Source organism: Phyllostomus discolor, chromosome 13 (genome assembly GCF_004126475.2).
Source record: "Phyllostomus discolor isolate MPI-MPIP mPhyDis1 chromosome 13, mPhyDis1.pri.v3, whole genome shotgun sequence".
Taxonomy (NCBI): Eukaryota; Metazoa; Chordata; class Mammalia; order Chiroptera; family Phyllostomidae; genus Phyllostomus; species Phyllostomus discolor.
In genome coordinates, this window is record NC_040915.2 from 16,070,789 (window position 1) to 16,214,967 (window position 144,179).

The window sequence follows — 144,179 nt, forward strand, 5'->3', positions numbered from 1 at the left end:
ATCTTTTTGGTAAAAGGTCAACGTAACTTTGATGGTTTAATGAGGCATTTAACGTGTGGCCCACGCTGAGCCCTCTCCGGGATTGTCATCAGAGCGCTTTGTTCCCTGGACCCTGACACCGAGTTGTGAACATGGGGAAATATGTTGAGCTTTATTTCTTTACATTTTGGGGGGGAAATGTTGCAACGGTCTGGAATTCTACCACATTTGTTTTTCTCCCCACTGAAAAGAGTGAAGTTCAAAGTAATTATTGATCACATACTATTTCTAGGCTTGTGCTTAACCCTAAAGAAAATGTCCAATTGCGGGAGACTTTCTGAAAAATAGTTTCCTGCATCTTGGAAGTCAGCCGTGTTGTGTTCCAAATCTGTATCTCCATCAATATGATACCCAAATCATTGAATTATTGTCAGTTGACTTTTCTTTTCTAAATAGCCTAACTTGATATCTTCGAGTAAACTAGCAAGATAAAAACAAACCTACACTTACACTTGCTTTAGAGAGCTCGTTCCTCCTGAGATGTTTTAGGAAGTGGCAGTTACTGGAGAGCAGAAATATTCTTCAGAAATACAAGGTTATACCTCGTATTTAAGTTTTGCAGAATGACTGCAGCCTATATTTCTCACAGTCTGTCTTGCCCCAGCATCTCACACATTCCCTTCCTCTTCTTTTTACCCTTGGAGTCTGAGCTCTACCTTCATTTTTTCATCTCGTAGCTTCCTTACCGTCCCCTATTGTAATCATCTCAACCTTTACGACACTGTGTTGTAATCTTCTGTTTCATCAGCTGTTGTACACCATGTCTTCCCTCTCTCTGGCCCCATTTCTACCAAGGTCAATGGCACATAGTTCTAAGCAGGCACTTGGCAGTGAATTCTTTGGTTGATTGATGGATGGATCAGGGGTTGGGTCATCAGCAGGTAGAGACATTTTTACAGAGCCTCTTACGTAGGTCTTAGGTAAGAGAGAGAATTACTCTGATCCCTGAAGAATGATCTGTCTTTGCTTAGGCAGTGTTATTATCATTTTTTAAAATGTACCCTCAGAGGGGAATTAAATAGCCCTCACCAATACCCCTACCCCAGTCATCTCCATATTGACTGATGTTCAGAGACTGAAGTTCAGGGAGACAAAGCAGTGTTTTCTGGATCACACAGCTACTGAGTGGCAGACTTAGAATGTGCCCTCAGGTTTTCTGACTCCAACCCGGGAGCCTTCCATAACAACACACTGCTTCCAATAATCAGAGGAACCAAAGTCTTGGGTATAAATGAGCATGATTTAAATCACCAGAAGTAAAACAGGAGTTTTCCACTAAGCAAAAGAAACAAGAGAGGTATGATTATGATTGTATTAGAAGGCTCAAGATACGGTGACTGCAAACACTATGGGTTAATTTAGCTGGTAACAATTCTAGTCTATCCAGAGAAGGGTGTCTTGGTTTAGGGGGAAAGTCTTTTTCATCCTAGGACAGAATTATAGACTTTTTTTTCTCACAACCTCATCACCACTTTTTTGGCAATGGTAAGAAAATAGGACCTTCCAGAAGAGTAATGGTATAACTATTTCTCTAACTGAGTCCTTACTGTATGTCTGGTGCTGGCTGCTTCATAGCCAGTACCTCCGTCTGTCTTCCCAATAAGTCTATGAAGTAAATATCCCCATTTCAGAGTGAGAGAAGCTGAGGGCAAGTTCATTGGCCTCAGGCTGCAAAGACAGGGAAGACCACCTCCAGGGTTTGTTTGAATCATCTCCACCTGGCCCTGAGGTGCATCCTTAAGCCACTACCTTCATTGCCTCCATCTTGAAGTTAGCAGCTAAACACAAATGCAACAAATAAGTGACACTTTTAACTAGCTGGTATATTTAAACCAGTGTTTATTGATTCTTCTGTAATGCCTCTTTCTCAGGCTCACCAGAGAAAAGCTTTAGAAAACGGAGTGTGGGTTGTGTGGAGAGTACACCGGACTTTGTTTTGTGTCCTGTGGCAAGTGGGAACATGTCTTAGCCTTTCCCACATATTCCCTCCTGCAGAGCTGACTGCTGTTCCAGGAGAAGCCGTCTTTCAAGGAGAGAACACATGACAGGAAATCAATCTCCAAAACACAGTCCATTGGCTGAGGGGTCAGACACGGAGCAATGTACCATTCACCCTTTGGTGTCCTGCAATTAATTATTGCCCACCTCTCAATGGTTTCTCTGGGAAATCTGATGAGTTTTAAATGATAGAGTTTAAATGAGTTTAAATCTGATGATAAACTGATGAGTGTTAGTCCCTGATCTCAATAGAAGCATCCATTGTTCTCTCTCTCCACCTACTCAATCAGAATTTCCTAAGCACATACTAGGCACTGGACGCTGTACTGGATACTTAAAAGAAGAAAAACAAACAAAATACCCCTAGATTCTGCCTTTGTGAAGCTTACAGTCCAGTGAGGGTGTCCATTATGAACCAAAGGGTCACAGTGATAGACACATATTAACAAATTGTGACACAGAACTCTGAAAAAGGGGGCCCAAGCGGTATGACATTGTGTAGAGACACACACGGGCCTAGACTGGGGTAAGGAGACTTCACTGAGGAAGTCAAGCTTGAGCTGAGATCTGAATGTGGTGGAGGTGAGGTAACTCCACGCAGAGAGGGTGGCTTGGACAACAGCCACATGGCAGGAGGCAGCACGGCTCACCTGAGCAACACACAGGAGGAGATAAGAGGGGGTGGGGCTACATGGGACCCTAGTCACTGTCCCCAAAGACCTGGATTCTCACAGAAGTCTAGGAGGGATGACATGTCCTTATTCTGAGGACATGTAGGGCCTCATGTCTCAGATGATGGTTATCTCTAGCTTTTAGGGAGGGGACCCTGGAGAAGCTCTCTTTCCATTTGATTTAGTTCTGTCTGTAGTTTTGGATCTTTGGGAGCCTAAAGGCAGGGATTTTTTAACCCACATTCATGAAAGAACTTGGGATTCCATAAATGGGATCAGATAATCATCATAATCATTATCATCATCATCATCACCAAAACAAACAAACAAACACTAATGCTTACTGGTACTTTATTTGGTTCTGAGTAGATACTATGCTGAGCATTTTCTATGTATTACCCTTTTTGAATCTGCTTGACAACTTGTAGTATAGGAGCCCTCAAAGCAATCTGAGCTTAGGATTCAGAAAACTAGAACTGTGGTCAGTGGAAACAGACACAAGCATTTACATTATGGGGATCTAAGAAGGGCTTTTAAATGTCTGACCAGTTACTGCAGGAATGCTAAGCAGTGGCTGGCTCTTAATTATGCATGTGGAAAGGGCTTTCTGAATCCGTTAGGAACATCCACCCACAGACCTTTCTGCTTTTGATGTAGGGGCAGATTCTATCCTCCTCACTGTGAGTGTGGCTGCACATCAGGGATAATCATAACGCTCAGCCTTTGTACAGAACAGGTTGTTTCCAAGTGGCTTTGCATTCAATGGCAAGGTCACCTCTCTTGGGCAACATGATTTGCCGCCTCCCTACTATTAGTCAGGCCTCTTGATCAAAGATAGAAACCCAGCTCAAACTGGCAGTGGGAGAAAGGGCATTGATTGGTTTACATAACTGGAAAGTTCAGGTTAGTCAGGCCCCAGGCTCAGCCTGTTCCCAGATCACTCCTCAGTCTCATCCCTCTCTCCCCTCCTCTCTCTGTGCTCCAGCTGGGCTGAACCTCTCCTAGGTCCTTCAGCGAGACTTAGTTGCACCTGCCTTCCAACCACTAAAGATACTGCTTCTACGCCTCTCTGTTGACTGATTCCTACTCATTTCTGCCCCCGTTACTAACAATAAAATTATTGGGTACCTAGCAGACTAGCTAGTCTCTAAAATGACCCCCTCCCAATGGGGTACCCCTCCTGATAGTCGTGCCCTTGTGTGGCCTTCTCCCTCGCTGCGTCTGGGCTGCCCTGAGCCTGGCTTTAACCACTAGGTAGAATAAAGCAATGGCAGCTCCATTCCAGGGTCCCACCCAGGCCTTATAAAGGGACGCACACTTCCCACTTTTGCACTTTTTGGGATATCTCAGCTGTCATGTACAGTCCACTTACTCCGCTGGAGAACCACTTAGAGAGACCATATGCAGTAAGACAGCCCCTGGAGCTGCATGGACAGAGACACCCAGTGGCCCCAGTCACACTTGCTGGGCCCCAGCCTTCAGCATCCCCACCAAGGTGCCAGCCTTCTGAGGGGGCTGCCTTGGACACTCCTGTCGGTGTGAGCCCCTAGCTGACTGCAGCCCAAGCCAATGGCACATGGAGCAGAACAATCCTGAGTGGAGTTTAGACCCATAGAATTATGATAAATAATAAATTGTGGTCATTTAGGCTGTTAACATTTGGAGTGGAGCATTACATAGCCATGATAACCAAAGCTCTGAGTATCTGCCAGGTCCTGTGCTAGTTCTCCTGGGTTTCATAGCCATAAATACAGCAAGCAAGGTCCACAGCCTCCCACATCTACTCAGCTTCTCAGGCTGGTCCTTCTCGGGAATACTTCCTGACTTTGCTTACTGAAGAGCTTCTGCTCAAATAAACTCTAATAACCCTCTTTTTACTCCTCCGTCGTAGCCCTTTGCAGACTCAGAAGTAACTTAATTATTTTGCATCTGTTTGCCCTGGTAAAATGATGTAAACCCTATGAGGGCAGAGTTCATGCATGTCCAGCTCACCACTGTGTCCTCTGCACTGTGTGCACCACCGGGGACTTGATAAATGCCCAATGGCATTTGTTAAGTGGCTAACTGACAGCAGCCTCCCTGTAGAGTCTGCTTTTCATGTTGGAGATGGTGCCAGGATGCTGACTCCTTCCCTTCTCACAGGACAGTTGAGAGAAGGCATGCCATTTTTTAATGGATGTAGAATGCTCAAGTCCTAGTAGAGCAGCCCTAACCTAAAAACTACATTCCCTTTATTTTCATTTGGAAATTGTACGCACAGGAGTTGCCTGGTTTTTGTTTGTGGTATTCATCATCTACTTCCCTAATTAACCTACTAGTGTTACCAAACTAAAGGGTTCACCACTTAGGGTTCTCTTCAAAAATGAGACATGGTTGTCAAAAGGTAGTTTTACTTGCAGCAAGTAAAGATGAACAAAATATTCATACCCAAAGCTCTGCCTCCCCAAAGAGCGGCTTAGCCATTGCTTATATATACCATTTGGTCAATTACATTTTGATTTCTCCTTTGCAGTTGGCTACACTTACCAGGCTGGGTTTCTATGAAGTTTATCTCATTCATAGCTCCTCTGCAAAATACTATGCTACATTTCAACAAATAGCAAGAATAGCATTTAGTAAGAATGGCCCAGACCTTGAGACCCTGGTCCTATATAACACTAGCACCTTTTTCTTCTCACCCCATACATTCAGAGGTCTAGCTGTTATGGAAGACAAAAGAGAAGAGAGTTTGGGGTTTTGTTTTTGTTTTGCTTTTGTAGGTTTTAGAGAAATAAGAAGGTAGAATGTTTGAATTAAGAGGAACACAGATCACGGTCCTTGGAGTGAGCTAGTCTGGAGCAACACAAGGACTAGAGCCCTCACTTTCCATTGCAGGAACTGAGCCCCTCTCTGGTCAGCAAACTCCGCCAGGGGTGAAAGCACACCCTTTTGGCTGGTTCTGAATCAGCCATTCCTGTCTCGAGTCTCTCTCTGGATTGGAGACCTAATGCAACATTGCTGAAGTAGTTCCATCAGTATGCTGGAGAAACAGCCTTATCAGCCAGGCACATTTACAATTAGTTTGGCCTTTTTTTATCTGAAAAGTGGAGACAGTATTTTCTATCTCATGAATTTCTTATAAGAATAAGAAAGAATATTTATCCATCCTTCAACAAATGTATGAATCGCCTACTATATAATGGATATTGTTGCAGTCACGAAATCTCTACTCTTGAGGAATTATACATTTGTGTGTGTGTAGATGGGCACACACATGTACAGAAGACAGTAAATGAGTAAACTAATTGAGGCCTCTGCAAGGAACAGATGGCCCTGTCAAACAGGCAATTGATTGAAAGTTTAATGAGGGGGCCAATGATAAAGGCGCTATAGGATTAAGAGAAACCAACAAGGTATGGTGAAGCACCCAGGGTCTAGCAACAGCAGAGAGCTGCTACCCCTCTAGGCCTCCAGGGTTAGGGGAAGGAGCAGTCACAAGATCTGAGAGAGAAAGAGAGAGAGAGAGAGAGAGAGAGAGAGAGAGAGAGAGAGAGAGAGAGAGAGAGAGAGAGATAGCTATGGGAGAGCACAATCCTGAAGGAGCTGTGACCGTGGGAGAAGAAACAGAGGCAGTGCCTAAAACAGCATGGCAGGAAGTGGGGCAGCGAGTGAACACTCCAGCCTTGGCCGTCTCCCATGGTCCATCTCCTGCCAGTGCCCACCACTGGCTGAATTTAACTGGAATCTAGAAGGCCAGGGACAAGAACGTCCATGTGATGCACTCCATACTGGTAAGCTCATGGCACAGAGAAGGTGCAGAAAGGTAGAGAGTGAATCTGGAAGGCAGAAAGATTACCCAGCCTTGCAAGTTAATACATAATGTCTCAGATAGCAAGAAGTACTATGGTGAGAAACAGACCAGGGTCAGAGGGATGGGGGAATAGAGAAGACAGGGCATTGCTCTTCTGTCTTGTACGGGACAGGCAGGGATGAGCTTCCTGAGGAGGTGGTATTTGATCAGAGGATGTTCACAGGAAGTAGGGGATAGAGCTGTATGTTGAAGAAGAGGAGGATCTTTTCAGGCTGAGGGAATAGCAGGTGCAAAGACCTTGAGATGGGGTCCTGCTCAACATACTCAAGGAATTATAAGGTGGCTGGTATGGCTGGACTCGAGTAAGGGAAGAGTGGGAGAAAATTGAAGACCAGATCATGTGATTTTGATGGGAAACCATTGGAAGGATATGAGCAGAGAAATAAATGATCTGGCTTACATTTAAATGGAAAGCGTATTGATCTATTCTGGGAATGGATTGGAGAGGAGCAAGGATGGGTACAAGAAGGCCATTTAGAACTTCAATGCAATAATCTAGGGGAGAGATGATGGTAGCTTGGATCAGAGAGTTGAGGGAACTGACAAATGAGTGGGTTCTCAGATATTCTAAAGATAAATAAGACATTATTTTCTGGTGAATTTGACAAGGATTATGAGAAAAAGGGAAGAGTTAGAACGACTTCAAGGCTTTGGCATAAGCAGCTAGAATGAGGAAGCTGCCATTCACTGAAATAAAAAATACAAGGGAAGGAACAGATTTGGGGTACACAAAACACTCAGTAAATGATCCGTGCGGCCCATCTGCTGGAACCTCAACAACAATTCAGGTGATAGATTCCTAGCACAGGTAAGGCATGACCCAAACACCTTCAGTCTTCCAAGCTGGAAACTCTTTTCTAGCTTTTAAAAATAAGATAATTTAATTAATTCTCATGTATCTCAAGCATATCTCAGCCTGATTTTCTGTCCTCCAAATTTATCATGCTATCCTCATTGGGCAATCTACCCCAATCTTCACACTTAGTTTTACATACTTTACTTGGATCTTTACTTTTGACCTATAGAGATTCTACTCAGCTTCAAAAGTCCAGCTCAGCACTGCCCAGTGTGGCTCAGTCGGTTGGGTGTCATATCACAAAGTGAAAGGTTGTGGGTTCGGTTTCTTGTCGGGGCACATGCCTGGGTTGCAGGTTTGGTCCCTGGTTGGGGCGTGCACCAGAGGCAACCGATCAGTGTTTCTCTCTCACACTAATGTTCCTCTTCCTCTCTTCCTCCCTCCCTTCTCCTCTCTGTAAAAGTAAATAAATAAAATCTTTAAAAACAAACTAATTCAAAATACAAGTCCAGCTCAGTTCCCATCTAATCCATGGGGATTCTTCTGTATCATTTTATCGTACAGATTTAAAAAGAGCTCATAAATCATAAATGTTTATCATATTCACTATCCAATGGCAAAGAGTCCTCTTTCCTGGGGTAAGACTAGGGATTTCCTTTAGAGGGCAGATGTCAGATAACTGACAGAGCAAAACACAAAACTGTGAAATCCAAAGCAGAGACAGATAGAGGAGGTGGAAACAATTAAGAAAGTGTACACAGGAGTAAAAAAAATTGTTTTTGCAAGGGAGAGGATAGGATGAGGTAAAGAGAAAGACTGAAATAGCCATCATGTTTGTGAGCGCAAGTGAGACTAAGGGGATAGGAAGATTCTTAAAAGTGTTGATGTTTAAGAATGTGCTTCATCCTTTGTTTTTTCAATTGAAAAAACTGAGTAGGGGTTGAATCACTTTCATTTATTTTTTTCTGCGGGTTAGCTATCTCTGTAAATAAAATTCTGTGATTAAACAAACTATGTGGAGTCTTGGTTTTAATATTAGTAGGTGATCAGGGTGAGGCTCAGTAAGGAAGTGACATTACAGCAAAAATTTAAAGAAAGCAAGTGAGGAGCCATCCAGTGAGCATCTAGGGGCAGAGCATCCTGGTTGGAGGTAAAGGCCTGCACAAAGACCCGGAGGGGTGAGTATGCCTATGTGTTCGGAACAAAGCAAGGAGGGCAGAGACCAGCAGAATGGCTCAGCATGTGCAAAGAATATAGATCTAGATGAAACAGAAAGCAATGCGGCCAGATCATGGAGGATGCCGTACAGACATCATTGTAACAATGCTAGCTTTTAATCTGAATGTGAAGCTATCATGAGTTTGAGGAAAGGTATGACATGTCTGACTTACAATTCTTAGAGCATCGTTCTGGTGAACTGAGAGCAGACCATGGTGGTGGAGACAAGGCTGAAACAGGAAGGTCAGTTAAGAGGCTATCGCAGTAACCCATTAATCCAGCTGATCATTGCTCAGACCTTAGTGGTTGCAGTTGAAATAATGAAAATTAGTCAGCTTCTGGATGAATGTTCAAGATAAATCCAATAGGATTTATGACAAATAGTTTTGGGAGTCCAGAAAAAATAGTGAAATCAATGGCAACTCCAAGTTTGTGGTCCCAGTAAGTGGAAGAATGTAGTTATTCTTAACTAGGAGGGGGCGGTACCAGTGGGGTAGGTTTCTGTTGTGCTGTGATGAGGCTGGCTGCAGTGAGATCAGGAATTTGGTTATGATAGTAGTAACCATGTCAGATTCACGAAATCTGTTAGATCTCTTAACGAAGATCTATAATAGGCAATTGAACATACAAATCTGGGATTCAGGAGAGAGGCTCAGAAGCAGATGTAAGTTTTGGGGTTATTGGCATAGAGTTAGTATTTAAAGCCATGAGCTTACCAAGGGGTGAGTGTAGAATAAGGAGAAAGAAAAAAAAACAAAATTAAAAGCTGGGCTGTGACTAATCCAGTGGCAAGAGGTCCGATTGAAGAGGAAGAAGCAGCATGTTATACGTTTTCCTTCTATTCTCTCAGAGAATTTAGCAGAACACTCAATGCATAGTAGGCACACCTAACTATGTGCTACTTGATGAGAATTTGATACAGGAAAGTTGAGTTCTCCAACAGCAGACAGAATAGCTACAAACTTCAAATGACTGCTAAAAGGATGCCGTGTGTGTGTGTGTGTGTGTGTGTGTGTGTGTGTAGGAGGTAGTACAATACCACCAAGCAATTCTCAGACACTCCCTGGGTATCATACAATTCAACTCACCCCTGACAGCTTCCTAGAGAATAGCCATCAGACTCCACAGGTTAGGGGCTGAGTTCCATAAGACTGCTCCCCTGCTTCAGACAGCAGTTGTTGTACTTCTGACTGGCTACGAATCAGAGGCCCTCATGGCCCCCTCCTTGGGTTTGATTAATTGGCTAGAGAGGCTGTCAGAAGTCAGAGAAACACACACTTACTAGATTGCCAATTTATAATAAAAGCTTATGATTCGGGAACAGCTAGATGGAAGAGACACATAGGGCATAGTTTCGGGAAGAGTGTGCAGCTCCCATACCCTCTCCTGATGCACTACTGTCCCCAAATCTTCACATGTTCAACCTGACAACTCCTCAAACCCAGTCCTTTGGGCTTTTTTATGAAGGCTTCATTACATAGTCTTGACTGCTTAAATCACTGGCCATTGACGATTGGTTCAACCTCCAACCCTTCTCCCTTCTTCAGAGGCCAGGGTATAGGACTGAAAATTCCAACCCTCTAATCACCTGGTTGATTCTCTTGGCAACCAGCCCCCATCCTTAGGTGTGATCTAAAAAAATTGCCTCAGTCACATAACAAGAAACCTTTATGACTCTCATCACAGGAAATTTCGAGAGTTTTAGGAGCTCTGTGCCTGTGCAGGAGAGAAAGACTAAATATGTGAGACATATCACAACTGCTTCCCCCTTTGTTGACTCTCTCCCCTTTTGGCTCCACCTTAACAAAGAGAATGTTCATTCCGGAGGCAGATGCAGCTGACACTGATTTCATACTCCTCTTGACTACTATGTACTTCCTAATATAAAAAATATTATTTCTCCACCCTGGTTGGTGTGGCTTAGTGGATTAAGTGCTGGTCTGCGAACCAAAGGGTTCCTGGTTCAATTCCCAGTCAGGGCACATGCCTGGGTTGCAGGCCAGGTTCCTGGTGGGGGCGGGGGGGGGGGCACGAGAGGCAACCACACATTGATGTTTCTCTCCCTCTCTTTCTCTCTTCCTTCCCCTCTCTCTAAAAAAATTAGTAAACAAAATCTTTAGAAATACATTTTAAAAACCTTTAAAATATTATTTCTCCCATTCTACCTCTAAGACTTGGGGGAAATTCACAGTAGTTCCATCTAACAAAAGATTTGGATAACCCATTCCACTTGATTCCCCCATTGGGGGGGGGCATAATGTGCAAAGGCTAAAATAATTCTAGCTACAATGGAATGAGTACTTTCCCTGTGCCTAATACTATACTAAGTGCTTTACATGCATTATCTCACTTAATCCTTTCCTCTACCAAATGAAGCAGGTGATATTCAAACAAGAACAGGTTTCAGAAATACCCAAGGAAAAATGACCTATCTAATATCAAAATCAACACTTAAGAATAAGCTGAGGTTATTTTACACCCATATGTTGTTAACTAGTGGGCAGGCAGATGCAATCAGGGCAGAAGAGTCAGTCAGGTGGGAAGACAGGTAAACTCTCCATGAAAAAGGTAAAAGCAAGCCTCACACTTTGCAGAATCTTCTCACTGTGACGTGGAATCTTTGGCAATTTTTATGAACCCAGGGAGAGCTGAAGACCTGAGAAGTTAGTATGGCCAACTGCCTTATCTCCTGCTTAACATAACATGTCCTTAATTTTCCATTTCCTTTTCCACAAATTGAGTTCACATCCTTTAAGTGTTTTTGTTGATATTTTTCCATCAATCACATCACCATCTTGTGACAAGCATACCATTTCAATTCCAATTCCTCTATGAGAAAACAGAAGTTCACAGTGTGCTAAAAACTTGCCTGGGATCACACAGGTAGTAAGTGGTAGAGCCAGATTTGACCCAGGTCTACGCGATTCCCGACACCAAGCTCTGAACTTCCACTTCATAGTCCTCTTCTGAAAAACGGGCTGTGAGCTGGGTGCATGACTGCAGATCTCTTGGGATTCTCCAGTTTCTGTCAGTCATTTACCAAATGGACAGAAGAGTTAGATGGAGCCACTTTCACCTTGAAGACCCAGTGAATTTTCTTTTTTTTTTTTTTAAGATTTTATTTATTTATTTTTAGAAAGGGAAGGGAGGGAGATAGACAGAGAGAGAGAAACATCAATGTGCGGTTGCTGGGGGTTATGGCCTGCAACCCAGGCATGTACCCTGGCTGGGAATCGAACCTGCGACACTTTGGTTTGCAGCCCACGCTCAATCCACTGAGCTATGCCAGCCAGGGCAAGACCCAGTGAATTTTCAATGTTCTTCTCTGCTCAAAGTGCTTGCCACGGATCTCCCACAAAGGTGAACATGAGTAAAGGACTCATGAGTAAGGGACTTCCATAGTTACTGCTGGGGAAACAAGACACAGGAGTTGCTTTGTCGGGGAGCTGGGATTTCACAAGCCTTTAAACTTGGATAAAGATTGAGGTCGAGTAAGAAGGGATTTCCTTCTTGCAGAAGGAAGAACATATGCAGAAAAAGGGAGAATATGTAGTGTAGTCAAAGAAAACAAATGGTCCTCTATTTATAGGTTACCCTCAAAGAAGCAGCCATCTGGGGAGCATGGTTAACCCCTTGTTCGAAGTGAAGGCATTGCTGCACATGATGAAAGTAGCAGGTTCGATTGGGGCCATGTACCACAGGACCTTGAATGTCAGGCTGAGGAGTATAGACTTTATCAGGCAGCTGATGGGCATCACTAAGGGGCAAGGCATCTGAGTGATGTGATCAGTATTTTCTTATAATGATAATGTGTAGAATGGATGTGGGTTGGGGGAGAGAGCGTGACTAGGAAGACCAACCAGGAGACTAATGCAGCAGATATGGGGTTATATGCTTTGGGGATAAAAATTTGCATAGTAGGTAGTTGAAAAATGACTGTTGAGGGGAGGGAGCACCTTTACGCCTATAATTTAAATGTCCCAAATTGAGTATGTACTAAGAGGAGTGAGTAATGTTCTATGAAGCAGATTATAATGGTATTTAATTTGAAAGCCATATCATCATTTACTTCTTTTCTCTAGGCCAGACATATGGTAGAATTCATTTAATTTTCCTCTACTTCAGAATCATGTTAAACACATCACTGGTCCTTTAGGTTGGCACTGAAATCTTACAATACAAGACTCAGTGCTTCACACCTTGAAAAGTAGTGTCAAACATCTCCATGCTCTTTACACTAATTGGAGTTTGCCTCCAACATGAATCAATATTCAGAATGCTCCGTGTACTGCTTGCACCACAAATTGAAATTAACGTGTTGCTGGAGATTTATTTACTAAGTGCTGAAGTTAAGTTTCTTTTATGTAAAATGGGGAAGAAAATTCACAGGATAGGAAGGCTTATAAACTGAAATTTAATCATTTAGTTCTCTTTATGTCAAATTACTTAAAAACATTGAGTGTGTTTTTCTCTGGAGGAAAAAAAAGTGTTGGGGGGGAGGGATAAATGAAGAAAATTACATTTATTTGAAAAGAAAGAGAAGAAAAATGTGAACAAGGACTAATGCTTTTAGAACCCTCAGGTTTATTATTTTCTATTATTGGTTCCGTATAGGCTAATTTAAAACAACTATCTTCCTGTGTATAGTACGAGGATGGTGCATTTGTAACATAGCAACGTATTCTTAGAAATAGACAGGCCTCCCACTATAGGGAGAGACCACATGCACCCTTACTTAAAATCGTTTTTCGGCTACTCTCATGAGAATGACTGCAAAGACTGACTGCCTCAGAAACAGAGCTCTGCATGTTTAGGTCATGGTAAATAAACCGTTTGAAGATTAAGTGAGTATATAAGGATGAAATAATATATGCAGCATTTATTGAGAGACCTTATATAAGAGAAAACTCAAATGTTTTCTGTCTTAAAATTTTTCTAAGCAGAATATTTTATTTTGCATTAAATGCCAGCATTCATAGTTATATTTACCTTATTGACAAATCAGATTAAACCATTGAACAGGCTCATATTGCTCCCAAGGGTGCTCAACTTAGGTCAACAATTTAGTGATTATTCTGCTTTCACTCAAAACACACCCAATTCCATACAGTTGTTAAGATAAACTCACATTTCAAGGCTTCTTTTTTAAACCTTAGGGACATATGAATCCACTATAATAACAGTCCTTTTCTGAATCTAACCCTATTAAAACATGTCTACATAGAGCATTATTAAATAGAGTTATTTGAGAGGCCCAAGCCAGAAGCCTGGGAGTCACCTCTCATTCCTGGGCACTAACTTGGTCACTAAGGCCTATGTATTTGACTTGTTTCTGCCCTTCCTCCTTTCTTGCAGAGAAAATTCCATCTTTGCCCCAGTCCTGAGCAACCACATGCTTCGGGAGACACTGAATGAATTTTAATGAGTCTAAGCAACCACAGCCTTTCCATTCCCCTCGCAAGTGATTGCTTCAGGAACAGGTGTGTGATGCGGTTCTGGCCAATTGAATGAGAAATGTGTGGAATTCAATAGTTCCTTCGGCCCACTCCTGCAGGAGTGATTATTCTAACATGTAGCAATCTAGGACATCTCCCTAAATTCCAAACTTTGCCTATAGTTCTTTGTGGCAGCATCTCAGCCTTGTGTGCTAATATTCCTCTGAATGCGCTGTGCTACATTTACAGAACGGCTCATGATTTCTTAAATGTGCCATGTTGCATACCCATAGCTCCTTTATGCCTGTTTTCCCCACCTTTGCAGAATGGCTTTCCCCATCATTCACTGGCAAACAATCATTCATCCTAATTAGACTTACTCATTGCTTCTTTCATGCTACATTATACACAGTGCACACACTACTGTGATTATCACAGTGCACTGTAAGAGCTTATTGATTTAGCTCTCTTTCCTACTTATATATGACCTCATGAGGAGCAGTATGAAGTTTACATTGCATCCCTAGCACCCAGCATAGACCTTAGCCAAATATTCCATATATGAATACGGAATGAAGGAAAGAAGTAGGGGAGGGTGGGAGGGTGACAGGGAGGGAGGGAGGGAGGAAAGGGAGGGAAGAAGGAAGGGATGGAGGAAGTAAGAAAAGAAGGAAAGAAGGAAGGAAAGAAGGGAGGATGGAAGGAAGGATGGAAGGTGCATATATGAAAGCTGCCATAAGCAAGAATGTTTTGAGCACCTGAATGCACTGTATGGGCTATTTCTCGTGATGGTGGAATGATAGCAGTGATAGTAAAAGTATCAACATCAATAGTTAACCCTTATGTGAGCATTGTACAGGCACAATGCTGAACATTTTATATGACTTATGTCACTTATATTTCATGACAATCCAGTGAAGAAGATACTTATGTTATCATCCTTCTACTACAGACAAAGAAACTGAGGCTTAAAGGCATTTCTGTTTCGAAGTAAATGCCAAGAGTGGAACCCAGGTCTGCCTCCGGAACCTTAACCAGCTATCTGTAAATATGTTATTGTCCTACTTGCTTTACACACATGTTGTTCATGCCAAAGAGAGGGAAAATCTGAGCCTCTGGTCTTTGGCTGGTGTTCTCTCAGTTACTGACTATATTCGTCAACCCCCCCCCCCCCCCCCCAGTTAGAACTGGGATTTCTGAAGGACCAGGTCCTATGACGTGGTTTTGTGCAATAAATATTTCCTCTGACCCTCAACATGCAATTCCCTTTCAAACCTCATAGCTCACCACAGTCAGCCAAGCTTATAACCCCATGAGTCTCTTACACTTACGCTATCTACCATGCAGGTAACTAACAATATGAGTGCAGGTGATTCTAAGACTGAACAAGTGGAATGACAGGCTGGGCTGGCTAACTACTACTCACTGCTAGAGCTTTCCTTAAAAAAGGAGGCCAGCAGTTCTGGAAGGCTTCTCCAGAAAGACATAGGAAGAATTTAGCCTCCTTAGAGAAGGTTGGACCATTACCCCTACACAAGAACATCTCCAATACCTCTGGCTTCTCATGGACCTTCTACTGGAACCTACCCCCATCCTGAGACACAGCTTAAAGTTCTGGTTGCCCCACGGTCAATGGCGATTCCTCCTCAGAGACTCTAGGACTATTCATTCATCAGTTCTGAGTTGAGTCGCTGTGGGCAAGCACGTGCAGGCACCGTGCAGATGCTGCACAGAGTTAATGCAGACACAGTCCCTGTCCTCAAGGGGCAGCAGACTAGAATGTGCTTGTGTTTATAAATGTGGAAGACGTGTCATTTAAAAGTTGCCAGTCATTAGACATGGAGACAACCCTGGAGCTCACTTTGCATTGGGGAGGCCACCATAAAGGGTACTTAAGTTAACCCAATGCAACTTCATGGTTGTAAAAAACAAAAACAAAACAAAACAAAAAACTATGAGGTCATTACTGACCTGAATGCAGATGCTATAAACTGAGATATGGACTCATCTGTTTACCAAGGTAAATTGGGTAATAGAAATGAATACTTACATACTTAAAGAAATTGTGAATTTCTCATAAATATAGATTTTGATTAGTCTGTTCCTGATCATTATTTACTCTCAGGAAATCTGAAAGCTAATTTAACTAGGAAGAAAAAAATGAGAGGGGCACTTATAACTTTATAGGAATTTAGAGGAAAAAAATAACTTCTACCTAGTAGAATTAATTATAGAATAAAATTCATTTGTGCAAGATGAGGTTTTTGACAGGTATAGAAAACCATGTGAGTAAAAACATGGCAATATTAAGGCCTGAATGTTTAGGTAATATTATAAGAGGTTTGGTTTGAAATGAATGTTTGGAGCCTGAAAACAGGTGAGAAAGGTTCTTCTAGGATATGAAGGGGACCAAAAAAAATCTACAAACAACCCCAGAACTATCTTCTGGGGGTGCAGGCCCCTTGCAGTACAGGTTTCACCACTAAACGAGTGTTCTAGGAACCCATCTGTACCAATGTACCAGCTGGCATTGTTGTGAGAGGCTGCGTTCGGCTTCAGTGAATTTTTTTGAAGACTCTTTCAATGCTTTTGCCCATTTCATGAAGATGATTTATGAGCGCACTTGCCCACACAGCACTGAGCATTCAGCAGTTTTTGACCAAAAATGGCATGACTCCCATGCCCCACCCTCCCTATTCATCTCATCCCACCCCAAACGACTTTTTTGGTTTCCTCTGATGAAAAAGGTCCTCAAAGGGAAACATTTTGCCAATGCAGAAGAGGTGAAACAAAAAAAAAAAACCCAGCAAAAGCACTAAAAGACATCACAATCGACGAGTTCAAAAACTGTTTTGAGCAGTGGGAAAAATGTCTTGGTAGGTGCACTGCATCAGATGGAGAGTACTTTGAAGGTAACTGAAGTTTAAACACCTAAAAATAAATACACAATTTTTATAAATAAATCCTGTCTCTGGAGTCCCCCTTTGTGTACTTTGGTCAGTGGTCATTCACCAGGCCTGGGAATGCTGCCCCCTCCACGAGTCGGCAGCGGAAGAGCGGACAAAGCAGGACCTGAAGTGGTCAAGTACTTGGGTTTACTTTAGCACCATCTGGCTCTTTTCTGGATCAGCATTCTGTATAACTTCCTCAAGGTTTATAATTTCATGATATTCTCAGACTCTTTTCACTGTTTATGAATTTCCTCCGAATGCCAGTTATTCAGTGCCTCTCTAATCTTAAAAATTCCCTCTTTATCCTCACTCTTCAAGCAGATACGAGTTGAAAACACTTTATTTCCCTCTCAATGGAAAATGTGAATGCACTGAGACTGAGAGGGTCTTGACAAGAAAGTAAAAGCTGAGCAGTATCTTTAAAAAATGCTACTTCATTCCTACCTATTAGCTGTTTTTAACTGGCCATTTTCTTTCTGTTGAAAACATCAGTGTTTCTCCCCTCGATGTGGATCTCTGCTGCTTTCACGCCACACAGCAATCCCTCCCTTCTCCCTAAAAATGCTTCAGTTGCTGTTGCAAAGTTAACTCGTCTTCATTGAATATCATTTTGGTGAAATAGTAAAGCTGAGGGCCTGCCACCAACAGAGGAGCCCCAAAGAGGTCCCTAGAGACTCTCTCCTTCCCTCCCTCCCTCTCTCTCCCTCTCCCTCCCTCTCCCTCTCTCCCTCTCTCCGTGTCTCTCTCTCTCTCTCCCTCTGTCCCTCCCAATCTCTCTCTCCCTCTCTCTCTCTCTCTCTCTCTCTCTCTCTCGTGGATTCTTTCCTACATTGCCCTGGCTCATAGTAGAGACAGAGAGGAGACCAGACTCCAGTCGGTTAGATGCACCCTCCCAAAACTGCCGGCCATGCCCTGCCCCCCAGGCAGACTGTTCGCTGTTCCTTTTTAGCAGACCATCCTGTGCTTCCTATGTCCTTCTCCTTTTCAAGTGTAAATCTCTAAATCCCTACCAATGATTGTTCTGTTTTCCTTTTTTTTTCTTAAACATACTTAAGACCTTTGCACTTGCTTTTCCCTCTATCTGAAATTCCTGTCCTTCAAATCTTTGAAAATGCATGTACTGCATAGAAAAATGTTCATTTTCCTAGGCAATTAGCTAGGATTATTCAAAAGAATTAAGTCACTGGGAGCACCAGAAGAACTACAAAGGTGCCATTCAAAATACTAAACCACAACATTATGTTTTCTAGAAACTGGGAATATCATATACCTAGTTATCTAGATATTATTTTCCTGGTCCAAACTCAATAAAACATTACTATTTATATAAAATGTAATGTGTTCAATACCCAAATTATTTTTCTTGTCATGTATTACTTCTTTTTAACCTAGTCAACTTTCCACCCAACTGAACAACATATATAGTACATCTTCTAGGCTTTTCTGTCCCCATGCCTCAGCTGCACTGTTTGGTTTATCCCAAATATCTTTACCTTCCTCTCCTTTCCCTCTCTTTTCTACATGTATATTTCTAGATTACAAACGACTTTTTTCCACAAATCTTTCATGACTGGCCACTCAACGACTCTTCTTACTGAGTTCCCTATGCACTTTATGTGAACTCTTCCTATACAGAACTTGCTATAAGGTAGAAAGTCCTATTTGTAAGTGTATGTCATGTACCCTACTAGAGTCTGAGCTTCTCACTAAGGGGGCAGAAAAGGGGGTCTTTGTTTTGCATCACTGAAATGCCTGACATTCAAATATTTAGTGAGTACCTCTTCTGTGCAATGCATTATTCAAGGTGTTTCAATTACAAAAGTGAATCATATAATGCTAGATATTGTGATAATCCACAATGTGAAACAAGGACGGCTTGGGGGTAGAGAATATCTAACATCTTTGTTTTTTTAAAAATGACCTAGAACTCACAGTCCAGCAGTAGGCAACTACAGATACAACAAATTAAACAAGAGAAATATTGAGAGAAAATAAATATTAAAGTTGGAGGAATCTTACATAATTCTGTTGAGGAGCATGAGGTTAGAGTAGGCTTCACAGAGGAAGCATAGTAGTTTCACACAATAATTCAGTATATACTAGTGGAGAAAGTTACATTCATGGACACATTTAACAAACTATCTCAGGTTTAGTTTTGTGTTGGTGGAGAAAATGATGCCTTGAATGATGTATAGTAAAGAGTATCTCTCCCAAAGTTTACATTTTTAATTTGAAGTTCACCACATGATTTCTACACTTTATTATTTCTGGCATAGAATTCTCTTGAAATCAAGTCTAATACGGGGTGGGGCAAGAGTAGGTTTACAGTTGTGAGTACACAAAACAAAGTTTTTATTCTTGTACTACTATTGATTAATTATTTTATTATTTTCAATATGAACAACTGTAAACCTGCTTTTGCCCTGTCCTGTATATTAGAAGTGGACCAAAGAAGGGAAGCCACTCTGGAGCTAAAATCTACCATGGAGGATTCATTTAGCAGTTCATCAGAAATTAGCTACATTTAAATATATATATATAAAACTCAGCTATCAGAAACTCTCAGAGCATTGGTGCTGGAAAGTGGAGCCATGAAGACTGACTCTTCAACTCCATTCTCCATGAAGGCCTCCTGCACCGGCCTTGCACCTGCAGGTACTTGGTGATGAAGAAGTCTACTTTCTTTTGAGAACTCAGCTGTCCACCAGGAAGCCAGTGGATCTGAGGCAGTAGCTCTTTAACCTGAAATGCCGAAGTCACTTCTTTCCTAAAGAGAGGTGGATCTACTCCTGCCGTGGTGAGGTTACCATGTTAATTTCCAACTGATCAAGAGTGACACCTGCTGGCTAAGGAAGAGAGAGACTTGTTTGTCTAAAGTGACTATAAGACTGAATTAACTTGAATTAACTAGGGGAAACACTGGGTAAAGCCATCAATCCTAAACACCAAAATGAGATGACTTCAAGACCAAGCTGATTATTATGTGGAAATTCTTAAGTTGATGACCACAATCAACCCGTGTTGGGATGTAGACCTGACGGTCATGCAGAACACGGCCCCAGACTTGTGTACTCCTTGGAGAGAAGGCCCTCCTTGCCAGGACTAAAAGTCCTGGACTTTTAGAGCACTCCTAAACTCCTGGACTAAAAGAGCACTTCCTAATCACTGTTTCTTCTTTTAGTCTCATTTTGCTACAACCCATCCTATGAAAGCAACTAGAGCAATCTATTACATCACACTCATGCTCCAGAGTGGGAATGTGAGTCATAAGGAGAACAGGAGCCACGTGGCCTCACTGCAGACCCACTCGGGACCCAGGGGCAGGACCCACGCTCACGACCAGTTGTACTCCAACAGGCAAAGATGCAGATGCCAAAGGTCTGACCTGACATGTTTCGCAGCATCGAGCCTGTGGGGTGGCGGGGCAGGTCTGTGGACTTGAACAAACTCTCAGACCTCCAGCCTCTTGCTCCCATTTTGCTCTCAACTTTACTTGCTGCTTTGAGTGCCTTCTGCCTGTCCCATCCGATCCTCAAGGCTATGCAGATTCCCTTCACCCCCACAGCTCTGCTCCTTGGTTACTCCTGAGGAAAGGAAGCCCATGCTCGGAAATTACTCTGACTCCCCCAGTTTCCATTCTATTTGGTACCTGCTCTTAGTCATCCTGGGAAAAGTGATATCACAGTTAAAACAAAGTAAAATGCAAAGTAAATCTGCATTTTCAATGAGAACACCTTGGCAGAGCATATACTTAACCCAAAGTAATGTATCTTTAATGCCCTAGTGAGCATTGTGCCAAAGAGCAAGAAGGAAATACTTGGGGTGGGCATGGGGTAAACCTTCTAGATGCTCTGGGAATTAATATGCATTAATAATAATAATAATAATAATACTATTCATAATATTTACTGGGTACTCACATGTATGAGACATAGAACCATACATTTAACTTCTCTTACCTTATAGAAGCATCTCAACAATCCTGATAGGTAGAATAGATTATGCCTAGTTTACAGATGAGTATACAAATGTTCAGAAAATATAAGAAACTTGACCAAAATCACACAGTAAATACATGGTGAGTCTGGGATCTCTGTCAGGGTCTTTCTAATTCAAAACCCGTCCACTTAATCGATCATGCTCTCTTGCCTATTGTGCCTAAGGTTGGCCCAGATCATCGGTGACACCTAATTGCTTAAACTAAGGGAGCAAAGGTATAGGCTCCACAGGTAACACTTCAAAGAAATAATACAGTAAAAAAGGGTCATGTAAACTGTGAAACACCTATACCTGCTCATTATTATTTTAAGAGGAAGAATGTGCATAAAGTTCTAGGTTTTCTATAATTCTATAGGCAGTGTGGAGTGAATGGCAGGTTCAGCATGGCTGGGAGCTGAGAACGAGTCACGTCAACAGGCACAGTGAGTTCTCTTTCTGCGGAAGCACGTTCACATGAATGCAGAGTAGCCGGGCTGAGCTACACCAGCCCTACAGGTAGTCAATGTCACTTATTGCACATGTGGTGTCATCAACATTGCCTTAGGTCCTTCATGAGGACAACACCATAGTCATTTTGTAAAAAAAAACCAAAAAAATCACTAGGCGAGATATTTACCGGCTGCACGTGTTAAAGTGATGTAAAAAGGAATTCAGGAAGAACCTCATTCCTATAGCGTCCCCCTTCGCCCTTTCTCGTCACTCTTACAGACAACCATTTCATCAATAGTCTTTGTTTACCCTTCCATTGTTACTTTATCCAAGTGTAAGCAAATATAAATACATATTCTTATTTTCCTACTTTTGTAGAGCAAACGGTACCATATATGCTGTTCCTCAACCTAATTTTTTTCACTTAAACTTACCCTAGCAACCTCTTCCTATCTATCTATCATCTGTCTACTGAACAGCGTGCGAAATTCTTTTGAATTTTAGCTTACCTGGGCAATAAACTGAAAATAACAAAAGACTGGCACCCATTTCTGAAGATGAGGAATGATAACATGAATATGAGAGGATTTTGAAGAAAGAAGAGATTATGGGTGAGACGGGCATCAATAAAACATCTTGGGAGGTCAAGACAAGAAGAAACACCATTGCTTTAAAGGGTAACTAAGCTGCCGCACAGCTTCCTTAATCCACAGGCAGGTGAATTTCTTATTAATGTCAATGTAATGGTTTTTACATTTTCTCAGCTCGCTGCCTCCAGTCTCCATTTAGATTCAAGCCAAGAAGCACAAACACTGTGTTAATTGGTACATTTTCCTGTAGAAACTAATTATAACTCCATGCTGTCAAAACAAAGCAAATTGTTAATGACACTTTACCTCATGAAATAGAAATAAAACTATTTTGCCACAAAGGAGGATGCTGGGATTGTGTCACAAAGCCATTTTAATCATAATTGTGGAAATAAAGAGAACTGCTGGAGGGGACCCATTCTGGGTCCATTACGCTCACCTGGAGCTCTGTGGTTGGGGAAGATGGGCGGTGGGGTGGCGGGGTGGGGGCATCTTTCCTGGGCTTGGGCTTCCACATCCCAGAAAAGAGTACTGAAATGGACATCTTCTGGAGCAGGCACTCAGGGTTCCTCTCTGTCTGTTTCACAGATGTACACACAGCCATTCTGTAAGCTATTGGAAAGCAGTCGTTCATTTGTTTAACAAATGTTCACTGAGGGTCTACCAGGTGCCAGGCACTGTTCTACGTGCTGGGCACACAGCAGGGATAACACAGAATGAAAACAAAGCAAAGCAAAGCAAGCAAACAAAACAAAGCAACAATAACAACAAAAACCCTGTTCCCATGCCATTCACATTCCATTGCACAAGATAGACAATAAATAAGGTAAATAAACAAAATTATAGATGTGTGTGTGTGTGTGTGTGTGTGTGTGTGTGTGTGTGTGTCAGATGACAGTAAGTTCCACAGAGAAAACAGAAAGTGGGAGAGTCGGATCAGGAGTGTGGAGTACAATTTAAAACAGAAGGTTGGACTGGGACTGGGTTTCTAGAAAAGGAGAAGAAAGCAGAACCAAAGCTGCCATTCCTCCAGGAAGGTTTGCAAGGCCATGCAGGCTGTTAAGATGATGAAATATGTCTGCACTGCTTGCTATAACCACTCACCCAGACAGTAGGTGCCCAAAGGATGAACTCATACGGCAGAGGGCCTCCAGGCCACAGCTCCAGCCCTGTGGCCAGTGTTCACTCTCACTGGCCCATACCTGAGGATGCCAGAGTACCATCTCTGGGCCAAAAGAACAATAAGTACAAATGCCTGATGCAGAGCACCTGGGTGTTTGAAATGTGGGAGCGGGAAGCCACATGGCTGGAGCAGAGTAAAGGAAGGGGAGGAGAAAGAGTGCAGTGTAGAGGAAATGGCAGATTCTGTAGAGCCTGAAGGCCATTGGAAGAGCTGTGGGGTTTGCTCTGAGATAGGAAGCCATTGGGGGTTTTGAACAGGGGAGGGGCATGGCCTTACTTAGGTTCTGGAAAGGATCGCCTGTCTGCTGTGTTGAGAATATGCTCAGAAAATGCAGGTGGAAACACAATCTAGTTAGGGAGGCTACTCAATATTTCTAGGCACAGCAAGACAGGCTGCCTTCATTTCTGGGGGCTGCCATAACAAGTTACTACACACCTGGTAGCTTACAGCAGGAGTTTAGTCTCTCACAGCTCTGGAGGCTACAACGCTGAAACCAAGGTGTCGTTAGGGCCATAATCCCTCTGAAGGCTCCAGAGAAGAATCCTTCTTTGCCTCTCTTCCAGCTTCTGGTGGCTTCATGTGCCCCATAGCTTGTGACAGCATCGATCCAAACTCTATGTCCATCTTCATGTGCCTGTCTTCCCCTAGTCTGTTCCTCTGTGCCTCCGTGGCCAAATCTCCCTCTCCTTTCTCTTATACAGACACCAGTCATGAGATTTGGGGCCCACTCTAATCCAGGACAGCCTCATCTTCACTTGATCTCTGCAAAGACCCTATCCAAATAAGGTCACATCCACAGGTACTGGGAATAGGATTTAAACATATCTTTTAGGTTCACACAACTCAACCCACTCTAGTAGCTTAGACCAGGGTGGCAGCTGTGGCTGGGTATGGAAAGATGCATCTGAATCTCAGCATATTTTGAAGGCACAGGTAATAAGATTCTCTAGAAGTTTGGAGATGTGGGACAGGAGAGAAAAAATAGCAGTCAAATTTAACTTCAAAATCTCTGTTTTGTGCCCTTGGAAGGATGAGGTTGCAATCTAGGGAGATGGGAAAGAGTGAAACCCATGTGTGGGAGAGAAGTTTCAGGGTTTAGAGCAGAAATCAGGGGCTTGGTTTTAAATGTGTTAAGTTGAGATACCAATTAGACATCAAACTAAAGGATGAATAGGCAGTTAGATTCTCTCTCCTAGTTGTTACATATTCCTTGTAACCTACCCACTATGAGGCATAGCAGATGTCTTAATAAATGTTGTATGTGTGTATGAATAAATAAATCAATGACTACAAATAGAAAAATCAGTTAAAACAATAATTATTTTCTACAACTTATGACGAAAATGGTTCTTATTAAGAACAGAAACTAGTATTTGTATACCCTTTCCAGTTTGCAAATTGCTTTTTGCCTGTCTTATTTAACTATTTCTTAAGTAAGTGACCTATAAATGCTATAACTATCTGTCTTGCAGAGAGCAAAATGAGGACTAGAGAGAGTGACCAAACTCACCCACAGAGGAAAGTGAATGGGACTTCAGCCTCAGCCTTCTGACTCCTAACCCTTTTCACTACACAGAATTCTCAGGGATGTATATTCTGATTGGGAGATTGGTGAATCTATTCTCACTGATATTCAGAAATTTCTTATGCTAGACTCAGCATAAAAAAATTACCTAATTTTGTAGCAAATGGTCTTTAGGTCACATTTTTAAAAAATCCTCACCCAAGGATATGTTTATTAATTTTAGAGAGAGAGGAAGAGAGAGAAACAGAGGAAAACATCAATGTGAGAGAGAAACATCAATTGGTTGTCTCCTATATACACTCTTACCAGGGGTTGAATCTGCAACCTAGGTATGTGCCAGGAATCGAATTCGAAGCTTTGAGGTGTACAGAACAATGTTCCAACCAACAGAGGCACTGGGCCAGGCCTTCAGATCATGCTTTTTAAAGGACCAATCTCTTTTCACTTGAAATAGATGACAGCGTTTAGAAGTAACTTTCCTAAACATATATATTCTGCATCTTTCCTATAAAAATGCTAGATAAGCTGTACTTCTACATTGACATTTAGTATAACAGTGCTAATTGGAGTACTTGTCTACAACAAAGAAATGTCCCCCTTTACTCTCAGCAAATAGGGTAGTCTGGAAATTTGAAAATTTGCATTTTTAGTTCCACCTCTCTCACCAACCCTTTGTGAAACTCCACAAAGCTACAATTTTTATGGGTCACAGATGTGGCAAAAGTAAAGTGAAGGGTTGATACTTGACAATCTGAAGATAGCACAGCGGGGTGGTTTAGGCTGCACACAAGCTCTGTAGTTAGACAGAACTGGGTTTAAATCCCTAGTCTACCATACACTGCTAGCTTAGCTTGGGCAATTATCATCTGTTAGTCTTCATTTCCTGACCACTAAAATGGAAATAACGCCTACTCTACATCATTGTTGTATGGCTTAAATGAGATAATGTATGAAAAACACTTGGCACAGGGCCTGGCATATCATAAGAGGTTGGTCAGTTGGCTACTACTATTGCCATTAGCATACTGTACAACCTTGCCCTTCAGAAAATGTGTGGTACCTACAACATAGGTGGAAACCAGATAATGCAGTCGAAATAAAAGCCATGATGCCTCATTTCTCCAATTTACTGGCTCATTTATGACCTGTACTTTCCTTCTCTCTGTCTTAATTTATGGATCTTTAAAATGGGCCACATAGCACTTCCTGCTGCCTTTACAAACATGCAGAATAATTAAAAACTACGTTATTCACAGGCCGTTTTCCCCTAATATTGTCAGTTACTCCTTCCCTTTACATCATTAGTTAGATTTAGGCATCTTGAAAAATCTTTTATCTTTGAATTAGAAAGAAATATGAAAGGTCAGTTAAGTGTTAAATGCAGCAAATTGTGGCATCAGAAAAATAGGCAAAGCTTTTTTTACACAGTAAAACTTAGTTATAACTAGAACTGCCTAAGAAAGCACAGGCTATATCCAGTAACACACAAATATAGATGCCCTGGATGTCACCTTCGTTTCTCCTGTTGTGAACAATAGTGTTGCTTATAAAGAAAAAAAAAGGCAATTTCTTAACAGAGTGGGAAGCAGAGATAGAACGGCATAGACAATAGATACATTTAGGCTAACACCAGATTCAAGAACTATAGTTGTTTGCTTAATTAGGAGTTGAGGATCCAGGGCAAATGTTTCCCAACAGTGGGTAACTACAAAAGAATGTGGGCGTTCCTCTCCATTACTTGGGCAAGTCAAATACAGTCTTTTGGCTCCTTCTGACATGGTCTACTACTTAGAATTAGTTTTCTGCTTGTTACATTGCCTTGGAATTGGTCTTCAATAAGTGTTTGTTGGGTAAGGAAGTGGAAATCATCCAGTTCATTTGAGTTCTATGCTTTATTTTAACCTTCAATAAAGCATAGCTGTGGTCTGCCCTCCATTAGAGCTACTCACGCACGGGCTGTTTTCTACCCGGCAGACAAAACTTAGTCATGTTGAAATCCCAAATACCTTGCATGTAGTAGGAACACAATACTAGTCTTGCAGTTGTGTGAGATCAAATGGGTTTCAAACCCTTTCAGCATGACCCTCAGGGGAGCTGATGCCCAACCTTCCCTTCTGCTGACACAGATGCATCTACGAGGAGCCTGTCTGTGCTCCCTGGTCAGTGCTCACCCAGAGATATGCAGAGCACCATTCCCTGCAAGGCAGACCACCAGACATACTGATGAACCAGGCAAGGTTGCTGTCTTCAAGGACCAGCACATAGAAGTAAACAAGAGAGAAAGAAATAAGTGGGATCTTGTGGTCACAAAGAGTCAAACCAAGAGCTAGAGGATACTGCTATGTCAAAGTGATTTGTCATGTAGAAAAGTGTTTACACTGAACATATTAAAGATAAACAGAGAATTTCATTTGTGAAAGGTGTATGGCCAGCAGTTCCTGATGCAACACATCCTGACTCCCCATTTCAGTACCAAGAAGGCAGAAAAAATGAAAACTAGCCGCTAATACTGAAAGGAAGCCCACAGCTGGAATCTAAGATGATTTTCTTTTTCTTTTTAAAATTTTCTTTAAAGATCTTATTTGTTTATTTTTAGACAGAGGGGCAGAGAGGGAGAGAGAGACAGACAGAAGCATCAATGTGTGGTTGCCTCTTGCACGCCCCCTACTGGTGACATGGCCCACAACCCAGGCATGTGCCCTGACAGAGAATAGAACCAGTGACCCTTTGGTTTGCAGGCTGGCACTCAATCCACTGAGCCACACCAGCCAGGACTAAGATGATTTTCCATTATCCCCAAGACTGATGAAGCTGGTTTAGGAAGCTCAGTTTGGAAAAACTGTATCCGTAGTTTATTTATTGAAACAGTCTTTTTACAGAAAGATGAAAGGAGGGCCTATTTTCCACCACTGCCTGCTACCTGGTTCAAAGACCTGGAATCTTCACCAAGAGGAAAACTGGTCAGCCTTTCATGCATGGCTATAGTTTTTTAAGATCTTATATGCTCCCACTTTTCTGTATCCATCTGTAAACAACTTTCATAAAATAACTGGCTAGAAAGGAGTAGTGGAGACTGGTTCTGTTGCATTGCATCCTGACACAGGGTTCCAAGAAAGATAGAAAAACCCAGGAATAATGCATGCTGGAAATTGTGGTTTTTAAAATACTGCATTATTATCAAGGAACCAGACAGTGTACGTGGGAGAATATCAAAGGACCAGACAGTGTGTGTGAGAGAAAATGTTAGTCACCTATAACAGAGCCACACTAGACACATGGCTATTTGACAATGGGAACTAAGCTGCAAGTTAGAAGCAACCACCAGAAAAATTCATAAGAAAATTCATAAGAAGATCAACACCCACGGGGATAATGATAGGGACAAGGGAGATCCATACAATCTGACTATGAAAAAATACCAAGCTCCAAAAGTTTTCCCCTTGATTGAGGATGAATTAAGACCTAAAACCCACCACGGGTACTATGAAAAAACCACAAAACAATGGAAAGCAAAAGTCATTCCAGAAGTTTGGGAAAAACAGACTTCTAAAAATGATTAATACAGAACTCAGAGGAAAAGTTTATTTCATGTCACATTATTAGTAAGATACTAGAAGGTATGATCTAAATGAACAGGCACAGAAAGTTATCAGGAGAGTAAGCTGAGAGGAAAACAGGACGCTGTATAAAGATAGTGAGTGGAGATGAAAAGGGAGCTGGATAATATTAAGAACTGCGAGGAGACTAAAATTGCAATAAGCCCATCAAAATCTGTATCGGAGATAGGAAAATCAGGCTTGTCAAGATAGAAAATTGAGTCAGTAATGTAGAGGATGCACTTGGAAATGCTCTCTGAGGATACAGAAGAAAAATACAAGAAGATCAAAGAATGAAAAAGAAGGTGGTACAGGGAAAAGAAAGAACAGAGATACCTGAAAATTACAGGAATTCTCAAGGAGCAAGCTAAAACAATTGGGGCACTAGAGCAAGAAATAATTGAGGATAAGGGAAAATTTTCAAAGATGAAAGAGGAATGGAACAGCATAATAGGAAATAATGGGTAATAGTAATTATAAAGATTTCTTGAGCATTTACTTTGTCAGGCATTCATCTTATTAATCCATATTAATTTCATTAACTGACAACAACTATATAAAAGTATAGTCTCCACTATATATCAGTAAAGATGGCAACTGACTCTCATGCAGGCTAGTTAACTTGCCCAAGTTCAAAGAAGCAAATAGCGAGGTCAGGACTCCATGCCAGTGGGTCTGGATCCAAAGCCAATGTTTCTAACAGTGAAAAGAAGTCAGGTTTTGATAAATCTCTGCAAACATTGGTAGTTATCCAGGTAAAGAAAAAAATCTGGCAAAAATACTGGAGTGAAAATAAAACAATAAAAACGAGCAAACAGAAGCAAATTACCTACTAGGAACAAAAATCAATGTGACCTAGTATTGCTTAAGTTTCAGGAAAACAGCCATATTCACACACACCGAATGAGTTCATGTCATTGACCCAGGAAGTGCATTTCTAAGATTCTAGCTTAGGGACATATTGATGATCATATTTAATATTATTATGTAATAATATATATTATGTGATATAATAATCATCTAGCCATCCATATGTATTTATATATAATATATAATTTATGTAAAAATTATATTTATCATTTTTTATAATAGCAAAATTCCAGTGATAAGTGCCTAAGAACTAAGGTATAGTTAAGTGAAATTATGTTTTATGTGTATAATGAGATTACAGGGGTGGGATAAAGTATGGTTACATTTATGAGTACAGTACACGAAACAGAGTTTATTCTTGTATTATTATTTATTAATTAGTATGTTATTTATTTGTATTACAACTGTAAAACTACTTTTGCCCAGTCCTATATATATAGTCATTTAAAACATGTTTTGGAAGACTTTTTATGAAATTGAAATAGGTTCCTATTAGAATGTTAAGAGGAAGAGCAACAAACTGACGACTACATATAGTTTGATTTCAATTTTTATGATAAACATGTGTTAGCAGTAGTGAGATTCGGGTAAATTTTATAAATTTTATATAACAATGATGCACAGTTTTAAAATCAGATAAAAAGTCAGACCCTTTGCAAATGCTCAATGGCAAACACCATCTTGACTAAGCAAAGGCCAATGATGGTAGAGCAAGAACCTTTGACCCTGAGGGCTTAGTTCAAGCACTGGCTCTGTCTTCATTAACTGGAGGACTTCAAGTCTAGTCCATAAACTTTGTAGGGTTTCCACACCAGAAAAAATGGTTTCTCCCATTGGGAAAATGGGGATTACTGTTTTTCATTCTCACTATTATCCTTTTCCAAAGAATCAAATGAAAATAATATGAAAGCTATTTGTAATTTGTAGCTTTATGAATACAAAGCACAATATTTAGGAATCATTTGTTATTATTTTGGGGAGTCCAGCACCCTTTGAATATTTCCCCTATGGTAGAAGAATTCCCCACCTTTTGAGTCCACATCTCTCTATGACAGACACTGGAAATTCACTTTCTGAATCTCTCTTGCAGTTGGACCACAGGCAGGTGACAGAGTTCACCAATCAGGCACTTCTACATGTGACACAGGAGCAGACGGAGAGCAGAATTCTTTCCTAACAGAGGAGGCCAGCTTCTAGAAACAGCAGGGGAGGAGGTTCTGGGCGGCACCCATGGATGAAATGGCCAGGAACGGGCCTGCCAGTCACAGGTTTGAGACTTCTCCTGCTTGTGCAGTCTCCATGTCTGTGAGTTACCTAGCAGCTTAAATAGATTATTTTTCTATTCAAACTAGCTAGAATGGATCTTGTCTTGGCCCCCGCAAACAACTTGGATTTGAGTTCTGTTCCAACTGGTGATCAACAGAAGGCATATACTCTCTCCAAGGCTCAGTTTCCCCCATGCATTATCTTATTAAATGACCACAATAACCTTATGAGATTGGTCTGCTTTCTTCCAAGACCCCATTCATACTCCACTGAGGCAATACTTATGCCTTCCTCATTCTCAGTTGAAAGTCACACTAACTAGCCTATCTCCCTTCCCTGTCTATTTGCAAGGACATGCAACCTTAGGCCAGGGGGCTGCAGTGAACCAGAATTCTAGAATTTGGGGGCTGGTTAGGATTTTAAAGACTTTCTAGCTCAACCATTCATCTGATACATTAGAAGTCAACACTGGGAACTTGTATGTTGACATTATATTTCCAATCCATACAAATGTTTGAACTTATCCCAGCCTTTCGTATTGCCACAAGTGTGGAGGGAATCATGAAATTAATCAAACGTTTTGTCTGAATGTCACCTAGTTTGTGCACTCTTAATAAATTGACTGAAGTGACTGGCAGCTCATGGACTGGAGAAGCTCACCCCAAGACCCATTCCAGAATACAGTAGACATAACACTCTTGTGGGTCATTTCCTGAGCAAAGCTGGCCTGGCTCTTTACTTTTGCCAATCAGTGTCACCTTCACTGACAAGATGACAGCTAACAACTCAAACAGAATTTGTGAACAAGCCAAGCTGGTAATAATGCAACTGTAATTAAGCAAAACAAACAAACAAAAAACCCTCATAGACAGACAAAAATATGGTGTTTACTAGAGGGAAAGGGGGTCAGGGGAGGCATAAGAGGGTAAAGGGGGATAAATGGTGATGGAAGGAGACTTGGGGTGGTGAACACACAATACAATATACAGACGATGTGTTATAGAGTTGCATACCTGAAACCTATATAATTTTATTAACCAATGTTACCCCAATAAATTCAATAATAAGGTTAAAAAACCCCACAAAATTGTATTATCCAAATTGTTCCAAATTGGACCTTATGCAGTTCCTCCAAAGTGAATTATTGACTAACTTGTCTAGATTTAGAAAGCTTCCACTTAAACTTTTCTTTGTATATTTATAATTACACACTTCTCTCTGAATGGTTGTCCTTTGCCCTGGGTAGCATTTCACACTAAATGTAACACAGGGGACCTGTCCCTTTGCTTGCCTAAATTTTTTTACTGTGGGCTCTAATTTTCTGGTTGAAGGCTCCCAGTCAGTGACCACATCTTGCTCTCAAAGCATCTTGTTTTTTTATTTTATGAATGTGGCTGACACAGATGCTACTTGGCACCATGCAAAGATGCTTCGGGCAAAGAAAGGCTTTGCAGATGAAGACCAAAAGTGGGGCTCAGCCTCAGAGACCCTCCATGCCCAGCTTTCAGCAGCTAGGGATGGCAGTTCCCATCCGTCCTTAGAATCACCATCTCAGAGGGTACCTTCACCATTGCTCTGAGGCAGACATCTGGGGATGGAATTTAACAGTGGACTCTACCCACTGAACCATTTGGTTCCATCATGTGTGTTTTCCCATCCTTAGAGATGCCTGTGTGCGCAAACACACACACACACACACACACACACACACACAATTAAACAGTGCTGGCCTGCATGCTGTCCAGATGTAGACAAGTGTATCCTCAGTGACCCCTCCCCCGCCTCTGCATTCTGGCGTGGGCCCCAATCCCACGTGGCTCTCTCACACCGCCCAGGCACATTGCTCATGGCCCCCCTTTCACATGCTGAATTGAAAACTCCTCCCAGTGTTGAAAAATCACCCACACGGAAACTTTCAGACTTGTCACCCCTACTCCTCCTGTTATCTTCTAAATTTCTTGTAACTCTCCCTCCATCACCCATGACTTGGGCACCTGGCCTGGCTGCCCTCCAGTACTGCTTCTGTCATCATGCCTGGTGACTCCACCTGTGGGCTTCTCAGTTTCTTAGCTCAAGTGATCATTCTCCACCTCACCTCAGCCACCCTCTCACAAGGTGGCTTCCTAGATTTTTTCTATCACCAGACACTGTGCCACTCTTCAAATCTCTATTTCAAACTTTGAACTTGCTGGTCATATTTCCAGTACTTTCATGCTAAAGTTCCCTCTCCAACAGGTCTCTGACCTCACTGAGTTCACGATAACATTACAACTATTGTTTTAATGACTTGCCAGCCCTTTATCCAAACTCCCCCCTTTATCCAGCCCAAATCCCATGGTACACCACTAAAATAACCATTAAAACTCCTTAACTTCTTTGCCCCAGTCTCCTTCTGGTATACTTGCCAGGCAAACACCAATAATAATTACAAATATACTGTAAATATACATTATCTTCCATGCAGATAAATTTTATTGGAGAAAATTAGCCAAATATGCCAACTGGACTCACTTCAAATTTATAATCACAGATCTCAGATGGGCACTCAATACAAGAATTCTGTACACTTCTCTAGTAAATTAATGTTCCCGCTCTTCAAGACAGCTCTTTCATGCTTTCTTTTTCCTCCAATCTCCACCATACCCATCTCCCTACATCCAGCTGATATCTTTGTAGTAAGATCAGCATTGGATACCACCTCATTTCACCTATGAGGCAAATGGATTTTTATCTGACACAGTTGGGAACCACACTTGATCCATACTCAAAAGTGCTAATTAGCCCTGGCAGGTGTGGCTCAGTTGGTTGGAGTGTAATCCTGTAACTGAAGGGTTGCAGGTTTGATTCCAGGTCAAGGCACTTACTTAGGTTGCAAGTTCTATCCTCAGTCTGGGAATGAATGGGAGGCTACCAATCAATACTTCTCTCTTGCATCAGTGTTTCTTTCTCTTCCTTCCTCTCTCTAAAAAGCAATTAAAAAATGTCTTCAGGTGGCATTTTTAATAAACAAACAAATACACAAACACTAATTAAAGTTGGGTAATGTTAAAATCTAACTAGCACACACATATTCATTTCTTTGCCAGCCTTTTGTAGAACCGAGACTGCGGTTCTTGCTTACCTTTGGCATACCTTGTATCTGTGAATTTTAGCTTTGGTTTCTTAAAGTACGGTGAGAGCTGAAAGATGTTTAAATATGATCTGAAGTCAGTGTCCTAGATTTTCAGAAGTTCACTCAGTCTTTTATAGTTCTCTTGATAACAATAGTACAGCAATATTTTTAGCAACTTACTAAAAAGTCTTCCCAAAGCAGTCAGCTAATTTTTCATAACAGTTTTTGCATGATTTCCTCATTTTGTGTACTATTTCATTAAAGTTGTGTTAATTGCAGTAATGAGATAATAAGGTGTATTATTCTATTAGGGCTGCTGTAACAAAATACCATAGACTGGGTGGCTTAAACATCAGAAATTTATTGTTTGCAGTTCTAGAAGCTAGAAGTCCAAGCTCAAGGTATTGGCAGGTTTGGCTTCCTGTGAGGCCTCTCTCTTTTGCTTGCAGATGGCCACCTTCTGCTGTGTTCACACATGGCCTTTTTGCTCTGTATGCATGCTCTTGGAGTCTCTTCCTCTTTTTATAAGGACGCTAGTCCTATTGGATTAAGGCCACACCCTGATGACCCACCTCAAAGACCCTATCTTCAAGCATAGTCACATTGGTGGTTAAGTCTTCAACATATGAATTTGGGTGGAAGGGGCACAATTCAGGCTTAATGCTTGCTAATTAGGCATTAGCAGGTTGGGAGATGAACACAATTACCTCTTTGTAAACAGTAAATCAAACTGGTGAACACAGTAGCTCATGCATTTCAGAGTGTGAAAATTCAGCCATAGGGGTCCTCGCTTTACAAAGAAATGGAGGACAGTTAATCCAGTCTCAAGTTAAGTAGCAGAGGTGGAGGTTGATAAAGAGAATTTCCATTGTGCCTAGTTAATCTGCATTATCAGTTTATTCTCTACTAAATAAGTTACATCTCTATACAATATGCTTTAAAATAATAAATCTTCTTTAAAGATCGTTTTTAAAGAACTCTTTTCTGACCCTTTGCCTAATCTAGTTCTCTTCTCTCTCCTCCTTTCCTGCTTCCCTTCCTACCTATCCTCGCTTCCTCTCTCCCTCATCACAAAAGAGCTGTCCATTCTCACCATTTGCATGCCCATCTGCACTTCTCATTCTTTGCCACCCACACTTATTGAGTATTTTCCCCACCTCTCACCCCTCTGAACATAAACGGTCCCTCTTAAAGTCATTGATTATCTGCTTCTTGCCAGATTCAATGGTTAATTCTTCTGTTCTGTCTTAAATTTTCTTCAGATGTGTATATAGTCGGTTGTTTCCCACTTTTAACAATGTTTTCATCTCTGGTGTTATGACATCCTTTCTTCTGTTTTTCCCCCCTACTGTCAATTAGACCTCTGACCTTGGTGTGCCCATGGCTCTGTCTTTAGTCCTCTCATCATCTTTACTTACATTCTTTCCCTAAGGTAATTCCCATCCTATGGCTTTGAAAACCACGTTTACATGGATAATGCTGCTATGTCTCTGGGCCAGGTATCTTCTCTCATGAGCAGACTCATATACCTAACTGCCTACTCAGCATCTCCACCTAGATGCCTAATGGTCTTCTCAAATGTAAATAAATGGACCAAAACAGGATTCTTCCTCCCCACTCCCACTCCCAACACAGCAGAACACTCTTCTTTGCAACCTTTCTTTCTTTTTTTTTAAAGATTTTATTTATTTATTTTTAGAGAAGGGGGAAGGGAGGGAGAAAGAGAGAAACATCAATGTGTGGTTGCCTCTCACATGGCCCCCACTGGGGACCTGGCCTGCAACCCAGACATGTGCCCTGACTAGGAGCTGAATTGGAGACACTTTGGTTCGCAGCCCACGTTCAACCCACTGAGCTACACTAGCCAGGGCTGCAACCTTTCTATAATGGGCTACAATCTAACCAGTTATTCAGGCCAATGGCATAGGAGTCACTTATGTTTCCTCTTTGTCCCTAACAGCCTCCATCTAATTCATTAGAAAGTCTTGTTCTTCTCTAGCATCGATCCTGAATCCTAGCACTTCTTACCATCTCCACGCTACCACTCTTGCTGCAGATGGCTGGCTCTCTCCTGGGTCACTTTCATGGCCTCTAAGCCATCCTCATGCCTCTATTCTGGCCACTATGCCCCTGTCCCCCACCACTCCATCAGTAGGGAGAGCTTTTTTTCCCTAAAATATAAATTGAATCATGTCACTCCCCTACTACCACATTCTCAAATGGTTTCCATTATTTTTGAATAAAATCTAAGTCCCTTTTCTGGACTACAAGGTGATCTCACCGTTATTGACTTTTTTCTCTCATATTTCTTCATTCTTCCCATCACCCTTAGCTCTCAGCCAAGCTGGCCTTCTCTGTCTCTCCCTCAAACACACCAGACTAATTTGTCTTGGAGCATTCCCTCTCCAGATCTTTCAGTGGTGCATTCTAATCATTCAGCTGTCAATTCACATGCCACCTCCTCAAAGAGGACATCTGACCACCTTAAAGCAAGCAGCCCACCCAGGCTCTACCTACCACTTTTTAATCTTTCATGTAGCACTTACCAGCATGATATATTATCACTTTAATGTTTTCATTTATGTGTTTATTTTCTGTCTCCTCACATGAATGTAATCTTGAGTTCAAGGCTACTGTATGCCTTACCACTATATCCATAGTACCTACAAGGACCTGCTATAGGAGATACACAATAAATATTTCTTTTCTGATTGAATAAACACACATGACTACTATGACTAATTACATCATGTAATATATTTTCTTTCCGAAGAGCAGGCAAAATCATAGGCCAAAGGAATTTAATTTTACACCTGAAATTGAGGGTATTGGTATACTAGATGGTGGAGGAAGCAAAGAGGAGTGGCCAGCCAGGCTGGACCAATCAGACCACGTGCACTTTCCTGGATTGTGTGCTTCTTGCCTTCATGGTCTGCTTGTGGGAGTCCGGCCCCGGTGAGTTAATGACTTGGACCTCACGTGGCAACCCTGTTCTTCATGGCTAGGAAACCTTTCTACTTCCTCTGTCCCTGCCTTTCCTCAGAGTATCTCACTGGGAGCTCCCTTCCCTTCGGCCCTCAGAACCAGCTATATAATTTCTGGGGTCCAATGCAAAATGAAAATGCAAGGATCCTTGTTCAAAATTATTAAAAATTTCAAGATGGCGACAGCAGAGCATTAAATCGAAGGTGTGACCCTCCATGCACAGGGCCCTAGGTGGTGGCATAGGTCACATGCTCATGAAGTCAGTCCTTTAGGTCCTTCTTCTCCAGCCTATGGGCCCACCTTCTCTCCCATGCATCCTCTCACACACTCCAATTTTCCCCTCAGTCCTGACTTCACTCTCCTGATTCCAATCACGAATGCAACCCTCATCCAGTATGTGAAAGACAAATATGGAGTGAACAGAATAATGGACACCATGAGCTGGGAGCTTGAAAAATCAATGAATGAGGGTAGGGAATAAAGTATGGGAGGCAGGGAAATAAAACAGCTTGCTCATATTGTGCTGGATAACCATCGCCCATAGCTTAAAAACCCTGGGATTTTTACATTTGGATGGCTTTATAATTCTCCCAATTAGTTTTGTTCATAAAAGGGATTAGACATATAGTGAAATGTGGTCCTTTGTAGTAGTTAATTAGCTTGACATTTATTGTGGTCATGAATTTCATCTTTTATATACTGCCTAAGGGAGAAAATCCATCTTGTTATTCCAGACTCACTGAGTCTGTCTTCCTAAATTTGCACATGAATTGAGCTGTACAAATTTTCACTGTTTCTTTGCCTATTTCTTCCCACTGGGAGAGAGGCTCATTCTGAAACTGAGTTTGCTCATAAGGAATGAGGCCCCACTCACTGCCAGCAGGCCTGGAATCGGGCTGTTCAGTGCATCCAGGACTTGAGCGAAGCTTAGATAAAACTGAAGAACTGAAGTGAAATATTGGGGTAAGCAGAGTAAACTGTGTGGACTCAGAGACCGCTGTGTCGGTGTTTTCCTTCCAATGGCTACCTGTACTTAACGGGTCAATGCAATCGTCTTCTCTTCCTTTCTGGCACTTCTTCAAATGACATTTGTCATCCCTGAGAGGTGCTCAGGTCACTGGAGGTAATGTTTTCAACTCTTGAAAGGTTTCAAGGAATCACACTTTCACATGAAAAACGAATAGGTTGCTGCTTCTTTCTTTCTTTTTGGAACTTCACAGCAGCCTTTCCCCTTTCCCCTAACTTCCAGTGCTGCTTTTTTATTTTTTAAACATAGTCTGGCTCTGACCTATTTTGGCTACTTGGATCACCATGGAGATGTCTGAATTCCTAATTTAAAATATCTCCTGCCCAATTCAAACTACCCATTTACTTTAATGGAGAAAGCTGACTGACACTGAAGAATATTTCTGAGACACCTAAAAGCTAGAATGTAAATTATCTGAGGGACGTTGAGATTCAACAAATGCATGTTGACACCATCTGTTCTTCTGTAAACCTTCCTTAGTTCTCAAGTGGAGGGAACGATTTCATCTCCTTTTCACCAGTGACCTGTGCCTGTGGTTCCTTCTGTGGCTGGACGGATCCTGAACATAGCTCTAAATTAATCAGGCACCTGAGCTCCTTCTCTGGCCCTCTGTGTCAGAGGGTTCCTTCACTGTCTACAGGTGTCTCCAGGACCACGAGGTGTAGTTTGCTGGGTAGGCATGGTGTTCCCTTGGTCGATTTAGACTCCAGTTGTCATTGAGAAGAAAGGGGTCTGAGTCATGAGTCGGCACAGAGGGGCGAGCCATTCAAACTAGAGAGAGCAGAAGGAGAGCCTTTCTGGAAACGCTGTAACAGTGTCTCACTGAATCCCTGAGTAGGAACTGGACCTTGTGAGACTTGCAGCCAGGCTCTCCCTGCCCCTTACGCCCGATTCCTCCCTCTACACATCTCTCTCATTTATTCACTCACTTAACATGAGTCTGTGCAGTGGGTGGGAGAGTAGACTCCGGAGCTGGGCCTCCTAGGTTGGAATTTGAACCAATCTGTGCCTCAGTTTTCTCTTCTGTAAAACAGTATATAAGAGTACACACATACCTCATGGTGTTGTTTTAGAAAGGACACGTGTTAGCAAATGTAAAATGTTTTGTATGACGCTTTGCATCTGTTACACTCCCCACAAACTAAGCTTTCTCAGCTTGTTTATCAGGACTCCATCGTGGTGATCCCTGTTCTGATTTGTATAAGGCTGCTTTCAGGTCTACAGCTCTCTGCCGTGCTGTGTGACAATAATTCCTTATTCCCAGGGAGGTAGCCAGTCCTGTCCAACTGTCTGAGGTTCAGGGCGCAGTGTTGGGCCATATTAGAGCATGACTATCACTCTCCTAAGCACTAATCCTCTTCATTAATAACAACCCTAAAGTGGTTAATATGATTAACCCCACTGAAGGTTACCATGAGGGTCTATAAGATAAAGAAATGAGATAACACATGAAAATATACAAGAAAATAATGGAGGTAATAAGGACAGAAGGAGAGTCTGAGCACAGGATCCAGGGCCTTAACTAGGCCATCACAGTGTCTCTCCTCCAGTTAGGAAGCTGATTCTCGAGGAGAAGGCACAAAGAGGTTCAGTAACCAGGGAGTGTAGACAGGGAGGAACAGCCAGGCTGGCTCGCGCAGAAGGACCTTGAGGGCATACACCCTGGAAGAAGACAGTTTCTGCCTGTGTGAATTGATGTTAAATCTTTATGGGACCTGAAACCCCAAGAAGCAGAATTTTGTCTGATGCTAAGTCTCTATCTAGCCTTTGAGTGAATTGCTGGAATTATAGAGAGTGTTTTAATACTACTGAGTCACACTGATGAAATTTGCATTCTGCTGAGCTCTTAAATACAGTTATCTACAGGCATTTGTTTAAAGTTCTTCTGAATACATATATATGTATTTCTATATATATGCATTTATATAAATGGATATATATAATCATATATATATGCCTTATGCTGTGAGCTGTGTGGGTGTGTATAGTACTGTGGGAATTCTTAAACCCAAACATCACATAAGGTTAAATGTAAAAGTTTTAAGTTCCTGCCTGATTTAATTTCCAGTAAAGATTAAAAAAATAATAATCTTCCAGTCATAGGGTTACAGACTCTAATTTTTAGCTTCAGAATCATCTATCAACCATGATAAGAACAGAAAGTTCTGTGTCCTGGCCAGGTAGCTCAGTTGGTTGGAGCACCATCCCATACACCAAAAGGTTGTGGGTTTGATAGTCAGGGTGCATATGGGAGGCAACCCATCAATGTTTCACTCTCACATCTCTCTCTTTCTCTCCATCCCCTTTTCTTGCTCTCTCAAAAAAGTAAAAAATTTAAAAAAAGTAAAAAACTATCCTTGGGTGAGGATTAAAATTTTTTAAATTAAAAAAAAAAACAATAGGGATATCTTTGACTTTTCATAGAGTGATGTATTTCTCTTTTCCTCTTTGGATCTCTAGCCATTTTTATTTTTCCTGTCTCCAAAAAAAGAAATCTTATTATAATTCCCTTACCTAACACTTCTCACTCCCACTGGCATCAAACAAATCTACCACTTCTGAAATGCTTCTCTGTTGCAGACACAAACCTCTGTATTCCAAGAACCAAAAATTGGAAAGTCCATCTGCAGCTTTTCCAGTCCCCAGTGGTTAGCTCGAGCCCCTGCCACTGTGCTCTGGCCATCTCCAACCACCCTAAGAATTCAACGGCTGAGAATAATCTACATTCATTAAAGTGTTTTAAACTTCTTCAAACACTGTGAGTAAAATTATTATGCTCTAAGAGGGTTCAGATGAGTTTGTTTCCAAAATAGTAGACTGACACCCATATTCAAAATGGATTTGGTGTGGAAGGAGAACATAGGATAAGTAAAAGTTACGTCTGCCCTTAGAATTAGGAAGAGAAAGCAAGGCCTGTACACAAGCTGTACTTCAAGGGAGAAAGTGTTAAGGGCCAAGCCAGTTATTCTGTGTCCTTTCATTGTCAGGGCACACGTTTGGAAACTAGAGTCTTTAAATGAATTAATGAAAAGGTTTAAACGGCGATGGGAAAATAATGTCCACACGGCATGGAAACGCATCACAGGACTGGCCGCCACCCCATCAGCCCTCTGCTCCTGCCATTGACCACAGCTCTTTGCTGCTTCGACCCTGAATCTCAGATGCTCAGCAGCCAAGTCCTCAGGTGTTGCAGCGAAGACACAATCTTCCTTTCATGCACTGGCTTTGTTTTGGCTTCTTTGACTTTGTTCCATCTTCTTATTTCTTACATCAAATTGTGCCAAACCCTGCCCCGGGTCACTCGAGGCACTAAGTTCAGCATTCCATCGATACAGCAGCACCATAACCTCACACAACCTTGAGAAGGAGGAAATACAGCCTCAAGGGCAAAGTGCACAGGGTGTCGTGTGCACTTGCACTAGCACGGGCTGTTTTGTTGGCAATGGTTAGAGCAGCCAACCACCCCAGTTTGCCCAGGACTGAGGGGATTCCTGGGAAGCAAGGCTTTTAATACCAAAATGGGAAACACCTCACAATAGATAGGAACTCAATTCAAAATGGCTTAATTAAAAGGCAGATCATTAGGTTGTGTAGCAGGGAAGACAAGCAGCTTCAGGTATGACTGGATCCGGAGGCTCAAACTGAGAGTCTCTTTTTCTCTCTTGGGTCCATGCTAGTTTTAATCTAAAACCTCACACAGTACAATACCAGCTCTAGGCCTACATCCTCCCAGATTTTTTTTTTTAAAGGAATGTTCCTCTCTTCTATTCCCAAAAAATGTGAATAAGGACTTGGTTTTTATTGGCCCATTTGGGTCATGAACTCATCCCTGAACCAAATCCTGAGCCAAAGGGAAAGAATTACTGGTTACTAAGTGGTCACATGCCCACTTACATAACTAGGGTTGGAGTCTGGTCCACCCAAACCATGGGAATTTAGAGGAAGACAGTGGACAGTCTCCAAAGGAAACCCAAATGTTGAAAAAAAAGATTCTAGAAGGCCGAAATAATTAATAATCTATGCAACAGAATTTGGTGCTATCCTTGTAGCACTAGTATGTGGAAGAGATTAGAGATTAGCTGAGAGCTATTGGTTTAGGAAATGCTTATAGCTGGAAGACTATTATTAATTGGGAGAGGCAGTTGATATAAGGGATACAGTAACACAGCCAACACAGTAAGGGTGGGTGCCTATCAGTAATTCATTAACACTGATCTAGTGATTTTAGGGTAGCTTTTTAGAGATCTTATATTGTTTTTACTATGCTTCATTGAGAAATTTTCTGAATTCTTGCTTGTTCTTGTTCTAGGCAAAGGCACTGAGCTAAGCCACAGACACAGAGAAGGCAGAAGCTCCGTGGATATCAGTGGAGGCTTGGACTTGATTATTTCTGGACCAATATCTATGTTGGAATTTGTTCAAATTGCCTCATCTGTTTTTGACTGAAGTTTCAAGAATAGATGCTTGGCTTTGTCATGAAGTCAGAAAATTAATTTCATTCTGGTTTTAAAAAGGAAGCCAATTGAGGCCAAAAATTTAGAAACTTCTTAATAAGAATAAAGTCTTGATTAAAAATAAGAGAAATTATTTCAAATCACATTCTCTAGCTGACTTCATGGATTCTCTGGGGAGCTAATCAGTCAATTTTGTGAAAAATAAAAGTAAAACCAGGTGTCAAGACTGTACCTTATCTAAATTATAGGCAGGAAGAATATTAAAATAATCTTTTAAAATGCCTTTGTCCTCCCAGGAATGAAACAACAGCCAAACCTCAGAGTTCCACAGGTGGCCTGCTCATCTTAAGGTTTCCTGGGAATAAACAGCACGTCATATTCCTAGCATTCTTTTTGCTTTCATGTACAATGGTCTCATTCTGTTCTCACAACAAACCTGCGAGGCTGGCAGATAATCTGTTCCATTTTGCAGGTAGAAGAGGCTGGTGTGCAGAGTGGTTAAATAACTTTGCCAAGGTTATACAACTAGTTCATGGAATTAGGACTACCCACCAGGGGTTGTGCTTTTTTGTTATAACCACTAAATACCATCCCCAGGAGGCTGGGTAGGTCAGGAGTTCTGCTTCTCCAGAACTGGGCCTTGGCATGCCCACATAGGGAGTGATTTGTTATTTCATTCATTTATTAAATGCCAGCTCTGTTTTGAGGACTTCGCTGGGTGATGGAGATGCAGACAGGAACAAGGCACACTCCTGCCCACAAGGAGCTCTCAATCTAAAGTAATTTTCTCACGTTACCAGAAAAAGTTAAATATAAGTTGTTTTTGGAAAGTGCATCACTTTTTTTGCTTAGTATAGTTCTATTATAATTATTATAAATTTAGACAGTAAATATAATAATAATCATAGCTATTTATTATGTTCTAATAACTGCGCTACGCGCAAATTTAATTCAGCTTTCAAACCAGATGTGCAAAGCAAATGTGGCTTATTCAATTTGTCTATAATTTATTTGGTCTTCCTTCCAAGGCCCAATGTTTTGGTTGAGGAGAAAAATAACAACTTTTGTTCCAATTTCATTTAGAGCTTAACAATAATTTAAAAAGTCCCTTAGGTAGTGTTCAGGCAACGTCAGGAAGCAAGTCAAGACTTTCTGAATAATCCTATTTTGAGTGTCAGAGATTGAATATGCCCTCCATTTCTTTGTACTTTTTTTCTGAAACAAATTCTAATATTTCCTTCCCCACACTCACACCCCCTTTTAGTAGTCCCCAAGAGAGAGGCCCCATGCCACTAAGGGGAAAGCCTTGTACTCCGGAAGGCTAAAAGGAAAATGTTATTAGTCATTTAAAAAATATATAGCTCCTGTGAAACATACATCATCCCCCAAAGTTTTCACAGAAGCTCTAAGAGAGAAGTGGTATGTGCAGATGAATTAGCTGAGACACAGAGAGTGCTAGGCCAAGTGGAAGACCTCGGAGCTGATTGACTCCACCCTGTGTTTACTGATCTTGCCCACACAGGCATGGCCGGGAAAGAGGTGCTCTGTGGGGCCTCCCCTCCAGAACGTAGGGCAGCTTGGAGTCTGTTGTGCAGCGAACACCTCACCTACATGTGCGTCTCTAGTGCCTAGCACGATGCCGGCACACAGTACATCTCAGTCAATGTTTTCTCAGAGTTAACTGCTTGTAATCACTCCAGGAGGATTTTTGTTTTCTTTTCTCAATGTCCATTTCATAGACGGGAAACTGGGGCATAAGGACACAGAGCTTTGGTAGCTGAGCTGGGCTCCTATGTCCCATGCTGTGCCACATGGTTTCTGTTTTCTGTTTCTGGACTAATTTCTGAAGGGATGCAAGAGTCCTCTCACTGAATAGGAAGAGAGGTTCAGGGGCTAAAAAGAAAAAAAAATAGAGACCCTGAGAGTTCTACAATGCCTCCCATCAGGGGAGATGTTAACCCTTAACCCCAGCCTAATTCTGGATTTCCAGTCACAACTGGTAGAGAATGATAAATTAAACCCAATCTGCCACGTTCTGCTGCCGTGTGTGTCTTGTAAGTGCTGGTATTAGTGGGCATAAACACTTTCTCATATCACACCATTCAACGATTGCAGCGACTCCCTAGGATAGGTATTATTACTACTGTTGGCCACATTTTATACCTGAGCAACTGAGGCTCAGTATACTTCACTCCTGCAGTTGTCACAGTGATCTCAGGGCTGTTTGATTTTGGAACTCTTTTGGGAACTGTGCACTTCTGCTTTCTAAGAAAGTAACAATTGTTCTGTAATCTCAGGAGTGCCTTAGTCAGACAATCAGCACAAGCGCCTACTTTGGTTCTTGGCAGAGTGTAAATCTAGATGTCTACCTGTTATACCTCTAAGAGGCTGCAAGGCAAAATGAGCAGGAAATACCACTGTTCCATCTGAGGGGGAAAAGGCCAACTTGATGGCCCTGACATGTTCACAAGCTCCGGAGGAATGTGGAATGAGACGCATGACTGTGACCTCATTGTGAGGGCGGGATTCTGCTCCAGGCTGGATTTGGTCTTAGGTCCATGGCCTTGGGCAAGTAACAAAACCTCTCTGTGCTTCACGCCCCTCACTCACAAGTAAGTCCTGGTTATCGGACAGGGTATTGGGAGTAGTATTAAATGAAATAGTCCTGGTAAAGTGCAATCCTGATGCCTGAGACATAGGGAATATTCAAAATATGTCATCTATGGACATAAGAAATGGAAAGGCTGGGAAAGAGCAGGTGCCGCCATGATACTGACTGAGTTCGGGCCCAGAGGCTGGAGAAGTCTGGGGGTCTGGGAAGTTAGTTCAACACCCTTTTATTTCTCATAGCTTTATGTTCATCCTTCCTCAGCCCTCTTCACCGTAAGTCTCTGTTAACACTTTCCTCTCAATAATCACTGCCAGAATGTACTGGGTGCTTACTTGTGCCATGTATTGTGTGTGCCAGTATGTCAATCTTCTAAACATTTCTGTCCAGTAGGCAGCATTTGATCCCTGCTTTACAGATGGAGAGACAAGGGCAAAGACATTGAGCACCTGGTTCACTCGTTCGCAGGCAGTCTGGCTGCAGAGCCCATTAGCTCAAGACTTCGCCAGTATAATACCTCACGATGGATTCATGCACTACCATTGACAAAAAATATGCATACTTTCTGTTTTCAGCCTCACCATCCTCCTTTCAACTAGGGAATATTCTTCTCATTTAGTGGCGGAGGGAGTTGAGGCTCAGGGATGTGATGTGCCCGACGTCTCCCAGCTGGTCATTAGCAAAGTCAGGGCTAAGAAAGGGCTGTTGGACTCCAAGTCTGGTGCTCTTTCTATCACAGCACAGCTGCCAGGGACTGCACTGGCCCTGTCCTACCCCCTTCCTCCCTACTCCACCACAGGCACGCCACATGCACCCTTTGTGCCACATTTCTCTGTGTACTGCCCTTCTCCTACTCAAAAGATCTCAAGTATGATCTGACTCTAACCTCACATGAGTCTTTAGTCAAACATCAACCTGGAACACCAATTTATGTGAAGATATTAAGTGTTAAACTGCCCAGAGAAACAGAACTTCACATGGGATTCAAGGTGAAAAAAATACCGCTTTCAAGGTAGGACCTTACGTAGGTGCCAGACCAGCAGACCAAGCGTGACTACGCTCCTGCTCTTTCGGGGCCTCCGTCACCACACCAGAGGCCTGGCCGACCACAGAGCACAGCCTTTCTCAAAGGGGCGTGGCTTTGGGAGGCAATTCAAAGCCTGATCTCAATCTATCCCTTCTGACCTTCAGGAAACCCACCTGTCTTCAATCCAGGAAGGACGTGGCACACAGGCCTGGAACCATGAACCCTGAAAGGGGAGAGAAGCTTCTCCTCCCCCTTTCCCTGTCCCATTGCTGTGCTTCCTGGAAGGGAATGGAACGCTGAGCTTGCTGGAGACAGGCGACTGGGCCAGAGGCAATAAAGGCAAGTAAGGACAAATTATTCCTTAGAAAGAAGAGAATGCCTACATCCCAGAAGAGAAGTCTGAGGATCCAATATCCTAAATCTCCATACAAACCCCAGCATTCATCTGGCCATTAATATGACTGCATTGCTACAGATTAAGTTTGCAGAAGTTATACACTGTCATCTTGGTCATTGTCTAGCAAGTATTTTCACTGGATAAATTTTTTGAGAAAAGGGACTATAACTTTTTTTTTACATCTCACATAGTACTGACAAATAGGAGAAATATTCATAAAATATTTGTTGATATAAAATTGCTGATTCAATTGAAATGTTAATTCAATATTGTTACATTATTACATTGATCCTAAACTTGCCAAATGAAATCTCTACTTGCATTTTCATTCTCTAGTTTGCAAATATTTACTAAGCATCTACCCTGTGCCAGATACTGAGATGTGCATTTAAAAACAAACACAGTTTGCAGACCTTTGGAATAATATAATCTATATGGAAGATTGCCAGGAAATAATTATGAATGAGATGCATTATATACAAGGAAGCCAATATAGTACAGGAGTGTAGATAAGGCAAGTTCACCTTGTTTGGGGCTCTTGGGACAACTTCCCTGAGCAAAGAAGGTTTAATCTCAGAGATGAGTGTGATTTAATGAGTCAGAGAGTGAGGGAAAGCAGGATGCAGGAATGCGTGAATATTTAGATGCCACAGAAGAAATACTATTCAGAAAAAAAGAAAGCAAGTGTGGCAAAACTAAAAAGGAGATAAAGGAAATGATCTTGTGTGGCTTCTAAGCAATGGTAAAGATTTTAGGCTTCTTCCTAAGAGAATATTTAAAAGGTCTGGCTCCTCCAGCAGAGGACAGGTGACCAAGAGTGGATAACAAGAGGCTCACACACTGCATACAAGCAAAGGTGTGACAGGCGACTTAGTTCATCAGCAAACAAAAATCGCTGAGACAGATAACACTTGAATTCAGGGAACCACAAAACCATTTTTGTAGGGTTCTCTCCAGAGATCTTTAGAATTGGAAAAGGGAAATAATGAAATCCTAGTGAAGAGACAGCAAGACCAGATGCTGAAGGGTAGGTAGGAAGAATTAAACAATTAGTCCGCATGTGAGTGCCCAGTGCCTTCTTGATGGCCATGAATATCGAGGCAAGTGTGTCTGGCTGGAAGGCTACAGAAACAGCAGGCGTTCAGTGGATGAAACGTACTGCAGTTGATCTCTGATTAATGGACAGGGTGGCACTGATGGATGCCTGTTAGGTTCTAAGCCTGGGTATACGGATGGCAGCCAGCACCCAGGCAGAGGAGGAAGTACTCAGTGACCATCTGGATAGGCCTTGCCATCACACGAGACATCTAGATCAATGGAAACATCTGGAATATTAAACCAACTTTCTGCCTTTTCAGCGACAATCCACAGTGCTTCAAGTCCAGTCACAGGGACTTGGAAGGGTTACAGTTACCCACCTGCCATGGTAGGAGTTCAGAGAAATGCTCTGGGTAACTTGGATGGACTTCAATGCCTTGGCTAGCTGCTTCGATGTCTGAGAATCTAGTTTTTCTGCTTTTTATCAGAGATACTTGACCTAAGTGTTATGCTAAAAGACTAGTGCCTCTGAATCAGTTGTCCTGCCAAAACACATTTAAATTCCCATTTCCTGAAACAGCACAAGTGAACCTGCTGTCCCACAACATGAGATGTCAGTGGTTCCTGAACTCATCCCTGTTGGGACTGGGGCATCAACACAGGGACACTCATCCCAGCTGCCATTGACTCCATCTTTTTGTCCGGCTCACAGCAGGCCCTATTTGGGGAATGCATTTTGAATAAAAAGTCATGAATAACCTAACACTGGAAGAATACACAGGGGGGTAAAAATAATGCATCTAGGAATAGTGGAGTTGGGGAGGAGTGTTCTGGTGAGAGGACATAGCAGCGGCAAAGGGCAAGATACCAGCAGTAATCAAATATGCATTTAGCTTCTGGGCATCAGTTTAAGATCCTTGCATGTGAACCTATGGTATTCAGACTCCAACTGTGCAAGTGAATCAGCAGAGATACATGTCTAAAATGTAGATTCTTGCCCCGGCCAGGTAGCTCAGTTGCTTTAGAACATCGACCCGAAATGCCAAGGTCGCAGATTTGACTCCCAGTTCAGGCACGTGCAAGAATCAAACAGTGAGTGCAGGAGCAGCTGCACCAACAAACAGATGTCTTTCTCTCTCTCTGTCTCTCTCTCCCTCCCTCTCCTCCCTCCCTCCCTCCCTTCTTCCTCTTTCTCTCACTAAAATCAATAAATTAAAAAAGTTTTTGAAAAATGTAGATTCTTAGTCCCTGTACCTAGATATCCTGACTCAGTAAGTCTGGTGGAGAGCCTGGGAATCTGGATTTTAGCAACTCCCTCAGTATATTTGAGATAGCAAAACCACAGAAGTAGAAGTAATTGACCACATAAAAGTAGACTTTTTTCCATTTCCTAAAAGTCTTTGAAATGAAAAGCAAAATAAAATCCTAAATGCTGATTCCATTATGTGGTTCCTTCATTTTTATTTTCAGTTCTTTATTTTGTGGTGGGGGAAAGGCAATTTTAAGAAAAGAAGACTAAAACTTTGGGGCCACTGGCTCACAAGCTTATTTCTCATATCTAAAGCAAAGTTCTACCCACACTGGATAATTCCCAATTTCCTCTCTCATTACAGATATCCACCCTGCCACCACCTCCCACCCTATTAGCCGTCCTTTACTTTCCTCAGCCTACAAAGCCAGGCTCAACTGATGCCCTGGGGCACCTTCCATGTTCTCTGCAGAATGAATGACTCCTTCATTCATTCACGCACTCAGTAACTCAACTGATGTACTGAGAATTTACCATGTGCCAGGCATTTGGGATCACTTGAGAAACAAGACTTAGTTCCTACCATCAAGCTTAAGTTACTCTTCCTCGCAGCCTTTTGCTTATAGCTAATTGTTGGAGCTAGTTTGCCAAGCACTGAGTTTGCTCCTGGCTCTGTGCCAAGCATTCTGCATGCACTGAAACCTATAATATGTTTCATTAGTCCCATTTTATAGATGAGTGAACTGAGGGAGGAAAAGGCTAAACATTTTGCTTCACAGCAAGGTTAAGCCACAGAACTGGGATTTGAATGCAGTCGGATTGAGTTCAGAGGCTTTGCCTTTATCACCCCATAATACTCTTTTCTGAAGCTTTACCACACTGTTACTGTCCAATATTTTAATCAGCTATTTGCCTGGCAGTCACTCTCATTACACTTTTAACAAATCCAGAGAAAACACAAAGAGAAAACCAATTTCATATCACATAGCACTGGGCACATAAAATGTACATTAAAAAATAATCATCGAATCATAGAAATTGAGATGTTTATTTCCAAAGGCAAGTGTGCTTTGATACATGAAGCATGACCAGACTGAATTGTGTGTTTTTGGAACTGGAGGTATAATTTAGAATTTGGATAGTGTTCAGTTTTAATCTTGTACTACTTGGCTAGATTCACATAGTCTAGTTAAAATAGTTTCTTTTATTTTACATTCTTTTTAAAGAAATGCATGGTAGAAAAATATTTAGCATTTTAATATGTTAATAGGAATAAAATAATAAACCTGCTCTGATAGGAAAATAAAAGCTAAAATTTAATACACATTCACTCTAAGCCTGGTACTATGCCATGCATATTATATGCACTATCTCACTGAATCTTCCCCAGAGAAATTATGACACACAAATTATTTTTATTTCTCATTTGAACTTCTGGTTTCAGCTCCAACATGGAAAGAAAGTGTAAGTTATTACTTCTGTCCTTACAGCAACAACATCTAGAAAAGCTGGGAAATCTAAAGTCAGTCACTTTTCCTGGGACTGTCACAGAACGGAAGTTGAAGGACAAATAGCCACCCCCCCCCCCAATGCAGGGACAGGTATGTACGGAGAGACACAGTCAGAACTGCTTGCCTGGTGCAGAAGCCACTAGAACCGTAAACTGGTAGAAACCATTAAAAGGGTGATTTTGATGAACTGATAGGGTGTGTACTAGCATGACAGCAAGAAATACTTCCTCTGGGTGGGGGAGCTACAGTCTTAGAGGAGCCCCTAAGCTTTCATGAGCTTTACTTCTAGGAACCATACCAGGTTTCCATAGTGAAGATACAAGAGAAGTCCTCTCCCGGCTTTGGCAGGAGGAGAAGAAGAGTAATCATGGTAAAAGAGTTTTCTCCAAAGTAAAGGCATACTTTCCAAGGAAAAGCCTTTGCAGAATTATCTCAGCTGGAGGAAGGCATTCTTCCCGCTACACCCTCTCCCCTAGCATTTTTGTCTCCCTGAAGGAGTGGGGAAAGGAGGAAACGATAGTCAACAGATATCAGGGCTTGAAGGTAATAGATTGGGAATGTCGGAGCCAGGGAAGTGCACAGGGCAACAACAAGGCAACAGTTTTCAACTAGTGTGATGCAAGAAATGTTAAAACATGCAATGCCTGACTGTTTAGTCAGCAGCACGGATGTCTGTTCCCTTAGATTGTCAAAGAAAAATGACAACAGACCACACAATACCCGTTTAGTGTGAATGCCCTGTCTTTAACCTTGAACCAAAAACATGTAGGCCATATAATAAAGCAGCATCTTATTGGACACACTGCATGTAATAAGGTTGCATCTGATGGGTTAATTATTGGTACCAGAAATCCTTATATTAGGCACCTGATTTTTTTTATCCTCACTCAAGGATATGTTTTATTGTTTTATTGATTTGACAGAGAGAGAAACACTGATCAGTTGCCTTCCATATGTACCCCAACCAGGGACTGAACACACAACCTAGGTATATGCCCTGACTGGGAATTGAACCCACAACCTGTTCTTGTATAGAATGATGCTACAACCAACTAAGCCACCAGCCAGGGCTAGACACCTGATTTTTTTTTAATATTATTTATTGTTTGTATTATAGTTGTCTCAATTTTTCCCCTTGACTGCCTCCCCTCAGCCTGTCCTGCATTCTCATAGTCAATCCCCACACCATTGTTCATGTCCATGGGTCATACATACGAGGTCTGTCTGGATAAAGTCCAGCCATTGTTAATATAATGAGAACAATTTGCATGACATCACTGTAACCTGGCAGCCAAGGAGAGTTGACTGGAATGCACATGCATGAACAATGATGACTTCACTGTAGTACTCACTGGGGGTGGTAGATGCTGTTGAGAGAACATGTATACTGTGTGGCTGTCACATTGAAAATGACTGACCAAGTAGAGCAGTGAATCTGCATCAAATTTTGCATTAAGCTTGAACATTCCTCCACAGGAGCTATCTCGATGATTCTGAAGGCCACAGCTATGGGCAGCTTCATCATAAAATGTGCCCACGCATGTATCACGTCTCATGCAGATTTTTTTGACAAAACATCAAATCACCCAGGTGACTCAGTGTCCCTACAGCTGAGATTTGGCACCCTGCAACTTCTGGCTTTACTCAAAACCAAAATCACCTTTGAAAGGGAAGAGATTTCAGACCATTGGTGAGATTCAGGAAAATACAATGGAGTAGCTGATGGTGATTGGGAGAACTGTGTGAGGTCCCAACATGCCTACTTTCAAGGGGACTGAGGTATCATTGGCCTATGGACAATGTTTCTTGTATCTTGTATCTTCTTCAATAAATGTCTCTATTTTTCATATTACATGGCTGCATACCTTTGGACAGACCTTGTATATGTCCTTTTTCTAATCCTATCACCTTCATTCAACCAATCCTCAGCTTCCCCACCTCCTCCTACAATTATCAGTCTGTTCCATATTTCTTTGCCTCTGATTCTATTTTGCTTGTTACTTTATTTTGTTCATTAGATTCCATGGTAGAGATCATATGGTATTTGTCTTTCATTGACTGGCTTATTTCACTTAGCATAATAGTTTCCAGTTCCACCCATGCTGTTGCAAAAAGTAAGAATTCATTCTTTTTTTTTACTGCTGCATAGTATTCCATTGTGTATATGTACCATAGCTGTTTTATCCATTCCATCCACTGATAGTCACTTGGGCTGTTTCCAAATTTTGGTGATTGTAAATAATACTCCTATTAAACATAGGAGTGCATATATTCTTTTGAACTGGTGTCTCAGGATCTTTGGATATATTTCCAGAAGTGGAGTCACTTTGGAGCAAAAAGAGTAGGTAATTACTATTTTTTTATAAATCAAAATTATACGTATTCTTGTTGTGAGACTGGCAGAAAATATATTTTTTGGTGTGCTATAGAATTTTAATAATTAGTTTATGTACACCATGAGATGAAAACAGTTGGAAACTGCTGGTGCAGGGGAGGTGTGAAAAAGCTATTCCTCTGGAGAAACACCTATGAGAGTTGCAACCCAGAGACACAGGCATGCTAAGAGACTTTAATTGTAAGATTATAGAAGGTTCTCCCCCTCCCATACCTTGTCACCCCAATAACAGGGCTCTCGTATAACAGAGCTGCAAGATACAAATTCTCTCTGAGGAGGAGTGTGGTACTTAGGAAAGCCCAAAATCAAGTGGAGAGATGAAAACAAGGACATAGAGGAATTTGAAGCCTCTGGCACCTATGGTGATAGAAAGCATTAAACACAGCCCCACTTGTGGGCAGATTAACATAAGTTTCCACCTAAAGCTCCTAGTAACCAATACAGTATGTCTGGCTTTCAACAAAAATTATAAGACATGATAAAAGGCAAGAAAAAATTACTATCTGAAGAGGCAAAGCAACCATCACAACCAGACTCAAGTACAACACAGATGTTGGGATTATCAGACAGACAATTTAAAATAACTATGATTATTATGTTAATCTAATGGAAAACTTAGACAACATGCAAAAACAAAGGGGTAACACAGGTAGAGAACTGAGAATTCCAAGAATCAAAAGAAAATGCTAGAAATCAGAAACTTTGTAACGGAAATGAAGAATTCCTTTAATGGGCTTACTAGCAAACTGAACACAACTGAGGAAAGAGTCAGTGAGTTTTATAGGCCAACAGCAACCTCCCAAATACAAATGTAAAGAGAAAAAAGAATTAAAAACAAAACAAAACAAACTAGAATATCCAAAAACTATGGGATAATTTCACATAATTGGAATACAGGAAGAAGAAGAAAGAGAATATAGCTCAAGAAATATTTAAAGTAATAGGCCGAGAACCTTCAAAATTAATGGTGGACACCAAGTGACAGACCAAGGAAGCTCAGAGAACACCTAGTAAAAAAATACAAAACAAAAAGTCTCCAGGCATATCAGATTCAAGCTGTAGAAAACTAATTACTAAGAGAAAACCTTGGTAAAATCCTGGGGCGGGGGGAGTGGAGAGAGCACCTTATCTGTAGAGGAGCAAGGATAAGAATCACTGCAAACTTCTCATGAGAAACCATGTAAGAAAGAATGGAGTAAAATATTTAAAGTGTTGAAAGAAAAAAATCACTAACCTAGAATTCTATACCCAGCAAAGTTATCCTTCAAAAGTGAAGAATTTGCATGGCTAAGTTGGTTGGAACATTGTTCCCATAGACCAAAAGGTCACAGGTTCGATTCCTGGTCAGGGCACGTACTCAGATTGTAGGTTTGATGCCCTATCCTGGCACATACAATAAGGCAACAATCAACGTCTCTCTCTCTTTCTCTCTCTCTCTCTCCCCATCTTTACCTAAAGCAATGGAGAAAAAATGTCCTCAGGTGAGGATAGAAAAAAAAGTGAAGAATTGATGGAGAGGGTGCTTGGCATGCATGGTCACATAGTATATGAGAACTCACTGTGCCTTCTTAATTTTGCTGTGAATCTAGAACTTCTGTAAAAAAAAGGTCTATAAAATTTTTTTAAAGGGGTAAGAGAAATATTCTCTATTTGAAGATGAAGAAACAAGGCTTATAGGGGCTCTAACTCTCCAGAGGGCATAAGGACAGTAGGAGGTGGAAGCAGGACTCAAATTGGAGTCTTACTAAAAGCTCATGCTTTTTAAACACTTCATAGTATGTGACCATGAGAAAGTTCCTCATCCTGATTACATAGTTTCATTAGAGAAGCATTAATGTCTTCAAAGAATTATGATAACAGTATTTTTCTTTAAGAAATAAATAGTTAGGCTTTAAGTATTAATAATAAAGTTAACACAAAGGCAAACAAAAAATGCCCCAGATCATTCAAGCTAGAAAAATTTTGACATGAAGTATTCTAAAACTTGAGGCAAGGATAGGTTGGGGGTAATTTTTTTTAAGAGACTTGCCTGAAATCTTTATTATCTTTATCAATATCTAAGAACAGGCAAACTCGATGAAAGCCTCTAACTCCTTGGTTGAACCACTACTAGTTAGGGTCAATGAACTAAACTACTAAATCTGGATTATGCTATTTAGTTATCAATCTTAGTACATAAAGGACAGCCCAGAAACTGCCAGATATGTCCATTGGTGGAAGGACATACATCAAGACCTGTCTCCTCCACTTCTAGGCTCCCACACTTCTAAACCTCACCATTGTTACAGGGTGCAGCCAAGAGGGGGGACCCCAAATGGGCATTTGAAATGGGGTCCAGAACTCAAGGTGTCCAGGAGATTTTAAGATGTCTCCACCCCTTCCCCACAGGTGTGAGTTGGGGGAAGGGGCACCCAGAGCAAGAACATGCAGGGCAGCTTTGCAGCTAATCCATGGCATGGACATTTAACATACCTATAGCCTTTGGCTGGTCGCTTGGATATGCTAAATAGCTATGGCCATGCTCTGGGCCAGGGGGATGGAAAGGGACCTCCCCCTAAGATGTGACTGGGGGGCAAGTCCCCCGAGTTACAGCGCCTGCGTGAGAGCTTGGAGAAGATTGGCTCCATGACATGGGGTCACACCTGCCCAGACCCACAATGGCGACCAGAAAAGCTGGAAAAGACAGCAGATTGAGGACAAGTGTAGCCGAGTGTAGGAGGAGTCAGAAATGGGGCTGCAGAGGAACATTGGTGCAGGGATTTAAACCCAGACACGGCAGCCATTAAGGGGAGAAGCGTGCGGTTTTGGCTGAGTGGGGACTCCTGTAGCCCTGGGAGAGAGGACCACGTGCCTTTGCCAGAGTGGGGACCCCACAGCTTTAGAAGGGGGAACCACTACCCAGTTTTAGTAGAGATCCTGGCCAAACAGCTGAGGGTGCCAGGAACCCAGGGAGGTCTCCCAGTCAAGACGGAGTATTAACTGGGAATAACCAGAGGACTGCCTGAGCCATGGACTTCTATTTCCTTTCCTGAGATATGGTACTCTGGACTGGGCAAAGGGGGAAGGAAGGACTGTGTTTGTGGGTGTTTTTAAGAGATTTTAGGATTTTCGATGAAGACATTAGGTGACTACTTTAAGTTTGTAAAGCATTAAATAAACATTCCTTTCCTTTTCACAAATCTCTGGCATTGAGAGACATCTTTCCTCTGGTAGCGGACATAACGGACCTGGGGGCTTCTTTCAGTAATAGTATATCGTCCCAAGCCCCCCTTGTTTGTTCTGTAACACCCTGTCCATAGATACCTCAATCTCAAGGTTAATGCCGAGCTGATCCAAGTTACCCAAACACAGGAGGGAAAAGTCTTTTACCTTTGGATAGGTGCTCCACGACCTGCAAATATTTTCTTCCTCTCACTATTTTTTCTTCAATAGGCAGATCACATGTCCTTCCTCTGTGAAGCATTCCTGAATCTCTATCTTCAGCTTGCCTCTAGACTCTCACAACGGGATATTCTTTCCTTCAATACACCACTTTGTAGTGGAACTTACTCTTCACACATCTACTGTCTTCACTGGACTGAGAGTTCCTTGAGAGTTGTGTGTCTGTCTATCCTCCTTCCCTGGTACCGAACATTGCTTGATGCATGCATAGGATATTATAAGATAATAATAATAATAATAATAATAATAATAATAATAGAAACTATTTTGTGCACTTTATTCTATGCCAGATTCTCTGTTAAGAACATGAGTTATCTATAGAATTCTCACAAAACTCCATTATCTCATGGAATTCTCACCATAATCTCTATTAAGTGGATATTGCTACAATTGCTGTTTGTATGAGCAAGAAAATTGAGGCTTAGAGAGGTGAAGTACTTGTCCATGTCCCCCAACACGGTAAAATTTGAACCCAGATGGCTTGTTTTCAAACCCAAGGTCTTGGGGGAGGAAGAAACACTGTCCTATTGTGCATATCCCAACACTAAAAAGCAGATATAACTTCTGAAATGGAAGAATGGTTTTAACCTTATTTAGTATGGAATCGTGCCCTGCTGGAGTTCTGTTTTCCTACCCAGAAGATAAATCTCAGAAAGTTTCCTTGGAAGCACTTAGCAAATTGCCTTTATAACCATCACTTTCTTTTGAGTCATTGAGGGCAGAACTTAAAAGAGTGTGTTAGGAAGATGAGCAAATGGCTCCACTGCCAAGGGAAGGAAGCAGCACCAGACTTTTTGTGTTTGGGGTTATAAAAGGAGGCTCTGCCCAGTCCTCTGGGAAGGGAATGGGGAAAGAAGATAATCAAGGCTGTTGATCCAGGGTGTGTGGGAATCCTAAACTAGTCTGTCTGAACCCAGCATCCAGGAGCTGGCTGGTGGCTTGGTTACCAAGGGCTTTTCTGAATGCTACAAATGAGCCTGCACCAGAAGCCAGAATGAAGGATACACACTGTCACCATGGTCCTGTAAACAGGCTGGGTGTCCACTCAGCTCCGCTACTGCTTTCCCCTAAGCCAGCTGCCACTCAGCTTCCAGCACCTCTCCTCATGGTCATAGTTGAAGATCACATGTCCTCATTCCCTTTCCAGCTGTCTAAACTGAGGGGGAAATGGAGACAACTATACCTGAACAACAATTTTTTTAAAGTTAAAAATAAATAAGTAAAGCAAAAACAAAAGATTTAAAAAATACAAATAAACCGAGGGGACTTTGCAATGGCAGCAGGGATTGAAAACACCTCCGATGCAATCATTATTAAAATAGCTTGCTCTGTTATCAGCCAGTTGGCTGTCTCTATGTTAGGTTTTTCTTTTCCCCAATCTGATTTCATCTAACAACAACAGAGGTGCACAATTTGGGACACAATTTAGGACACAATTTAGACATGGCCATAGTCCCCTATGAGGGAGGGGCCACGGGAGTAGATCTAGTAACTGTTGGTGGATTCCATCTAAATGCAAGACACTCTGCTTAAGGCAATAGAAGATCAAGGCTGGGTGGAGGGAGTTTTATCTTACATTGAGGCAAAAATGAAAATCTTTGTTTTTTTGGCTAATGCTAAAAAATGTGGGTTCTAGTACTTTGATATTAGCTCAAGAGATACTGTGGACACACACACACACACACACACACACAAATGAAAGGGAACATAATGGAGTGGAAAAGGAAAAGCAGAAAAAGCTTCAAAGAACAGAGTTGGCCAATCTTTAAGCTGCTCTAGGGACTTCTTAAATCTGGTTTGTGGTCCATTTTTGATCAGACTGGACCTCAGGCTTGCCTATGACCTGCCTAAACCTTACTTCTGCTACCAGAGGATTTGCATCTTATAGACATGACTCTGCCTCTGAATGTAAACCCTCAGAATTGCATCAGAATCAAAATGCTGTTAAAGAGAAGAACAGCATTTCTGAGTTCGGTCGTGGAGGAAACAAGATTGCAAATCACATCCACTATCTTCTTCCACTGACCAGGGCATCTTCCTAAAATTACATAGTTACTCATCTGCAAATGCATTTTGGTGGTTCTCATCACTTTCAATACCATGGAAGAAGCTTAAAAGACTCTGGCATGCATTCAAATTCCAGATTTGAACTGTGAATACAAAAAGGACTAGACAGAAAGAATGCAGTTTGGCCAGGATGCATTGTTACTTTGAAGCTCTACCTCTCTGAACACCTGTCAGGGTTCCTAAAGTGGCCTGTACCTTAACTCAGTATGGAAATGAGGGCAAATGGATCACCTCTCTGCTGCTTTTATCTTTCTACTTCTGGGAGACTTAATTTTATACAGGACAGGCTAATGGAATTTTCCAAAGGGAAGCTATAAAGGAATCGGGTTGCTCCTGCAGGTTTAGTGGTGAATCTACAGAAAACATTGAGCTCAGGGTTTTTCACACCATCTATGGATAGGCACATCACTGACAGTTAACCCTGAAGGATTCAAGGTATTCCTGCTTCATTTCAGCCTCCACAGCATCAACACCAACAACAGAAAGGTGGCTTTCAATTCTGTAGAAACTAGTTTCCTAGCAACAAAGGCCACAGGAAATTGAGACCCATTAAGGAAAAGAAGGAAACACAATGCTATGATTTCTCTGAGGCACTGAAATACCTCTTTAGACGCTGAACTTTCAATTTGTCTGTTTTACAAATTAATCATTGCTTTCATCATGATTGTCTACATAAATATATCTAAATAAACCAGAAACAAGAAAGAAATCATAGTGCTTTGTAAAAAATCAGCAGTTACTACAAACTGAATTACGCTTTTCATCTGGATTGAAATTTTGAAAAATATCTGCACGCATTTAAATATCTTGACTTCTTTTGACAATGGTAGACCTCCTTTTGAATCAAGCATTTAAAAGATTCTTTACTCTAAAAAATGAGACTTTTTAGCATGTCTAATTTTCTCATGAATGGTGAATTAGCAAATAAGATATCTGGTGTTTAATATCTAATCTGCATAACAATAAAGGCTCTCAAAACAAAATCATCTATTTTCTATTCATAGTGGAAAACCACTTTACACAAATTTTAGAGGAAATGTAATGCTTTGCATCTAGAAAGCCAATATTTACCTTCTAGTTTTTATAGAGCTGCAATAATAATTAGTCATTCTCAAGATCTGAGCTTTTTCTCCACGTGAATTTAGGCAAAAAGTGGGAAACTCATTTTTCATACTCATGCTGAAAAGGTGTGGGCTCTAGAACTTTGACATTAGCTCAGTTTAAGTCATATTGGAAGAAGGGGTAGGAGGAACAGAGGGCAGAGGAAGAAGGAGAAAGAAGGGGAATGTTTGCTGTCTGAGTTTAACTCAAAGTACTCCTAGACCTGTAGGTGCAAGTAACAGCAACAGTTACAGTAATAACACTTACTAAAGTGGCAACATTTCTGGATGCTCGTTATGTGGCTAAGAGCCTTATATACATCATCTCATTTAATCCTCACTACAGCCCTGTTAGGACAGCTGCTTTCCAGAAGACATAGTTGATTTTCAGAGGTGATATGACTTGCCCCAAGTTGCCCAGCTGCTAAGTGGAAGAGCCCAATTTGAACTCTTGACTGTGTTCAACCTTCCTAAATGGTTGAAAAATTCATAATGAGTCTTCCCAGAATGTGACACTTTTATTTTGAGCTTAAGAAAAATGAGGCCCAAAGTGTTGGCAGCGAAATGGCACCTGGTGTTAGACTGGTGGAGTCAGAACGGAACTCAGTTCAACAACCTCAGTACTTGAGTTCCGGCTAAGAATATGGAGGCTAGGCTCAAACTCTAAGAGAAAGCTCATTTAGAAAATCACAGAGGTAGAAGAAGTGAGCCGTAGAAGAAATGGGCTCAGGAAACAAGCTGCAAAGGAAATGGACACTTGGAGCTTAGGAGAAAAAGAAAAACCAGGAAAACATCAAGGGAAAGCGCGTGGGGAAAGGCGAGGCTGTGCTCCGTAGATAGAGCTGCACTGGGTCTGGAGGTCTCAGGGGAGAATCCAGGAGAATATTCATCAGCTTTCCTGGTTGTCCTTCCAGGGTCATGGTCTCTCCTGATTGGTCAGCACCAGGGCAGGGCATCATTAGTCAATGTGGCTGGTCCTGAGGTCAGCTATGGTGTCACCTGTCTGGTTTGGCCACTTTTCTGGGCCTGGAGCTGAAACATAACTGAGGCCTGGTTGTCTTTGATGTGGGTCAGACCCCATTGCCCTGGGGGCTTAATGCTTAAGGGCTATTCTCCTGCCCCCTTGTTCATTCAGCCTCTAAGAAAGTCTAACCTGAATGACTAGCAACATGCCAGGGGAGGAAAGGTTAGGGGAGGGTCCAAAGCCCATAAACAGTGATATGAAGGTCAAGGGGTCTAAACTGCAGGACCAGCGATGTGCTAAGGAAGGAAAGGTCACCCTGAGGGTAAGGTCCTTATTTTCCCAGTTTTGCCCATTGCTAGGCACCCTGGGCTTTCTGCCCTGATGACCTTCTGTTTGTACCCGGCCCATCATCCTTGCTCTGCTCACATCTGTATAACTGGCTACCACAAAAGGACTCAGGAAGACCTTTTTACCTCTTCCTTACCTCAAAGAATTTAGATAAAGGGCTTAGCCCAGGAAAGCGCTAGCTATCAGGAGGGGTGTCTACAAAGAATGTGGGCTGGGCCTAGGCGTGGAACCCTGGGAGGGAGCTAAGCAGAGACTGTGTGTTCAAAGTCCTCTCTGGGTCCCATCGTCTGTGCGTATCACAGCAGACACTTGCTTTCCCATCTTCCTATAAATTGCCTCCTGCCCCTCTGATGCCCCAGATCCCTATGCCCTTCTTCTCCTTAGCTCAGAAAGGCATACTGTATAAGCATCCATTGCCTGTCTGTGGGTCTCATATTCTTATGGGGCCCCTGTGTATATGTAATTAAATTTGTTTTTCTCCTGTTAAAATGTCTCTTGTCAAGAACCTAGAAGAGTAGAGTAAAAATTTTCCTCCATGATACAGTTAAAACAACTTGAGTTGTCATCTGTTAGCACTTTGCTAATCACATTTAATAGGTTATCTAATTCATCCCCCAAAACAAGAAATGATTTGGACCTAGCCCATCCCACTGCTGAGGTCACACTTTGATTGCTATCCTTTTGTCCTTCCTTTAGGGTCCTCCTCCCACAAAGCAGGACACTCCAACACAATTTAAATCAAAGGCTTTCATTTTCTTTCATTTTCACTATGCTTACTGTACTCTTAATCTTCTGGATCAAGCCGAATGCTTTCTTTTAATTTTTTTGTTTGTTTACTTTGTAACCACATATTTTCAGCATAATTGAGAATATTTCCACAAATGTAGGCTTCTTTTCCTGACAGACTCAACACTCTTAAAAAGAAATCAACCAGCCCTGGCTGGTGTGGCTCAGTGGATTGAGTGCTGGCCTGTGAACCAAAGGGTCACTGGTTCCATTCCCAGCCAGGGCACATGCCTGGGTTGCAGCAGGCCAGGTCCCCAGCAGGGGGCATGCAAGAGACAACTGCACACTGATGTTTGTCTCCTTTTCTTTCTCCTTCCCTTCCCCTCTTTCTAAAAATAAATAAATAAATAAAATTTTAAAATGTTAAAAAAAGAAATATCAACAAGAAAACATACATTTAAGGAATGACTAGACAAGGAAGTAATTGTCAAGTGGGAATTAAATAACTATGTCAAAGAATACAGTCTCCTGGTCCCTGCTTTTAGCCATCATGTGCTCCGCATTGATTGAATCACCCTGAGTAAATCTCTTCTCTTTCTGAGCTTCCAAACCTCAGTGGTAAAACAGGAATAGCACTGACTTTTCAGATGTGAAGCTGAATGGGTAAAATGTGTCATGATATAAATAAATTTGCATGCCCAAATTTTGCTGTGCAGGAAATTTTTTTTTTCTTAAACCATCTCCAAGTCTTTACCTACCAGGCTAGTGTGAAATTCAAGTGCAACAATCTCTAGAGCTCTCTCCTCTTCTCTCCTCTCCTCTCATCATGCTACACCTATCAAAGCACCAAAGACTTCCCTAGATGTCTGCCCACCTTGGATGTCAAGGCAACATTCACTGTCTCTGCAGGTCTGGTGGCTCACACTCCCTTCGCACTTCTGGGGCACAGACTGTCAAAGAAACAAAATATTCTGACACATGTTAAAATGGTAAGGCAAACTTTATTTGGGATTGTTGTAATAAGTATAGGAACTACTGCAATGGGGCTTTGCAGTAAGGAAGAGAGATTGGGCTCAAGGGCAAATATGTCAAGGAAAAGTGAGGATTTATAACTAAAGAGACAAGTAGGAGGGGAGGTTGCTGGATGGAAAATGACTAAGACAGCAGGGCAATTTTTTTCTAAATGTCCTAACAACATGCTTACAGAAAGCCTGCCAGAGTGATTACATGTTACCAGGGGGATGACGGAGGATGAAGAATTGGGTCAGATAGTGAGGGTGATCAGGTCTGGAAAACAGGGGACTCTGGCTAAAATTGGATGCTACAAGTACAGAGATGGAAGCCCAAGTTTGGGCCCAGTCAAGGAGAGGGCTCCGAGGAGCATGAGAGTTTTTTGGTCAAGATTAGGACAGAGAACTGGAGTCCTGTGCCTGCGGTCCATCTTCCTATGTGCATCTGAAGTCAAGCCATATCCTGAGGCACCTATGTGAGGGGCCCACACTGCTGGACTCAGACCTAGACCTCTTCCCTGGGGAGGGGCGGGGACCGCCAGCACCATCTTTAAGAAGTTGAGGTTTTATAAGAACCAGGAAGACCCATTCCTGCTTCTGGCCCTGCTGCAAACCTCCTCGGGCAAAGAGAACACAAACCTGATTATCTACTAGAAATGGGAAAGGAGCAGTACACTGATAGACAACAAAATACAAATTAGCACCTTAATGAAATCTCCTGCCCTGTATGTACAGTGCCTAGTTCTGGGCCCGTCACACAGCGGGAGCTCTGGGAGGAGCCCTATGTTTGCTCTGCTGTGGGTAGTTAATATTCCTGGTTACTGATTTTCAAAATTCTGTTTTGTTTTGTTTAGCAACACAGCCTGTCTTCTAAGGAAAGCTTACAGAGAAGTCCCATTGGTTTAAAAGGAAAGAAAGAACAGAAGGACAGAGTTGCTGCCCTGGTGATTCACCTGCTCCCTCCCTCTCAGGAAAGCTTCCAGCTCCAGGGGGCATGCTGGGAAAGCTGGCACCCTGGGTGAGGGCGGCTGCATTTCTACAGCACCTATTACAGAATACCCAGAAAACAATGATCAGTAAAAGGCTATCACATGTCACTGGATTTAAGATACAACATACCATTATATCTTAACGGTGATAACACCTTATAACATACACTGTTACATTGTGTATCACTAGACAATGAAAAAAATGGAGTCAAATAAACTATGGCACGGCATTGATTATATCAAATATTTCTACTTCAGGTATGTTCAAATGTGAAAAGATGTGGTTTAGAATTGGTGAAACTGAGTAATGAGATGACTTTTTAAACAGTGAAGGAAAACGCAACCCAAAGGAAGCAAAGCACTTGTTTGGATTTTCCTGTTTTAATTGACAACAGGATCCATGACTCAAAAAAAAGATGCATTTTAAAGTAACTATTTATAAAGAGAGATAAAGAGAAAAATAAAAAGAGTATGTGAGACTGCAGAAAATTCTCAAAAATTAATTTGATATAGGTAGATGGATGGTCTACTTGAAAACGCTAACTTCAACAATGAACAAGAACAGTGGAATAATTTTACTATATTCTTCAGAATTTATCCAACAATACCTAATAACTAGAGAACTTTTCAAATGTAACTAGAAAATTAACCATGCATTGTTCATTTAATACCTTACGGAACCTATGTACTTTTGAAGAGAAAAATAATAGAAATTATTTTGTGAATACATATATAAAAGCCTACTTTTATGAATTAATTCTGAAAACCAAAATATTGCTGCATGTAATTCAAAGCTCTATTAAACAGAGACTTAAAATAATAGAATTAGTTGTGATTCTCTCTTTATACTATGCTGCCTTACATTATGCTTGATCTCTGTGACCTAAAAACATAGTAGATTTTCTCTTTAGAATCAGACTTAGGAGCTGTGAAAACAGCATGAAGATAACAGATGTGAAGGCTAACTACTTCTCCCCGAGTGTCCACCACACCCATCATCTTTCCACTGAATGGTTCGGGGCAGAGGACACCCTGTTAAGGAATAGGACTCAGCTGGAACAGTGGCAGGAACAGACATGGAGGCAGTGAAGAATGCAGGCCGCTCACGGTTCTGGTCAGTTCACCACCTACAGCAACATGCCCGGATTGAAATAAGTCCTTGAAACGTGGAGAGAAATGAAGACCACCCAAATCTGAACAAATAAAGCCTGTTTATTCAGAACTGGCTCTACCTGGGAGCCAGCTGCCATCATTTGTATTTGGCAGAGACTCAAAGGCAGGCAGAGAGGTGGGAAAGCTTTACCATGGAAAAAGTGCAACACCTGGCCAGGTGGTTCAATCAGTTGGAACATTATCCTGTACACCAAAAAGTTGTGGTTCAATTCCTGGTCAGGGCACATACCTAGGCTGCAGGTTCAATTCCTGGTTGAGGCACATACTAGAGGCAAACCATCAATGTTTCTCTCTCACTGATGTTCTCTCTCTCCACCCCCTCCCTTCATTTCTAAAATCAATAAACATGTCTTTGGGTAAAGATTTAAAAAAAGAAAGACAGAAAAAGGGGAAGCTTCAAGTATATCTTAATGGGAGGCTGTTGGCATGGAGAAGCGAAAGACAGGTTAACCAGAAGCAGGACATCCTCTGTGTGATACTGTAAATTATAACAAGAAATACACATATGGTGGTCTTCATCACCGTTTCTGGTTTAGAGCTCCTAAAACCCTTGGGATTTATCTTTTGTTACGTTAATGAGGTTGGCTTTTTCAAAGTACCTAAGCCTGGGGGTTAGTTGCCAGGGAAACCAGCCATGTGATTGGAAGGTTGGCACTTTCAGTCCCACCCCCGACCTCTGGGGAAGGGAGAGAGGCTGGAGATTTAGTCCAACCACTAATGGCCAATGATTCAATCAATCATGTCTACAATGCAGTCTCCACGAGAACCCAAAAAGAAAGGGTTTGGAGAGCCTATAGGTTGATGAACACGTATTGATTCAGGGAGAGTGGTTTACACAGGGGACATGGAAGCTCCCACCCTTTCCTCACACCTTGTCTTATTCACCTCTTCTATCTGGCTGTTCCTAAGTTACATCCATTTATAATACACCAGTGATCTAATAAGTAAAATGTTTCTGTAAGTTCTGTGGACCCCTCCAGCAAATTAATCAAGCCCAAGGAGGGATCCTTGGAACATACAGTTTATAAGACGCTTGGCATCTCAAGAGGGTGGAGTCCTGTAAGACCGAACTCTTAATTAACTGTGGGATCTAATGGTATCTCCAGGTAAATTATGTCAGAATTTAGTTGAATTGCTTGATGGTGTGGGGAAAAAATACACATTGGCATGGGTATCAGAATTATATGATGTACTTGGTTAGGAGAGTCTATCTGGCTTTCTCTGGTTCATCCTCCACTGAAACAGCAAAAATTAAGAAAGCTGTCAGTTATTGACCAAATCCAGGTTATTTTGGGCTGGTAGCTACATGGGTTTTTTTTGCTTGGTTTCCTGGCTGGTTGCTGCAGATTGTGGGTCAGAATTCTGTTTTTATATATATGGTGTGACCATTGTCCATTTGTATATTCAGTCTCACAGCAGGTAGCCTGATGACCCAATAGATAAAATCATCCTGGCCACAACTTCAATTTTTAACATTTTAAGCTTTTTAAAATTAATAAAGCAATTCATTTTCCTTAAAACAAATTTGAATTATACATAGGCAAAAGAACATCACAGAAAAAAAAATTAAAAAAACTTTTTCATAATTGTATTCCCTAGAAATCTTATCAGCTAACAAAGCCAGTGAACCAAACTATATAATATTTTAATAAACAAAATATTCACTTGTATGAACATGGCATGAAGCAAGTAGAAAAAAATGTGTATCAGCCAATGTTCTTGGCTTCAAGCGAAAGAAGCTGACCCTGGCAGAAAGGGTGTTTATTAAAAGGGTTTTTATTGGGTAGCTCACAGAATCATTGAAAGCAGTGGAGTACTGGACCTGAGACAAGTTTCCAGAAACAACTCCCTAAACCATGCAGCAGAGCTGGTCTGACAAGAAAACCGCTACCACAGCTCTTGAGCCCTAGTGGCTGGAGTCTCCATCACTTTGCCCTCCATGCCTGGCTTTGATTTAGTGCACCTGCTTCTCTCCAGCGCTACCTCTGGGCCAGGTCCGGGACTTTGCAGCCTCAGCTACCTTCCTGCAGGGTCTGCCTCCTCACCATTGCTGTTTCTGCTTCAAAGCCTCAAAGGGGTGTGTCTGAATGGTGCAGTCTGTGTCAGACGAGCCACAAGGGAAGTAGGAAAGGCTAGTTTTCCACATGGAGAGACAGGATTCATAATGCAGGAATTCCCCAAAATAAAGATGGATGTTCAAAGGACACTGAGGAGTCACAAAAACCTAATAAACGCCCACTGCTGAGTAGAACCCATCACTCTCACTACACTGTGAGGACCTACAGGCTGACAAAAGAACTGAGCAGTCTCTTAGATGCTTTAAGGTGTCTTCTAGCCATCTTTTAAAGAAGCATGCAATTATTCTTCCTTAGAAGGCTTTGTCTTAAGCCATGGATAATCTTATGAGTCAGAGAATAGACTCAAAAGGTTTGATGGCCTTCTCTCTCTGTTCCAGATTAGTGTCTTTGGGTTCAAGCACACCCAAAATGTATCAGATATTTAAGATTCCATTACAATTTTTTCTTTGTGTCATATACTGCATATTTTTATTTTTGCACCTTGATTTTCCTCTTGAACTTTACACTCCACATCTAATTTTATATCTTGCTGCACTGTATGTATTTATTTCTCTTCTGGTTATTCCAAATCCTTTTTGGAATAAGGAGCTTCTATGGAATAAACAAACAAATAAATATGTCATTTGATTCAGCTCAAAATTCCCTTTTTCACACATGGCTTGAAAACTGTGCATACTAACAATGTGCAGAAGTTTCTAGATCTCTCAGATATCTTAGTTGTAACCACACCCTTATGGAGCATTCTCACCTAAGGGGTGATGTGTTTTTCAAGCTCTTAATTTTATCTTCCCCAGTTGAGAAATTAATGACACTAACTGCCAATTATAGTGCGCATAACATGCCAAGTGCTGTCCTAAGTGCTTTATGGAGATTATCTTTTTGATCTTTACAGCGACCCTAGGGGGGTAGGTACTAGGATTATGCCTAGTTTGTTGATGAGGCTGCCAAAACCCAGAGAGATGAAGTAATTTGTCCACAGTGGCAGAGATGTTAAGTGGCAGAATGGTACTTAACCAATTTCAATAACTGACAATCACTAAAGGAACACCATGAAATGGTCAATGTGAGGAGGAAAAGGAGGAGGAGGGAAAATATATCAGAGACTGTGGCCTTTCTGTATGCCTGAGAAAACTCCCCAGCTGCATGGGAGCTCTGCACGGAGCTACCGAGATGGTCTGTCATGCATGGATCTCCTGGTTGTCATGTGGTCATAAAACACTGCAGGCAGTAAAGGGATATGCTCGAATGCTTCAAAGGGAACTTGAGAAGAAATCTGCATCCTCATCCAGAAGACAGCAGGACTCGTGCTGTCCCACACAAGAGCAGGATGACCGTGTACCAGCTGTGTGCCCATGCAGATGAGGAGTATGGAAACTATGACGGCTGGGGCAGCTCCTCTGTACCGCTTCCTGATAACTTAAATGTCAGCATTCATGTGGTGATGTGTTTGAAGTAATTCTTTTCTGCTCCACACTGTTCAGCATTTTAGGTGTCTGAATTATGGAAATTAAAGGGACCGCAGGGATCATCAAGCTCTAGCTTTTTTTTTGAAAATTCGCTTAAACATTATTTTTAGAGTAGTCAAAATGCCATTTCTGGCTATGACACTGTAGCTTCTATTTCATGTGTTTCTTTTTTTGTTTTTTTATGTGCTTTTGTGAGTTTAGGTTCCTTGAATTTTATGTGTGGCAATTTTTTGAGATGAGTTTTTCCTTTTGCTTTTTTCAGACAGCTGTATATTCTTCCTACCTAGGACCACTTTGTAAACAAACTTCTTGGCTTGAGGGGTTTTTTTGGGGGGAGGGGGGTTGCATACAATGATATTGTAAATTACAACCCCAAATTTATTTGAGGTCAAAGTTAATATCATGGGTCCTTAAGAGACACTATTAACCATGCCCTTTCCTCAACCCAAAGCTAAAGCTATCTCAGTTTGTGGGGTTTTATCTTTTCTAGTTCATCAGCCAAGGTCAACACTTTCGAGAAGTCTCTATATGATGAGAATGACTTTCCACTTTGTGCTAGATCTAGGCTTTGTCTTCTGCCTCCTATATAAAGCCAATTGAAACTGTAGATCTAGTCACTAGAAACCAGTAGATACCTTCAGTAGGTGTCCTTGCCATTAGCTTGGTTACTAGTTTGGAACTGTGCTTTTCATTTTGGTTTTTCCTTACTTTCTAGTGAGCCAGATAGGCATTTTAAAATATGCTTTTGTATTTCATTCAATATTTTTATAATTGATACCTGGAGGAATTTTTTTTCTTTTTCTTTTTTTAGGAAACCTAGTCTGCTATAATGGAGGAAGCACTAATATCACCAGGCTATGCTTTAAAATATATATTTTATTACTTCCATTGAAAAGATTGTTTGTTAAACAAGGCCCAAAGTTAGTAGAAGAAACAAAATAATGAACATTAGAGCACAAAATAAATGAAATAGAAACTAAAAAGTCAATAAAAAGATCAATGAAACAAATAGTTCTTTGAAAAGATAAACAAAAAGACAAAACTTTAGCTAGACTCACTAGCATAAAAAGTATAAAAGGAGAGAGGGCTCAAAAATATAAAGTTGGAAACTAAAGAGGAGATGTTACAACTGATACTAGAGAAATACCAAGGATCATAAGACAATACTATAATTATATATCAACAAATTGAACAACCTAGAAGATAAATTTCTAGAAACATACAGTCTTCCAACACTGAATCAGGAAGAAATAAAAAAGCTGACTATACTGATTACTAGTAAGGAGATTGAATCAATAATCAAAAACATCCCAACAAAAAAGTGCAGGTCCAGTTGGCTACACTGGCGAATTCTACTGAACATTCAAAGATTTAATACCTAGCCTTCTCAAAGTCTTCCAAAAAACTGAAGAAGATGGAATGTCTCCAAACTCATTTTATGAGGCCAGCATTACCCTAATACCAAAACCAGACAAGAACATTACACAAAAGAAAATTATAGGCCAATATCCTTGATGAACATCATATAAAATTTCTCAACAAAATATTAGCAAACTGAATTCAACAATATATCTTAAAAAATCATAACCATGATCAAGCAAGATTTATTTCAAGAGTGCAAGGGTGGTTTGACATCTACAAATCAATCAACATGGTATATCAAACATAAACAAAATGAAGGATAAAATCCATATGGCCATCTCAACAGATAAAGAAAAGCATATGATAAAATTCAGCACTCATTCATGATTAAAAACTCCCAAGAAAATGGGAACATACCTCAGTATAATAAAGGCCATATATGACAAAGCCATAGCCAACATCATACTCAATGTTGAAAATCTGAAAGCTTTTACTCTAAGATCAGGAATGAAATAAGAATGCCCACTCTTACCACTTTTATTCAACATGATATTGGAAGACCCAGCTACAGCAATAAGGAAAAAGAAAAAAAGCATCAAAATCTGAAAGGGAGAAGTAAAACTGTCACTATTTGCAGATGCCAAAATACTTATACAGAAAATCCTAAAAACTCCACCAAAAAAACCCTGTTGAGACTAATTAATGAATTCAGTAAGGTTGCAAGATACAAAATCGATATACAGAAATCTGTGGCATTTCTATACACTACTAACAAATTGTCAGGGAGAGAAAATAATAGAAATAATTTCATTTAAAGTTGCATGAAAAAGAATAAAATACCTAGGAATAAATTTAATCAACAAGGTGAAGAACTTTTACTCTGAAAACTCTAAGACATTGATAAAAGAAATTAAAGATAGAAGAACTAAATGAAAAGCTATGTTGTGCTTAATATCACAAAAATGTCCATACTACCCAAAGCAATCTACAGATTCAATGAAATCCCTATCAAAATTTCAATGGCAGCTTTCAAAGAACTAGAACACATAATTCTAAAATGTATAGAACCACAGAAGACCCCAAACAGGCAAGCAATCTGGAGAAAAAACAACAGGGCTAGAGGTATTATGTCCCCTGATTTGAAACTACACTACAAAACTATGATAATCAAAACAGTAATGGTATTGGCATTAAAATAGACACACAGATCAATGGAACAGAATCGAGAGTCCAGTAATAAATCCACAGATATATAGACAAATAACTTATGACAAAGGAGCCAAGAACATATAATGGGGAAAGGACAGTCTCTTCAATAAATGGTGTTGGGAAAAGTGGACAGCCACAAGCAAAAGAATGAAGCCAGACCACTATCTTACACCATGTACAAAAATTAACTCAAAATAGAACAAAACCTTGAATGGAAGACCTAGAACCATAACATTCCTAGAAGAAAACATAGGCATTCAACTTCTTGACATCAGTCTCAGCAATGCACTTGTTGATCTGACTCTAAAGGCAAGGAAACAAAAGCAAAAATGAACAAATGGGACTTCATCCAACTGAAAAACTCTGCAGTGAAGGACACCATAAAATGAAAAGGCAACCTAGTGAATGGGAGAAAATATTTGCCCACTATATATCTAACAAGGAGTTGATAGTCAAAATATATAAAGAACTCACACAACTCAACAATGATAAAATAAACAATCTGATTAAAAATGGGCAGAGGGCCTGAATAAGCACTTTTCCAAAAAATACATAAAGATGGCCAATGGGCACATGAAAAGATGTTCAACATCACTAATTATTAGAAAAATGTGAATCAAAACCTCAATGAGATATCACCTCACACCTGTTAAGATATCAAATGTCAAAAAGGCAGGAAATAATAAACATTAGAAACGAAAGGGAACTCTCATACACCATTGGTGGGAATGTAAATTGGTGTAGCAACTATGGAAAACAGTATGAAGTTTCCTTGAAAAATTCAGAATAGAACTACCATATGACCCAGCTATTCCATTTCTAGGTATTTATCCAAATAATACAAAAACACTAATTGGAAAAGATATATGCACCCTCATGTTCATAGCAGCATTATTTCCAATAGCCAAGATACGGAGACACCCTAAGTGTCCATCAGTGAATGAATGGTTAACAAAGCTGTGATACACACACATGTGCACATGTACACACACACACACGCAATAAATACCATGTGATTTTCCTTACTGGTATATGTTAAAAAATCAAAACAAAGGAACAAAACGAATACATAGATACAGAGAACAGATTGATGGTTACCAGAGGGGCAGAGCGTGGGGGAACGGTTAAATGAGTGAATCAGGGGGGTGGTCAAGTGTATGGTGATAGATGTTTAAACTAGACTCTTAGTGGTGATTACTTTGTAGTGTATACAGATACCAAGTTATAATATTACACCCTTGAAACTTATAATGTTATACATCAATTTTAAAAAAAGATATTTTCTTATAGCCTCATATCTCAGCAGGGGGATGCAATGGGGGAGTTAACATAAGAAACATTCAAATTTGTAAGAATTTTTATGAGTTTATTTAAGCCAAACTGATGACAATTACAGGGAAGTAAAATCTCAACAGATTGAGAAAATGCTCCAGAAAATGGCAGTTTTGCCACTTATTTTATACATCAGAATCAAAGGGAAGACATAAGGGGGTTACATGAAATTCACTGAAGATAGATTAGGGAGGTGGCAGAAAGGAAAGCTGGGGAATCTATGGGACTGGAGAAAAGTAAAATTAATAGACACATTTAAAAAATTTTTTTTACTTATTGGTTATAGAGAGAGAGGGAGCGAGAAACATTAAGTTGTTGTCCCACTTTTTATATGTATTCTTTCGTTGTTTCTTGTATGTGACCTGACCAGGGATAGAACCCACAACCTTTTGGTATATCAGAACAATGTTCCAACTAACTGAGCTACCCAGCCAGGGCAACACATACCTCTTTTATTAGGTAGGTATAGGATAGTTAACAATTAACATGATAACAATAACAATGAGGGACTCTGTGGTCTCCAGCTTTGGTGGGAGAAAAGGACATTACTCTGACCTTCCATGGTTATCTTAGATGCAAAAAGACAATAGACAGGCTCAGTTGAGGTAGAGATTGACCTCTGTCAAGAAAGATACCAGTCACCCACCATGACTTGCTTTTAGCTAGAAAGTTTTTTCTTTTTTTGTTTAGATATTTTAAAATATATTTTATTGATTATGCTATTACAGTTGTTCCATTTTCCCCCCTTCATTCCCTTCCACCCTCCACACCCTCTGCCACCACATTCCCTCCACTTTAGTTAATGTCCATGGGTCATAAGTTCTTTAGTTTCTGCATTTCCCACACTATTCTTGCCCTCCCTTTGTCTATTTTCTACCTACCATCTATGCTACTTATTCTCTATACCTTTTCCCCCTCCCACTCCCCTGTTGCTAACCCTCCATGTGATCTCCATTTCTGTGGTTCCATTCCTGCTCTAATTGATTGCTTAGTTTGTTTTTGTTTTAGGTGTGGTTGTTAATAATTGTGAATTCGCTGTTATTTTTCTGTACGTGATTTTTACCTTCTTTTTCTTAGATAAGTTCCTTTAACATTTCATAAAATAAGGGCTTGGTGATGATGAACTCCTTTAACTTGACCTTATCTGAGAAGCACTTTATCTGCCCTTCCATTCTAAATGAAAGCTTTGCTGAATAGAGCAATCTTGGATGTAGGTCGTTGCTTTTCATGACTTGTAATACTTTCTAGCCCCTTCTTGCCTGTAGATCTCTTTTGAGAAATCAGCTGACAGTCTAATGGGAACTCCTTTGTAGGTTACCATCTCCTTATCTCTTGCTGTTTCTAGGATTCTCTCCTTCATTTTTACCTTGGCTAATGTAATTATGGTGTGCCTTGGTGTGTTCCTCCTCGGGTTCAACTTCTTTGGGACTCTCTGAGCTTCCTGGATTTCCTGGGAGTCCATTCCCTTTGTCAGATTGGGGAAGTTCTCCTTTATTATTTGTTCAAATAAGTTTTCCACTTGTTGCCCTTCCTCTTCCCCTTCTGGTACCCCTATAATTTGGATGTTGGAACATTTAAAGTTGTCCTGGAGGTTCCTAAGCCTCTCCTCATTTTTTTGAATTCTTGTTTCTTCATTCTTTTCTGTTTGGTTGTTTCTTTCTTCCTTCTGGTCCACTCCATTGATTCAAGTCTTAGTTTTCTTCCTATCACTATTGGTTACTTGTGCATTTTCCTTCATTTCACTTAGCATGGCCTTCATTTTTTCATCTAATTTGTGAACAAATTCAGCCAATTCTGTGAGCATCCTGATCGCCAGTGCTTTGACCCGTGCATCTGATAGGGTTGGCTATCTCTTCGTCACTTAGTTGTATTTCCTGTGGAGCTTTGATCTCTTCTTCAGTTTGCACCATTTTTTTTTTGTCTTGTTGTGCCTGTTACATATGGAGGGGCAGAGTCTTAGGTGTTCACCAGGGCTGGACAACCCATTCGCTGGGTTGTGACACTATATGTGGGGATGGGGTCCGAGAGGGAACAATGGCGCTTGCTCCACACTCTGTTGATTTCAGTCCCTTCTGTCGTTTCCCCAAAGTAAACTGGGCCTTTCTGGTGCTGATTCCCATGTGGGTGGGCTTGTGTACATTCTAGGACCCTATGGGTCTCTCCAACGAACTCTCCTGTGAGTCTGGGAGTCTCTCCTGGCACCTCAACTCCCACAGATGTTTTCAATCGGTGTTTTGAGGCTTTATTTCCCGGCACTGGTACCCTGGGTTTTGGGGTCTCTCTCGCTCCCCAGTTTCACCTGGTTTATCTGTGCATGAATGTGAGAATCTCTGGTCAGCCAGCCACCTTGCACGCAGTGCCTTGCTTCATAATTGCTGCCTCATTGGGTCTGCCTGTTGCCACCCTGCGCCTGAGGTCTGCCAGCTGCCGCTTGCGTGCCAAGGTCCACCCACTGCAGTCTTGTGCGCTCGGGGTGCCTAGTGTGCCTGGTGCCACCACTTTTTGTGCCATGACTTCCCCCCACCCGGTGGTCCAACTCCACCCTGCCTACCAATCTGGATTAATATGTCTATTTTTACTCCTTGGTTGTTGTACTTCAGTACAGTTCAATTTTCTGTCAGTTCTGGCTGTTATTTTGTTTCTAAATTGTTGTTTTCCTTATTTTGGTTGTGGGAGGAGGCACAGTGTGTCTACCTATGCCTCCATCTTGGCCAGAAGTCCAGAAAGTTTTCATTTCATACCATTCTCTGTAGTTCCATTAGGTTTCTGAGTTTGTAAGACCTGCCATGCAGGCCTCCTCTGAGCTTGTCAGGTTTAGTAGGTGGTCTCTTTTTTGTCAACAGGGGAAACCAGCAGGGTTGATCAGGAGGCAAAGGGAGTGGGGAATATTGTGGGAAGAGCCTTTACTGCTGTTTGTTTAGGAAGAAATTGGCAAGACAGAGTAAGCAGGTTTAGAATAGGCTAGTCTGAATAATTCAGCACGTTCTGGAGAATAGGGGCTGTTTCTAGTGGTCTGGTATCCAGCACTGGGATGATTATGGCAGGGAAATAGTGGCCTGGAATATAAGAGCTGAAGGAAGTTGGTGGTTATGGGGATGGGCTTTGTTTTGATTGGTTTGCATATGAAAGGCACATTCACAGAAAAGTTATTGGCTATCTTTAGGAATTAGCTCACCCTGGGAGAGGCAGGCTTGCCAGAGATAGCAAGGCTTTAAGATGTCAAAGCATCTGAAACACACAACACGGAGACATGATAAATGAGGGTAATGCAAATGCACTGGTATGTAAGTGTCACATGCTTTTGAAATGATAGTTATCTACACTCAGTTCCACCTTACCTTCTGGATAGAAAATTACATGAGAACAAGTCATAAATATCACAATCTGCAGAAATTGAGATTCATCTATGGTCAATTCAACTTATCAGACACTATTGGAGTATAGATTCTACATCCATGGGAATCATGAGCCATTAGCATGGGGACAGTAGAACATTTGTGAATCAAATTCACTGCATACTTTAAAATATCTTAGTTAATTGCTTTCTTATTTGTACTTTTTCCCATTAACCTCTCCTGTATACCCTCTCACCATTCTTCAAAGACTCTTAAATTTAAAACAAATTAAATTACAATTAAAGTGTCTAATAACATATGGTCTTTTTTGGGAATATTCTTGCAGGTATAGGTGACTGTAACTTTAAAGGATTTGTGTAGAGGAACAAACTAACTTCCTCCATGGTGTTCTATTTCAACCAAATGCCAAATGCTTTCGATTATGAGGTTGAGTAAGTTACCTAATATATTCCAGTCACATGTCATATTTCTCATCAATTGTATCTCTCCAGCAAAGTTTTAGTAAAGTTTCTTGGAAGGCATGTTCCTTGTCATGTCTAGATTGGATCCATGCTAAGGATAAAAGCAGTCTCCTACAGTTCCATTGCTTTTGCAGGGCACTGTGCCAAATTCTCTGTCAACACTCAAGGAATCATTATCCAAATTTACATGTGGTCTAAGTGTGAGTCCTATCTGAGGAAGGCATTCACGGAAAACATGGAGACAATGTTTGTGAATCAACAATATAAAGGCATATGGTTAGAACTGACAATCAAGACTACCATTCCTGTTTGCCCAGTGGCTCAAGACCAGTGGGATGGGATTCAGCACAATATCCAGGGTTGCCAGTGCAACTGTACTACTCTCTTCCCTTCAGTGACCTGAAGTCTCTCTGAAGTTACAAATTTAATGCAGGTAAAGATAGTGCTGGACTTTGTGTATATGATAAATTCTTGGCCCTTGAGGCTTAACTCATTTGTACCTGATGCCAGCAATCAGCCTTTTTCCATCTACAAAGAGACATTCCCCAAGGCACGATAATGCTTTATTCTTTAGGAATACAGACTCTCCCTGTTGTCTTTGTTTATGGCAACATAGAGCAATGAGTGTTTGGATTGGTTCTATCTTTTTTCTGATAGCTTTATTTGTTGCACCCTGTGACAGAGGGAAGCCTTCAGCCAAATGACCTCATAGAGCAGATATTCAGGGAAGACTATTCAGACAGATACAGTTGAAACATCTTCTGAATAAAAGCCAGTAAGTATTTTCTTATTTTTCCCTTTCCAGTAATGACCTGCATGAATGTGCCACAAGATGCCATGAGAAATGGAAGCAGTCAAAGCCTTCCCTTGGGTCTAACTAGCATTATGGAGAGAAGGAAGCTGGGGTCAGCTTTAAGCAGGAAAAAGTATGGAGATAAATTTAAGAATTATAGAAGACTTCCAAAATTTTTTTTCAGATCTTTTGATAGTTTTGATTATGTTTATTTGCTGAATGCTAGCTTTTCTTAAAAAAATACAACAAAAACCTGACAACATAAATATGTCAGTTTTTTACAGCAAATAGATCTCCAAGCTTTTTAAAATTATTATACTCTCCATTGGTAAACACTTATCAAATACCTACCTTGAATATATCAATATATGCATCTATTTACAAATTTTCTGAATGAACTAATATTAATATATTGCTTTCATTATAAAACATTAAAAACTTGAAACATTCAATAAATGTGGTAAAGTTAAAATACCCCATGTTTTAAAATCTTCCTAATTGTGATGGGTTCACACTTTATTAGTCAATGCTTCAAAATATTAAAAAAATTCAAAAGGACAGTAAAGCATTTTGGTATTTATTTTGTGTATTATAAAAGCACAGATAGTCACATAGGCATTTTCTTAATTCATATGTTCAAAATTCAAAATATAAAAACACTGGAAAACTAAATATTCACCATCTTGCAAATATACAAAGGTATATGTTTAAAAGCAACAAATTAAAGCAAATTCATAAAAATTTAAATAAAAGCAAACATGATTTAAACATAAATTTACAGATAAAATAAAGTATTATTCAAAAATAACCAAAATATTAAATATAAACTAACATAACTACTGAACACTGAAAATGGAATATATTTGATTTTTAAGAACATAACCCTAAAGTGTTATAATTGTTAAATTATTATAATAATTATATATAATAGTAAAGTGTGTTAAATTCTTATAATTATTAGCACAAATTTATGTGGCTTCTGGAAAAGTTTCATGACTCTAATTGAAAAATGGTGCGGAGAGAGATATAAGCTAACTCTCAACATTTTCCTTTGACTCCTTCCTCTTCAAATGCTCCCTCTGTTGTGTTATTATTTGAGGACATATCGAATTACCTTTTCAGGAATGGTAACTTTTAAGTGATGGTAAGGTATGCTTGTTTTAAAGAAAGCGTCCCTGATGCACCCTGGGCCCGTTCCATCACATACTGACTGAGATCCGAGGCAGACGAGGCTGGCTGTGTCGGCGTTAGCGCTGGCAATCCATTTCCTACGTAGCTGGTTAGAGTGGTGTGCCAATGACTATGAAACCCTGGTAAAGCTTCCCTTCCCTTCTGTTTTAGGTGGAAAGTAAATGTAAGTTACATTTCTATTATCTTCTTCCCTTTTCCTGATAAATTATTTTGCGCTCCCCATGGCATGTCAGCTCCCAGCCTCTGTAGGAGCAACAGAGTGAATCTGCTCGAAACGACAGGTAATGAACAGGGCATGGAGACCTCGCTCTGGGGAGGGGCTGGGGCTCCTGTGAATGGGGGTGGGGTTGGACAGAAGCTGGGAGCACCAGGGCGGATTGAATGAGGAAGGTGGGCTCATACTTCAATTTATTTCAGGCCCTCCTGCTAAGGCCACTAACTATATACCTTTGTATATCAAATGGCCGTAGCCCAGCATAGCACTTCGATGTTCAATCAAAAGTTATTAAATTTAATTGAATTAAAAAAGTTGGAATCATTATGGGACTAATTTCAGGCCCCAGGCTGGGTACCTTGAACAGACAAGCAGCATTTGGCAAGGGCTAAATCGGTGCCTGCCGGGGTGGTGGAGCTGCCCCAGTTCAGGCGATTAAGCACTCCTCATTATTGCATGGGCGGTGTAGGAGGAGGAAAAGCAAGGAAAGCTCCACCGAGGAGCCACCTTCTAAAATGGAGCTTAAGAACAGATGGAGAAGTTTTTGTTTCTTTATGTTTTAATCAATGGATTTTGTTCATAGAAAGGCAAATAAAATTAATTATAGCAAATTTAGAAAATGCAGATAAGCCTTCCCAGAAAGAAAAGGAAAGAGACAAAAGGGAACAAAAAGAAAAAAAATACTTGTAATCTCACCAACCAGATACAACTACAAACCATAGTTAACCCCTTGGTGTATACCCATTCTGTCTTTTCTGTGTATGTGTGTGAAGCACACAATTATACACACGAGCGCCCTCTTCACTACCTCTACCCCAGGATGCAGGATCAATCCCTTTAACTTCAGAGTCTTTTGATTGACAACATCATCCATCATATTTGGTTTAATGGTAAAAAAATTTGAAGATAACTTTAAGAGGTGGAGGAGGGGAGTTTAGGCTGGAGGAGTCAGGGCAGAACTAAATTGCTCTGTACACAGCAGCTACGGGGTTTGGGAGATGGTCCCCCATCATCACAGCCTCTCCCTGGCACTCCCAGGGCTCCGTGGGTACTGTGGTGCCCTGCCCTGCCCAGGACCACTGCTGCTTCTCCGAGTACCACAGGGCCTCCCTCTGCCCCATGGGGCTCCGTGACATAGGCTCTGGAACGCACTGTGCCATGTTTCTTGGAGAGAGGGTGGCTTTCTCTGCCTTGATTTACTTTCTGCGGGATAGATGGATGCGATGTCATTGGAGCAACCATTGTTTGAAACATTTTACTCACAGCTGCTCTGTTGTTTCAAAGATTCACATTTCACCCAGGGGCGGTGGGGCAGGAGGGTAAATTTGAGGGACGACATCTCTCCATGCAGAGACCTGGGGCTGGCTCCAGCTGCTGGTGCCGAGGCCCTGTTCTTGTAGCGGGGTCTTGTCCCAAGGAGATCCTCAGTCCTGCCCAGACTTCTAGATATACATTCACCTGGCAGAACATGCAATTTTTTGCTCTTTATTTTTATTTTTTTCCTTCCCCAGGAAGGACATTGGCTCCCATGTCCCTCTGAACCCAAACTACATGGGGTCATATTTTATAACATCTTTGGAAGAGCCATGACTGCCACCTTAAAGTATGTGGACATAATGACATACACAGTGAAAGCCTTAGGTAATTGGTGGGAGACTCTACTCCCTTACTTCATACCCGCTTTACAGATGAGGCTCAGAGAGGTCTGACAAACTTGCCCAAGAGTACACAGTCAGTTTTGAAAACAAAGTGTGTTTCTCATCTCCTCTGTGGGTTCTTCATGAATAAAATCCCAGTGGTAGGTCACATGTGTGTGCTGTGTGTGGTATGTATACACGCATGCACCATTTGTTTTAAGCAAACCATAGTTATTCATTTTCAGGGCTTATAATTTTTTCCAGTCTTCTATGTATAACCAGCTAAAATATCAATGTTTATGATCAGATTTACTTAGAAGGCTGAAATAAACACTGGTTGAAAAATTAAAAGATTTAATAAATAACTTGAATCAAGCCAGTGGCGTTTGTCTACTCCAGAGGCTATATTCCCAACTTCCAGCATTCCTTTCTCTGGAGGAGTCATTCCTTACCCACTCCACGTGTGTAGAGTCAAGAGCTAGCCACTTCCTCCAGCTCCTGGCTTGTATCTCAGGCTTAGCCAGTCAGGATACTGCCACCTCTGGGACACAGAAGTGAGTTCAGGAACAGGAATGTGGTTTCAGCTCCAACAGTCAAAGTCTTCTGTACTTTAAAAAAAAATTCTACAGCCATAAATGGGGATTTTTATTTCTAGTTCTAAATTCAAAGCCGTAAGACTTCTGTGAGCATGGAGCTATTTATTGATAATCCTTTTCCCACTACAAAAAAGAGTCTTCTGAGAATAAAACCAAATAGAGTCTGAGTTGAGAGATGGAAAGAGGAAGACAGAACTCTGATGATGTTATCTGAGCTCCTGGGAACAACCATGGTTGGCTTCCCAGTTGCATCAGCAAATAAAGTGCTTTGTTCTTCTTTTGTGCTAAAGCCAGTGTCGGCTGGTAACTGACCATACTTCATAATACAAAATCAACTCAAGAGGAAAAAAACAAAATCGATAAATTGATTGAAAAAGTGCTAAAGGAAGATTTCTCTAAATAGGAATGAAGTACTGTCATTCTGTCCTATGATGGGGGCTGGAATCCAATCAAAGTGACCCTACTTTGCACAACTTATCCTTTACAAATGAGAACTTTGAGACTCAGAGAAGCTTGCTATCTTGGACAAGGGCACAGAGCAAATAAGGGGAGAGGGCATATGGGCATCAGTTTGCCTCCAAAGTCCATGCATTCATTATCAGAGGACAAATGACCTACTCTGCCAACGTTTCAATAAGCAAACAGTAGGAGACAAAAAGAAGGAAAGGGGCATGCAGGTTTGTAGCACTGATAACTCATTGCAAATTATGTGATTCACTTTTTTGTTCAGTGTAGATAAATTAAACCTGTCAAACTCCTTAGCCCCAAATTCTATTTAGGCTCGAACCTTTTACATTCTACTAGAATCTATTCTATGTTTCCTCTAAGCCAAGAAAACACCCGAGCCATAGCAGATATACCGGATGGTCACTGAAAACTGGCCAAGCTCCTGTCCTACTATGAAGAATGGACTTCCTTCAGCTCTTGCCAGGGATCTTCAAATACCTCTTTTCACCTCGGCATCCCCTCCTCTCCTTCTTTTCTCTACCCAATTCTGATCAACTTCAACTCATCCTAATTCAACAAGTATTTATAGAGAACCTACTATCTGCTAGACGCCATGCCAAGTAGATAATCTGAACGAGAAATGGACTGTGGCTTCTAGTTTACAAAGAATGCATGATGTTTGCCTTCCTCTTGATCATTCTCCACCCTGCCTCTCCGCCACCAGTGACTCCTCTGTGGACTGAAGACTGAGTCTTCTGTGGATGGAGAGAAGTAGTAACTTGTTTTCTAAAAGTCTGGGCTGAGACCACTGTTATAGGTTAAATTACATCCCTTCATAAATCACAGGTTGTAGTCCAAATCCCCCAGTTCCTCAGAAATAAGGAATCTGTAAATTCCAAATAAGGAATTTGGAATTAGTGAAGTTCAGATGAGGTCATTAGGGTGGATTCTAATCCAGGATGACTTGTGTCCTTATAAAACGTGGACATTTGGAGACAGACACACAGAGAGGGCAGATGATAGAAAGATATAGGGAACATGAAGACTGCCCACTACAAGGAAAGGAAAGAGGCCCAGAAGAGCTCCTTCCCTCAGAACCCTCAGAAACACCGACCCTGCCAACAGCGACTGTGAGACAAGCAATTCCTGCTGTTAAGCCACCCAATTTGTGGCATATGGTATGGCAGCCCCAGCAAACTAATACTGTCATAAACTGGCTATCTTCAGATGTAGTCTGTTTGCTCTTTTTATTTTTCAATTGCACCAACATTTTAAAGTCAGGAAATTTCACCTGGAAAAAAACAATCTAGATTTCTGCTTCTCTGAAACACTGGAAAATCTACAGTTTTTTACCCATGTGACATAAATCACCTGAAACTGAGTAGCAACTTTCTTCTTTAGACGGACATGTGTTCACCACTTCATTCACTACAGCCCTTCCCAGTTCATCTTGCATCCCCCAAGTCTGAGTGTTTGTTGCACTTGTCGTGATGCTCAAGCCCACTGTGGTCCCTAACCTAGGCTTACTGAAATCTGGAGCTGCTTAACTTGAGGCAGGGAGTCTGCAAAGTTGGAGGAGGGAGAAGTAGTATGACCAGAAGAGAAAGGCGGTTACTCAGAGATCTGAAGTGGGCGGGGGTGTGGAGTGACAGAGATCACAGTCACACATAGAAAGAGGCAGGGCAGGGGCAGGGCAAGGCTGCCTGGGTCCTGAGCCCCTGTTCTGTGATGTGGGGAGCCAGGTTGCAAGTTCTGGGAGCCGGCCAGGCTGAGAGCATGGATGCCCTGAGTAGAGGAGCAGCTCACTTCGGAAGTGGTCCATGAGGCCAATGATAGCGTGGTGGCACCATAATGGACTGATCAGCAGAGGCCCTTCTCCAAATTCCTCAGACTGAATCACCCCCACAGAACTGCTGAGTGCTGGATGTGCCACCCTGAACCCCAATACTGGCTGATAGTTTTCAACCATGACAAATGGGATCCATTTACATTGAGAAAAATAATATAGGTGAATTTTCTTATACTCTAGCAATGAGGAGGAGATATTGAAAAGGAATAATTAGAGGGAAAGTCTACTCTTTTACTTCACACCCACTGGAGGCCCAGGGAGGTCAAATAACTTGCCCAAGAGTACACAGCCAGTAGCAGTTTTGAAAACAAGCTGTTTCCCATCTCCTCTGTGGGTTTTTATGCATAGACTCCCATGGTAGCTCACAGGAGGCAGAAAGTCAAGGTCACTAATGACCTCTTCTTTGCTCCTCCTTTTGTTCCACAGAGCAAGCAGAGTGGCTTCTCTTCCTATTTAGGGAGCATGTGCCTTTTCAAACAGGTCCCCAAAGGGCTTTGCTGAATCAACATAAACACCGGCAATCATTCAGAATTAGAAAGCAGCATAAATGGTCCCAAATGCCGATGTTTTCATCTACAAAACTTCTCCCCAGTGCAGAGTTGGCATTTTTCATCACTGTGCTTTAGCTGAAAATAATACCTGGTAAGTAAGGCTTACTGAGGACTGATAATTGTGAAGATGGATTTCATAATGTATGAAGAATACCAAGTAACAAGATGCAGATATTCATAATTATCTTGCCTTAATTCTCTTCTAATTCTGCAAGTAATTTTTACGGTGTACAGGTTAATGAGAATCTCGCTTAATGAATGTTTGGCAAATTCTAGAAGTCTTTTTGAAAGCAGGATTGCTCTGGCATTCACCACGGCTCTCCTCGGCTCTCAAAACCCTGGAGAAGTGAGTAAAGGAGAAGAGAACAACCTCCAGGAAAACGAAGACTTGGGTCCTCGCCTCTGTGCCCCAGAGCAGCTTTCAAAGGCACAGGCAGCATTTTTTTTCACTTATAACTTTTCAAGAGAGGAGACTAAGGAGGCTCCTGGGGACCTTAGCAAGCCTGCGTTCATTGTACAGATGAGAAAAATGAAGCCCAGAAAAAAGGAAGAATACTCCTAAGGTCTCTTGACTATTTACAGGCCTGGAAACATGAACCCAGGTTTTCTGCCTTTCTTCAAGTAGGATTTTTCATCCTGCAAAAGGCTGGAAGTGCAGGATCTTAGGGTCTCTGTGGCAAAAAATAATAATAGTAATAGTACTCCCACAATAGACAGTGACGAAGTATTGTAACGAATAGGTTTGGTCTCTATGACAACATGCAAACATTTTGGCATCTTCTCCACTTGGATGATCTGCCTTTTAAGAATTTTTTAAAATTCTGTTTTAACTGAAGATACCCAGGAAACTGAAATGTTTATTGGTAGCTAATATATACTGAGCATTTACTGTGTACCAGGCTAATTGTTCTACAATGTGTAACCTCAGTTAATACTCACAACAACCTTATGGGGCGAGTGTATTCATATCCACATTTTACTGATGAGGAAAGAAGTTTAAGGAACTTTCCGTAGGATATCCAGATAGCGAGATTCTGGATGCAAACCCATATTTGTCTGATTTCGAAGTCCATGCATTCATTTCCTATTGCTGCATAACTAGTTATCACACATTTAGTGGTGTAAACAAAATCCATTTTTCCTGTAGCTCTTCTGCTGGCCAAGTGTTTGGGTGGCTTTTGCTGGATTCTGCTCAAGGTTTCTATTCCCAGGCCCGAATCAAGGTGTAGGCTGGCTGGGCTCTTATCTGAAGGTTCTGGAGCACCTACTTCCAAGAGCATTCAGGTTGTTGGCAGGAACCAGTTCCTTATGACTGTCAGACCGAGGTCCCTGTTTTCTTATTGGCTGTCAGCTGGAGTCTGACCTTTGCTCCTACAGACCACTTGCATTCCCTTTCACTCGACATTCCCCTCAGTCTTTGTTGCAGCAAGGGCACCTCAATTACCCCTCCAGCTCAGGCAGGTAGATCAGGCCCCCCTAGATAACCTCTGTTTCTGAAGATAAAGGGGCAAGGACCTTGAATTATACCTGCAAATCCTTCCACAGCAATACCTAGATTAGCATTTTACTGAAACTAACCAGGGGACAGGAATCTTAAAGGGTAGAGGATGACATAGATTCAGAGTCAGACGATAAATAGTATGAGACTAGGAAGCAAGGAGACAAGAGAGAACCAACTCCTACGATGTTCCGACTGCAGCAGCCACCGTGGTAGAGCTTCCGCCAGCTGCTACCACATGGGAAACAGCTCCTCCAATTTTCCAAGGCCAGACATCTGGATTTTTATGTGAAATCTTGCCATCAGGAAAAGCTGACAACTACTTTAAAAATAAAACCCATCCATCCTCAGACTAGGTGGGACCTTAAGGCCAAACGGCCAAACTACACAACAAATTCTGTGACTGACTTTTTTTCCTCCTGAGTCCTTAATGCAGTCACCTGTGGTGTCCCCACATCTATAACCTGGTCTTTGCCTACAGGTTCTTCATCTTGAGTACCGTACACACAGCAGCTCACCACACTCTGAAGGGTTTTCCACAGACAGATGATCTTCAGAACTTAACAAAGTCTTATTTAAGCACCTGGTGGAGGGCTTCTCCAGATGGTCCCAGTCATGGATGCTCTGTTCTCTCACAGAAAATCTATGCAGACTCCTCCAGGGTATCCCTTTCCAGGTTGTTGCTTGTCTGCCTGCTCCACTTGACAGAAGCCTCCAAGAAAGCAGGAAGCAACCATACCTCATTTGAATTGTTATCCCCTTATTTGAATTCATTGCCTGATGTGCTTAGAAACTATTCCTTGAATGAGAAAAGGGCATTCTGCATAACTCAGCATTATCTTTAAGCTCCTAAAAGTTCACTGCTCATCCCTGGGCCTACACTCAGAGTGTCTCTGAAACCTCTGTTTCCTGGAGAGTCTAACTGCAGAAACTAATTGAACAGTGGAATTGTTGTTTAAAGGCTTTTGAATAGACATCCATTTTAAAAAGTCATTATCACTATAATAATCGAAAATGAATCTCCTCGGGGCAGGACACTGTGGAGCTGTGGTCTGCGGAGCTGCAAGTGGGCAGCTAATGTTGTCGCACAGCCCAGTGCGCAGAACTGCCAGGGTGGGCAGGGTACGGAGGACTGGGAAAGATCTGGCTGGTAATGCGGTACTCCAACGGCCCCTGAGTATTTTCTATTTCAACAGGTAAAAGGAGTTTAAAGGCACTGATTTACAATAATGTATATAGACATTTTATATCTTACTTCTTAATCCTTATGTTACAAGGAAATCCTGAGGGAATGTGTCTAGAACATAGTGAGGGCTGGACCATCTGTTTTTTATCACCTTGTGTCTTTGGAGTTAACTCTAGTAATACTGTTAATGCAAACCAGACCATACCCTGGGCATGCCAGGAAAACAAACACTACATTTCCTTGTCCGTATTTCTGGGATGCTATCTTGTGCCGTGTGTGTGAACTAGCCTCTCTCTGATCATTATCACTGTTGTGCAAACTCCTCCTAGTATGACTAGGTGGTTCGGCCCTGCCAGGCACTCCTCTTCACTTCACTCCAATTAAATACCTCATCATGCTTCCGTGTTACCCCCAAATGTAGCCAATGTCTATACTTTCCTGTCTAAATAAACACTAGTGGAGCATCCTTGTGGAAAGACCACTGACCTGGAGTCGAAAGAACTTGTCCATCCCATCTGTCATCAGCAAATTGTGATCCTGAGAAAATTACCCGCCCCCCCCCCCCACCCTTGGACTGCAGTCCCTGCATCTGTAAGATCAAGTTCCTGTTAACTGTGTATGTGCCACCTACTTTTATACTGATAAGGAATGGTCTTATATATCAGTGCCTCCTTCTTGGATTGTTGGCATACTCTTTGTATGTGGAATAATTTTCTTTGTAAAGAAAAAAAAGTTGAAACAAAACAACATGGTTACACTAACCCTTATTTTATACCACAGAAGTTGGTTTCTCTGGTTATATGGGATTTGTTTTCCATTCTTCTCCTGATTTAAGAAAAAGGACTCATCATTGGTTTAAAGATATTTAGGTTGTTTTCATGTCTTGACTATTATGAATAATGCTGCAATGAATATAGGGGTACATGTATTTTTACAAATAAGTCCTTTCAAAATTTTGATGTACATACCCAGAAGAGAGGTTGCTGGGTCATATGGTATAGTTGTCTTCTTAATTTTTTAAGGAACCTTCATGCTGTTTTCTATAAAGCTGCATCAGTTTACATTCCCACCAGGGGCTATACCAATTTAAAACATGTAATTTGTTTATTTCTGAAATTTTCTATTTAATATTTTCAGACCATGGTTGACTGTGGCAAATGAAACCACAGGAAGCAAAACCACACCCAAGGGGACTACTGTATTCACCTTAAATATCATACATTAATATCACACTATGATTACCCTCATGATGAAATGAGGAGACTGCGGGCTGCGGAGGTATCTAGTGAGTGGGAGGCCCAGTCCTCAAATTCCGAGATCCACTGTTACTGAGAGTGGGACTCTCGGTCACAGTGCTCCTCTGTCTGTTCAAAGATTTGCTTTTCTTCTTGGCTGATCATTTGCATGAATCATGTCAATTTAGGTCCAGCTACGTATCTTCCTCCAAGACTAATTCTACTTTCAACACGCCAATATTTAAAAAATGTAAAGATGATTTTCATGATCTCATCAACAAACTTTCCATAAAAAAGAAAAATTAAAGTCTATTAAAAATCAATTTCTACTGTGAAGCTTAAGAAACACTCGCTTCCAGCGTTTTGGGAATTACAAACAGGGGACAGAAGGAGTCAAGGGGCACAGCCTGTGCTAACAAAGACTTCTGCAGTTGACTTGTGCAGCTTTCGGTTTCACCCCCTGCCCCGATGTAAAGCTGCACGTCGTGAACACCAACAAACAGCAGCAAGACAGGCTGCCATTACCACCGAGGCACAAAATTCCAGATGGTGATAACAATAAATTTAAAGTAAATTAATGCCCAAATGATCCCAAGTACAGGCTTCTGAGGAATCAGTGGATATAGTTACATTGTGAGAATACTTAGAAAGTGATGTATTTGTGACCTTAGGTCAAGAAAGATAACCAAGCTAGAGCAGTATCATTAATTTGTTTTTTGAGACACAAGATTTGACCAGTAAAGAGAGATAAAGTCTATTTTAGGTCATGTGACCAGCCGAAAAATTAAATTATACTGCGTACAGATGAGACCTTTCGTATTTAACAACATGCAAACAAAATGATGATAAAAGTTTAAGCGAAAAGTTACTATACTGATAAGATGAAGAGTAAACGGCATTTGTTGAAAATGTGCCTTTGCTCAGGTTCAGCTAGAGGGGAAAATGGTTTATTCTTCAAGTAGGAGCAAGACAATGATGATCAGTGTGAGAAAATTAGTAATACCTGTATGAGCTAACACTATTAAATCTGCATTTGTGATCGGCTATGTTTCCTGCCTTTTTGACCTTATTACATTAGGGCCCAAAATCAAAAGTACAACACTTTTTGTAAGAACAGAATTAAAGCAAAAAAAGTCATCATAGAGGCTATAATGATAAAAGCTAATTTTATTGCTTATTTACTGCAAAATTTTCTTGATTCTAGGGTGCCATCAATTTCTTAACATTTTTCAGGAAAAGAAAAAAATAGAAATATTGTTAGGTACATCAATTGTGAGACACATGTCCATATGAAAATGTGTCTTAGAACCCAGGAACTGTGGTCTTGTTCTATGCTAAATGATTTGCATAAAAGTAATTAATAAAAGTAATTACAATGAATCCTTGCAATAATCCTGTGAAGTAGGGATTATTTTTCCTATTTTATAATTACTGTGTAAGGATAACTGACTTGCTCAAGGTCATATAGTTTGTAAATGCAGACTCTAGGTCAGAGTCCAAAGTCCCTGCATTACAGAAGCTGAGATCGTTAACCATCTTAGTCATTTCTGGTTTCTGAGACATAAGAGGGAAAGATCTTATTTTGCTTGGTATCCTCTCTTCAGTTAATATTTCTAAGGCTGCCTTATGGCTTAGCTCCAGTCTTTCCAAACCTGTCTTGAGTTGGAACAAGATTAAAATAAAATTTAAAAAATGCACAAGTACACACCAACAGAGAGAAGACCCCGGGAAGGCCTGTAGACCCCCACAGCGCGTGTGAAGCCCTCCCAGGCCCACTGGAGCTGCGCCGGGCACCTTTGTGTTTGGCAGAGATCACTACTGAATAGCAATGCTCCTCCCATTATTCATGGTTTAGTTTCACGCCAGCTGAGAAGCAGCAGGCTCTTTAGTCCAAATTATTTTAGAAGCTTCAGACTTTCAAAAGCACTTTAGGGATGTCCTAGCTCAGGGGCATCAAACTCATTTTCACAGGGGGCCACATCAGCCTCATGGTTGCCTTCAAAGGGCCGAATGTCATTTTAGGACTGTATAAATGTAACTGCTCCTTAACAGTGAAGCAAGAGCTTGGCACTGCTGCTGGGTAGAAACGAGGTGCTGGGCTGGATAAAACAAGGTGGAGGGCCGGATTCGGCCTGCAGGCCTTGTGTTTGCCACCTGTGCTCTACGTGATTTTGAAATCACGTCATTTCACCATGAGACCTGCTCTAACACCTGCCTTTAGAGAGTGTTGCTGTGGCAGAGCATCTGAAAGAATTTCAGGGGAGGGCCTGGTATGTTGTAGCCTAAGGCAGGGGTCAGCAAACTGTGGCCCTGAGACTAGATCCTGCCTGCTACTTCTTGTTGTGAATAAAGTTTTATTGGCACGGAACCACACCCATTTGTTTACATACGATGTATGGCCAAGCTGAGTGATTTTGACAGAGACTATATGCCCCACAAAAATTAAAACATTTATTATCTGATCCTTTATAGGCCTCTAGCCTAATAGATCTGTAGTCATTTTTAGGATTTGATACTGAAGTGTGAGCAGAATGGATATCTTCTTTGCCACCTCGAATAGCCTCATTCAATATGAGCATGTGCTGAGTGGCTAGTAGATGTAAAGCCTGGCCTGCTAGGGAAACAAAGAAGCGTAGGGTCTGCTCCCTGTCCCCAAGCTGATAGTTGATAGTGGGTCCCTTTGCAAAGGGGTCCAGAGATTTCCATATCCCCTGACCCCCAATTATATTCTCTGAGAATTGCATCCTGCTAGTCTTAGTAATTGTAGTTCATGGCAGTTGTATAGCATGGATCAGCATACATAGAGCACCTGCACTTAATTTTATTTGATCCAAAATGGGAGGGGGGATAAGGTAAGCCAAAAGCTGGAAATGAGCAAAAGTCTCCTTAAGTAAAAAACTATTAGACTAGCTATCCTACCATGGACCAACAAGTGGATAAAGATATGGCATAAACAATGTTGAGTCTCTAAAATGATCTTGACCATGGTTCATGGCCATGTGCTAATTTGTACAAAAATTTCTTTACCCAGAAGTCAAATTTCTCAAAGGTATGACTCACTAATCACCCCCATCTATCATCTGGAACTAAATCAAATATTCAGGTCTTAACATTTGGGGGGTACCTCCAGTCTTAATTTATCATTTTTCCCCTTAACAGGTCTTGGGGGAGAAGGTAACATTTAGATGGATTATACTCTGCAATCTTTCACAAGCAATGTGGTAGCATCCTGCTGCCTTGTATTCGGAGTAAAGATCGTTTCCTCCCCATAAGTAAGCCTTTTTGTCCTACTCATTAACATTTTAGATTATTTAATGGTCTTATATTTAGTACTGTTTACAGTGAAAGCATCATCAAAAATTTATGGTGCTATCCCATACAACTAGAGGAAGAAAACTTCTATCAGACGAGGTTTAAAAATATACTCCTAACTATTAAGGTAAACATACTTCAATCTTTAAGATGCAGAGCATGTTACAGATAAATGGATATGATTTATTGTAACTGTTTCCCAGTCTGGCCATGTTCTTATGTTGCTATGATTAATTCTGGTAAGATAGTATGACTCTGACATTTAAAAGTGTGACTTGATTTTTAAAATCCAGAAAGGAACATGCCTTCTTGCTGAAATGGAGATATTTAAATACTTGTAAGAGTGAACTTTCCCAAAGATAACATAGTGTTGCTTATCATCAAGACTAAAATTAAAAGCATATTTATTTAACAGATTTTAGTATACACTACATATTTTATATAATTAATGTTAATGTTTTATATATTATTATTCACTTTATTAGGATATCGCTGTAGTTGAATTAATTTTTAAATAATGATAGAGTAACATTATTTTTATAGGCAAAGTTGGTTGACTACTTGTTATTTATTCCCTCAATTTCTTCCTTCCTACTAGAACCTAATTCTTTTTGGATATTTACACAGGGTCTTTAACTGGGTCACTTGTTTCAAGAAAGAATGGGTGCTGATTGGTCTAAGTTAATCACATGACTGATACACATCAGCATAAGCCAAGAACAGAAGTCAGCAAGGAACTTCTGCAAAATGGCCTCCCTTTCTCAAAAGCTTTACACTGATGAGTTCATTATTTGATATATGTAATGCCTACCCAGGACAGCTGAAACTGTGAAAACCATATTGAGTCACTGAGACCACAGGCAAGGCACCAGCTGAGGAGACAGGGAACAGGCTGAGGATGGCACAGGAAAAGGAAGGGTTCTTACCATTGACATGAACCCCGGGACTCTGGAGTCAAGCTACCTGAAGAATTCTTGTTAGAGGAAATGATGTACCTTCTTTAGTATTCAGGCCAACTTAAACTGAGGTTCTCAATAATGTGCAGCCTAAAGCAGTCTGACTGATACGTACCTAATAGCCAAGCTCCTATTTATTTGGGGATTTACCCCCAAATGGAAATAATATCAATCCAAAGGGAGAAAGTAAAGATGTCTTTCAGTATGCCATCGATTACCCACCTAGTGGGTGTCAGTTAACTTCCATTTCTTTATATCTAAGGAATACCTACTGTCTTCTGGGTGCCACCCTCTTAGAGTTGCCCTGCTTTTAATGGGTCAGATTGTCCAAGGAGAAGATATTCCTCTTTGGCTAGAACTCCTGCTTCTTAATTAAAGGACAATGAAAGCAAGAGTAGCAAGCCTTTTCACAAGTGCTCAGATTGTGATAAAGAAAGGATTTAGAAGGATAACAATTATTTGCCAGATAATAAAGGAGAGGTCAGAGAGATTCACTATTGTGTTAAGTCTTTTAAAAACTGTTAGTGGTGATGCAGAGTCCAGACTATGAGGCTCTATTTTTAATCAGTAAGCATCCCAAAATGTGAACATTTCTTATTAAAATAGCACATATTTTTCTTAAACCTTAAAGAGAATTTTATGTATGTGTGTACTTGTGTGTATGTATGTAAATATATATGCACTGCATTCATATACATATATAATCTCCAAATTATATAAAAATGTGCATACTAAGTGTGCATTGTGCACTTATTTACACATGTATTCTCTCTCACATGTACACACAAACATTAAATAGGCATGTGCAGACATATGTATGTAAGTATGCTGAAAAAGGTCCAAAATGATATAAAAACAATGAATTTTTTCTGGGTGTTAAAGCAGTGGAGGGAGGCTGAAGAAGACATAGATAGGAGGGAGCTCCAGGAGGTGACATCTAGTAGTGTTTTGAATATATACGAAAAACATAGAGTTTTTTTTGTTTTACATAGATAAAAAGGCTTATAAGACCTTAAAAATATTCATACTTTTCAACTTAATTTCTCCTTTATGAACTCATGCTATGAAAAGTCTTAAATATGAAAAATATTTATATACAAATAAATTTTCTACAGAATTATTTATAATAGAAAAACATATAAACATCTTTATAATTATGAATTCTTAGTATGAAATATTTAGCTAATAAAATAGTAGTTATGAAGAATTATTTGACATGCAGAAATGCTGAAACTAAATAAAGGAAAATTTCAGGATACAATTGTGTATATGTAGCATTATCTTTACCATGTAAAGCTAAAAGTTTTGAAAATATATACCAAAATGATATCAATATTTATTTATAGATTCATGAGGCTTTAAATGTTTCCTTCTTATTTATATTTTTCCTTCATATTCTATGAGTCTAATTTTAAAATTTAAAAAGATATTTAAAAAATTTTTAGAAATAAAAGAACATATATTTGAACTAAATACTACTAAGCTTGAACTAATTTAAAAACACATATATTAAATCTTTGAACATTCAAAATGAATGCATAATATTTTAAAATATAGATGAAATACATTTCAAATATTGATTGTGTATTAAACTACAATGACATTCTCAAAAATTTTTAAACATTGAAATATCTTTCTCCTAGCTATAACATAATAAAATTAGAAACTAGTAACAAAAGGATTATAAAAATAATACCTACTTGAAAATTAAAACCAACTTTCAGAATGTCTTAAAAGAAAATGTAAATTAAAGTTGCAAGATCTTTGGAAATGATTTGAAATAGAAATGCTACATGTGAAAACCTGTAGGCTATGGTCCAAGTGGTATTCAATGGAAAATGTATAGCTTTTAATGCATTTCCTACAAAATAAGAAAGAATAAAAATAAATTAACTAGATTTTAGTGCAAGGAAGTACCAAAAGAACCTAACAAACTCAAAGAAAGAAAATTAATTACAAAGCCAGAAATAAATGATCATTCAATCAGATTTACACCTCAGATTTACAAAGGCACTATAAATTATTCAATACAATAAAAATAATAGAAGAAAAATTGTTCAACGAAATAAAAGTTTGCTTGACATGAAAAGTTTGGCAAATCTGATCAAGGAAAAATGAAAGATTACACAAATAAACCACACTGGAAATGAGACAGGGTATCTAACCCCAGATATAGACATTTTTAAAATTATAATATTATAGTATGTACAACTCTCACAAACACAGTTTAAAATTCTAATGAAATGAATATTTTCTAGGGAAAAAATGACCTAGACTGGCCACAAAAGAAGTAAAAAACATGAATAGACTAATAACTATAGAAGAAATTAAAGATGTATTGTGATAAACTCCTTTTAAAAATAATATCAGACTCTAATAATTTTACAACAGATTTCTTTCATGACAGAGTCTTTTCTCTTCTTAAAATAATGTTCTAGAGCTTAGAAAAATATGGAAAATATGAAACCAAAATGTACCTATGAATGATTGTATACAAAAACACTATCCCAATTTCCCTTATGAATATAGATTTTTTTAAAAACATTTTATTTATTTATTTTTAGAGAGGGAGGGGAGGGAGAAAGAGAGAGAGAGAGAAACATCAATGTGTGGTTGCTGGGGGCCATGGCCTGCAACCCAAGCATGTGCCCTGACTGGGAATCGAACCTGCGATGCTTTGGTTCGCAGCCCACACTCAATCCACTGAGCTACACCAGCCAGGGCATGAATATAGATTTTTTGAAAAGCTGAGCAGGATGTTAGCAATGCAAAACAAGAAGGGCATTTAAAGAAAAATGTGTATCACCATTATGTAGAGTGTCAACCAAAATGAACCATTTTAAGCATGTGTCAATATTAGGAAATATAAATATCCTTTATTTGCTGTACTCTATCTACCAGTAACCTATAAGCATAAATGTTTTTATTCAATAGTCAGGTGGTTGAATTATTTCATTTGAAGAAAACAAAATATAAGGATGCATATTATAATCACTGCCATGTGATACTGGATCACAGGTAGTAGCCAATGTAACGTGACATTTGTAAAAAGAAGAAGCAATCCTATAATTATTTTCACATATCTTGATCATTTAACAAGAAATGAAAAATTTCTTGTATAGATTCAGACAGGAATTTCTCCATTTTATCGCAAGAAAATCTATAAACTTATATGTAGAGGTCCCCATTATTTTCTGTTTTATTTCCTGCTCCAACAGAAGATGTACTTTCCTCAAAGATCATTCCCTCCACTCAGGTTTCAAGTGTCATCCCTTCTCTCCTCTCAAGAACTTTGCTCATGCATTTTCCTCTTTCTCCTGGATCTTTGATTTCTTACTTTCTTCTGCAATATTCACTCATTTCAGCAAAGCTGCTCTGATACCTAAAATCTTCTGAACAACAACAAATCATTTCTTGACCTCCTTCCTCCTACCACCCCATTTCTTCAATCCTTTTGCAACAAAACTTCTTTAAGGAGTTAACTGTCTACTCTGGCTATCTCCACTCATCTTTTGTTATTATTCAACCCATTACAACCTGGATTTCACCCCAACCTGGCTTTTCCCCACCTGGCTTTTACTGAAGTTGTGTTTGTTAATGTCATCAACCTCTTTTTCCCCAATCTCTTAGAGGCTCTTGATTAAAATCTTGACAGAGCCTTCTCCTTAAAACTCCATCCTCCCATGGCCTCTGTAACATCACTCTTTCCTGATATTCCTCCTTCTTCACCAACTCAGGCTCCTTTGCTTTCTCCTACTTCTATAGCTTTCTGTAGTTTGCTTCCCTTCCCCCTACAACTGACAGCTACATGTCACATTGACTCAGTTTGGTAGTAGGTTCTTCTTTCTTCTGTAATTATTTTCTCTCCTCCCATTAGCTCACCTGGTCCTATGGCTTCACATTCTATCTACATGCTTCTGAATTCCAAGTTTATATCTCTAGGACTGATTGTTCCTTCAGCTCCAGACTCATTTATGTAACTATTTCATATATCCATGTCAACCACATATTTCAAAATAAACATTTCCCAAATGAAATCCTTGATCCTCCTTCTCCCTTGACAAGCCACTATTCCCCAGTGTTTGTTATCTCAGTAAATAGCACCGCAATCCACCCAGTTACTCAAGCCAAATGCCTAATAACCCTTTCCATTAAACATTAGGGAGTCTGATTTATTCTACTTCAATCTTGAATGCCTCCACCTCTCCCCATCCACTGCTGCCACACTTGTCAGGCCACCATCACCTCACAACTCCTACATTACAACCTCCTCCTACTTGTACTCTTGTTCTCTGGGAGCTTTTCCTCCCCACAGTCTGAGTAATTGCTTTAAAACATAAATCAGCTTTTTTAACTATTCTGACCCTTCAGTAGCTTCTGACTACACATAGAAGGGCATTTGAATTTCTTGCCTTGGCCTAAAAATCCTCACATTATCTTAGTTCCTATCTACTGCTCTGAGCTCCTACCTTGTCCACTGTACTCTGGCTACCTGGATTCACTTTCTGGTTCTTGGAATGCCAGTCTCTTTCCAGCTTCAGTGCCTTTGTGGTTGCTGTTTACTCTGCCTGCAAAAGTTCTTCACGTGGCTGAGTCCCTGGTCTCAAGCACCATCTCCATAAGCCTGTCTTAGTGATACTTCCTAGAGTGCAGTTACTCTCTCTCTGTTACATCCTTCTCTTTCATTTCCTTCATAGCACTGAATTTACTGTGCCTATGCGTGTTGCCTTGTTTTTGCCTGGTCTTCCTCCAGTGGACTGCAAAGTCTCTGTGAACACTGACCTGGCTGTACATCCAACAACCGACGCATACTAGCAGCTCAATAATTATTTGTTTAATAAAATTCAAGCTGATAAGTGGCCAGTTATTAAAGCTAATGAATGAGTTTTAAAAGGTGAACAGATACTATAGCAACAGTAGTGTTTAAACTTCAGTAAACTTTAAACTTTAGTAGCATTCCTTTTCACAATAGCAATTAGAAAATATAATAAAGTTTAAAAATCTCATTCAGAGTGGCACAAAACCTTATTAAAGTCCTATCAGTAAACCTAACAAGAAATACACAAGAACATATTTAAACAAAACTATATAAAGCCCAACTGAAATATGTAAGAGAAAAGCTGAATAAGCAGACTAACATTGTATTTCTGTATATTAAAAAACAATTTTCTCAAAATAAAGTAACAAATTCAACTTAAGTCAATAAAAATCTTAAAAGGATTTAAAAAACTTTATGAATCAAATTCTAAGATTTATCTAGAGAAGAAAATAAATGACAATATCTAATAAAACTTTCTTAAAGAAAAGAATGTTGGGGAAAGATTTTTTTGATATTTAAAAAGTTAGAATTAACTTAAAAATGGAAAAATATAAAGATTGTGTATAAGTGGCATGAAACCAGACAAGATCAATGGAAGAGAATGGAAGTCCAGGTATGTAAGAGAATGTGCATTAAAGTAAATATTGTATTTCAAGTCAAGGGTAATAAAATTATATTTAATAAATGGTGCTGAAAAAGTTAGCTATCAGTTTTTTAATAAAATATCTGAAGTATTTTATAAAAATACAAATTCTTTATGGAGTCAAGAGCTAAGCATAAAATATAAAACAGAGAAATATTGGAAAATTATGATAATATTCTTAAATGTAGAGGTTATAAAGATGTAAAACCCCAGAAGGTATTAAATGGACTGAAAATTTAATTTTTCTTAATGAAAAATAAATCATAAACAAAGTTTAAAAAGCAATGAAAAACTTGAAGAAATTATTTGAAACATACACAATACACAAAGTATTAATATTCAGCCTATATAAAGAATACCTATAAATCAGTGAAAAACAAGAAACAGAGAATAATAGATAGAAATTATCAGTAGACAAGTCACAGAAGAAATATAACTGGCTACTAAAAACATGTATACATGCTGAATCCCAAAATACATTATATAGATGCAATTTTAAAACACTATTATTGTTTTATCCATCATAATTCTGGCAAGAAACTGGCAAGAAAAAAATGGGCTCCTACAACTCAATAGCAAAAAGAATAAAAACAGTCTGATTAAAAAATGGGCAAAGGAACTAAATGAATATTTTTCCAACGGAGACATACAATGGCCAACAGGTGCATGAAAAGGAGCTTAACATTACTAGTCACCAGGGAAATGCCAATCAAAACCACAGTGAGATACCACCTCATACCTGTAAGAATGGCCATCCTCAAAAACACAAGAGGTCAGTGCTGGGGAGGATGTGGAGAAAAGGGAACGCTTACACACTGTTGGTGGAAATGTAAATTGGTAGACGTACCATATGATCCAGTAATCTCACTTCTGGTAGTTCTATTTTTAATTGTTTGAGGAAACTGTTTTCCATAGTGGCTGTACCCTTTTAACTTCCCACCTGAGTGGTTAAGATTCAAGCTTTACAACCTCTGCTTATTCATGTGTAGAATGGGAAGAATAATCTGTCCCTTACATTTATTGTGAGAACTAAACAATAAAATAAGTAGAATTGCAAGCTCACTGCCTGGCACACAACGTGTCCTAATAAGGGGACAAATTATTACTGATGGTGGTAGTTGTGGTGACGATGATGGTGGTGGTAACAGTGACAGCAGCTGCTCATGTTTGTTTGGCCAAGGACTCTGCTAAGCCCCTTCCATGCATCATTTCCTCTGAGACCTGTACTGAAGTGTGTATTATAACATCCTGAGTTTAGGGATGGGAGACTGAAGTCGAATGGGTTTAAGTAACTACTGGAGATGATAACTTCACTAATAATAGAATGTGGGAGTGGAGTTAAAGGTGACCCACTCCCAGGCCCCACTCTTAGACACCGTATTGGTTCCTTTTTCTTTGATCCGACAGCCAGGGAGAGCGTCCAACTCATTACCCAGATAGCAAGTTACCCAGACACATTGTGAACGTTGTTTCTTGAAGTAAGCTTGGGAGTTTGCTTGTATTAGATTTACCTTCAGAACTGGAACCAGAGAGTGGAGCCCTGAACTTTTTTTTAAAACATATTTCTCAGTTGACTCTAATGTATTCTGACTTTTTAGAACCACAGGTTAATCAATCAAATTATATAGCAGGAATATCAATCCATATCTACCAAGCTCTATCAATTCTGCCACAACTTGAGACTGCATTTACAATCCCCTCCAGTGGCTGAGACTAACCCCCCGATGGTGAAGAATAAACGTTTGGCTGTGAACTTACACAGGTTTCTGGGACGCTCCAGACCTGACGGGGGGAGGGTATCTCCAGAGGAGGGAAGGGAGAATGGGCCACGAGCTGAGTCTTGGCTTTCGGAGAAAATCCTCTTCCTTTTTCCCTTTTCTTCCTGCTGAGTGGTCAGAACATTTGTTGGCCAAATCTCACCCTCACATGTGTCTTCTTTCCATCAGAATTGCTAATTGTCCGTTTTCAGGCTTAAAAAATTTTTTTCTCTTCTACTGTGAAGTGTAAGTCGTAACTTTAGACCATCCTCACCTTTTGTCCAAGGCACATTCCCGTGATGATTTGGGGTTACACTCACCCCTGACCTTATAGTCCGCTGGAAATCTAGACATGATTGGAGTTACTATTTCTTTATTCTGGGTCATTAAAGGAATCACAGAGGACCCAGTTGTCTGGATGACTTATATAGCCCTGTAGGCACATAAATGCTCAGGGACATGCAAGCTGGCTCTGGGCCAAGGAATAGGGCCACAGGTCCTTATGTCTACCTCTCAGGCTCCCTCCTCCCGTCTTCCCTCCCTCTTCCTCCTCTTCCTTCTCTCAGGGAAAAGAGGGAGAGAAAATTCCTTACCTGCTGCTCCTTCTCTAGTCATGACTTCCCTGTTCCTGGAGCTTCATTGTTTCCAGGGCACCACACATTTACCCTTTAAAAATTTTCTCAACCTCCTAGCACAGAGGGAAACGAAATACTGAAAGTCATCCTTACAGCCTATGCACATGAAAGGCAGAAGGCTTCGTCTGTGGGAAACCTGTCGAGTATATTCCTTCGCTTGCTTTACTCTAGTTGTAGCAATTCTGGATGCTGTGTGTGTGTGTGTGTGTTTGGAAGCTCCATTGAACCAGACCATCTATAATTTACAACAGAGTCCCTCTCGAGTTGCTGTGCTTGCATATCAGGTAGGACAGAAAAATTATTTTGGCAGATTCTATGTCCCCTGGAGAATACCAGCCAGGAGGAGAAACGAACCCACTCCCAGTGGACCCAGCTTAGATAAAAAAGGAAACATGGGACAAAAGCCTTCTCAATGCCACTCAATCTTGGTCACGCTCTGGTCCTGGCTTACACTTACACTTGACGGTTGTTGATTTAACTTACATTCTTCCTTTTCAAACATGCATAAAGTAGGGTCGGCAAGCAATGTGAGTTTTTTCCCCTCTCCCCTCCAAAATTTCCTGTTTGTGGGCGCTCCACAGATGTTTTCTGTTTGTAGCAGCAATGCACCAATAAGTTACTTCTGACTAAAAAAGCAAACAGCTTGCCTAATGGCAATGCAGCTCTGATGGAAACTCCCCAGCTAGTCAAGGAGGGAATGTGGTTGCTGTAAACATTTATTCATCACGCAGTAGGCCTCTTTAATCCCCTACCCTGCCTAACCCCCTTGCTGGCCTCTGACCAACCTGTCAGGACTTCAAAAGGAGCATTGGGGGTGTGGGGTGGGGAAGCATGGGGTTTTGAAGGGTACAGCCCCTTCCCTTGGCTGGAGGGGCCCTCTGCCACTGTGGTATCGAGAAGCTTGAGTTCATGACTATGGGGCTTGGAGTGAGCCCCTGAACTCAAAACTGGTCTGAAGTTCTTCTCTCAGGAGTGAGCAGGGAGGGGGCACATCTCCATGAGGCAGGTGGCTTGAACATACTGTTGCCAGAGTTTGCAAAGAAAGATACAGAACATCCAGTTAAATTTGCATTTCAAATTATCTCTTTAGGATATCCCGTGCAACATTTGAGACATACCTCTGCAAAAAAGTTATTGTTTATCAGAAATTCAAGTTTAACTAGGTGTCTGTATTTCATCTGACCCCTTCTCCTGGAAATCTTTTTTTCTTTGACAAGTTATGGGCCTCTTCTGGCTTATTCTTTCCAGTGATCATTGTTTCTCCCTGCAGCCTGACCTGGTGGGATTCACTTTTGGAAACTCTGAACATGAAATATTCCTTCCCTCACTCCTTTCTCCTTAGGGTATACAGGTGCACAGACCCAGTGAAATCTTTCCTTTCACTTTCTGACAGCGAGTCTTCAGCATGGAGCCAGATTCTCCCAGTGGACCAGTTGCTCTGCAGAAGGAAGAGGCAATTCTGAGGTTGTGTTAACTCCTTCGTCTCCAGGATTCCAGTTAGAAGGAGATGGCCCCAGGGCAGGACTGCTCTAAGCAGCAGACATTTTTGTCTCAGTAGCTCATCTCGGCAGCAATGTGTGTATGTACGTGGATAGACTCTCAGCTAATCACTGATCAGCTGTAGGTGGCTGTTTTGCTTTATGTACAAATCAGATTACCACCAAGGGCCACCCTCACCTTTGGGTTTGCCTTATTGCCAAATACAATACCAGTGTGCCTGCTGCCAGTCTGGCAAGTCAGCCTGGGAATAGGACGGAAAACACCCTGTTCTCCAGTTTCAGACCTCCCACTGCAGGATGATTTTAAGTTGTGGTGCACAGAACCCAAGGTGGAGGCTGAGCAGCCTGGATCCTGGGTCCCTTCAGCGCCATGCCAAACAGAGTGGCTCTGTTCTCAACTGTCTCATGCTTAGGGTTTTACCTGAGACTGTGCTTGAAGGCAAGGTTCTGCAGCTAAAAGCAACTTTGGAAATGGCTGATCTAGGGTGGACTCTAACGTCCCCAGCAGTACCTCTGCTTGACCAGTGCACTTCATCAGTGCTTTTCAAACCCCTTCGAGAGGCACTCTGGGCCTTCCAAGCACTGGCACCATGTCCCTTGGTTCCCATTACCAACCTCCAGGTGCCTCGGTTCCATTTCCAACAGATCGTTTGTTCTGTAATAGTCCACACTCCTTTACTCCTCTACTTCTCTATTTTTAAAAACTCTTGTCATTTTCCCCAGCCTCATTCAAATCGGTCTTCCCTGGAGAAGTCCCCAGCTCTCAGCTCCAGCTCCCAGAGTTGAGAATAAGCTCTCCTTCTTCTACACTTGCAGAAAGCTTTGTCTGCATCTGTGCTATGAACATACTCTCCATTCGTTATTTGTTGACGCAATGCGCACACTTGATTAAGCTCTTGGAGAGGAGGAAACTGGTGCATGTGTCCCTCACAGAAGCCAGAGCAGGATCTCACGGGTAATGCTGATGGACATTCTCCCTTCTCCCGGCCTGGGCTGTGCCTTTCCCTCATCTCTCCTCGGCAAACCCCTCCCCTCTTCAGGACCTGGATCAATTGCTTCCTCCAGGATCCCTACCCCACCTCCCTCTCTGTCCTCACCAAACACATTGTAAGTGCTTTTATTAGACTATCACACCCCATTTATAATCATTTGTTTAGATGTACATCTTCTTCCTACAAAATGAGATCCTTGTGGACAGAAACTACTGTATTCATCTTTGTAAAAAGTCAAATGTCTCATGTTGAATTTGTATTCATTTTTATTGATTAAATAAATGAATGAATGAACAACTAAAAGAAAGACCAAATGAACAAAGTTCAACCCACCACTGTTTCTTGTACATTAACGGCTATATTTATACTAGATTAAGAACTTGGACTGTGGGGTCTGATTGAGTTTAAGTCCCAGCTTCTCCACTTACTAGATGTGTAGCTTTGGGTGAATTAACCGTTTTGTGGCTTACTTTTTTCTCTGTAAAAGGAGGATAATTATTCCATTCTCCTCATAGGATGCTTATGAGATCAAGTTAGATAATCAAGGTAAAGTACTTACATCTAGTAAGTACAAAATAAATGTTAACTATGATTCTGATTCTATAGTTAATCTAATTAAAACCAAGAAGACTGTTCTCCACCATGTCATGTTGCCACGATAGTGCTTGTACCCTGGTGAGAGTAGCAACAATGCAAAGAAGAGAGGCAAATGCCAGGTTCGTATTAGGCCATGCTCCAAAGTCATTGTCTGGTTTTTAACTGTGATGATGAAGTCTGGTTACACTGGTGAATTTGAAATCACTGATGACCACAGAGCTGGGAAAATTGTGATCCTCACAGGCAGGTTGAACAAATGTGGAGTAATGAGTCCCAGATTTGATATGCAGCTCAAAGATCCAGAAAAATGGCAGAAGATCCTGTTTCCAGCCTGCCATTTGGTTCATTGCTCTGACAACCTCAGTGGGCACCACAGACCATGAAGGAAGAAGAAAAAGGCATAGGAGGGAAAATTCTAAGATTCTTTTCTTTTTCTAGGGATGTAATACATGTATGTAAATAAAGTGCCCCAATAGCAAGAGAGAGAGAGAGAGAGAGCGCTACTTTCCCTTCCAAAAACACCCATAATTAGTATGATAGCTGTAGCAACATGAATCCATTTCCAGCATTTCTACAATATATACAATCGGCATTGCAGAGCTTATTATTAAATGTGTTCACTATGGGTCCAGTTCCATCCAGTAACAAAAATCAATGTTCTTAAACAAAGGTTATACTAACCCCTAAATCATGAGCAAATTGAACATACATATGTCATCTGACCCCATCAGACCCCCCGTCTCAGTGGACATGTAGGTCTGTAGGTGGCACTGCTCCAGGTCCGAGAAGCCCCTGCCTCGTCTCGTAGGGGAGACTTCATGTCTATTCAGAGGGGCCCTTCGACACAGCGCCTCACATGAATGAGTCACACAGAGGCTGGGTCGTAAAGGGTCTGACTGCCTTGGTAACCAAACACGGAGTCAGTGACTGCGGGGCTGTTGGACTCAGGATTCATCCTTCCCCACTGCAGCGCCGTTTTATCTTTTCACAGCAGTCCTTGCCTGGCTGCTGAAGTGCTTCGGCTCTATCGATTCTTTTAAGTACCCCGAGCTTCAGTGGCTTTTGGATCCTTCAGGCACAGAGCTCTGTTCCTTAATAGCTTGGTTCCTGGCCAGCGCCTGTCTCTACAAGGCATGAAAATGAGCCTGTGGAGGGAAATATATCAGCCTTGGCTGCCAACTGTTTCCACTCCAAGGCACATTCATGGGCTTGTGAGTACATGGTTTGGGCTGGGGGGTAAGAGAGGCAAAGGAAGACCGGAGAAGCCGCAAACTACCTGGGAAGTCCTCACGATCCCCAAATACGTACAGATTTCACAAGAACATGGCCAACACCTGCCCACAAAGCACCCGCCGCAGTACCTACGCTCCGATACAGCAGGGCCCTGTCAGAAGAGCTCCTTCTAGGCTCCGGCGTGGAGGTGGGCGGAGGTCTGGAGCTCAGGGTGGACTCTTACCTGGGCAGGGAATGCATGGACTTTAAATTTTGTATGTGCTTCATTAAGGAAAAATATTTGGCACGTGTTAAAAAAAAGAATAGAGATCCTCCTATCCTTTACAGTCATTGGTTCTTCTACCTCAAGACCCACATGGAGGAAGGGAGTTTGGGGAAGGGGAAAGCACGTGATTTGTTTTACTTTGGTATTTCATTGCCACATGATGTAGCACTAGGGTACGAGCCCTAGGCAGGCAATCAGACCCTCGGGTTCGGATTCAGCCTCAACGGCTACCTTGCTGTATCCTTAGAACTCACTTTAGGACTCCTATCTGTCATATGAAGTGAAGGTCTTCTAACAAACTCCTAGGAGAATCTTAAAAATGTAGATTCTTGGGATCAGGTGCCTAGACCTTCAGGTTTAACAAGCCTTCTGGGTGCCTGGAATGTAGTGATCCTCAGACCACTCTTTGATCTCCTATGACCTCCAAGATGCTTCTGATTCTAAAGGTCCATGTCTCAGTGACTCCAGACATCAGCAGAGTAATGTAATGCGGGTTCCAGATTTGTCACCAGGACATCACTGTTCACATACCCTCGTAGGTTATCTCCCTTGGGGATTATTTGTGTTTTAAAGCCATTCCCCTTCAAACCCTTTTCTTCCAGGTTGGTGGGCTTATGGTTGCTAATGAAAGGTAGGCAGTGATGGTGATGGGCAGAAAGGGATTGAGATATGCATGTTTCATAACATAAAAATAATCACTTTCCAAGTTAGTCAAGTGTAAAACGGAGGTACAAGTGACACCCGAGGGAGACCTGGGCTTGGGTTGATCCAGATTAAAAGATATGTGCAGGAAATATGTGTAGACCTGCTTCCTCTAAGTTCTGAATAAGGGTTACTTCCAAAAACTCAACATGCAGATCAATAAAATAGGTGGAAGGAAGTCCAGATGACCTGTGGGCTGGCCACCCATTCTTTGAGTCATCGTTATGAAGGAGAAGGAAAGACAGGCTCCCACACCCGACACTGAATGTGCACTGCATCACAACTGGCTGCATGAGGAGGATGGGGACTTGGTCAGTCTTTTCCGTCTCACATTCTCGAGGCCTTGCACACAGCCGGGCACACGATAGATGCTCATTAAAATCTTATGGAATGAAAGAGCGATATTATTCTTTAAATTGCTGCCTCTAAAATATATAATAAAAATAAAGTGTAAATGTATGGTTTTAATTGTCTTAGGTAGCAATTTAATTGTAGTTTGTCCTTTAATTGCCAGTGTAATGTACTCCCAGTCTCTGCAAGGCCCGAAGGTAAATTTGTTCATTAGTTTATAGATTCAACAAATTGCATCCAGCTAGCAAGGGGGCTGCAGAGATGAAACAGACAATGCACTCAGGGAGCTGACAATCTGCTGTGTAATTAATTACAACCAGTGTAACATCTGAGAATGTAAGAAAGCTTTTGATAAAAGCAACATTTTGTTTTACTGCAAAATGTGTAACAGAACCTCTCAGACTTGACTAGCATTCCCTCCAAAGCAAGAAAAAGCAAAATTTCTTCCAAGTACTTACATCCAACAGAGACACCTTGGACATGAAAAATCAGCCAGAAGCTACATGCTGGAAAATAATTCAGCTCCCTTTCCTATCTCCACGCCTTTGGCCCTCCCCATCACACAATACCAAAACCTCTCAGGGCCCACTCTCCTCCAGATCAAGCATATTTCTAACTACCGTTTATCAGAGTTAGCGGCAGCAAATTCCATCTCAAAGCATCTGAGAAATAAACAAACTTTCCAGATGAGTCAACGCTGATAAACATTAATGATATTTCTTAAATGTTCAAAGTCCTGTTTGGGGGCTGCTGGCCAGATTTATAACTAGTCTTGCTTTACCTGTCCCTTCCCCATTGTATGTCTTCAGCACTCCTGCAAGGAGGCAGGACTTCCTGTGCACTGGTAGTTCAATGCTGGCTGGCCCCCAAAACTCCCGCCTCCAGAAAACATGAGGACCAACTGGGACTCTGACAAGAATGTCAGGAAAGTGGGAGTCTAACTTGGTATTGCCTGTTTGGAAATAGCAATGAGTGGACTGTGTCATTTCCCTGAGTGTCCTAAACAAATGCTTTTGACTTTGCCTACCATTCATTAGTATCTATACCCCCCTTTCCCTCCCTTTTTGGCATTAAAGAAGTTGAAATGCATAGTGAGAGTTGTGTTTTCTAAGCTAATTCTAAGGCCACCAGGCAAAGCTCCATATGTCATTTCCTTCATAATAAATATGTATGCATTTTTCTGTTGTTTAATGAAATGTCTAAGAAATAAAATAAAATAAAATAAAGTTATTTAGAGAAATTTAGGAGTCGAAATCTGTAGAAACTCCAGTTTCTCTAATGCTATCACAATATCAAAGGTTTGGGCTAGTAGTTCTGAACAGAGGTGGTACAGCCCTTTAGAGGGTGGTCTGGAAATCTGTGGGGTTGTTTTGGTTACACAATGATTGGGGGACATGGCTCACATTTGGGGTGCCTGCGGTGCTAGACATCCTGCCAATTTTGACAATTCAGCATAAAGAAAAATTATCCCAAGACTTGCATGATTTCCCAACTCCCCAAAGGACAATTCTGTAGCTGAGAAACGTGTTTATAACTATCTTAACATAGAATATTGCTTTCACATAAATGCAAAGATTTTTGCAGAATTTTGTTATAAAGCCATTTTCTAGCAATTGAGGGGAGTTTTTTGTTTTTATAACTTTCTCCATAACATTACCAAGAGCTGTTCACCATTTCAGAAAAAGCACAGCCTTCATTCAGCAGCTGCTCATGGTATATTTGAGCCACTAACACAACTTCCCTGCCATATGCACGGTGACTCGGTATAAAGGAATGAGCATCCAACTACCTCCTTTTGTCTTTAAGTGAAGATAGGCCTGAGGGTTTTACCTGTTAAAGTGGATAGTATTTCCTAATAAATTACATTTATATCTTCTTTATGTTGTAGTTAAGACATTTTAAGTTTTTTGCTGTTGTTAATATTAAGTACATAAGTAAGTTACACTATATGTGAATTTCCTTTCAGGATAGAAAAGCGACAGAACTACAAAGTACTTATTACAATGACAGGTAGTCATATAGAATATGATATTTTTAGTCCTTCTTAAAAATCTGCCAAAAGTATGGGGGCGGGTGGGCTGGGATGGGAGTAAAAGACAGAAAACTATACTTGAACAACAATTAAAAAAGAAAAATCCGCCAAAAGTGAAATATAGCACAGAAGCAAACCCCTGAGTAACCGCCAGCCGGCTCAAACAGTAGAATGTGGTCAGCAAGCAGAGCCCCCGCTGGCCCCTCTCACAGATGATTTCCTCCCTCTACCTGAAGGTAACCACCGTCTTGACTTCCACGACACTCTCATTACAATTTACCACCGAAGCATACCTTCCTAAACACCAGTCTCATTTGTCTGTTTCTCTCTTTTTTTTAATTGCATATAAGTAAATGATAGAGGTTTATGGTGTCTGGTTTCTTTTGCTGGATCTTGTGTTAATGAGATTGATTTGCAGTTGTTAGGTCTAGCTAGTAGCAATCATTTCTCTTTACTGTCACATAATATTCTACTGCATGGATATACCACAATTTACTTTTCTGTCCTATGGTCAGTGTCATGGGGCTGCTTGCTGGTTTTGGTGATTACAAACAATGCTATGAACATCCCTGTCCATGCCTCCTGGCACCCATTTCTGAGAAGTATATTTAGGACTGCCACACAGCGATAAAATACAGGCTGTCTAGTTAAATCTGAATTTCAGTTAAATAATATTTTTTAACAATAAAGAGGTCTCAGATATTGTATGGAGCACACTTACACTAAATATTTATTTGCTCTTTATTTGAAATCCAAATTTAACTGGCACTCTGTATTTTTATTAGCTAAATCTGGCAACCCTAACTATAAACCTACAGTTAAATGAGTAAAAATGGCCACTTCCTAGGACATGTGAATCTTCAGCTTCATTAACTAATGCTAAACTGTTTTACTTAGAGGTTGAATTAAATGATACCTTCTCCATCAGTTTATGAGCATTTAGTTGTAAATTACATGCTCACATATGTGAGGGTCTTTTGGCGGGGGGAGGGGTTCTGTTCTATTCTATTGTACTCTTCTATTGTGGCACAAATACCACATTGTATATAATAATTATGTAATGGTAATAAACCTTGATTTCTGGTACAGCAAGCTCTCTCACCCATCTTCTTCTTTAAAAGTATCTTAGCTATTCTTGGTCCCTTGAATTTCTATAAATTTCAAAATCAGCTTGTCAAGTTTTCACAAAAACCTGCTGGCATTTTGATTTGTTGTTATACTAAATTACTAGAACAACTTGGGGAATATTTTCATCTTTTATAATATTTAGTCATATAATTCATGAATATTGTATAGTGAACTCTGGTCTTCTTTTTAAAAGCATTTTATTCATTGACATACACATACACACATATACATATATATATATATCATAGTTATTTTAAAGTTCTAGTTTGATCATTTCAACATAGTATCTATTTCTGGGTCTGATTCTACTGTCTTTTATCCCTTTTGACCATGGATTGCATTTCATTGCTCCATTACATGCCTGAAAGTTTTATGTTAAAAGATAGTAGAAACCGAAGTAAATATTAATTCCTAACTAGGCCATGTCACTTCTGAGAAGCTGCCAGTAACAGGGATCGAGGTTTCCAACCCATACTTAAACTGAGTCTAGCTTTGTTGCACTTTAATAGATTTAGCTCACCATGGATTCAAATGTTCTAAGAGAGAGATTAGGACTTTCCATCCCATAAAGACTAGGATCTGGCCCACAGCAGATGCCAAGGTTCCTTATGCTTTACAGCTCAGACACCATGTTCCTGAACCATGGGAGACCTTACTTTGCTTTACAGACTGCTTGCCAGTTTGGGAGGTCACTGGGGAGTTCCCTTTACTCTTAAGTCACAACTTCAGCTTTCTGCACAGCTCAAAATCTCTCTCACTGCATCTGTTCCGCTCCTGGTTTTGGAGAATAGTTGTGATGATCTCAGTGAAGCTCAATGCACCTCAGCAGGATTTTTGTTAGCATTCTGTCCCACCCCCAGACTTTAGGAGACACCTTTAGTGCACTTGCTGATAAGCATTTTTAGAACTTTTATCTTTGATCATTTTTTTCCTGCTGTATAGAAGTACAATTAATTATACATATTGAGCTTATATCCAGTAATATTGCTAAAGTTAATTTTTAATTCTAATAGTTTATTTTAAATAGATTCTCCTGAGAATCATATGCAAGGAAGCTCTCATGGGCCTCAACAGTCAAACCTCAGCATGTCCTGGTGGTTAAGAGTGGGATTTCTTGAGCCAGATCCCTGGGTTTAAATTCAAGTTCTGCCTCTTTCTAGCTGTATGACATTGGGCAAATTTTTTTTCCTCCACTATTTTTTGTCCCCATTTTCTTACCTATACAGTAAGGATAATAGCAGCACCTACCTTATAGGTTTGTTGTATGGATTACAAGAGTTAACGTAGGCATAGTACTTACCACTGTGCCTGGCACAGAATCAGGGCTCTACAGATATCAGCTCCCGCTGCCTTGGTCCCTTCCCAGCATCCCCCCAGGGGTCTCCCCACATTGCTCCCTGTGCTCCAGCTTTAGCAAAAGTTCTCCCCACTGCCCAGAACATACTTCTACCTTTCCTTACCTAACTGACTTCTTCTTCCTTAACTTTCAAGTCATAGTGCTGCCTTGGAAAATGGAACCCTCACTACCATCACCACCCCAGCACCCCAGCAAACGATACAGTCCTCCTGTTACCAGCGAAGAGCAAGCAACAGAAAATACCGCCCTCAGTTACACACACACAAAGTGCAGAATTCTTTCTTCATAATACTTAAAGGACCATTTCAGTGTAGTCCAACATTTGTACCGAATTAAGCTATTAGATTCTATTAGACTGTACGTTTGGTTAATTCTAAATACTGTAAGAGAAGGATATTTTTCCATATAAAAAGGATTTTAAATTCTTTTATAAAAATTGTATGTGCTGTCATAAAATGCAGCTGGAGTTTGTTTGCATAATATTGGGTTTCTCAAAATTTAGTGCAATAATTAGATACTGCTGGCGTGATGAGAGTTTGGAGCTGTGCCGGGCATGTTTTGCTGTGCTGTTGCCATCGCAAACTCTACCCTCTCCTTTGGAAGCTCCCCATATTTTCCTTTGGTGCCAGTATAAAAAAACCTATGGAAAAAATACAGTCATCACCCAGACTCAGAGGAAAGAGATCTGCATTGAGATCTGTTGGAACAGCCCAGATACTCATCTGTTTGGGAGCCTGAGAAGATGTTTTGCTTGGAGGAAGTGGCTGGTTGATGCCTTCCTCCTCTCCTTAGGTCTTCGGATGTCAGGCTGCAATGCCCTGAGGCCTGTTTTCTCTCCCTTGTCATCACCAGTTTATTTAGGGATGCTGAGAAAATTCCTCAGTTTTCTAAACTGTAAATTGGTATCTTTCAGAGATGATCTTATAGATGAGAGGTCAGCAACATCTTCCATTTTCCTTAACTCAAAAGGTCTAGATAGTACATATTTTTGGCTTTACCAGCCAAATGGGCTCCGTTGCAATTACTCAACTTTGCTGTTTTAATGTGAAAGCCACTATAGCAATTCATCAATGAAAGCGCATGGCTATGTTCCTATAAAACTTTGCTTAATATGACTGAATATCGGTTATTGGTATTCCCTTTCCCCAGTGAAGCAGCATGTAGAAAGATCAAAATGATTTACTCAAAATTCCATGTGTGCAAAGGGACTGAGCATGTGCCTCATCGCATCTTTGTTATAAATTTCATCCTGAGACCAACCTCGCCCCCCCACCCTGCCCCCCAAAAACCAGGTAGTAAGCTGGATTTTGCCTGTGGCTGTAGTTTCTGAGCCCTGCTATAGATGGCCACCTAATAAATAGGACTACCACTTATTCATTCATTTGATCATTTAGGGAATAATTACAGAAGGCTACTATATGTATCAGGTACCATTCAAGGCACTGGAGCCTGAGAAGCAAATCAGACAAGTAAAGACCCTGATCTCTGAAACTTACTTTGTTAATGAAAGACAAACAATAAAATAAGTCAACAAATAACTTTGGATAATCATAGGTGTTTTGAATATATTAAAGCTGAATTGCAATGGGAAATATCTTGGGCCTAAAGGAAAGTACGCATAGTATTTGAGATATGAGTCCAAGAAGGTGACTTAGCATAGAGGCTGTGTGTCTTATATAACATTATTATTAACCCTCATTACAACCTCACAAGTTGTATTATTATACCTTTCTCATAGAAGAGGAAAAAAGATCTCAGAGGCTCAGAGAAGAAAAATAACTTGCCTATAATTCATAGCTGCTAAAGGCAGAGCTGGGATTCAAATCCTCGTCCACTTGTCTCCAAGGGCCAAAGACTTACAGTTTCTCCCAGGAATTACCATCTTTAGAGTCCCAGGTATCACTTCTCAGCCTTTTGGCTAAGATCAGGTGTGAAGAGTCCCATGTAATGCTCCTTCTAGCATTACCAGAAACAGAGAGAAACCTTCATTCACTCAACCTTTCATTCAAGCATCATTAATTCCTCTTAAGAAAACATTTACTGAGCACCTACTATATACCAGGAACAATTAAAGATATAATGCTGAACCACACAAATAAGATCTGTGACTAGAAAAACGCTGGTCAATGTTGACAACAGCCTCCGTGGAGCTGGAGGGACCCCTGATTTGTACCATTTGCCAATTTCTGAAGTGTAAATTCTTCTCCCTTGGCTGATTTCAAACTGCCAACCTGTTGTGAAATGGCTTGCAAAATTTCCAAAAATCTAACGATTGGTTTTTGTAACCAGCTGTGAGTCTGCTCTGCATACCACTGTGTTGCAGGCCCTCAGTGGGGACAGACACAAATAAACAGGACATTTTAATACAGGGCAAGAAGTACTGTTACAGGGAGTGGAACCAGGATGCTTTTGCTGCTAGGGTAATGCAAAGAATGGGCCCTTACCCCAGACATGAAAATAGAAAGAGAAAAAAGCAACTGCTGTGATACACTTGACATTAAAGATGTAAATATTTGGAAACAACATTTATATTTTTTTTCTCTTTTTTAACATATGTATTTTGATAGATAGAAATCTTTCCTTTTTGTATAAATATATGACATCCTGTTGACACTCCAAATGTCCTTGGACCAAACAATCCAGACTGCTGTAACTCTCAGCTTTACTTGGTTGAAGGAGTCCTGCTTTAACTAAAGGTTCAGAGTTCTAGTCTCATTCTTGCTGCTGCTCCTGTGACCACAGGTAACTGACCTGGTTCTCTGTGCAACCGCTCCAGTTATGAATCGAATTCAGATGAAGCTCTTCTCTATCCCCTGCGGTGAGGGCTCTTAGACAAGAGGCGCATTCTGTTGGGCATGTTGCAGGCTACTCCCATTTTTCAGACCTCACAACCATTTACAGAATGCCCGGTTTAGAACTGAGAAGGTAGCTGTGACCAAATAAGTCTAAAATGCTTATAAAATCCACAGTACTTTAAATCCAGGACAGAACAGAAACACCAATGCCATGAGGAGGGCCTTTTGAAAATGTCATCGGCTCTGAAATGGCCAGGAAACTAAGACAAATTCTGGCACTCACAGGACTTGAACACTTTTCCAGTCACATCTGCAGGCATCTGTTCAACTCTAACCTCCACCCTCTTTGTAAATGAGACAGCAACTGGGACCTGTTCACACATTAGCTAGAAATATTATTTGGGAAACAGCTGTTGCAAGAACATCGATGACCAACATGCGTGTGGTCGTCCACACACCCACGAGTTGTAATTGCCTTTCTGGTGTTGCCGTCGGCCAGGATCCCCATGAACATATTGAAGGGTGAATCTCTGGATACCCTGGTTCTGACGGCTGAGGCATGCATCTGCAGCTGACCCCCGAGGCTCTCTTTCCACAACCCCCCAACTCCATTTGCCCTCCTCTCAAGGGAACTGTGTGGGCAGGCAGCTCAGGCCTGCTCCTGCACAAAGCACAGAGATTTCAAATGTTGCCTCACTTTGTTTTTAAGCAAGGCTTACATCCCAGGGACTGGAGATGTGATTAATAAAAGTACTACAGCTGCAACCTAGAAATCTGTTTTCATGGTTGTTCCAAACATATGCACGGGGTTCATTTGGAATTCGTTCCTCTGACTTTAGTTCAAAAGCAGCACCTAGTGGGCTTCAGAACATATGGACGGTAAACCCTGATGAAGGCCTTTTCTGTATCTACAAAGCACAAATCAGACAGACCTCGAGACTCAGATTTTCCACTCAGACTGTCTTCTTGATGTGGTTAACCATAAAATGGCCAAACACGTCCCTCACGGTGTTCTTTGTAGACCAAGCCTCACTCTACATCAAAAAGCTATCCAATATTCGGGTCTATGTGACACGTGGTAATTTTCCATCAGTAACTGCATATTCAATTAGATTGACTGACAAGCAATAGAGGTCAAAAGTGTTGTCAGAGAGACCACAGGGGATGCTGGGGACTGTGGCAAAGTGGGAAGCTGAGGCCTCGTGAACAGGCAGCTTCTACTCTGTTTCACCAGCTGGTTGTGAGGTGGCAACATGAGCCCAGCGCTAAGTTTTCAGAGAACACTTGCAATATTGATTTTGATGTAAATTCTCTCCATTTTTAATGGTTAACAATTAATTTAATTTTTATTTAAACCCATAGACCTAACACACCTATGGGTTTAAACCCAGAACATAGACCACAATTCCATAGCCTCAGGAATTGATGAAACTACTTCCTATAACAACCTGTAATTTTAGAGATTTTGCAACACCTGAAAAATATTCTCAACTTAATCTCTCACCACTGCCACACACCCCTTTTTAAATATATTTTAATCAATATATGCATTAAAGTGCATATATCATAAGTGCAAAGTCCATAGGTTCACAAACTGATCATTTATGTATAACTAGCATTTAATTCCAGAAATAGAACATTATTTGCATTCCAGAAGCCCCTTCTGGTCCCTACTTGCCCCCACAAGATTAATCACTATTGTGTACATTTTTCTAAAAGTGTACACAATACTTTACCTCGTTTTCTAAATAAAGTCAAATGAATACTGCTTGTACATGAATCGGTTACAATAATGCGAACTGTGGGTTGCTAAAAGGCAAGATATATATATAAACTGCTGCGCTGGGAACCTTGGTCTGATATTTCAGACAATTTATCAGCAGACTTTAACGTAACGGCCTTGGCCAAGTTTTCCATTCACTTTGTCCATACAAACAAAGCCAAGGGAAAGGCTTTGAATTCATAGCCTTTACGTTACCTAATCCAGGTCATTTGAGCCAAATGCTTCCCTAACACATGTGTGGATAAAATCCAAGTCCATGTGCAGTTTCCTAGTCTCTCTGAATTGAGAACCAAGATGCTATCACATTTTTTTTCATGAATTAACTATGTGTGTAAAATACAGGACTTTGCTTCGATGCATGTATTTATCTTACCAAGTTTATGACAGACCATCAACAAGGCTGCTGTGCTCTGGCTTCTCAATATGTTTCTCTTTTATCCTTCAGCAGTCATCCTACAGTGCAATTTTTTTTGGTTCTCAGATCCTTTGTTTTGAAAGCAACCTGAATCTGGCATCAATTTTTTTTTAGTGAGAAATAAGTAATCTGTGAAGTATGTTATGGCACATTTGGCACAGGATGCTAAAACAAAAAGACAGGGGTTTGTGGCGGGGGGGAGCGTCAAAACACATGCCAGCCGTTGGCAAAAGCAGTCCTGGTGAACTTACCATCGTTTGTGATCCCTTCCTCACTGACTCAGCTGCTACCCATTTGCTTTGGTTTTGCTACAATCCCCAGCGGCTCCTCTTCCACACCAGGCTGCAGGGCAGAGAAATAATCACATTATCCTCCTGCCACACAGCCCCGCTTGTATCTGAATGGATCTCTGCATTGACCATTTCAAAAGGGGTCCTTTAAAATCCCACTTCACCTGGCTGGCGTAGCTCAGTGGACTGAGCGCCGGCTGTGAACCAAAGCATCGCAGGTTCGATTCCCAGTCAGGGCACATGCCTGGGTTGCAGGCCATGGCCCTCAGCAACTGCACATTGATGTTTCTCTCTCTCTCCCTCCCTTCCCTCTCTAAAAATAAATAAATAAAATCTTAAGAAAGTACCTTGATAATATAAAAAAAGATTTAAAAAATCCCACTTCATTAATAATCTTAGAAACAGAATTCAAGCAACATTGAGACACATTTTCACTTATCAAATGTAAAGTTTCTTACAGTAATTTTCATTGCTTTAATAATAAAGCCCATGCTTGGGGAGAGGGAGGAAATGGAAATTCTTATACAATGCTGGGGCAGCAGGAACTGATACAAGTATTCTGGAAGAGAACGCAGAATACCACGTCTGGAGGCAGGATATTGAGCTCCAGGTCTTTTGCACCTGACATGACAAAAGGGGCTTTGCCATGGAATTGAGGCTGCTAATCAATTGACCTGACAACAGGGAGATCATCCTGTATTAGCACGTAGGGCCAGCGTAATTAATTACGTGAGCCCTTAAGATCGGAAGAACTGGAAGCACTGAAGTGTGGCAGCGGCATCAGGCAGCAGCATGAGGTCTTGACGCCACAGCAGGTTCCGGGATAGAAACGGTTCCATGCAAGTTCTGGAAAGTGGACTGTAGGGACTAAGGGGGGCCATAGCTGACAGCCATCGAAGGAGACAGGAGCTGGTCCTACAGCTCCTGCTTCCTTGGTGCCTGCTGTGGGTTTCCAACCCTTCAAGGCGAATTAGTTTCTCCTTGTTGAGAAACTAATTCTCAACAACACAGGGGAGCCTGGACACAGAGTCTCCCCTCAGTCTGCAGGCGGGAGCCCGCCCTGCCAACGCCCGAGTCTGGCCTTCTGAGACTCAAAGCACAGAAACCAGCTAAGCCCGCTGGATTTTTTCTTTTCTTTTTTTTTTTCTTTTCCTACAGAACCGTGAAACACTGAGTGTTGTTTAAATTCACTAATTTGCCTTAATATGTTATGGGAGTTTATTAACGTTCTCCAGAGAAACAGAACCAATAATCTACAGATATAGATACAGGGTCTGGCACAAACAACATCCCTTTTTTATTGCAAAATCAAAAGCATGTAATTCTGTAACGTAACAGTATTACACTTGAGCACACCATATGATATTTTAGATGAAATGTTCAAATTAAACTATAAATAATTACCCTCATATTATTACCCTACCAACCACACCCAGGCAGGTGTTAGCTGTGTGGTGCCCCTTATATTTAAGGGGACATTACGGGAGTCAGTTCACGGGGCTGTGGAGGCTGAGGAGTGGCACCACGGGCGGCGTGCAAGCTGGAGCCCCGGGAAAGCGCTGGTATAATTCTGGCCAAGTCGGAGCCCTGAGGGACCTCCGGGGTAACTCCCGGGCGGGATTAAGGCCCAAGAGTCCAGGGTGGGAGAAGACGGTCGTCCCAGCTCAAGCAGAGAGAAGTTCAAGTTCAAGTGACATAGGAGAAGCCTGAGCTCCTCTGCTCCTCAGACACATGGAATTTTCAGCCACGTCAAAGCAGATACGAAGAGCTGGGGCACGAGGTCACCATACACCCCACCTGCAACATGGCGACATGCACCAGGAGGGAACCCAACACCTGGCGCTTCTCCTAGAGGAGCGAAGGGTTGGAAACCTACAGCAGGCACTCTAACTTTTAAGGCCTGGTACCTGACAGGCGAGCCTCCAGACTATCCAGCTGCAAAAACCCACTGGCTCGTCCAGGAGATACAGGCAGCCATGATGAGCCGAGGCTCGGCTCTTAAAGGGGCCGCAAGCTAGGGTGCATCTGCGCTAGGGTGCACCTGCACCAGGGCTCAGCGCAGAGGTAAAGAGTGAAAAGAGCCGGGACTGTATGTGAATGGTACTCATTTGCTCACCTTAAAGTGTTTTTGATATATACAGGGTCTAGTTGAAGTAACACCTGCAGGAGTGTGGTTGGAAGAGTAATAATATGGGTGTAATGATTTATAGTTTTAATTTGAGCGTTTCACCTAAAATGTCATATGGTGTGCTTGAGTGTGATATTGTTATGTTACAGAATTATGTGGTTATGATTTTGTAATAAAAAAGGGCATTACATGTGCTAGACCCTGTATATAAAACACTAGGCTTTTTTTCTTCTTTTTTGTGTGTGTTTTCTCCTTCAGGCACCATCTGCACAATGCTCTTTTGTCTCCTCCCAGGTGGCAGGTGGTGCCGTCTTCATGCTCTAGCCAGCAGGCACCGTCTTTTCTTTTTTGCTCCCCCCCCCTCTTTTCCTTTTTCCTCTCTCTAGATGCTTTTCCCTTTATGCAGCAAATCCTCAATAATGTTGTCTGGTTCAATGCTACTTCATTATTACACTGATGAGATGTGTAGAAACCTAACCCTTGTTTCTATCAAGTAGCCTACGGTAAAAGTGGTGCTGTTATATATCATTTCACTTCAAGTTGCAGTTCCAATTGACAGCATTAAGTGAGGACTGACTGGATGTGTGGATCTATTGAAGTATATGTAACACCATGTTGATAGGATGTTCTATCTGGGTTCTGGCTGGGACTCCAAAGCCAAGAATAAAACCCCAGTGTTAGGTGCTCCACATCCAAAGGCCAGGTGTTCCACAGGGTTGGCACAGGAGATCACCGAAAAACACCCTATTCCCCCTCCAGGGTATAAAGCAATCAGTGAACTTGAAACAGTCTGGGGACCATGGTGCTCTGGGCTGCTTCTCTTGACCACTTGTGGAAGGAGAGAGAGGTGCTTTGTTTTATAATAAGTGAAAGAGTGGGGCTTCACAGGGAACAAAGAAACATTTTGCCACCTTTGCTTGAGTTTGAAGGACACATGGGTTGGGGTGTGATATGTTTAGTAACTTATTTATTCATTCATTTAACCAATATTTACTGAGCCAACTAACACATACTATGCATTGTGCTGAGTGCAGAATTTTAGGCCTCTTCCTTTTCTTTTTAACCCTAAAATAACCTATTGTATTAAAATAACAGAACTAAAGTGCAAGTCGAGTGGACATTTATTGTTTGCTTTCTCCCAAATCCATTTCTGCTTATTCTGATGAAAGCCACTGATTTGGATCTGAGGATTTCCCCTGTCCCCCCACAGATGCTTCACTCCTCCTTCCGCTCAAGTGTGGAATAAATGGCCTTAGCCAATCAGTGCCTCTTATTCCCACGATCACAGTGATTGATTCAGGAATGAGCACATGAACCCAACAGACAAACGAGATGCAATGAAATTTGGGCTGTGAATCCTTTGGTAGAGACAGGTTCTCATTTTTACCAGATGTGAGCTTGAGAATAAGCAGGAGCTGGAGCAGTTGCAGCCATTTTGCTGCTATGAGAAACCTGGGAATTTAGTATAATGGAGAAAGCCTGGAGACCTTGCTCGTGTACAAGATGAAGCCATAATTGAAGCTAGGCTTGTATTACTTGTATCTACGAACTAATAATTGTCCTTTTTCTTAAGTCACTTAGAGTTGTGGGGCATCACCTGCAACAATAACAAAAAGTCCTCATATTGACAAGATGCTGTATTATTTCCTGTTTTCTACTCTAAAATATTGAAAGCTTGAATTTAAGTTCTAAAAACAGAATTTGAAACTCAGAGAGGAAAGATAATATGATAACCTAGTAAATTAAAAACTATACATATATTTGCTTTCAAATATGATAAAAATGAGTTTGTATCTTCAAATATGCCAAAACTAGAATTTAAATCAAAACACCCTTAGGACAGGGAAAGTGTCATAAACCAATTAAGAATGATGATAATGCTTTTCATTCTCTTCTAAGCTCTTCTGGGTAACCCTCTTGTTACATTCCAGTTACGAAGCCAATCTGAAAATAGGGTCTGGAGAGAAAATGCTTGAAGGATAAGGGAAGAGAAAAAAGTCAGCAATCATTCTAACACCAAAACATCTGTCACATGCCTCTGATCCCATAAAGGATCTTTGACTTTAGCTACCAATTTCCTTTTTTGAATTCTCTTCAGAGTCTATGCCTTCAGTAACACATTAGAATATATCTCGTCATATACTTAACATCTGGAATAAGGAAAGATTTCCCAAAGGACTCTTGGCTGCCTTATGCCCCGCTGGAGGAAATTCCCTGAGAGTTAGGATGACAGCGTGTTAAATAGCAGTCACTCATCTGTGAGATGGTTCAGCATCTTACCACATCTGAAAATAAAAGAACAAGGGCCCCCGATTTTTGCAGGCTAAGCTTGGGGTTACATTACTTGATGCCAAAACATCCACATTAAGATAAAAAATATTCAGTCAGCCATCCAAATATTCTCAAGGATCCAGATGTTTGACATCTTGTAAGCACAGCCTGCAATGGCACTAATTGAATAATATAAACATTCCCATCCCCCTTGGTCATTAAGCATTTATTATCATCTACTTATGTGCCAACCACATAGGGTGGATTGATTCATACCATTGGTTCTGTCCCTCGTGGAGTTCACTATTTAAGGGCATACAAATTATACAGCAAACTATAAGAAAATGTGATGAATGATGTATTCAATTAGGAAAATTTCATTGCAAGAAACTATTGAGTGCAACTAAAAGCAGGACTTCTACTAGCTAATTCTGTGCTTTTGTGAAAATTAGAAAAAGATGCCTCATTCTCTAGGCAAACACAATTCACATCCGAACACATAGCATAGTGAGCAGAGAGTAGTAGCAGGGCGCCCTTTCCCCTCAAACAATCCCAAAGAAACAAATACTAAAGACCACATGTTACATTATCTGATTTATGTATCTGATTTATGTGAAATGCTCCGAATAGGCAAATTCACAGAGGTCAAAAGAAAATTAGTAGCTGCCAGGGGCTGGGTCGGGTGTAAGGAAGTCAGGAAAGAGGAACGACCACTACTGGATATGGGGGTTTGTTTTGGGGTGGTTGGACTATGGCGATCGTTGCACACTCTGTCAATATGCTAGAAACCACTGTACTGAACACTGTACATAAGTATATTGTACAGTATATGAACTAAATTTCAACACATTTTTTAAAAGATGAGCTATGTGTGCCTGTGTGTGACTAGTCATACCACCTAGAGATGGTCATGTTAATGTCATGCAGACTTCACTAGACATGGAAACAAAACATGCATTTTAATGTCAGTATATACTCTATCATATATGCAATATATTGGGTTGGTCAGAAAGTCCATTTAGTTTTTTCTGTAAAATAAAAGATACAGTTTTCATTTTCACCACTGACTATTGATTTGGATATTTGGAGTATGTTGGCTATCTCCTGCTGTTGGCTTCTACTGGGTAGAGGCCAGGGGCACTGCTAAACATCTTCCAATGCATAAGACAGCCCCACAACAAAGAATTATTTGGCCAAAATATCAGTAGTACCAAGCATCTTCCACTTGTGCAACTGCACAAACCACTTTCGACATGTTTGATCAGTCCCAGCATCTTCCCCATACACTGCATAAATCTTTTTGTGTGATTCAGTTATGTTTTTACCTTCTTGAAATATTAAAGCATAACACATGGAAAATGTTGCCTACCTTCTTCCATCTTCAATATTAAAATGGCTGCACAAAAACTCACCAATTTTGATATATTTTTTTAAATACACACTGATATGACAGCTGTCACAATAGAATCTAACAAAATTGTTTCAAATGAAGTTAAAGACAACTAAGCGCCACTAGAGCCATCATACACAAAAGAACTAAATGAACTTTTGGCCAGCTCAATATTTGATCTAACTATTCTTCCCTTAAAGGGGAGAACTTTTCTAAGTGTATTCACTCTGTTTCTGTTTAATTTTGTATTTGTGAGTTAGGATAAAAGTTTGACTCATGCCTAAGACTTTATAAAACTCATTATATAAATTAAAAGAAAAACACAAGCATAATCTACTTATTTTTAAAACTACTGCTGTCATAACAATTTTATGTTGCCTTGTAAGTGGGATTCTTTTTGCCTTCATGCTATATTTAGAGCATTAGTTACCATAACGACAAGATGTAATTCATCATATAGAAACCCAACCCAAGGGGCATTCTGTATCAGGAATCTTTACATTATGTTACAATTATGAAAGGCTGTCCCATTGATCATTGGGCCCAGTGTTCTCTGTCTAGGACAGATTGCCATGAAACTTCCAAATAGATGGGCTAGAAGCTTATTTTAGCAAAATAAAATAAAAAACAAGGCTTGAGGCCCCCCAATCCAGTTATTGCATTTCAAAATTTAGTTCAGAATTTTGCAGCCAAGGAGGAAATGGCCTACCGTGCAGGCATTCTCTGTACCACACAATCATAAATAACTGTCTCATTGGTTTTTTCTTAGTGTATCAATGGCCTTTCTTAACCCAGCCTCTGGCTGGGCCTGATTCCTCAGTCCAAAAACATATGAGCAATGTGTGTCTTCAGTCACAGAAAGGAGAATCTCTTCTACGACATCACTTCCCTCTTTATAATTCATACCAGTGGTATTTAGCTTGTTGGCTCAGCCATCACTTTGAGACTCTTATGAAACCCAGACCCCATTTCCAGAAAAATGCACATAATACATGAAATTTAATTCAAATTTCAGGGTTTTCCTCTGAATCCCATTCGGATTCCTCTGAAGTTAAGATTCCTAGATTACAGACTAATATGTATTTTTCCTTTCCATTTCTTTTATTCATTCATCCAGATAAACACGTAGCTTATGATGTGCCGAAAGCTCTCCTGACTCCTTTGTAGCCACGAGACAGCTGCACCCAGGAGACTCCATGGGGTCCTCAGTCTCCGAAAGGGCGGGTGTCTGCTCTCTGTGCTCCAGCGGGAGAGATTCTTCTTGTTCTGCTGAAAGCTGAGTTCCCTTGTTTGAGGCAGTTCCATAACACTGTGTTCTTCTAGCCTATGAAGGTCCATGAGAGCCTTTTCCCCAGCAACACAGGGTTTTGGAGAAAACAGAAGATTCCAGGTTTGAATTCAGCAGCTATATAGACCTGGGCAAGTCACTTCATCTTTCTAACTCTTCGTTCGGGAGGTAGAGCTAATAATGACTGCCTCACATTACCTTTCTGGGAGTGTGAGTAAAAAGAAAAACAAAGGAAAGGGTGGGGGAGGGAGGGAGGGAGAGAGAGATAGAGAGAGAGAGAAAGAGAGAAGAAAGAAAGGAAGAAAAAAGAAAAAGGAAGGGAGGAAGTAAGGGAGAAATAAATGGAAGCGACAGCAAAACAAGTGATCATTAGTATTATTTTGTTGTTTTTAATGCCAGTGCTGAAAGTTAGACACATAGCTACTTTTGGCTTTACAGGGTGGCAGAGAGGTGCAAGAGACCCCTGCTAGTGAGTTCCAGTGTTCTCCTCTATTTTACATTCAAATAGTAGTTGTTGGAACAGAACAAGGAGCACATTCCAGAACTGTGAAACCTCTCATGAGGCGGTTGTCTGCCTCTTCCTTGCAGCGATAATGCACTAAATCAGAGCGAATTATATGCACACCCGGATACTCACTCCAGAGACACACAGATCCTTCTAGACATTTTTTAAGATGAAAGAAGATTTTAATTGTTTTTCTTGGGAATTTCTTGAAGAAAAAACCTTTACCCAATGGCATTAGAATTCTTTTGGTGCCAAGTAACAGAAACCAACTCTACTTGCCTATACTCCCAGGTCATGAATTTATATTCAAGATACAGCCTTGAAGATACAGCCTTATATTCAAGATACATACAGCCTTGGGTTGTGTGGATCCCTGGAGCTGGCCTGCATTGCCTGGCGGTAGGAAAGACTGAAGCTGCCAGTCAGAACCCTCAGAGCTCCCCCGCTGCTTCTCTGTGTGATGTGCTCACAGGGCTCCTGACTCTCATCAGATCAGCTTCCTCTGAGCCTCTGTCCACTGGCAGACAGAACGTGGCTGCATCCAACTCCCAACTTGACATGTCTGCGCTCAGCACCCCAGACGGACCTCATCTGGCTCTGGCCCAATTCCACATCCCCAGAGAAGGGGGTCTGATTAGTGTGAGTTGTGTCATGGTCCTGTAGGGATTGGAGAGGACCCCCCAAACCCCTGAACATCCTCTTTTCAACCCATATTTTAAAGCACTTGAGAAAGGAATAGGGAGAAGGAGAAGTAACCTATCAACTTCATCACTGGTGAAGGTGGCTAAAATGTATAGAGTGGGCTTCCAAATGGGGCAGGTGCCTTTATCCAAGTGACAAGGAGCAAGAAAAAAGAAATGTTCCCCATGGGCAGAAAGCTCCCAGAAGCAGCATGAGGGAGTGACTGAGCAAGCAAATGAGGATTGGGGCTTCCTCCTAAACTCATCATTCTAGTGACTGGCTCCTCCCCCCAGGGAGACAGGAGTGAAGGAGGCTGAAAATGTAACAGAGGCAGAACTCCTACAACCTGGATGAAAGTGTCAGGCTTGGGGAAGAAGTGTTGCCCACTTCTACAGTGTCATTGAATTAACTGTGTCTTTGTTCAAGGGCTGGAGTCACAGGGAGAGGCACAGCTCTCGGGAGCCCCTTTAGATCGGGGACCAATGACAGGAATGATTGTGAACAGAGTGTGTACTTCAAAAGACATATGAGAGGGGAATTATCCTCTAGAGGGTGGGCCCCTTGTAGCACAGGCTTCCCTGCTAGGTGATTGTATCAGTGTACCAGGTGGCACTGTTGTGAGAGGCTGTGTTTAGCTCAGTGAATTTTCTTTGAAAACTCAGTGTATTTGCCCATTTCATGATGGTGATTTATGAGTGCACCTGGCCACACCGCACTGAGTATTCAGCAGTTTTTGACCAAAATCATCATGACCCCGTACCCTACCCTTTCTATTTTACCCAATCTTGCTCCTATCGACATTTTTTGTTTTGCAGGATGAAAATCCTCAAAGGGAAAAGTTTGGCTGATGTGGAAGAGATGAAATGAAAAATGTCAGAAGCACTAAAAGGCATCAAAATCGATGAGTTCAAAAACTGTTTTGAGCAATAGAAAAAAAATGTCTTGATGGGTGTTATTGCATCATATGGAGAGTACTTTGAAGGTGACTGAAGTTTAAACATGTAAGAATAAATACACAAATTTTTATAAATAAATTCCAGGGGTTTGGGGTTGAGGGTCATCCCTTGTGTACTACACCTGAAACTGATATGTGTCAATTACAATTGAGAAATGAATTTTAAAAAATATCTACTATAGCCATTCTTTCTTTGAAGTAAATGGAAAACCAATCCCTCAAGGGCTATGATTGGGCCTTTGGCTCACTGCGGTCAGAAAAGCAAGGCAGGAGGGAAGCTGAGACCTAAATAATAAAGCCATTCTCTCCTGGAGGAAGATGAAGCTGTAAACCACAAGGGCTGGGTAACATCAACAGCCATGCTTCTGCGATGTGGAAAAGCCTGCTGCTCTCAGAAAAGCAGGCACTACTCCTCTAAGAATGCAGGATGGGGACTCTTCTAGCTCTTCTCAGTGTGGCAGGAGGGGTTTGCTGCATCCTTCAAACACCCTGGGCTTTCCACTCTCCAACCCTGTGGGGAGGAGCTTCTTGCTTTGTTTTGCGTTAGCCTAACGTGCATTAGAAAAGACCTATGAGATCATGACTTCCCTCTGTGGTCCTGACCAGCACACAGGTCTATGTCTTCCTGTCCTTGCAGGTGTTGCGGGGCATCAGGGTCTCCTAGCAAAGTCCCAACAATCAGTACACTCACAGGAAAGCGTACAGTGATGGGAGAAACAGGCCCATCTCCGTGTATACAAATCATACATTCTGGGGGCAGAACATACTGTAGTTTTGTGTAGCGAGTGGCAGCCATGATTCATATGTCTAAACAGGAACTACGTGAAGGTGAGCTTACAGCCTGTAGTTGTCTTTTTCCCAATTGAAGGGCAATATTAAAATAATTCTTCACTCAACATTCCTCTTCTTAACATATATATCCTTCCAATTTGCTTCTTCAAGTAATACGGTAGATTCATTGAGAAATGCAGTGGATTTATTGTCAACTTTGGCTCTCACTCATTAAGAGGGAACTAGGAATGCTGTCTTCCTGTGACTGGATAGAGTCTCTCATTTTTTTCTGTATATTCTTTTACTGAGTGACAGCCACATGACGAGCTTTGACATGCTTCCTGTTAGGGATTTATCATCGATATAGCTTTAGATTAGAACAACTCAGGGCACTTGGGTGACCTTGCCAGGCCACTGCAAAACCTGAACAGTAGCAGCATCTATGTCTCAGTTGGGACTGAAACCAAATACACCCAAATGCCTTCTGTCCAGTTCCCATGTCGGCTCTCTCTTTAAAGCTTTTGCTGCCTATAGGCTTTTCCACATAGCAGAAGCATGACTGTTGATGCTGCCCAACCTTTATAGTTTACAGCTTCACCTCCAGGAGAGAATGACTTTATTATCTAGGACTCAAGTCCAAAATTCCTAGAGAAATATTTTGATTGGTTAACTTGAGTCACATGTCTCTGCTGAACCAATCAGCTGTGATAGGTGGAATAACTTGAACAATTTGTAGGACGTGGTGTGGAAAGGATGGGCAGACAAAGCAATGGGTCTAGCCAATGTATACACATACTCCCTGTTCCCACATGTTTTTGCTGTGCTCCCTGTCACCTCTACCCTCCATACACTAGAGGTAAAACATTGACAAAGTGAAATAAGAAAAGTCAGGCCCTGAATGTCTGCTATGATGTACATCAAAGGCCTCTGCGTGAAGCATCCCACTTCTGAGCTGCTTTCCTTTATGTGATCGAAACTATTAGATGATATTAGATTCACAACATCTGGAGAGCTCCAGCTGGTTCTTTCTTCTCTTCTCCCTTCTCTAAGTCTCTGGAGGAAAGAGATGCAAGGAAATGAGGAAAAGTTAATTCTCTGCTGGAATCATGGCCAGGGAAGAGCTATATTTTATTTTTATGTTTTAACCATTTTAGAATGTATAATGTATTGGTTTTTAGTATGCTTGCAGTGTTGTGCAGCCATCACCACCACCTGATTCAGAACACTTTTCTCACCCTGAAAAGAAACCCTGTGCCCACCAAGCACCACTCTCCGTTTCCCCACCTCCACAAAGCAAACCACCGGTTTGTTCCCTGTCTCTGTGAATTCACTTCTTCGGGACTATTCCTATAGTCAAAATCATACAATATGTGGCCCTTTGTGTCTGGCTTTTTTTTACTTAGCATAATGTTTTCAAGGTTCACCCACATTGTTCCATATAGTTTTGTATTTTAGTCGGATTAAAAGAGCCAAACCTTTCGATGTAAATAAAAAGTAACAGCATTGATTTTCATGTAATCTTTGATAAGGAATTTTCTTATTTCTTCGATAGCACTTGTTCCTATCCAAGAACAATATTTAGTATCTTTTTAATAAAATGCAGGGCGATGCTAATCTTAAGCAAATGACAAATATATTTTCCACCATAGGGTGCTAAGGATTGGAGAGATAAGTAGCTAAAATAGACAATGGAGAAAGAAAGATAATTATAATGGAAATTCAAGTTAATTAACCATCCTTATTGCAGCTGAAGCTAAGACTAGTTGTTGTTTGAGCTTCCTGGGAGACAATGTGAAAAGGGAGTCAGTGGATGCATAGCTCTGCCATCTGATGAACTCAAGATGCTGGGCTTTAACTCAAACAAAAGTGCAACACGTGGATGACCCTGCAAGGAGTGAGGAATCATTGCATGGGAAATGTCCTCAAAAGTCACCAAAAACCATGTTCTTTCCTCAGCTGCCATAGGTATAATTGGCCTTGACCCATCTATCTTTTCCAAAGCCTACATAAGCTTTTCCATTGGTTGAGGGATTTTTATGATTTCTTACTTTGACAGGGTACTGTCTCAACCCCAAATCATATCCCACGTCTTCTTGGGTCGATCACTCTCCCTGTCTAGAGCTCACTGAACTTGTAATAAGCAAGTGTGTTTCATTCAGTTGCATTGTGTGTGTTTACAACGTGAATGGGACTGTGGTGTGACTGGGGAAGCTGAGGAGGTGATTCTGAGATTAGTAAAGACATAGTCCTTGCCCATCAAGAGGTGATACTCAGTGAGATACAGGAACATCTAAACAAACTACAACAGTGCATTATAGTACAGGGTCACAACATGTGCAGGGATAGGAGTTATGAACAGATGTCAGTCTAGCAGCACTGCGAATTAGTGTCATCCTTTCATATTTGATGAGTCAGAGAGAAAAGGGAAAAGCCAAAGGCATGCCACCTAGTTTACTTAAGACCACCTTTTTCTTTCTTCCCCTGGCCTACAGCTGACTGGGTTCTTCCTTTCTCTCCAGTCACTGGCTTTATAGCCCAGCTTTTGTGGAAATAGCCCCACGTGCATCCTTCTTTTTAAAAGAAATTTTTAAAATTTTATTTTAATTATTGTTCAAGTACAGTTTTCTGTCCTCTACTCTCATTCCAGCCCACCCACCCAAGCATCCTTCTATTTAGTATAGACAGCCCTTTATATTAGTTACTAAGGTGCTCGCCTTTCCTTTAATATTCCTGTTGCAACTCTGCCATCACCCCCCACCTCATTTGCAGGAGACTCAAAATAGAGCCTGACCTATTTTAGACCCTGAAATCATTGTTTGTTAAATGAATACGTTAGCACGTAATACAGTAGTTAAAAAGGTAGTCAAAATCAAGGATTTCTGGAGTGTGAAATCCTTGGATTCTATACCTGTTTGTACAGCTTGTTAGCTGTGTGAGCTTGGGCAAGTTGTTTGCCTTTTCTGAGCTTCAAGATTCTCATCTGTAAAATCAGGATAAAAAGCTACTCACCACATAAGGCTATGCTACCATTCATTAAGGTTATGCACATCAATTGCCTGGTTTATAGTAAATACTTAGTATTGGCTGCAACCACAAATATTACTACAATTATTGTTGAAATTCTTTGGGCTCTTATATTTACTCTATTGGGCCGTTAGAGCCACCTCAGTGGTAAGATTCCTCAAGTTTGAGTGTAATTATTTGGTCACTATAGAATTTAATGTTTTCTCCCTAATTAAATTTCTATTGATATATTTCTAGAATAATAGAATTCTAGCATGTTCTCTCTAGTTATTACGTAAATAAAATAAACAAGTGAAATTTATACTTACTCACTGATCATGTATTGAACATCTACTACGTGGTAGGTACTATTTAGTTAGTGCAGGTACAACAGTGAACAATACAGACAAGAATTCCTGCCCTCTTGGACCTTATATCTCAATACTTACAATAGCTAACAAATATAAAGAACTTGTTCTGTACCAGGAATTTCCCAAAGCACTTAACAAATATTGCCCTATTTAATTACTTAAACTGTCCTACAAGGCAGATAGTATCACTGTCCCCATTTTTACTAGTAAGGAAACTGAAGGAATTCCCCAGGGAGACTGGGCACTGTGCCTGTAGCCTGGCTGTGATGCAGTGCACAGAACTGAACCCAGGCAGCTGGGTTCCGGGGCCATGCTTTTATGCTGTTATTTTGTATGCTTTCAAATACTGAGATTTGCTGAAAAGGCAAATGAGGGGGGAAATGGGACCGATAGTTGCTTGACTCATGTTGACCATCATCAATTTGATACCAAAGGGTAAACTAGGGTAGAAAATTGGAAAAAAAAATTTAAACCCTTACAGTCAACACAGCTGGAGTGCACTTGGATTAAAAAAAAGTCAAAAGCCATAAACATTTAGGTTCTTTCTTCAATGCCTGTGAAAAACAGTTAAAATAAAGTCCCAGTAATGTTATTTTTAAAATATAGTTTATTGATTATGCTATTACAGTTGTCCCTTTTATTCCCCTCTGCCCTGCACACTCTCTGCCACCCACATTCCTGGCCTTTACTTCATGTCCATGGGTCGTACATATAAGTTCTTTGGCTTCTACATTTCCCATACTATTCTTACCCTCCCCCTGTCTATTTCCTACCTACCACCTATGCTACTTATTCTCTGTACCTTTCCCCCCTTCCCCCTCCCACTCCCCTGTTGCTAACCCTCCATGTGATCTCCATTTCTGTGGTTCCATTCCTATTCTAGTTGTTTGTTTAGTTTGTTTTTGTTTTAGGTATGCTTGTTAATACTGAGTTTGCTGTCATTTTATTGTTCGTATTTTTTATCTTCTTTTTCTTAGATAAGTCCCTTTAACATTTCATAAAATAAGGGCTTGGTAGTGATGAACTCCTTCAACTTGACCTTATCTGAGAAGCACTTTATCTGCCCTTCCATTCTAAATGAAAGCTTTGCTGAATAGAGCAATCTTGGATGTAGGTCCTTGCCTTTCATGACTTGGAATACTTCTTTCTAGCCCCTTCTTGCCTGTAAGGTCTCTTTTGAGAAATAAGCTGACAGTCTTATGGGAACTCCTTTGTAGGTAACTGTCTCCTTTTCTCTTGCTGCTTCTAGGATTCTCTCCTTCATTTTAATCTTGGCTAATGTAATTATGATGTGCCTTGGCGTGCTCCTTCTTGGGTCCAACTTCTTTGGGACTCTCTGAGCTTCCTGGACTTCCTAGAAATCTATTTCCTTCGCCAGATTGGGGAAGTTCTCCTTCATTATTTGTTCAAATAAGTTTTCAATTTGTTGCTCTTCCTCTTCTCCTTTTGGTACCCCTATAATTCGGATGTTGGAACGTTTAAAGATGTGCTGGAGGTTCCTAAGCCTTTCCTCATTTGTTTGAATTCTTGTTTCTTCATTCTTTTCAGGTTAAATGTTTCTTTCTTCCTTCTGGTCCACTCCACTGATTTGAGTCTCAGTTTCCTTCCCCTCACTGCTGGTTCCCTGCCCATTTTCCTTTATTTCACTTAGCATTGCCTTCATTTTTTCATCTAATTTGCCACCAAATTCAACCAATTCTGAGTATCCTGATTACCAGTGTTTTGAACTGTGCATCTGATAGGGTTGTCTATCTCTTCGTCACTCAGTTGTATTTTTCTGGAGCATTGTCTGTTCTTTCTTTTGGACCCCACCTTTTTTTTTTTAAAATTTTGGTGTGCCTGCTACGTATAAGGGGCAGAGCCTTAGGTGTTCACAAGGGTGCGGCAGCCCACATCACTGGGTTGTGAGGCTATATGTGGGGTTGGGGTCCAAGAGGGAACAATGGCACTTGCTCCACACTCTGCCAGTTTTCAGTCACTTCCCCCGCTTTCCCCAAGCAAATTGGGCCCCTCTGGTGCTGATTCCCACTTGGGTGGGCTTGTGTACATTCTAGGACCCTGTGGGTCTCTCCAACGAACTCTCCTGTGGGGCTGGGAGTTTCTCCCACAGCTGCCTCAACCTCCACAGGTGTTTTCAATCAGTGGTTTGAGGCTTTATTTCCCTGTGCTGGGGCCCTGAGTTGCAAGGTCTCTCTTGTTTCCTAGCTGTTCCTCCGCATTTATGCGCATGTGAATGTGAGACTGCCTGCTCCCCCAGCTGCCGCCTTGTGTGCCCCACTTCACAATCTGCCGCCTTGCTGGGTCCACCAGCCAATGCCCTGCCATGAGTCCTCTCTGCCTAGCTGCCTGTCTTTGCCCCTCCTACCAGTCTGGATGGATGTGTCTTCTTTAACTCCTCAGTTTTCGGACTTCCATACAGTTTGATTTTTTTGTCAGTTCTGGTCGTTTTTTGTTTTTAAATTGTTGTCCTTTTGGTTGTGCAAGGAGGCACAGTATGCCTACCTATGCCTCCATCTTGGCCAGAAAGTTCCAGTTATGTTTTTTTTTTAAAGGGTAGAAAACCTTTCCAGAAAGCACTAAGTACTGCATGAGTGGGAGGGGTGGGGGGGTCATTAAGGGAGCTGCCCCAGACATCAGTTTGCCTCTCAGAAAATGTCTTCAACACACAATTGTCATTTCAAGACTTATCTGTGCTGGGTTTACGTCATCTGTCTTGTTTTTGTTATTTTAATTTTTTTATATTTATTAAACTTACTGAACAATGGTCAGTAAAATTTATATAGGTTTCAAGTGTACAATTCTATAATACATCATCTGTATACTGTATTGCATATTCACCACCCAAAGTCATGTCTCCTTCTATCACCATTTATCCCCCAACCCCCTTCTACCTGTCCCACCCCCTTCTCCCATTAATCACCATACTGCTCTGTCTGAGGTTTTTGTTTGTTCGTTTTTTGGTTGGTCAGCTTCTATTGTTTGTTTTTGCTTAATACCTTTGCCTCTTTCACCCAGCCCTGCAACCCTCCTACCCTCTGACAGCTGTCCGTCTGTCCTCCATCTACATGTCTGTTTCTATTTTGTTTGTTAGTTTATTTTGTTCATTAGATTCCACATATGAGTGAAATCATATGCTACTTTTCCTTCTCCGACTGGCTTATCTCACTGAGCATAATATTCTCTAGGTCTACCCATGCTGTTGCAAAGGGTAAGATTTTCTTCTTTTTTATGGTCAAGTAGTATTCCTTTGTGTAAATGTCCCATGTTTTTTTATCTACTCACCTACTGGTGAGCACCTGGGCTGCTTCTGAATTCTGGCTGTTGTAAATGATGGGGCATTTGCCTTCCTACCACTGAACACAGTGCTCAGCATAAGGAAGGCATTCAATGTTTACCAGAAATGAGTTATTGTTACAGGCTTCAAAAGAAATAAGAACAATGTTTCTTTTTGTTGGCCCCCTAAAACTGGCTGCCTGTCCAATGCACAGGGAACGAAGGAGCTTGTAGCCATTCTGTTTTACTCAAGAACCCAGTGACTATTAAATATTTCTTAGCTAGGCAACTGTGGGAAAAACGAGAAGTGAATATGTTAAAGAAAGAACAGTATGTGTCCAGGCTCTAGAATATACAAATTTCTATTCATTGGGACAGGTAACCTGGTTTGAACTTGTAGCTTTTAATTGGGACAAAACTCTGGGGTGAAAAAAAATCCTTCCCATGTGCAAATGATTCCATCTGTGATCCAGTTAAACATTCGTTAGTTCAGTAGAACCTTGCCAAACTGCCACATTATCTCTTCTTTTTGATAATTAACATTTGATCCGGCAATTGAGAAATGGGGAAACAAACATAGACTGTGGGCTCATTTAAATAAAGTGAGTATTAAATAAAACACAAACCTGTGAGTTCAATAAGGTTCTGAAGAACTTGCCACAGATTTCTGTTCCCTTCAGTGTGATGAATCACTACACTGTGAAATCTCCGTCAGGACAGAAAAGGACAGTGTAATGGCAGCATGAAGAGACTTGGTTCTAACTCTAATTTTGCTCTTGTGCTAGACCTTGGGCAAGGCGTCGTACCTGCTCAGATTTTAGTTTCCTCCTCTAAAAATTAGGGGTGTGGACTAGGCTGTCATAGGTCTTTATTCTAGGTCTAATAAACTACTTTTAATTCATTCATCCATTTGATCAATATTTATTATTTACTGTGTGCCAGGCACTGTTCTGGATCTTTGTAGGTAATAATTAGCAAGGTAGATAAAGATTTGGTTCTATCAGAACTTTTAGTCTTGTGAAGGAAGTAAGCATTCAACAAATAATCCTGCATATTTTAAATAATTATTTAAGCGTGGTTACATTAAGTGTGATGAAGGAGGGCAGGGTAGCATGAGCATACATGACTAGAAAGGCTTAGAACAGTCTCAGGGGTCAGGGAAGCTTCCCTGAAGATGTGACATTTGATAGCTGGTGTCTGAAGGATGAGTGGGAATGGCCCAGGGGAAGAACAGAGGAAAGACCTGTCCAGGCAGAGGAAAGAAGCCAGGTGCTTGAGGAACTATAAGTAACTAGCCAGGGGCTCAGCAGTCGTGTGACTGAGGCTGGCACGGCCAGCTGTGGCCCGTCACGCAGACCATTGCGGGCCCTGGGAAGGTTAGCCTTCTTCAGTAAGAAAGGGGAGCCATCCATGAGAATGATATGGAGGTAAAAGATCCACAGTAACTCTGATTAAGGCAACTTCCTACTCTGCCCTTACCCCCAAAATGTGATAGGCCCTAATGGACAAGGTCTTAACTTAGATCCCTCTGGATTAATTATTACAAAAGCAATATTGCCATCCAAATCTTCTCCTGACTTCTTGACTAATTCCACATGGGCTCATGGACCTCTCACAGTTATAAAACTTTTTTTTCTTGCACATTATTGCAGTATATCAGCAAAGAGCATGCTGCCAGAACCTTTTGCAACCCCCACTAATGGGGTTACCACCCAAATGCTCTCAGGAAATATCACCTTTTGTAAGAACAGCTGTAGACAAAGCTTTGAAAGAAGTCAGCATCTAGCCTGCTATTTGAACTCCATAAAACTCACTTTCCCCACTTCTTTTCTTTGTAAAGGATCTAATAGCTTCTATTTAGAAGTTGAGGTGAATTTAAGTCATGTACTTCCTCTTTCAGGGACCCTGGAATTCTAGATTTAACTTCTATTGTATACTGAAAGGCTTTGTACTCTAAGGCTGTCAGAAACCAATCAGAAGGCAGGAAAGAAATTGTGGATGGTGGTGGAAGGTTGGGCGGAGAACCTCCTCAAGTGTGCCTGTGCATACCTCTGCCATCTGTCACACTGACCATGACAGATATAGGAGACACCTGGAAACTGACCACAGCAATAATTCCCTAACAAATATTCTGGTTTCTTTATTCTAGCCTAAACAAAAATATGATGTATCTTTCTGTATTAAAAAAATGCAACCTTTTCACAGTACACTGTATAATAAATACTATGTACTGTCTGTGTGCTTAATGTCTAACCATAAACAAGCCCACCCAATTTGGGGGGCCTGAACTTTTCTCTGGGACTGATTTGGGGTTCACAATCAATATATTAATGTGTCATTATTTGTCACTCACTGTTACTTTAATTATCTGATTGGTAGCCAGCCAAACAGCTCACACAGAAGGCAGTGGGACAAAATAGGTAATATAACTTCTGGGCCCTGCATTTCATAGAAGAAGCATGGAGTCATAAAACCGAGTTATTCGCTGAGAATTGAGGAAAAAACCCAGTGTATCTGATGAGCTCATTTACCACGGAGGTCAGCCAGTTAGCAATTAGTCAGGAAGTTCTGCTGAACATGGTGCATGTTCAGATAATGCAAATCCTGCTGTCTGGGGCCATGCTGTAGTTGTCTCCAAGAGGTACCAGTGTAAGGAAAAATGGTATCGTATGGTGTTGAAGAACATAGATTTGGGGTTCCAGCTTGACTACTTCATTGCTGCATGACCCCGGATAGTTACTTACCTGTCTAAGCTTGAATTTCCTTAACTTTAAAATAGGGATAAAAACACCTAGGACTGTGGTGAGCAGTGTCAGGACTTGTGTGAGATGAATGAGGTCCTCACCTTGGGCAAAGTGGAAGGGGACGCCACAAAACTCACAATAGAGATGAGTAATATTTTAATGTGATATTCTCTTTCAAAAAATCAAAGTGAGTGCCAAAAATGTGCAATGAACAAAATAACAAGCCTTTTTTTCCCTTTGTGACTGAATACTCTGAACTTGTTATCTTTGAGGTTTTAGCAAAAGGTTATAGAGTCACATGCTCAGCCTTTTCTCTACGTCACTGTTTTGGCAGCTGTTTCAGACTTGTAATGTCTTTTGCCATTTAGAGAATCTTCAGAATGTTCAAAATCATCCAGCCTTGATATTGACGTACAATCTACTTACTGCATTTTGTTTGTTCCACTTCTCCCACTAGAATTCAATCTCTGTGAAGGCCTGGATTTTCTTAAAAGGTTTTAAGTTGAAATAATTTTGGATTCACAGAACAGTCACAAGGCTTGATTGAGATTTCCCCAGTTTTCCATTCATGTTCTTTTTCTGTTCCAGGACCCACTTTGCCTTTAGTCATCTTGACTTTTAATGTCCCCAAATTCGTGACAGTTTCTCTATCTCTTCTTGATTTTCATGACCTCCATGTGTTTGAAAGCTACTGGTCAGATACTTTCATGTCCCTCAATTTGGGTTTTTCTAATGTTTTCTCAGGATTAGATTGAAATTATAAATTTTGGGGAAGATTTGCAGAGGGTAGGAAAGCACTTTTTAAATTTTATTTTGATCACTGCTATTTCCTCATTATCTAGAAGAGTGCCTGGTATACAATGACAATAATTTGTCAATTATTTGAGACTGAATTTGTATGCATCTACCTGATGATGTGGCCAAATGATGTGTAAATACATGCATACATATTTATAGCCATACAAGGTTTTTCTGAAGAATATACTTGTAAAATGTTGATGGCTTCTAAAGAAAATTAACAGCCCTGAGAAATCCACTTATCTCCCAATGTAAAGTGGGGAATCTTGTTTTAAATGATCTCCAGGTTATTGACTGTAAAAAAAAAAGAACCCACAAAAAGAAACCCAACCAACCCAACAAGCAAACCAAAAATAAAAAAAGGAGCTCCAAAATGTAAGGAAGCCAGTTTTCACTGTAAATGAACAACATTTGAAAATGCTCACCAGTTTTTCTCCCAAATCAAATACTATTATTCTTAACCAAGAATTTGTAGAAAGCAAGCAGTTAGGTCCTATGGATTCCCTGAATCACTAGCATCCAGCATCTTACTTGCCCCCAGTGGTTCTCTGGAAACACTGGCTGGAGCCCCGTCTACACCATTAAACGCACCACACAAGGAGAGGCAGCCTGGCCCTCGGGCAGCCCCTCCCCCAAGTGATATGGAAATGATTTCACAGACTAATTTTGACTCAGACAAGAATGCATGGCAGTTCTAGCTCCAGTTGGGCACATTTCTTGAGCTCTTTGAGTTCTATTTTCTTCAAGTATAAACATGGAAAAGGCCTTTTAACCTTTGTTGTCCATGATTAAACAAAGCACCTATTTTAAAAGGGGCCTCACAGGAAAGAAGGTGAAAAGAGATGGTAAGCAGTGGCTTGATCTTGGGTGATTTGAGTAAGTGTATCAGGCTGTGTCTTGGCTGTGTCTACTAAAATATTCCACTCTCTGTTCAAATGGCTTTTCACATACCACACGACATGGACGTAACCTCTTCATCGAAGCTCCAAAATGTATACTCCCTATGTTAACATATTCTTTAATAGTAGTGATATTACAGGCATATTGTCTTATCTGAAATGATAAATTCACAGCTTCTTGCAATGTGCTCAATACACGTTTCATTTGTTTAGCTATGTATTATGGTTATTTCAGTCAGTCCTATGTAGATTGTAAGCTAGTTGAGAGCAATAACCCATTTTTGTCTTTGCATCCGAATTAGGTGTTTATCAAGAGTTGAATCATATCCCCTCTAAATTCACAGGTTGATGTCCTAACCCCCTAACACCCGGTCCTTCAAAATGCGACTATATTTGGAGATAGAGTCTTTAAGGCGGAAACTGTGAGGTCACGAGGATGGGCCCTGATCCAGTGTGACTGGTGTTCTTACACAAGGAAGAAAACTGGACACAGTGCAGAGGAAAGGCCCTGTGAAGATCCGGGGAAAGAAGGCTCTCTGCATGCCGAGGAGAGTGGCCTCAGAAGAAACCAGTCCTTAGGCTTCTAGCCTCCAGACTGTGAGAAAATAAACAAACACATTTCTGTTGTTCAGGCCACAGTCTGTGGTGCTTTGTTTACAGCAGCCTTAGTAAACTAATACAGTGCTTCATATTCATTCTGAAACAGCTACATAAATCTGTCTTAAGCAGGACATCCCTGCCCCTGGGTTAGAGATTGCCCCTGTTTATTGCAACAACAGCTGGTACTACTCTCTATTATATCACTCACCTATCACACTGCATTGGGATTATTGCTTTATTATTTATTATAACATATCTATTATTTATTGCATCTGCTTTACAGACAGAAAACCCAATTCAGGCTAAGTGGACATCCACTGACACTTCAGGAGGAGGTGGAGTGTCGGGGATGTTTTGATTTGAGGATTCAGATGACATCCCCAGGGTCCAGTCTCTTTCTGTCTCTTGACTCTGCCTTTTCAGACATTCACTTCGCTCTGAGCCTTCAGGTGATGGCAAGAAGGCTGCCAACAGGTTCAGGCTTACATACTCTCAGGTTTGACACCAGCATGATAGAAGAAAATACTATATCAGTAGTCCCAGCAAAAATTCCTTAGGTTATATCTCATGGAACCAGTCCACACATGTATCCCTGAACCAGTAAGTGTAAGCAGGGATATAAAACTCAGGCCAGGGTAGAGACACATGCCCCAGCAGGAGGGCAGACACCTGGTACCCACGGACTAGGGGAGGGAGGGGACATGCTCCCCGGGAAAAACTGAGATCCAGGAGAAGAGAGGATGGGTGTGAGGTGAGCTACTTGTTTGTTGCTCCTCGATGATTGCTCTGCCCTCAAGGACTAGGCACCCCAGTCTCTCTCTGTCTTCTGGACCCCGCAGGGTTCCCTGGTTATGAGGCAGCAGCAAGTTGAATGAATGAATGCAATACACGTGGAGCTATCAATAAAGCATGAGGAGATTTCTATCCCTGCTGGAACCAGGACAGAGGCCCTCTTGTCCGTCTCCACAGTTAGAAAGCAGCCTGCAGCCTGAGCCTGAGCCTGAGCCTGGCCTGGGGGAGGAAATGGCCCTCTTCTCTTCCCCAGCAGGAAACACAGAGCAGCCTCAGCGAGACTGTGTGTGTGGACTGCGTGCTCACATTCTATCTGGACACGACAAAGGGGCTGAAAATTAAAATGGGAACAAATGGGGAAGGAGTGAGGACAGGAATCCTACCTCCAATGTTTCTGTTCTTCACTTCCGCCAGCAAGTGGGACTTGCATCAGATAGCTTACAGAACCACCTAGTGGCCAAAGAGCACCCAGGCTAGCAGTACAGACTCCAACCAATTGTGTGCCACGAACCTAATTGTCACCCCCCTGGGCGTGGGGAATGGTCTACCCTGGTCACTCGAGGGTCTCGGTGCCTTCTCTGGCTTCTCCCTTTTCTCTTACTTTTGGGAATGCCCCTGAAGGCAGAAATGTGGGTTAAAATGAGTCAGCAATATTGCTGTGAGGGGTGCTGCAAAAGGAGGGCTATGGAAATGACAAAGGATACTGAAAATTTTAGTGAAAATGTCGGTATAACATGTTTCCCTTCATGTCTAGTAATCTGTGGGGATGAGGGACTTTCAACTTCTACTTGATATATTTTTGTACTATTCAAATTGATTTACAATATGTACACACTGCTCCTGTGAATAAAAAGTGGACATATTTTAAACCTAAAGAAATGGAAGCTGCTTCAGCAGGGAGGTTTTCCCTGCTGCCCTGAGCCCAGACTATGCTCAGTCTGCACTAACCTATTTGCAGAAGTCCCATACATACTGTTCAGATGTGCACCTGGCATTGCGGGCGCAGGCAGTGCTTTGGCACGGTGCTTTGGTGCTACCTTGTTCAGCTGGGAAGTTCATCCACGGACCTCATTACCCTGGACACTCCAGTCTTCCCCAGAGAGTCCTGTTTCTGGCAGTGTAAGACTCAAAGCCCCTGACCTTCACCCCCAAGGGCGTTGGTCCACTGCATTGTTTGGAGGCAATAAGGCTGGAAGATGATGGTGTGATGGTATTTCATTTTGTTGGTGGACACACACAGCCAAGATGTAAAATGCAACTGAGTGACCTATGATGCCTCACCTGATGAGTCCTCAAGGTTCTAGAACATCCTGCGTATAACAGAGCTATGATAGTTAGATGCATGATATTTAGGAAAATAGTGAAAAAGTCATCTTTGGGAAAGTTAATTTGTGGCCCAATGGTAAGGCAGAGACATGGGCTTCCAAGACACCAGTTAGGAGAGTGTTGTAATAATTCAGGGGAAAATTTTTTGCCAACATCAAATTTTCAGTGTGCCTATTACAGTACCTGACAAGGTATTGATGATTAATGAGCATTGGTGGTATAAATGTTCATTTAAACCTGGCTGTTTAGTTACAGGATTGTAGAGGAAGAGAGCACAGGAGAGACCTAGAAGGATACAGAAGACACATCTCGTACACAGATGTAAGGAGATGGGCATAGAAAGAATCAAGTGATGAGTGCAGTCTTGATCATTAGAGGAACGGCCGTGAGAGAGAGATGGAGATGGAGACGGAGCTGGAGCTGGGGATGGGGATGGAGAGGGAGACAGAGACAGAGACGGGACAGGCACAGAGATGGAGAGGGAGGTGGGAATGGGAATAAGGAGGAAGTGAGGTGGGGAGAGAGACTGGTTGAGAGAGAGAGAAAATTGTGGATTGCAGAGACAGCCTATGAGAGCAAAGGAGAGAGAGAGAAGCTAAGTTCCACTCACTGTGCATATGCTGAGTTTGAATCAACTGTGAAACACCTTACAGAGATGTCCAGCAGGCTACTGATGACAGGGATTTGAGACGGGTGAGAGGTTCGAGTGGGACATAGATTTATTTGGAAGCAAAAGCTGAATCTGTAAGAGCCAATGAACCGTCTTAGAGGGCAGGACACAAACACGGAAAACCGAGTGCTCAGATTCGAGTTCTGAGAAGTGTTCACTGTTTCAAAAAGTGTTGGGCACAGTGGAAAAACTTGCAGGTGCTAAGCTTCTCCTCAAGGTAGGCTTCTCCAATTGCCAGCTGAAACCTTGTTTTCTAAAGGCCAGTGAAATTACTTGACACTTTAAATGTGACTATAGAGTTGTTCAAAGTCAGATATGAGGTGGAAAATCCTTCTGAGACGCTCAGAGGAATGAAATATTCCCATCTCTCAATTGTGGCGTTTTAAAATTCTCAAAAGCAACAAAAGTCTAGGTACTTCAATGAAAAAAGTTTTCAGCTGAGGTTCGCTCTCATTTTAGCCTGTGTGCACGTACTTCTCCCTTCTATTTTTTCCCTTGGTCTGTCTCCACTTTGTAAAGAGGTTGTTTTAACCTGTGCATCAAATTCTCACAAAGCAACCTCATCACTGAGGGGACATAAAAAGGGAAGCACAGCACATTTGTAATGGCTTTGCTAGGAGTCAGTGAGAGGAGACACCAAAGGATGCTGTCCAGGTCAGTGCGACCCCTGAGCACTGGGAGCGGTTAATTGGCAAACTATGAAGGACCATAACGGGAGAACCAGAGTGGCTCAGGCCACCTTCTGAGGATGAAAGGACTATCCTTTGGGCAGTAAACCATTTGTTACTTCTTTGCTTCCCAGCAGCCCTTTTCTTGTCCATTTGCAGAAATGGCACCTTTCTAGATGGAATCAGACATCTAGAAACCAGAGACAGAATGGGGGAGCAGCTCAGCACAGCTGTTGCCTTAGGTGATTTCCAAATAGGTTGGTGGAGGACATGTTGGATGAGCATATATGACTTTTACTGATGGCCCAGGAGACAGTTTCTCTCTCAAGGACAGTGTGTGTGTGCGCACGCACATGTGTGCACATATGTTAGCAGCATCAATTTGGATAGGTGAATGGAAACACATGGCTATTCCATGGTGCTCCAAGTGTGATAGAAACAATGCTTTTTTTTTTTTTTTACTAAGCAGATATCGCATGGAAGCAGGACCCAGGTGTTTCCTTTCTGAAGGAAAGGCCCAACGACACTCACATCTACTGTCAACAATGAAAACACGTTGGCAGAAAAGCCCAGGGATCCTCAAACCAAATTCTGTAAGGCTTATAACACTGTAAATTCATCCCGTTAAACTCCTAAAAAGGAGAGAAATTAAAAAGCAATCATTTTAATTATCATGTTTGCGTCAAGGTTAGCCAACTCTTACAATAATATAACTTGGCTTGTTCTACTGTAATTATCCAGTAAGTGTACAAAGAAAAACAAATTAGAACTATTTATAGCTCTGAAGCTAAGTGGAAATGAGATATTTCCCAAGTACTATTACGATAAATACAGGCTAGTTGACACTCCTTAAAATTATGCTTTAGGACTTTTAATTATTTACATTATTCTTCAACTAACCTCTATGAATTAATCTTCATGAAACAAAGAAAATTCTAATAGTGAATCTCATCAAACTTATTTTGAGATGTGCATATCAAGTCAAGTAACCAGGTACTTGTTTTATTTGAGCCAAATTGGATGAATCTCATTAAGAAAATGTTAACTAATATGCAAAGGATAAGTGCATTTTCTAAAAAAAGGTATTTGCAATGAGGTGTGAACATTATGTGACTTTATGAGTCAGTCACAGAATGAAAGCCATGGTCAAGATTCACATTTAACTGGCGTAGATGCCCCCAGGTCCAGCTAATAATGAATTATATGTAAACAGAAGGAAATATACACCTGGCATGCAAGAGGAAAAATCTGTATTAGTGATAACTGTGTTTTTTTTAAACAAGTAAACCTTTTGCTCATTAAAAACAAAATTGTATGCAACACCATTAGTCCCAATACATGCACAATACATGCAAATTAGGTCCTAAGAAATTACATTCACAACAGCATGAAAAAGTGTGTCCAAGTCCTCTGACGAGGGCTCTGCACCACTGCTACTGAGGCTCTCACTGCCCACAACAATGCATAGCACCTACTCGCATTGCCTGCTTTCAGTTTACAAGGCTCCTTGCTAAGCCCTTAGCATTTCCTTGCTCATTTATTCCCATACCCAGATGCTGTCATCGTCCCTGTTCTGCAGATGTGAAAACTGAGGCTGAGCGAGGACATTGCCGCAAGATTCCACTGGGAAAGCTGGCTGTCGAGCTCTAGTTGGTCAGATGACAAAGCCTGGACGCTTAACCACTATGTTCTGTCCTGACAAGTAGGCATTTCAAGTATGGAGGGTTTGAGCAGGACTTGGGAACACAGCTGAAGTAGCCTGCCCTTTGCATTCGAGGGAACCAGGCCGGATCTCTGCTTCAGCAGGTGTGGCTTGGACTCTGGTTTTGCCCCAGCCACAGGTTAACGCAACTGGCATATGAGCGCAGAGCCCGGTTTGTTGTCTAGAAAACAGTGTCCTGCGTGCGTGGAGCCCTTTGGACTTTGTAAGTCATTTCACGTAAACGGTCTCTTTTGATCCTTGAGTTCAGTGACGTAGGCAGAGAAACCATTTTTATTATCGTTTTACAAGGAATTTAAAACTTAACTTGATTCAAAGCCATATGACAGGTTCGGGGCAGAGCCAGAGGTGGAATCTGGTTCTGCCCTTCTGCCTAGCACCTTCCACTTCGGCTTGGCCCTTCCGCGTGAGGAAACGTATACGTGATACATGCATAGCTGCGTATGCAACGCAAGCGCAGTGTCCGGAGGAATTCTGCAGGAGCCGCTGGGCAACGCGATTAATGCCTGGTGGGGACTGAGCTTCATGTTCTCACGTAAGCTAGAATTTAGAACTATAGGTAGACAGCTCTAGTTTGTTGCAGAACTGAACAAAAAATCACTAATCCAAACCTCAAAGAGATAACTCAGCTTCTGATTTATTGCCTGCAAAAAGCCCTTTGGGAGCCCTGGCCTGGTGGCTCAGTTGGCTAGAGCATCATTTTGTACATCAAAAAAGGTTTTGGGTTTGATTCCCAGTCAAGGCACCTACCTGGGTCAAGGGTTCAATCCCTGGTCAGGGTGTGTACAGGAGGCAACCGATCAGCATTTGTCTCTGACATTGATATTTCTCTCTCTCTCTCTCTCTCTCTCTCTCAAAGCAATGAACAAAAAACCAAACATATCCTTGACTGAGGATTAAAAAAACTTTAACATAAACAGCCCTTTGGCACAAGAGGCAAAATTTAATTCATTTACCATTTCAATGCTGTGTGTATGATTTATTTTTCCTAGTTTGCCCTTAGAACAGAAAAATGAATTATAAGGCAGCATAGGTTCTTTTCAAATATTACCACATTTTCAAGTTTGCAGAACCTCTCTCTAGGTCAAATCATGGCTATACTCATCATTAGCCGTGTAACAACTGGGCAAGTATTTTGAGTCTTTAAAATAATCTACACAGGGATAATAATAACACCTGCCTCACTGGACTGTTGTAATGTTTAAATGAGATATGCATGTGACACCCCTGACAGTGCCTGACGAGTGGCACATGACAAGTACAGTTTAGTTGTTGATTTCACTCTGCAAAACTATTTTTACATGTGTACTTGCAGCCACGTACACAGGTAGTGACTGTGGTTTTGTCAAATTGTTTTATCTTAAAGTTGAAGTTGATCAGATTTACTGCCTAATCAAATGCATCATTTAACTGAGAATTAATATCATTGACTAGTTTGCATCTTTGTTAAAGAAGGAGGTAAGGTGCCAGAGCTATGATGGCACCATCTCCCCAGGGGAGAGTTTCTTGGGCTTTCTCTTCACTCTCCGAGTTCACCTGGAGTGTTAGAACTCCAGGAGCTGGGGGTCCTGAGCTCCTTGAAGGCACGGGCAGGCGTTTTCACCTGGATCCTCTCCCAGAAGCTACCGCACAGTAGCCACTCAGTGAACACGTGCTGAACACTGATTTCATGTCGGAAAACTAAAATCCACTCCTTGACTCAAAAAATTCATATGGCTTTCAGGTTCCCACCCTATTTGGTCCGTAAGAGCACCCTTATTGCTCTGGGATCTAAGTCTACCTTTGGGCACACGCTGCTTTATTCTATTCTGAGCAGCTCTTATAACACACAACAAAAGGGAGGGATAGAAAAACTGAGAAAAATAGGGAAAGTATTAAGGAGAGAGCAAGTAGGTGAGAAAAAATGAATTAATGAATTTTATTTTTTACCTTTCACCACATATCCTTCAGTATTATGTCTTTTTTTAATGTACTCCTTTATAACTTTTATAATGTAAAGATATATAAATCTTTGTGTATTCAAGTGTTTCAATTAAAGTGGTCACATTACCTGGGACCTGATTTGCTCATTGCAGCTGTCACCCGTGATTTGGAGGTCTCTGGGAGTCTCAAAGTAACAGAGCAGAATGGACAGACACGGCTTTGAAATTAGACAGACATGCCCTCCCACAATCTGCATGAGCTTATCAACCGCTCTCTTTAAGCTTCCATTTCTTCAGCTTTCAAAGAAGGTCAATTATTAATTCCCTTTTCAAAATTGTATCAAGGTCAAGAGTACAAGCTCTGGCATTAGGCTCTGATGATGGCTACAACATTTGCTAGAAGGGTAACACTATGTGAACTTCATTTTCCTTAGAAACAAAATGTAGGCATTAACAATACCTACCTCATCAGGTTTTTAGGAGGAATAAATTAAATTAGATAATCAGGAAAAATTCCATTCTTTATGTTAGTAGACCTGCATTTTCAAAAAGTGTACATGATTATTATTGTATTTTTAAGTTTGTTGATAAAATATTTGTCAAAGTTTGTTTTCCCTCTTGATATTTCTCTAGCTATATTATACTATATTATATATATTAATTATATTATATATTTTGTACATAATATCCTTGATTTTCCCTCTTGACCTGCAAAGCCTAACATTTTATTATCTGACCCTTCACAGAAAAAGTGTACTAACCTCTTGTTAAGAAGATAGGAATTCATACTATCCCAAGGTACAGCTTCCTCTAATGCATATAATATATTCTCTACTAATGAAGCCAACTCCATGTAAGTGAGAACAGAGCGAATGAGTCTAGAGGAGGGAGGAAAAGGTAGATACATTTTAAAGATTCTTCTTTCTTAAAAAGAAAAAGTGAGGGGTTTTTCCATTCCATTGTTCTTAGGTCTAACCCAGAAAAATGCCTTATGGTTAGCTCAACAGTACCTTACCTGGACAGCTTAAACAAAAGGTGATGCAAGTGGTGATACATACAGGAAATAATATACTTCATACACCAGGCAGATAACAAATATTTAAGTGTGAAAAGCAAAACTTTAAAATCCTTAGAGGAAAATACGGAGGCTGCTTTTATGACTTTGGGATAAGAGACACAAACCACAAAGGAAAAAATGTAGCACTTCATCCCTGTGCAGGTCCCTGGGAAAACCCATGCATGCAAGTGCACAAGAAGACAGGCACAAGGCTGTTAACGGACCATTGTTGGTAAAAGCAAGCAACTGAAGGCGAAATTAATGTCCGTCAGCAGGAAAACCGATCAA